Below are 144179 nucleotides of genomic sequence, written 5' to 3'. Positions count from 1 at the left end.
AGATGTGGTACATGTATACAATGGACTATTACTCAGTCATAAAAAAAGAATGAAATAATGCCATTTGCAGCAACATGGATGGACCTAGAGATTATCATACTAAGTGAAGTAAGTCAGACAGAGAAAGACAAATACCATATGATATCACTGATATGTGGAATCTAAAATATGATACAAATGACCTTATTTACAAAACAGAAATAGACTCACGGACATAGGAAACAAACTTATGGTTACCAAAGGGGAAAGCGGGGGAGGGATAAATTAGGAGTTTGGGATTAGCAGATACAAACTGCTATATATAAAATAGATAAACAGCAAGGTCATACTACAGGGGAACTATAGTATGTACAGGGAACTATATTCAATATCCTGTAATAAACCATAATGGAAAAGAACATGAAAAGAATCACTTTGCTGAATCACTTTGCTGTACACCAGAAACTAACACAACATTGTAAATCAACTGTACTTCAATTAGAAAAACGCATGTGGCTTGGATGGTTTTGCTGGTATTTGCAATGTCATCTCCAATTATGGAATGAAATACCTAAAGTTTTTATTGTCACTGGAGTGGATGGAAGAGCAACACGTGGGGAGAGGAGACGGGGATTCCTTCCCAGGTTAGAGACAGTGTAGGTCATGCAGCAGGGGGCAGCCCATTGGTCGAGGCAGGGGTGTATTCAGCAGGCATACACCGTAGACACAAGAACCACAGGGAAAGCTGCAGGCAAACGCAGGGATGAAGAACATCTCCTTGGAGCCACACCTTGTCTCTGAGCACCAACACAGCCCCAAGCCCCGGAGCCTCTCCCATGATGTGCGCACACTGAACAGTCTCCTGGCCACAGCTTGCGTGCACCTCCCGCCCCAGGGGAGCGGGAGGGGCCAGAGACTGATGCGGAGAAAGGAGGTGATCTGTACTTAACTATAGAGCTGCTGACTGACAGTCCTCATAGAAACCAACCAGAGCCGCCCAACGATAGGGAGGCTTAGTACGTAAATGTTATTATTATAAGCTGCTGATCACAGCAGAGAAGAGACAAAAAGAAAACCCGAGACGTGGTCACGCTGACAAGTGTTAGTCTCTGGGCTTTGGTGTTGGTGATAGATCTTCTTAGAGTAGATCTATCTCTGGGCAATGGGGCGTTTTGTTCCAGGGAAATTTACTGAGTTTCTTGTTTGCGTTACGTTAGTATGTGGGAGGCGATGTTACCAACAAAGTCTTTGACCCCAAGGAACATACAGTCTAGTCGGGGAGACAAAACACATGACTACTGTGTAAGGTAGAATTTAAGACTTGAAGCATTTAAGGATTAAGAGGAGAAAAGAAGGTAGTCAGGAAAGGCTTCAGGGAGGAGGTGAGGTTTCCGCTGAGCCTTGAAGATGAGCACGCTTTTAACAGAAAGAGGTGGGCGAAGCCAAAGGAGTAGGCTGAGAAAGTATGTGGAAGAAGGTAAAGTGAGCAGTTTAGTCTGATTCACAGAAAGAAGGAGAAACCCCGAAAAGGTAGTTGGGGGGCAGGTCACAAGGAGGCTGAAAGCCAGGCAGTGGAATCGGTGCTTTGTTCCGCAGGCGGTAAGAGCCACTGCAGGCTTTCTCAGGGATCCGGGTGCAGTGACCGGCCGGAGGGCCACTGTGGGCAACGGGGTCGCCCTGCCGCTGGGGACGCTGCAGAGGCCGTGGACCGCGCCTGAGAACTGACCTCCCACCCCCAGGGCTGGGGAAGGTGGTGTGTTTATCCCCCATCCCCCCTCCCCCCGGCCACGGGCTGAGGGTCGCTGCTGGGCTTTAACTCTGAGGCAAAGCTCGCAGGGAAGCCCTGTCGTAGGGAACTTGTCTGTAAGGGACCTCTGGGGTTTGCGGAGTGTGTGCGCGCGTGTGTGCGCGCGTGTGCTTGTGAGTGTGAGATGGGGAGGTCCCGCCAGGGTCGGCTGCGGGCCGGGGAGGCTCTTTGGGTCGGGAAAGGGAATCCGAGAGCCTGGTGCCGGGCACACCCGTGGGCCGGAGGGGAGCACAGAGCTCGGCACAGAGGCGGCCCTGCGGGAACCCGCCGGGCTGCTCTGCGGGGATGGTCCCCACGCGCCCAGGGAACCAGCCTGAAAATGTACCGGGTGGTGAGAAGGGAGCGAGGGACTCAGGAAACAGGCAGATTATCCATCATGATCAGATTTCATTTCCGGCTTCCTGGAAGTCACCTGATTTGCGGGAAGACTGGGATTGAGGAAGGTTTTGTTTTATTTATTTTATTATTATTATTTTTTTGGGGGGGTTACTTTTTTTAAAAGAGTAGTGTCATGTTCACAGCCAAACAGAGAGGAAGGTGCAGAGATTCCCACATGCCACCTGCGCCACAGTCAACATCACTCACCAGCAGGCACGTTTTTTTTTACTAAGGATGAACCTACACTGACACATCATTATCACCCAAAGTCCACAGTTTCCATTAGGGTTCACGCTCGGTGTTGTACATTCTGTGGGTTTGGACAAATGTATAACGACACGTATCCACCGTTATAGCATCATACAGAGAGTTTTCACTGCCCTCAAAATCCCCTGTGCTGCACCTGTTCATCCCTGCGCCACCAAACCCTGGCAACCACTGAACTTTTTACTGTTTCCATAGTTTCTTCTCTCCCAGGAACATCATATAGTTGGAATCATACAGGATAGAGCCTTTTCAGATTGGCTCCTTTCACTTAGTAATATGAATTTAAGGTTCCTGAGGGGAGATCTTTTTCACTTTGAAATATCGAAAAGAGAAACCTGTGGGAATTTCCTGGCCATCCAGTGGTTAGGACTCTACCCTCTCATGGCCAAGGGCCCGGGTTCGATCCCTGGTCAGGAAACTAAAATCCCACAAGCCGCGTGGCATGGCCAAAAAAAAAAAAAAAAAAAAGAGGAACCTAAGAAAAGTTAGGATCCACAGTCATATTGCTTCTGGTAAATGAAAACCTCAAAGTGTATCATTGAGTATTACCTGTGAGACTTGGGAAGCAGACGACCAAACATCACGATGTAAACAGCCTGCCAGTCTCAGCATCACACATGGTTTACCTTTAAGGGTTCCAGCGGCGTTCCCTGCATCAAGAATACCTTTCCAGGCTTCCCTGGTGGCACAGTGGTTGAGAATCCGCCTGCCAATGCAGGGGACACGGGATCGAGCCCTGGTCCGGGAAGATCCCATATGCCACGGAGCAACTAAGCCCACACACCACAACTACTGAGCCTGCGCTCTAGAGCCCGTGAACCACAGCTACTGAGCCCATGCGCCACAACTACTGAAGCCCACGAGCCTAGAGCCCGTGCTCCGCAACAAGAGAAGCCACCACAATGAGAAGCCCGCGCACCACAACGAAGAGTAGCCCCCGCTCGCCGCAACTAGAGAAAAGCCCGCGCAGCAACGAAGACCCAACGCAGCCAAAAATTAGTTAATTAATTAATTAATTAATTAAAGAAGAAAAAAAGAATACCTTCCCAACGTGGGGTGACCCACACCAGCCCGTCAGGGAATTGCAGGACAAGGAGCCCAAATGGTTGCCAGGCGAGAAGCCCTTGATGGGTAGAAAGATGCCAGCTGGAAACTTCACATCCACAGACTCAGCTACTGCTCAGGCAGCCCCTGCAGGGCTGAGGGCAGGGGCACAAGAGGAGTTAGTTCTCCCACTGTGGCCACAAGGCCACAGAAATGGTGTTCCGGGGCCCAGCCCAGGACAGGCCGGCCTCCTCACTGCCAATCACTTACTAACCTAACCCTGGCGGGAACAGCCACCTGATTATGCTTGAAGGATTATCTGACTACAAGCAATTCCCATCTAGGTCCGAGTTGAGTCACCTGCTGAAATCCACATGACATGAGATGCGAATCGCGTCCATTTCTCTGAAATCCACCACGTACAGGAGTACAGTATCTAACATGCTGTTCTACGCTGTTCTATGTGGTACTTTGTAATCCTATCAAAGAAATCTGGTTAGTTTAACACGATGTATTGTCTAATTGGGAAAATGCTGTCTCCTTCATTTCACGTGGTTCCTGTCAAGGTGATTATAGAATCAATATCTTATTTTCCCAGCTCCTGAGGTTAAACTAATTGACTTTATTTTCCCAGATTTCTTTTCTCCTTCTTTCCTTTAATTTGCCCTTTTCAAATACCTTTTTAAAAAATCTGTGCTCCAAACAACTTAGTCAAAAGGATTTATGATCCTGGCTTCCAGGATGGACATTTGCCAGGTCCATTACAGTTTTACCCTTAAAGATTCCAAATCCATCAATAAATAATCAAGATGCAGCAGAACCCTGTTATTGTACCAGGGAGAGAGGCCCAGGATAGCAGTTCCATCCCAGGCCTCAGCATCCCAGGGGAGGCTGTGTGGAGCACAGGGCAGGACATGAAGCTGGAGGCCCAGAGGCAGGTACCAATGATAAGCTGTGGTACCTTGGAGTTAAGTTAACCTCAAGGTTTCAGTCTCTACCTGTAAAATGAGAAAACTGGATTAAATCATCTCAAATATCTACATGTCTAAAGTAGCTAAATATACACTTGGGAGGTAGACTGTGATGTAATTTCTGGTTTTGATTTGGAAGGAGAAGGCTGCAGTAATAGTGACTTTAGGAAAAAAAATTCCCCAGAAATTTTTCCTGAAAAATAAGCACAGTTCCCTCTGAGGAAAGACACGTCATTTGAGCATCTGCTGGAAATGTGAGTAGGTCAGGGAAGAAATAACTTTCAGCTAAAGGTTTGTCAAGAGGAAAACCCACACCTGTCTTGCTTAGGCTCAAGGGAGGCGAGTAGAGGTTGCAATCATATATGATGTGGTCTCTGCCTCAAGAAGCTTATTTTAGGGGCTTCCCTGGTGGCACAGTGGTTGAGAATCCGCCTGCCAATGCAGGGGACACGAGTTCGAGCCCTGGTCTGGGAAGATCCCACATGCCGCGGAGCAACTAAGCCCGTGTGCCACAACTACTGAGCCTGCACGCCTAGAGCCCACGTGCCGCAACTACTGAGCCCGCGTGCTGCAACTACTGAAGCCTGTGTGCCTAGAGCCCGTGTTCTGCAACAAGAGAAGCCACCGCAATGAGAAGCCCGCGCACCACAACAAAGAGTAACCCCCACCGGTCACAACCAGAGAAAGCCCGCGCGCAGCAATGAGACCCAATGCAGCCAAAAATAAATAAATAAATTTGTATTAAAAAAGAAGCTTATTATAGAACCATCATTCATCATCATCACCATCATCATCATCATCATAGCTACCCTTTGGGAAATTCTTACGTTCCAGGCAATGTTTATATCTGTTAATTCATTTAATTTACATGGTCATGGAAAAAGGTTCTCACATCTGCGAGTCTTTGAACTCCCCAATTCTGTATCCCTCTCTTGCTTTTTCTCTCTTCTACTTACATATAAATTTACAAGAAGCTTCTCTTTTGCTTTTCATCCTCTGCTCGTGAAGACAAGTTACAGCAGTGACATAGTCATAACAAAGAAGACTGGGGGAGACTGGAAGATGTAAAGAAATAAACTGCTTATGGCAATGCTTGGCAAAACTTAGGCCCTTAAAATTTTTTAGTTCCCTTTCTTTTTCTTACCACCGTTTTGGCTGTGTCTGCACTAATCATTCATGACACTAGATGGCAGACTTCTGGCCTAAAATCTACTCTGACAAATTCATACCTTAAAAGATTTCTTGGGTTCTCCCTACCTGTAATACATGGTGGCTTTTGATGTGCCAAAGTAATATAAATCTATTTATTTGTGTCCCAAATAATGGCAAACGTAAATACAAGGGCAGCAAAGAGCTGTTAGGCGGGAAAACTATCTAAAGCTATGCCCTGGCAGGTACCAGGCACACAACTCTGCACAGGAGTGATCACTGTTTATTGGATGTTAAATGTCTGTTTATCTCACAATGTCTTCAGCGTTAACTGGTGACAGTGCTTATTTCAGGTTTAAGAGCTAATCGTATTTGCAGAAATATATATATATGTTTTTTTTTTTTTTAGGAATATATTCTTTGAAGTAATTATGTTGGGGAGATTGCTGACCACAGACCACTCAGTTACCTTTCTCCTGATGGAAGGAGGACCATCAGGAGTTCTTGGAGTCACACTGTGCTTTGGTTATGGGTAACCTGAAACAGTTACATTCGTAAGCTGAAGCTAAGATGACTTTGGTACCCTTAGAACCATGACGGATGCCCTCATATCATGGGGATTTTCCCAGCCTTCTTTGTGGCAGCCCAGTAGTCCCACCTTGTGGGCTATGGAGGGAGAGGCAAGAGGCAGGTTCTTTAGCAGGAGGCCTGTTTGCCTGGAAACAAGACCGAAATTCAGAGAGTAATCCTGCCCCTTGGTGGGCTTGGGCTAAATCTGGTCATAGTGTATCTGTACTTAGTTCTATAGACAGATTTAGTGGTGATCTTTTTCTTTTTTATTAATTTTTTTTTTTGGAGTATGGTTGCTTTACACTGTTGTGTCGGCCTCCACTGCACAACAAAATGAATCAGCCAGACATACAGATATCCCCCCCCGTTTGGACTTCCCTCCCATTTAGGTCACCCCAGGGCATTAGGTAGCGTTCCCTGTGCTCTACAGTATGTTCCCATCAGTTGTCTACTTTATACACAGTATCAATAGTGTATATGTGTCAATCCCAGCCTCCCAATTCCTCCCACCGCCCCCCCTTCCCCCTTGGTATCCATACATTTGTTCTCTGCGTCTGGTGTCTATGTCTCATAGACAGTTTTAAATGGGCTTCTCAGTGGGGAACAAAAGCCAGAATTGCTGGCTCGTGTCTACCCGACTCCCCCAGGCCTGACCCAACAATCTTCGGCTCTCTGCAGGAGCATACGGTAGTGCATTAGGATGCGTTAGAGCATCTCAGGGACTTCCCTGGCGGCCCGGTGGTTAAGACTCCACGCTTTCACTGCCGGGGGCCCGGGTTGGATCCCTGGTCATGAAACTAAGATCCCACAAGCCAAGAGATGGGTCCAAAAAAAAAAAGCCAAAGATGCTTTAGGTGTTCAACGTGTGATCGCCAGTCTGGAAACGTGGTAGAAATGCACCAGGTCTCACTGAATCAGATACTTTGTAGGTGGGGTCCAGCAACCCGTGTTTTTACAAGTCCTCTAGGGGATTCTGATGCCCTGGAAAGTTTGAGAACTGCTGCGTTTGATTTTGAGAATGGAGTTGAACTGTAACGGAGGGAACGGGTCAAGGCTCTAGCTGCTGCCCTGGGAGTGTGCTGTTTCCACCCCTCTCTGCAAGCCCACCTCCCTGCGTTGAGGGCAAGGCTGCCTCTTTGAGAGCAGTAAGATGCGGGGAAACACAGATGTGGGTGGGTTGGATTCCACTAGCATAAAAGGCAGAAATGGAGCCAAGAGTTACCTTATTGCCCTAAACCTGGCAGCTCCTGGTGGAGAGGAACGAGGGCAGAGACACCTCGAGCCAGTCCCACGTGAGGCTCCCGTGCTCCGAGATCCAGTCGCGCCCCATCCAGAGATAGACCCCTTCCTGCCCTGCCCTTAGAGTGGGGGGATGGCTGATTATGCTGTTTGGTTTTCCGGACAAACTGATTTCAAGAGCTAAATCTGACTTTAAAATGTGACCTCCGTGGTAAACACGCTTTAAAAGGCAGCTGTTGTCTATTTCTGTTTTGGTAAATCAAAAACAGAATTGATCTTCTTATCCCGCAGAAATGCAAGAGGGTGGAAACAGCTGTTCCGTGTTGGCCTTAAAAAAGCGCTGGTCCTCGTAAAGGGCCGCACAGCTGTGGGGTTTGCTGGGTCAGCTCTTAAACCTACTCCTGTCCTGCTTTTCCGTGGACGTATGCCACCATTTGTGGGATAAAAGTGAACGTGGACAAAGGCCACAGGAAAACGTGGAGGAAGAGGGCGGGGATGAGCAAGATAAAGCAAACGAGTGACTGAGGCTGGCACATCATTAACAGAAAGGTGGGAGAGCCCTGTGTGCCCCGGGCAGCGCTTCTCATGCTCTGATGTGCATCCCAGCCACCGGGGAGCCTGTCACGGTACAGGGTCTGATTCTGTGGGTCTCGGGGGAGCCCCAGAGCCTGCATTTCTAATAAGCACCCTGATGGGGCCAATGCTGCTGGTCCGAGGGCTGCTCTAGACCAGGCAAGCTCTAGAGATGTCAAGTGCATGTGATGAGGTTGCCCTCTAGTGATAACCCCGTGCAAGGCCACTTGAACAGAGAACCAGGTCAATCAAGGTGTTGCTTTTTTTTTTAAATTAAGATTGTTAAAACAACAAGGTCCTACTGTATAGCACAGAGAACTATATTCAATATCCTACGATAAACCATAATGGGAAAGAATATAAAAAAGGGGGACTTCCCTGGTGGTCCAGTGGTTAAGACTCTGCACTCCTAATGCAGGGGGCCCGGGAACTAGATCCCACATGCATGCCGCAACTAAAGATCCCATGTGCCACAACTAAGACCCGGCGCAGCCAAATAAATAAATAAATTTATTTTTTAAACAAAGAATGTATCTATCTATCTATCTATCTATCCATATAACTGAATCACTTTGCTGGACAGCAGTAATTAACACAACACTGTAAATCAACTGTACTTCAATAAATATATATATATAAAAGATTGTTACCACCAAATTAATTAGAAATTTACTCAACTTTACAGAAAAAGAATCAACGTCAATCTTGTTGCTATTTACATTACTTCAAACTCCCCTTTACTGTATAAATGGAGAATCATTCACTCTCAATCTTCTGCCACTTTTCAAGACTGGTAATGCTGAAGCCAACTCTATCCCACATTCATCTTTGTCCAAATGGTCACCACGACTTCCGGTAATACTGTTGTCATCAAATTGTTTCTTGAAAAACATTCTGCAGCTCTCCTTAGACACAGCGTGAAGTTCAAAGGCCACAGTCTGGTAGCAAAGCCTTGACAACACGGCTCTAATCCTCTCCAGCCTCGTTGGAGTCGGATTGTTACACACACATCATAATCTTACAATACTCTCTTTAGTGTGTATATCCCGTACAAATTTATTCTATTATCATGTGTGTAGTGAGCACCATGCCTGCCAGGTGCCAGGGGCTGTAGGGCTGGGGCCACAGAATCTTGCCATCAAGTAATTTACTTTTTTTTTTTTTTTTTTGGTCACTCCCTGCGGCATGTGGGATCTCAGTTCCCCGACCAGGGATCGAACCCGCATCCCCTGTAGTGGAAGTGTGGAGTCTTAACCACTGGACCACCAGGGAAGCCCCTACATTTATTTTTTATTCTACTCTTTTTCATGTACTATTGGTTTATCGAAACACTCCTAGGCATTGACACAGCCCATTGTGTAACTACATAGAGTGTTCGGAATGTTTTGATGTTATTAATATGCTGTTATGTACACATATCTTTTCTTTTAGTTTTTTAAATTGAAGTATAGTTAATTTACAATGTTGTGTTAGTTTCAAGTGTACAGCAAAGTGATTCAGTTATACATATATATTTATATTCTTTTTCAGATTCTTTTCCATTATAGGTTACTATAAGGTATTGAATATAATTCCCTGTGCTCTACAGTAGGTCCTTGCTGTTTATCTATTTTATATATAGTAGTGTGTATATGTTCATCCCCAGAGGCACATCTTTGTGTAAGAAAAAGATGCCCTTCCTGTGGATGGATGCAGCCCCACGACAGGGAAGAGGATTAGTGGTGGGAGCCTGGGCTGGACTTCAGCCCCCTTCTCGCATCTTCAAAGTGCACAGCCTGACTCTTCATCTGTGGGGCTGTGCGTTTATTTAACAAACATTTTGAATCTCTGCTAAAATAGGTAAAATCATAACCTTAATGCAAATATATAAAAACACATTTCAAAGATTTTTTCCAATTCATTAATTAATGAGGAATCCAGGAAGATGTTAATAATGGCTCTAGGAGCATTTGCAGAGCGGGGCACTTACAGGCAATTTAATAAAGGATTTTTAGGATGAAATTGCTGGGTTAGATTAAAAACTGTTTAATATGCTACAGGGCAATAGACTGGAACTCGTGGTTATCTTTTCCACCAGACAGATTATTTGCATCACTACCAGACCTCTTTAGGTTCACCTTTAAAGAGTTGCAAAACAGCCCAATCAATAGAAAGAAAATCAAAGGGCAAACCTAGCACTGCACTGAAAGAACACCCAGAAATCTCTTTTGTCTGTTTCCAAGTTTTGCATAAATATTCTGACAGTTTCCCTCACTTGCAATCAGAAATAATGGCCAAAGATTGTTTTCGATCCGAGAAAGCTGGTCTCCTTAGATTTGCTTGGCTTAATTATTTACGTGCGTGTAGCGAGAAAATTAATTACCTATCAGGCCGACTTGAGTTTACTCTGCAACCCAGAACCATACACTACTGGGCAACTACCACTCCTAAGACACTCTAGTTACCAGATTTCACCAGCAACACCTATTTAGACCTGACTGAATCAGAATCGTTCTCAAATAGAGCAATCTGGATATGATCCTGATTGCACAAGTGAGTTTTCCATTATTTTCTGGTAAAAAGGAGGACAAATTATTATTAAACCTATACAAATAATGATAGTATAAAGAGAGAGGTGATTCAGTAAAAGCGTCTTCTGAATTCTGAGCGGTGAGTGAGAATCAGATACCATTAAAAATGTACAAAAGTTTGAAAAAGTTTGTACATTAAAAATGCACAAATGTTTCAGTTTACCAAAGCATGGGATACTAAATTGAGAGATATAACTTAAAAAGACAGAGACAGGGCTTCCTACTCTTTGCATGGAAATTAGAGTATTAAAACTAATACCAGCAATATTCTAAACAAAATACCAGAGTGAAATTTCCCTCAGTTCAGTCCTATGGAATTGATTCTCATGTGGCTGGGTCTGGGGTCGGCAATCTGCTTTCATAGGTATGTCTGCATGGATTAAAAAGAGTCCTGCAGGGACTTCCCTGGTGGCGCAGTGGTTAAGAATCCACCTGCCAATGCAGGGGACACGGGTTCGAGCCCTGGTCCAGGAAGATCCCACATGCCGCGGAGAAACTAGGCCCGTGAGCCATAATTACTGAGCCTGCGCGTCTGGAGCCTGTGCTCCGTAACAAGAGAAGCCACCGCAATGAGAAGCACGCACACCGCAACGGAAAGTAGCCCCCGCTCGCCAGAGAAAGCCCTCACGAAGCAACAAAGACTCAACGCAGCCAAAAATAAATAAATTAAAAAAAAAAAAAAAGAGTCCTGGAAACCCCCGCTGATTTCACTGAATCTTCTGCATGTTATCTAAGCAACGCCAGCTCACCAGCCTGTACACAGCCATCTAATCTTTGAAGTATCAATACTTTATAAGTACCAATTACAGTCCTTTCCACAGGGTTCTGCAACTGTCATTTCATGAGGAACAAATCCTGTCTTATCTCTGAGCCTTCAGACAAGCATCTGAGGGAAGCAGACACCTGTATGACGATGAGACCAAATAGCTGTGGTTTATAGATTACCGTAAACACTGTATCAGGATGGAGGAAAGTAAAGTTCTCTATGGGGGTCAGTACCTTACTATTTCATCAAGATTTAATCCGTGCTTCCCCTGAAGGTAAGAATATAATAGAGATACTGAGGGCATTTATAAATCTCCAAGACCTTCCCATTAAACATCCAAATTTCAGAATATAGGTAGTAATAACATTTTACTGATACAAACTTAACGTAGGGAAGGCTGAACATCTCTTCTGATTTGACAGTTTATTCCATGCAGTTTTTACAGTAGTGTTGAGCTAATAAAGAAATACGGAGGGGAAGGATGGGCTGGGAGTTCGGAATTAGCAGATACAAACTATTATATATAGGATGGATAAACAACAAGGTCCTACTGTAGAGCACAGAGAACTATATACAATGTCCTGTGATAAACCATAATGGAAAAGAATACTAAAGAAAGAATGTGTATATATATCTATAACTGAATCACTTTGCTGTGCAGCAGAAATTAACACAACACTGTAGACCAACTATACTTCAATTAAAATTTTTTTAATTAAAAAAATATGGAGCATATCAAACAAACAGTTATTTTTCCTTTTGTAAGGTGAAAAGAATACATCTTTGTGATGTCCTAGGGTCATCTAGGAGATATCAAAAATAGTTTAAGTGTAAAAGATATCTCCCCCTTTTTAAAATTTTAAGGCTTGATTTTAGAAAGACAAAATCAAAAGAATAATCAGAAGATATTTGGATACTTTACTGAGATAGGATCACAGGGAGCCTGAGAATCATTTCTCAGTTACTTATTTAACTAATGTGAAAATATTTAAAAATAAACATGGAAGAAAGCTCAGGATTGTAAGGAACCTTGGCTCTTTCACAAGTGAGGAACATTTTGTGTTTTGTTTTGAATAATCAAGGACATTATTCTGGTAAGCTATGGAATCCGAGCAGATTTCCGAGAAGGTAAAGGGTAATCTTTTTAACGCCCCAGAGCCCCTGGCATGAGCTCTAGGACCACACTCTCTCATGCAACAGGTAGCAAACCATGGCCTAGTTGTGCATCAATAGAATTTATGAAAGTAAACGTCTCGTGATGCTCCCCCACGTCTACACAGTTATTTAGTGAATAAGCCCGTCAAAACGGGCAAAGTTTGTCAAAATTTAACATGTATCATGGTGTCTTTTCAGACTCAGGGAGTATAAACTAAGGCAAGTAAACTCCCTTCACATGCTCAACAACTGGTTATTCACTCAAACTGTATCTTTCATTATACTCATGTATTCTGAAACAAAGTTTTACTTTTAAGACAAAACTACTCTCTTTTTTCTTTGAAAACAAAAACTCATCTAATTACTTTGCATACACGGTTGTAATTTTCTGTCACTATTGCCGCTAGTGTAGTCTTAGCCATGAATATCAATTATAACTTTTAACTAAAGTAACTAAATTGTATTTCAAATAGAAAACTGGGAGCTAGGTAACAGAGACCTGTTTGTTACAAATAAGCATTTCAGTGACTAGCAAAGCTCACTGATACATATAACACAACTCTCTACAGCCACATACATACACCTTATTAAAGCAGCAAAATGAACACATTTTTTAACACAACCCAAAGATATAACCACTCGTGCATTAAAAAAAAAACCCAAAAGTAAAACCCCAAAACTTAAAATCATGCTTATTAATTGGTGTTCACTATTCAGTCTTAACTTCGAAATTATTCAGGTATCAAAAAATTATTCATTAATCAAATGGAATTATTAATCCAAGTTTTTAAGTTACCTAAGCATCTTGGAATTATGTTTAAGCTGACCTACTGTAAAACATAATTACTGTTATAAAAACATTAGTCGAAATTATGATTCAGTTTAGTTGAATACAAATACACATTTTAATAATCTTAAACAGTATATAGGAGTAATGTTAGCTTATTTGATGAGTAACCAATATAAGAAATTTATGAAGTTCAAGTTAACTAATCTCTCTATGACAAAATAAACCTAAATGGGACTTCCCAGGTGGCACAGTGGTTGAGAATCCGCCTGCCAATGCAGGGGACATGGGTTTCATCCCTGGTCCAGGAAGATCCCACATGCCACGGAGCAACTAAGCCCCTGCACCAAAGCTACTGAGCCTGAGCTCTAGAGCCCGCGAGCCACAACTACGGAAGCCCACGCGCCTAGAGCCCATGCTCTGCAACAAGAGAAGCCACCGCAGTGAGAAGCCCGTGCACCACAACGAAGAGTAGCCCCCGCTCGCTACAACTAGAGAAAAGCCTGCACGCAGCAACAAAGACCCAACGCAGCCAAAAATAAATAAATAAAATAAAAATTTAAAAAACCTAAATCTTACGAAAAAGTAAAATGTATGCTTATAGTTTACTTAGTACTGATTTTATCTTTCTGTTTCCCTCCCTGTACACTTTTATTTTTTTTAATTTTTATTGGAGTATAGTTGATTTACCTCCTTGTACACTCTGAATTCATCTACTTTGAATCACTCCTGGAATGAAATATGGGCATTTAATAAATACTTTGGTTTCTGTTATTTGCATGTACTTAACAGACAGCTTTTGTCACTTGTATTCTCACATATGTAATTTCTTGACTGTTGTTTTCTTTTTGACGTGTACAAAATATGTTCCGTTATGCAATTATATATCTTTAAAATATCCAAATATCTTAGAACTGATAATAACTTTGACTTGTTCATTCATAAGTTTATTATCTTTTCCAGCTGGTTGTGCTAGTGCTTTATAGATTTTATATATTTTAATGTTTTTTAAATCCATTTGTAATGGTTTGCAGTTTGGGGACTCAGACAGATTTGTCCATCTGCTACCCAGCTGTAGACTTGTTCCAACAGTATTTATTAGTTTCCTTTTCCCCTCTGCTGTGGTACTCCTGGGCTTATAATTCCCTACATCCAAGTAATGGTTGAAGTTAATTTGTGGAGAGCCTTGTTTAGTTTTTTTTTGTTTTTTTTTTAAACTTTTGGGTTTATTTATTTATTTATTTATTTATGGCTGTGTTGGGTCTTCGTTTCTGTGCGAGGGCTTCCTCTAGTTGCGGCAAGTGGAGGCCACTCTTCATCGCGGTGCGCGGGCCTCTCACTATCGCGGCCTCTCTTGTTGCGGAGCACAGGCTCCAGACGCGCAGGCTCAGTAGTTGTGGCTCACGGGCCCAGTTGCTCCGCGGCATGTGGGATCTTCCCAGACCAGGGCTCAAACCCGTGTCCCCTGCATTAGCAGGCAGATTCTCAACCACTGCGCCACCAGGGAAGCCCCCTTGTTTAGTTTTAATTGTGAGTTTAAAGTACAGTCAGCCCTTCGTATCTTCAGGTTCCACATCCACAGATTCAACCAACTGCGGACTGAAAGTATTCAGAAAAAAAATCCAGAAAGTGCCAAAAATCAGTACTTGAATTTTCTGTGCACTGACAACTATTTACATAGCACTGACATTGTATAAGCTATTACAGGGAATCTAGAGGCGATTTAAAGTATAAGGGAGCATGTATGTAGATCGTATGCAAATATACACCATTTTATATCAGGGACTTGAACATCCACGGATTTTGGTATCTCCGAGGGGTCCTGAAACCCATCCCCCCAGATACTGAGAGAAGACGTGATTTTTCTCTTTGTAGTATTCATTTTAATTAAAATTCTCAAAGAATATTTTCTAGAACTTTATAAATTTGCGATGAGGTTTATCCAGAAAAAACAAGAAAGAATATTAAATATTTTTCTATACTCTAATGAGGATGGACTCAGGTTAAAAAGTCTCCACTTTGATTTTGCAGTTTTCACTGATTAGCTCTCTTGGTTCCTAAGTTAAATTAATGCCCAAGTATTTTGAGTCTTATTTTGGTGGCAGTAAGGTCATCACTGTGAATGAAATCTTACCTTTTAATTATATCTTTTAGCTGTATTTCATTGACAGGAAGACTGTGTGATAGGTTTTCTAGTTTCACAGGCAGGAGACTCTGCTTAAGGTATAAACCCAAGATATGACACCAAAGCTCTCCTCCCAATTAGAGGCAGTGCAGAAGGCAGTCAGGAGTCCCCAGGTCTGAGTGCTGACTCTGCCCTGTCTGACTTTCAGCAAATCAGTAAATTAGTAAACTTCTCTGTGCCTTGGTTTCCTCAGCTAAAAAGTATGAATAATAATAGTACTTGCCTCATACGATTGTCTAGAGGATTGAGATAATATATGCATAGCTCTGAGGCCATATCTGGCTCATAGCACACACTCAATAAATATTAGTTACTACTACTATTATTATTATTAAGGTTTACCTAACCCTTAGGTGAGGGCAAAGAAACAGAGAAGAACTGCAGCTGATGGGAGAATTGTATGTCTTTGGTGATTGGGCCCTAAACAGCCAGATTTGCCTTGAGTATTTAACGTGCAAGATCTGCACCAGGTTGTCACAAACACCTTCCAGAAACCAGAGAAAATCTTGAGTAGAATCCTTTTTATGATCCTTATTGCTGTTTCCATAACCAGTGAATTTTTACCTTACAATGCAATTTAGTAAACATTCCTTATTTTGCTTTGTGCATTCTACTTCAAAAAAAACAAAAAAGAATTGGCCACATGTTCCAAGAAGAAAACTTGATTTTATTCTCCATATGCAAAGCTGCTATCACAGCCACTGGTTTTGCCGGTGTTTATTATGCGTTCTGTTTTGCTTCGATTGGCATAATTTCATGCTACATTAGCCCTAGGAGGAGGATTCATGGCGAATGATATCCAGCAGTTTCAATTAGCAAAGATGCCAGGCGTGTGGTGTTGGAAAATTGTAATGGGAAGATTCTAACCTTGTTCACAGAGGACCCTCATTGCCCAAAACATTATTTTAACACCTGTTCAAGTCACATTCATCAGCAGGCATTTGCAGTATTGTGAATGGAATACTGATTTCCAAAGACAAGGCAATCAACAGTTGCTTGATTTGGAAACCAAACGGTTCCTGTTATTTTACATGACAGTGTCATCCTGTGGCTGCAAAGAATGCTGTTCTGGTTTGCCTAAGAGAAAGCGGCGCTCACTGCAGGATTCTCTAGAAATCTGGTAGGTTTGTGGGAAGGGCTGGAGAGGGCCTTCCCTTGCGCTGCGTCTCCCAGCCGCCACGGAGCCAGCTTTTCCACTGGCCCAGCGTGCCATCTGCCCACCCTCTCCTCGTTCTGCCCGGCTGTGGCCGCATCAGTTCCCACGTGGGCTGCTACACAGCTGCCTGTCACTCCTGCTTGTAGCCTTGTTCCCTCCAGTGGTTTCTCCACGTGGCTCCTGCCTGAGTGAACTTTCTAACATGCAGATTGTTTCACCTCCCAGAACAAAATCATTCAGCGGCTCTCCGACAGCCACAATGAGGCAAGTGAAAATGTGGCGCTTGGCACGCTAGGCCCTCAGGGTTCCTTCCTCTGAAGCCTCATCCCCCTCTGTCCCAGTCCAGAAACTTCATTCCCTCTCGTCACCCTTCACCTTTCTGCTCAATTGCTTTCCTCCTGAAAGTGTTCCGGACGCCCCCCCACCCCGCCCCCGGCAGACCCACTTCCCCTGTGCTCCTATAGCACTTTGTAATGTCAACCAAAACAATAATGCAAGAGGCTACAGATCAGAAGAGTTTACTGGGGATCTTAAGAACTGCAATTCGGAAGACAGATTCGGGTCACCCCAAAAGAGTGTTCTGGGGAAGAGAAAGAGTCAGGAGCTTATAAAGACAAAAAGCCGTGAAGTTGTTAAAAGTTGCCTGACAATAATTGTGATGGACTGTGGCGTAAGTCAGAAAATATATTGTCCCTAAGGAATCACAGGTGGTTTTAGGGTAGGTGTCTGATAAACAGAAAGACTGTCATGAGTTATTATTTTAAGGTAAGTGTCCGACAAGTTGATAGGTTGTCGGGAGTTTCTGGCAGATGTTCTGGATGACTTCATCAGGTCAAAAGGTCAGATTCCATCCAGGCTGAGACACGCATAGGTCACCTTCTCTTGATGGCCTCCTGGCTCCGTCTCAGAGAGCTCTCTTGCCAATACTCACTCCATTTGTACTTTCCTTTCAAAGTACATCGTCCATAATAAGAAATAAAACATTGTGACGTCACTAGTTGTTTAGTATCTCTCTCTCTCCACTAAAATGAAAGCCTCTTGAAAGCAGGGGCTATTTCCTTCATTCTCATCTTTGAATTCCCATGGCCTGGCATGCTACAGGCAGGCAATATCTATTTGTTAGGTCAACTTTAAATTGTAAATAAATAGTATAAATGTATAATTTCACCATAATTTAACTAAAAAAATAAGTTAAAATGTTTAAAAAATAGTAGCTACCTTTCATTGTGTGTTTACTATTTGCAGGCACTTGGGTAAATATTTTTTGTTTATTTATTTTTTCATATTTTAAAAAATTTATTTATTATTATTATTTTTGGATGCATTGGTTCTTCATTGCTGCGCATGGGCTTTCCTTAGTTGCGGCGAGCTGGGGGTACTCTTTGTTGCGGTGCGTGGCCTTCTCATTGCGGTGGCTTTTCTTGTTGCGGAGCACGGGCTCTAGGCACGCGGGCTTCAGTAGCTGTGGCACATAGGCTCAGTACTTGTGGCTCACAGGCCTTAGAGCGTAGGCTCAGCAGTCATGGCACATGGGCTTAGTTGCTCCACGGCATGTGGGATCTTCCTGGACCAGGGCTCGAACCCATGTCCCCTGCATTGGCAGGCGGATTCTTAACCACTGCACCACCAGGGAAGTCCCAATACTTTTTATTTTGTTTTGTCAGTGTTTCCCAAATTTCAATGTGTACATTTTTTTAATTTGACTCATGTTTACTAATATAAATGTATTTTAAAAGAAAAATGTATATGACTACCACATGTGAAAAAAATAGCATCACTTGCCATAAACAAACATAAAGAAATAAGCCATGTAATATAAGCAGAAGTGTATTTAATCAATTTGTCAAAATGTTCTCCAATGAAAAGAAGAAAAGTGTTTAAGATCAGTCAGGAAATAAATATTCAGCTCAGTTTCTCATAGCTTAAGAAAAAAGTATGAGGATCTACAGTAATGTTTCAGTTTTGATGTAAACTTGCACCAAGAATTCTAATTCACGTGCATCCATAGTTTGAGAGGTGATTACATATAATTATTCTTTTGACAGTTCCTAACAAAAGTGATGAAAGCGATTTTTGTTCAACAAATTTTAGTTAAGAGAAGCCATATGGGACTTCCCTGGTGGCGCAGTGGTTGAGAATCTGCCTGCCAATGCAGGGGACATGGGTTCGAGCCCTGGTCTGGGAAGATCCCATATGCCGCGGAGCAACGAAGCCCGTGAGCCACAACTACTGAGCCTGCGCGTCTGGAGCCTGTGCTCCGCAACAGGAGAGGCCGCGACAGTGAGAGGCCCGCGCACCGCGATGAAGAGTGGCCCCCGCTCACCGCAACTGGAGAAAGCCCTCGCATAGAAACGAAGACTCAACACAGCTAAAAATAAATTAATTAATTAATTTAAAAAAATTGCAACACTTAAAAAAAAATTAGAAAAATTGTTGGAGAAAAAAATGTATAATATTGGTGACGGAAAGCACTTTTTCAGAAAGATGAAATCCATAAGACATAAAGGAAAGGCTGACAGGCCTGAGGGTGAAACATCCTGCACAATATTCCTGTCAGTGAAAGAAGTGGCATCACTGGGTTGCACTCCTCGTGAGTTTCCAATTTTGAGAGACGTTGTCACGTTGTCTTCTAAATAAGAAGTGCGTGTTTCCATTTTAAAATGAAAAAGGGGCTTCCCTGGTGGTCCAGTGGTTATGACTCTGCCTTCCACTGCAGGAGGTGCAGGTTCGATCCCTGGTCGGGGCGCTAAGATCCCACATGGCTCACGGCCAAAAAACCAAGACATAAAACAGAAGCAATATTGTAAGAAATTCAATAAAGACTTAAAAAAAAAAAAAAGAACAACGACAACATCAAGTAACTAGCTGCCTTCTTGAGGGCCTTGAAGGAAGGTCGGGGACCAGAGGTTAGACCCCAGACAACCACGAAGCACTAGAGATGCTGAACACATTTCAGAGAGAGAAGGATAAAATTCTCCCATTATGATTCTGCCAGGGTCAGCCCTGGGTTGAGGTGATATGATGGGGCCTTGGAACCACGTGTCAACATGTGCCCATCCTCAGGAGTCTAAAGACATATGGCAGTTTCTCAGTAGAACAACCATAGAATTACCATTTGATCCAGCAGTTCCACTTCTGGGTATACACAGAATAAACTGAAAGCAGAGACTCAAACAGATTCCTGTACACAGTGTTCATTATTCACAATAGCCAAAAGATGGGAAAAACCAAATGTCCCTCAACAGATGAATAAATAGGACTTCCCTGGTGGTCCAGTGGTTAAGAATCCGCCTGCCAATGCAGGGGACACGGGTTCGAGCCCTGGTCTGGGAAGATCCACATGCCACAGAGCAACTAAGCCCATGTGCCACAACTACTGAGCCCACGTGCCACAACTATTGAAGCCCGTGTGCCTAGAGCCCATGCTCCACAAAAAGAGAAGCCACCGCAATGAGAAGCCCGCGCACCGCAAAGAAGAGTAGCCCCCGCTCGCTGCAACTAGAGAAAGCCCACATGCAGCAACAAAGACCCAACGCAGCCAAAAATAAATAAATAAATATATATTTTTTAAAAGATGAATAAATAAACTAAATGTGGTATATACATACAATGGAATGTTATTTGAGCTTAAAAAGGAATGAAATTCTGATCATGCTATAACACGGGTGAACCTTGAGGACATTATACTAAGCAAATTAAGCCAGACACAAAAGAACAAATACTGTCTGATCCCTCCTTCATGATGTTATGGACTGAACTGAGTCCTCCCACGGTTCTCATGTTGACGCGCCAACCCCCAATCTGACTGTATTTGGAGATGAGGCTTTGATGAAGGTAATTAAGGTTAAATGAGAGGAAAAAAAAGAAAAAAGGGGATTTCCCTGGTGGTCCAGTGGTTAAGACTCCACGCTCCCAATGCAGAGGGCATGGGTTCAATCCCTGGTCGGGGAACTAAGATCCCGCATGCTGCATGGCGTGGCCTTAAAAAAATAAAAAGGTTAAATGAGGTAATAAGGGTGGGGCCCTAATCCAATAAGATTAGTGTTCTTAAAAGACACCAGCTAGTTCTCTCTCTCTCTCCTTCTCTCTCTCCTTCCCTCCCCCACTCCTTACCAGGTGTGGACATAGTGAGAAGGTGGCCATGTGCACGTCAGGAAGAGAGCCCTCACTAGAAACATCCTGGCACCCTGATCTCAGACTTCCAGCCTCCAGAGCCATGAAAAAATCAATGTCTATTGTATAAGCCATCCAGTCTGTGGTCATTTGTTATGGTGGCCTGAGCTGACGAAGACATATGGGGTATCTAGGTAGTCAAATTCGTAGAGATAGAGAGCAGAACAGTGGTTACCAGGGGCTGGGGGGAGGGGAAGTGGGAGTTCTCATTTGATTGGTACAGAGTTTCAGTTTAGGAAGATGAAAAAGTTCTGGAGCTGCATAGTGGTGATGGTTGCACAACAATGCGAATGTACTTCATGCCACTGAACTATATGCTTAAAAAAATAATTAAAATGGTAAATTTTGTTATGTGTATTTTACCACAATTAAAAAAGTAAAAATTTTTTAAAATAGGAGGAAAATCTCCAACAATCTTAGCAACTAAAGAATCTCAGGGGCCTCTTGTGGCCTTTCTGAAACCCTGATTCTGCACGATCATCCAAGGCCAAGGTGCCATCTCTCCCACGGCCATGGACACAGTGAAGGTGCCCCCCTACTAGGGCCTTTGGAAGGCACACAGTTCAGCAGATAACAAACTGAAGAACAGTTTAAATTCTTTCCGAATGGGCTCTGGAGCTCCGCTGTCACTGAACTGAAAAGTCTTTTTCCCAAGAGGGAAAGAAAACTTAAGAAGAAAAATATGTTCGCAGCTGGAGCCTGAATTAGCAGTTTTGTCTCCAAAGACCGGAAGGCACCTGGTCCCAGCAGACTTTCTATTGAATTTTATATGGCTTTCAAAAATAGACTCATTCTGAGCTGACTGGCAAGATTTCGTTCTGTTTGGTTGTCTAACACAATTTTATCTAAGCTCAAGCCATCACACAACATTTTATTTATTTTTTAGCAGGGAGAAGGCTACACAAAATTACTGTCATAGCTTTCCTAGATTGAGCTGTAGTTTTGAGAACTCAGGAAGCTTAGAACAGAGCAAAGCACATGGTATCAGAGAACACAGCAGTCAGGGGTACAATGGACCAACACCGCATACCAGGGAAACCTGCTTTTCTGAGCAGGTTCTGTGTCAGGCAATATTTGCATGTTCTCAGAGCTTGTTGGAAATGCAGGACCTTCCACCCAGACCCACTGAATGAGAATGTGCATTTTAACAATTTCCTAGGGCTTCCCTGGTGGCGCAGTGGTTGAGAGTCTACCTGCCAATGCAGGGGACACGGGTTCGAGCCCTGGTCCGGGAAGATCCCACATGCCGCGGAGCGACTAGGCCCGTGAGCCACAACTACTGAGCCTGCGCGTCTGGAGCCTGTGCTCCGCAAGAAGAGAGACTGCGATGGTAAGAGGCCCGCGCACCACGATGAAGAGTGGCTCCTGCTCGCCACAACTAGAGAAAGCCCTCGCACAGAAACGAAGACCCAACACAGCCATAAATAAGTAAATAAATAAATAAAGTTAAAAAAAAAACCCCAATTCCCTAGGAATGCATGTTAAAGTTTGAGAAGCACTGCTCCTCAGAAGGTGTTTTTCAGAACCCCCTCAGCCAAATTCCCTGGGAATATTTATTAAAAATGCTTCTTCCACATACCTGGATAAAACTCTAATTCGAAAAGATCCATGCACCCCAATGTTCACAGCAACACTGTTCACAATAGCCAAGACGTGGAAGCAACCTAAATGTCCGTTGACAGAGGAATGGATAAAGAAGATGAGGTACATATATACAACGGAATATGACTCAGCCATAAAAAAGAATGAAATAATGCCATTTGCAGCAACATGGATGGCCCTAGAGATTATCATACTAAGCGAAGTGTAAGTCAAAGACAAATATCATGTGATATCGCTTATATGTGGAATCTAAAATATGACACAAATGAATATATCTACAAAACAGAAACAGACTCATAGACATAGAGAACAGACTTGCGGTTGCCAAGGGGGAGGGAAGGACTGGGAGTTTGGGATTAGCAGATGCAAACTAGTATATATAGGATGGATAAACAATGAGGTTCTACTGTACAGCACAGGGAACTATATCCAATATCCTGTAATAAACCGTAATGGAAAAGAATATGAAAAAGAGTGTGTATATATAAGTATAACCGAGTCACTTTGCTGTACAGCAGAAATTAACACGACATTGTAAATCAACTATACTCTAATAAAAAAAATTTTTTTAAATGCCCCTTTTTGGATCCTGCCCAAGAACTAGGAGAATTACCTCTTATGATTCCTAGGCAAAGCAGTGTGAGAACTGTTGCTGTAGTTCTCCCCCAAAAGCAGCTTAAAAACTCGCTGGAGGATTCGGCTTCCCCTACTCCCAGCCCAGCGCTCCCCTTTGGGAACAGGGTTCTAGAATGTGAGGTCTCCTGAGGGGGGAGGGGGGAGGGAGAAGTGAAACTGTGCAGGCGGGATTCTAGGTGGCGCTGACTCCACACACCCGGTTTGGATGGATTTTTAAGGACGTTTCTGTCTCTCTCATTTCATTCTCTGAATCTCAAGGTCTCTTTCTCATGCATATGCGCGCGCGCACACACACACACACTCACACACACACACACGCTCACACTCACACACACTCCCAGCAGGGTTGAGATAAGAAAGGGAGTCGGGGGAGACCTCTGCACGCCAGGCTTTGAGGGATAAACTGCCGTGAGGCTCAGACCGTCCCCCCGCGGATCTCCAAGTCGCTGACTGTTGTCCCCAGGACCGGGTGTGGCTGTCACCGCGGCCTCCTCCCCGCTTTCTGCAGTGATGGTGTCACCGGCCTGGCAGCTGCTTCCTCCGAGCGTTGGCCTGGAGTAAAGACAAGTGCGCGGTGAGACCTAAGGGGCCCGGAAGGTCCTCCCACATTTGGCAGTGGTGTCCGGCCTGCCCCACCCCCCGCCCCAGCGCCCCTCGTCCCTGCTCCGTGCTTGGCACGTGCAAACGTCCTGGGGCCTCCACTGTGCAGGAGGCCTTGGCCCCGGCTGCAGAGTGGGCTGGTCGCTAGGGCCCTCTGGGCCGGGCACTAGCTGAGAGCGTGATCCTCGTGGCTCGAGAGAAAGGCCGGGAGCCTGGGGTACCGGGGGGGCCTACGGATAAGAGGGAAAGGACACGAGGAGAGACGCCACTTTCTTGGTGGATTCTGAAGACCAGCCTTGGTGGGCTTGGATGAAAGCACATCTTGGACCGACTTTCACGCCACCACTCCAGCCGCCGCGGGGCCTGGGTGACGTGAGTGACCAGCACGGGATGCTGGGGCTGGGACAGGATGGCAGTGTCTGTCCTGCCCAGGGTGCTGCAGGTGAGGGTCCCGACGCCCCAGAGTCCCGGGCGGCCTCCGTGAGCCCAGGGTGCCGTACAAGTGTGGGGAAGGAGGTCTCGGAGAGGACGTGACCTCCAGGTGACCTGCACGTGGACCGGCCAGTCGGACGCTCCTCACGCCTCCGCGGTCCTGGGACTGTGCCTTCTGCCTACTCTTCCCCCGCGAGCAGCGGTTTGGAGGAGGAAGCCTTGAGAGTGCGCGGGTGTTGAGACCATACGGCCTGAATGCCTGAATGAGTCCCCTAAGGCCTGTCTGGTGGGTGGGCGTGGAGATCTACTTGACTTTCTGCTTGGCGCCCGAGACCAGCCTCTATGTAAGTTCCCTGCTTGTTGCACCTGACGCCAACCAGTCTGGAGCGGTCCCCTGTTTCTTCGCTCTCAGGGGTACCTGATGCAGCTGGTCCACACTTAAAGTAGCAAAGATATAAAATGCGTGCTTACCAAGTGGGAGACTTAAATTTTTTAAATTTGTAACTTAAAATATTGAAATAATTTTGTATTTGCAAAAAAGTTGCAAAACATAGTGCAAAGAATTCCTAGAGGCTCCCTACCTAGCTTTCCCAAATGTTAACACTACACATGTAATCATAGTTCAATTATCACAATAAGGACTTTTTCTTTCTTTCTTTTTTTTCTGTGCCGTGCAGCATGGCTTGTGGGATCTTAGTTCCCTGACCAGGGATGGAACCCAGGCCCTCGGCAGTGAAAGCTCGGAGTCTTAACCACTGGACTGCCAAGGAATTCCTATCAAGGACTTTTACGTTGAAATATAGCTGATGTACAATATTATGTTAGTTTCAGGTGTACAACGTAGTAATTTGACATTTGCATACATTATGAAATGATCACCACGGTATAGTAACCATCTGTGCCCATACAAAGTTATTACAATATTGTGGACCGTATCCCAAAGCAAGGACATTGACATGGAAACAATACTATTAACGAATCTTCAGACATTTTTCAAATGTCATCAGTTGCCTCACGAATATCCCTTTCCTGGACCAGGACCCACCCGGGAGCACATATCATACTTAACTGTCCTGCCCCTTCAGTTTCCTTCGATCAGGGACAGAGTCAATGAGAGCCTTTCAGTGACAGATGGCTCTGACAACAATCACAACCCACTCGAATTTCTTGCTCATCTTTGAATTCACGCGGTTCTCAAACATCAGTGTTCATAAGAAACACCTGGGGAGCTTGTTTAGCACGTGCACTCCCAGAGAAACTGAATCTGTAGGGTTTGGGTGATGTTTGGGAATGTGCATTTTTTTAAAAAAATTTATTTATTTATTTAGGCTGCGTGGGGTCTTTAGTTGCAGCATGCGAACTCTTAGTTGCAGCATGCATGTGGGATCTAGTTCCCTGACCAGGGATTGAACCCGGACCCCTGCATTGGGAGCGAGAATCTTACCCACTGGACCAGCAGGGAAGCCCCCGGAATGTGCATTTTTATCAGCGTACTGGGGAGTATGATGCAGGCCGTCGGATGGAGGACGGGACTTTGAGAAACCTGCCCAGGTGAGGCTGGCACAGCTGCAGTTAACACTTGCAGTGCAATCCTCCTTCTACAAGGACAAGCTGCCTCTATTTCTTAAAAACATTTTCTGAAGCGTTACGTTGACTCAGCACATTTCTAGAGACAGTGTAGACCTGCGTCCCACCACTGCCCCCATTCATAACACAAGTGCCAGAGCAGCAGGTCACCCTGTTCTGCGCTTGTTGTCACCTTTCCTTTTCCGCGTCTTCTGGGCAGTTGGGGGTTTGCTCTTTTGCAAAGTTTGCCACAAGGGGGCACCAGTGACTTCCTCCTAGTGCTAATATAATAATAGCGCTCATCAAAGTTGCCAAATTAGCAAACAAGTAGCAAGTCTTTGAAGAAAGAGTCATAGGACACCTTATCAGCCGGACTTTACCACCTATGTCCTGAATGATCTGGATCTTTTTGCCTTTGGTGGCATTAGGATGAATCCAGAACCACTTGCTTTGGGCCGTCTCTCCGCTGATAATAGAGAGATCTATTTGCATAGAGCTGGGTGTGCAGGCTTAGTTTGGTTTGCAGGGTTTGATCTGGGCTGTCCTGGGCAGCAAGGCCACTGTGAGTAATGCAGCAGTTGTGTAGAGGCTGAGACACAGAACTGCAGGCTTGACACACTCTCCCCATCAGGTCCTTGTGATCTTTTTCTTTTTACATCCCTTTCCCCTGGGGCCAGTGGCAGAAGTAAAGCTCTTCACACGTCTCAACACTCACCTGCATTATCCCGAGCACTGTGCTGGTGGAGAGTTTATCGTTCAGTGGCAGACAGGATTGAGACCAGCATCTCTGCTGAGCCTAGTGGTGGCAGGTACATATTCAGCAACCAGCACTCCAAACAAACAATTTTTAGTGTTTCCCAATTTCTGTGGGGGGTAAATACTCCCATCATGGCCGATTTCAAGCTATCAACGAGATGTCCTTGAACGCCGAGTTGGGAAGTGATGTGCAGAGGCCCAGCTGTACATAGTATGTCTACCTCATAAACACAGTAGAAGTAACCTCAAGAGTGTAAACTGGGTAGAGTGAAGTAACTAGGAAATGATGAGGTCTGTTTGTTTATTACCTTTGATTTAAAAAAAATTTTGTGATAAAACACATGATATAAAATTTACCATCTTAACCATTTATTTCAGTAGCGTTAAGTATATTTACATTGCTGTGCAAGCCCCAGAACTGTTCTCATCTTGTAAAACCCAGTCTCTGTACCCATTGAAGAATATCTCCCCATGTCTCCCTTCCCCCAGCCCCTGACAACCACCATTCTACTTTGTTTCTATGAGTTTGACTACTTTGGATACTTTATGTAAGTGGAATCATACCGTATTTGTCTTTTTGTGGCGGGTTTATTTCACTTAGCATAATGTCCTCAAGATTCATCCATGCTGTAGCATATGACAGGATTTCCTACTTCTAAAGGCTGAATAGTATTTCACTGTATGTATATAGCACGTCTTCTTTATCCATTCTTCTGTTGATGAACGCTTGGTAGTTTCCACCTCTTGGTTATTGTGAATAATGCTGCTGTAAATGTAGGTGTACAAATAGCTCTTCTAGACTCTGCTTTCAATTTCTTATACATATGTGCCCAGAAGTAGAATTGCTGGGTCATATGGTAGTTCTGTTTTTAGTCTTTGGAGGGACTATCACACTGTTCTTTTAGCATTTGAACCACTTTACATCCCCACCAACAGTGCACAAGGGTTCACATTCCTCCGTGTCCTCACCAACACTTGTTATTTTCTGTTTTTTCTTTTTTTTTTTTTAATAGTCATTATCCTAATGGGTATGAGATGGTAGTATCTCATTCTGGTTTGGGTTTGCATTTCTCTAATGGTTAGGCATGTTGAGCATCTTTTCATACGCTTGTGGCTATTTGTAATCTTCTTTGGAGAAATGTCTTATTCAAATCATTTACCCATTTTTTTTATTGGGTTATTTTGTTGTTGTTATAGGAGTTCTTTATATATTCTTTTATTTAAAAAATACTTTTTAATTGAAGTATAGTTGATTTACAATGTTGTGTTAGTTTCATGTGTACAGCAAGGTGAATCAGTTATACATATATACATATATCCATTCTTTTTCAGATTCTTTTCCCATATAGGTTATTACAAAATATTGAGTAGAGTTCCCTGTGCTACACAGTAGGTCCTTGTTGTTTATGTATTTTATATAGTAGTGTATATATGTTACTCCCAAATTCCTAACTTATCCCTCCCCCCACACCTTTCCCCTTTGGTAACCACAAGTTTGTTTCCTATGTCTGTGAGTCTGTTTGTTTTGTAAGTAAGTTCGTTTGTATCAGTTTTTTAGATTCCACATATAACTGATCTCGTATGATATTTGTCTTTCTCTGTCTGGCTTATTTCACTTAGTATGATAATCTCCAGGTCCACCTATGTTGCTGCAAATGGCATTATTTCATTCTTTTTTATGGCTGAGTAGTATTCCATTGTATATATACCACATCTTCTTTATTCATTCATCTGTTGATGGACATATAGGTTGTTTCCATGTCTTGGCTATTGTAAATAGTGTTGCAATGGACAATGGGGTGCATGTATCTTTTTGAATTATGGTTTTCTCCAGATATATGCCCAGGAGTGGGATTGCTGGATCACAGAGCTTTGTGGTAAGTTTTAAAATCAGGAAATGTGAGACCTCCAACTTTGTTCAAGATAGTTTTGGCTCTTCAGGGTTCCTTGAGATTCTATATGAATTTTAGGATGGACATTTTTCTATGTCTGCAAAAATTGCCATTGGGATTTTGATAGGGATTGCTTTGAATCTGTAGGTTGTTTGGGGTTGAACTGACATCTTAACAATATTAAGTCTTCCAATCCATGAACACAGGCTCTCTTTCCATTTATTGATGTCTTTATTTCAGCAACGTTTTGTAGTTTTCAGTGTATGTCTTTCATTTCCTTGTTTAAGTTTATTCCTAAGTATTGTATTCTTTTTGATGCTATTGTAAGTGGAATTCATTTCCAATTTCCTTTTCAGATTGTTCATTGTTGGTGTGTAAAAACACTACTTATTTTTGTGTTTTGATCTTGTATCATGCAACTTTGCTACTTTTGTGTATTAGTTCCAATAGGTGTTTTTGAGAAATCTTTAGGGGTTTCTCTATGTAAGGTCATGTCATCTGTTACAGAGATAGTTTTACTATTTCTTTTCCAATTTGCATGCCTTTTATTTCTTTTTCTTGCTTAATTGCTCTGGCCAGGACTTCCAGTACTATGTTGAATAGGAGTGGTGAAAGCAGGCATCCTTGTTTTGTTTCTGATCTTAGAGGAAAAGCTTTCAGTCTTTCACCACTGAGTACGATGTTTGCTCTGAGGTTGTCCTATAGGCCTTTATTATGTTGAGATAGTTTTCTTCTATTCGTAGTTTGCTGAGTGTTTGTATCGTGAAAAAGCATCACATTTTGTCAAATGCTTTTTCTGCATCAGTTGAGATGATCATGTGGGTTTCTTCCGTCATTCTGTTAATGTGGTGCATTATATTGATTGACTTGTATATTAAACCCTCATTGCATTTCAGGTTACTTGGTCATAGTGTATAATTCTTTTAATGTGCTATTGAATTCTGTTTGCTCATATTTTGTTGAAGATTTTGCATTAATATTCATCAGGGATATTGTTCTGTAGTTTTCTTTTCTTGTATCATTATCTTTGTTTTTATGTAATTTAGTTATTTGTAAGTTTATATAATTTACTTTCTAATAATGGCTGTTTAAGAACCAGTTCATAAAATCCCCGAAAATTTAACAGTTGATTCTCATGAGTCAATGTGAGCTGGCTCCAGTATATTACTGTCCAGACTTTTCATGTGTCTTTTCCTTTTGCAATTTAGGCCACAGTAGATTGAGAGACTTACTTAATTTCTCATAATAATAGGAAGGGCAAGAAACGAAGGGTACCTCTGTGTGTCAAGTTATTTGGCAAAAAATAAAAACAAAGAACAAAACCCCAGAACAAGTATTAAGCTGTGAGTTATTTTCCCAGTTCCCACCTGACTGCATCGTCTTGACAAAATGAAATTTAATTCTTTTTAGGGGAAGGCACTACATTCTTTATCTTTTTTTTTTTTTTTGAACACTGGCCTGAGTGAGTACTGTACTTGCATGGTCTCATTTAAATCTCCCAACAGTGTAGGTGCTATTATTTTCCTTGTTTTAGAGATGAAGACACTGGGAGAGGTTAAGTAACTTACACAACGTTACACAGTTAGGCGTACAGCCAGAATTTGAACCAGGGCTGCCTGGGCTTCAGTTGTCATCTGAACACACATTGGCACATGCTAGGATATATGGTGCCCCATCTGATCCTTGGTTGCTGATACAGAACTGTGTCCCTCGTCCTCTGGTGCTGACTCTCTACAGCTCTGGCTCCATCTAAGTAAGCTCTATCCACACCTCCTTAGAAGCATGGGGTAAATTTCAGCTGCTTTACGATACCACTCCTGGACCATGAGAAACTATGTAGGTATCTCAGGCATTAGTCACCTAGATATGCCACACAGTCATTTTTGATTCTTACTGGTCATAATGTCATATCATTTGTATATATTGTTGCAATTGACTTGCTAAAAAATGTTAAGCATTTTTTGCGTCAATGTTCATGAGGCACATTAACCTGTAGTTTTCTTTTGTTGTAGTTTTTTGTTTTTGTTTTTAAATCTATTTCTTCTGGAGAGAGCTTTGGTAATTTGTGTCTTTTAAGGGACTTTTCCATTTCACCTAAGTTGTCACATTTATTGGCATATAGTTTTTAATGTTTCCTTGTATTTTAATTTCAGTAGAATCTGTAGTAATGTTTCCTCTTATACTCCTGATATTGGTAAATTCTATCTTCTTTTTATTCTAATTTGTCTGGCTAGAGGTTTATCAATCTTATTGATCTACTCGGAGAACCAGCTCTTGGTTTCATTGGTTTTCTCTATTGTTTCACTTTTTAAATTTTCCTTCCATTCTGATCTTCATCATTTCCTTTCTTCTCTCTGCTTTAGGTTTAATTTGCACTTCTTATTCTAGTTTTGTAAGGAGGTAGAAGTTTAGGTTATTGATTTATTTCTTAATTTTTGGTATAAATTTCCTTCAAGTGCTGATTTAGTTACATCTCACAACTGTTGATATGTATACTTCCATTTTCCATAGTTGTCCAGTGTCCATAGTTCAAAATATGTTCTAATGCCCCTTTGATTTCTGCTTTGACCCATATGATATTTAGAAGTTTGTTATTAGGTTCCAAATATTTAAGGGCTTTCTAGATCTGTTAATAATACTAACTTTATTCTAGTCAGAGCAAATACATTGTATGATTTAAATCCTTTTAAATTTATTGAGATTCGCTTTATGGCCCACAGTACGGTGTACCTTGCTAAACATTTCATTTGCATTTGAAGCAAATGTGTATTCTGCATTTGTTGGATAGAGTGTTCTAAAAATGTCAATTAGGGCAACTTAGTTGATAACGTGGTTCAAGCCCTCACTGATTTTCTGTCTACTTGCTCTATCAAGTATTGGAAAGGGGATACTGAAACCTCTAATTTTAATTGTATATTTGCCTATTTCTCCTTTTAATTCCATCACTTTTGTTTCATGTATTTTTGAATTTCTGTAATTAGATGAATAAATGTTTAAGAATGTTATGTCTTCTTGATAAAGTGATCCTTCTATCATTATGAAGTGACCTTTTAAAATTCCTGGTAATATTCTTTGCTCTGAAATGTACTGATATTAATATAGCCACTCTAGATTCTGATGAGTGTTAACATGGTATATCCTTCTCCATCCTTTTACTTTTGTCCTATTTGTGTCTTTAGATTTGCAGTGGGTTTCTTGAAGGCAGTATATAGACGGGTTTTTCTTTTTTTATACCATCTGACAATCTTTGCCTTTCACTTGGGTTGTTTAGACCATTAGCATTTAATATTATTATTGATGTGGCTGGGTTTAAATCTACCATGTTCATATTTGTTTTCTATTTACTCTGTCCTCTGTTTCCTTTTTCTTCTTTTTCTGTTTTCTTTTGGGTCAATAGAATATTTTTTACGATTTTACTTTATTTTCTTTCCTGCTTATTAGCCGTACCTCTTTGTTTTGTGATTTTAGTGGTTGCTTTAGGACTTGAGTATACATCCTTAACTTACCACAGTCTACCTTCAAGGGATATTATACCATTCTGAGTGTAGGATCAGGCCCTTAGGCCCTCTTCCTTCCCTGACCTTTGTGCTACTGTTCTCATATATGTTCCTTCTCCTTGTGTTACAATGCCATAATACACTCTTATTATTTTTGCTTCAAAAAGCCGATTCTTTTAAAGACTTAAAAGATCAGGAAAAGAGTTTTAATGCATACACATATATTTACCATTTCTGATGGTCTTTGTTTGCGTGCACCCACATCTCTGATACCACTTTCATCTGCTTCAAGGACATCCTTTAACATTTCTGGTATCGGACGTCTGCTTGCGATGAATTCTGTCAGATTTTGTATGTATGAAGAAATATTTCACCTTCGTTTTTGAAAAACAATGTTGCAAGGTTTAGAATTCTAGGTTGAGGGTTTTTTTGTTCAGTAAGGATATTGCTCCACTGCCTTTCAGCTTGCATGTCTTCCAGTGAACATCTGCCGTCATTCTTATTTTTCTCTGTAATACGTCTTTTTAAAAATTAGTTATTTTTAAGATTTTTCTCTTAATCATCGATATTTAGCAATTTGATTATATGCTTTAACAAATCTTCTTCGTGTGTGTGCTTGTGGTTCGTTGATTTCCTGAGGTCTGTGGACTGTCTTCATCACATTTGGAGAAATTTTGGTCCTTTACTGTATTCTGAACACCTAAGCCACAGTGAGCCTGTTCTAACCACATCACTCCTCTGCTCCAAAATCCTAAGGTCCTTAAAGTCACCTATCAGGCCCGCCACGAGCAGCCTCCCCGATGCCCTCTGACCTTACCTACTCCGCTCCTCTTTGCCTGTGCACCAGAGCCACACTGCTGTTCCTTCAGCAAACCAGGCACACCCCAACCCTTGTATGTATCCTCTCCACCCCCCTGCCCCATCATCTCTGTGGGCGCTTCTCTGCCCACCCTACCGGAAACAGCAACCTCCACCCCATCCTGGCACTGCTTCTCCCCTCTCCTTGCTTTACTTTCCCCCCAAATACTTACCATAATACAATTTAAATTTTACATATTCATCTTGTTTTTATCACTCAATGAAATTATAAATTCCATGGTCATAGAATGGGCAGGAATTTTTTTCACTGTAGCGGACCTAAAACAGTCCCAAGCATACTAGGTAATCATTCAATAAATAATTGTTGAAAAAAATGAACTGGAAAGTAATTGCTCACGTTCCCATGACCGGCCCTGCCCCCCGCTTTACTGAATGATTTTAATTAAAGTCACACAAAAGTTCTTGGGTTGAAAATAAAAGCAAAAGACCACTACACATTAGTTTGTCAACATGTAATGCCCTGGGTTTATTTTGTGAGAATTCTATCACAATTTTTCCAGGTGGGATTAAAAACCTTAAGGATAATGTATGCCATTGGACTGGGCATTCAGACTTCGGTACTGACAAAGCACTAGTAGTAGTCTGTTAAGTACCATTCTCTTCACAGAAGAGAGGTCAAATATTTCCAAAGGAAGGCACCCGATATTTGTGGTTCTGGCCTCGCAGCCTTCTGGAGAATCTTAAAAGGAAAAAAGCTGGCTGGCTGTTTTTAGAAACTGGAATGATGATACACGTACAGCAATTACTGCATTCTTCTCCCTTATATCCTTTTTGTAAGAACAAGTAAAGAATGAAGTCTTTGAAACAATTCGACAATAAAAAAGTACAATTTTTTTCTTGTGCTAAAAAAAGGGCAAGACAACATAAACTCCAGTTGTAAGGACTCCATTTGCATACTTGATTTAACACTTTCTGGTGTGGAAGGAAATGGGACTACTGGGCTGTTTGCAGAGCAGCAACATAACATTAGTGCTTTAAGTACCAGAAACTACCCACAGCTCCGTGGGCAGGTGGGGATGGGAAGATTCAAGAGACTTCATTTTTAGCTCGTTACTTGTCCTAATGATAGTAGACCAGGAAGATCCCCATTTAACAGTACATTCCCCATTTTTAAAAAACTGATGCCTTTTTTTTTTTTTTTGTAAAATTCTGTATGTATGTCACCATTTTTTTTCACATGATACACAGAAAACTCAGGGACCCAGAGGGGAACCAAGTTATGTTATACCATTTACAAAATACCAAGGAGTCCACAGCTACCTAACACATTCACTACAGCACAGGAACCAATGAAGGTACAGTGTACAAAACTGTAAACACGGCACAATAAATAGATAAAACAGCAGGCTCTGCACCATGCACATGATGGGATGACACCTCATCTCTACACACTCTCACATCATCTCACACTCTTTGTTGCAATTTATTTCCCTCCCCCCCCCCACCCCCAAGTGCAAAGCATCACAAATGAACATCTCTGTATTCAAGTAACATATATACAAGGGTATTACAAATATGCAGTACTGTACAGATAATTGCTGTATTCTTAATTTACAGATGTTGATTTTTTTCCCTATTAACAGTAAGAAAAGAAAAATGGAAGCATGAGAGATGAGCATTGCTGTCGAGTCCCCACAGCTGCCACAGAAACGCACGTGCTGCGTTCCATCATCCCTTGCATTCAAAATGCTACTGATGCATAGCACCTAATCAAGTCCCCAGGCTGCGGCTCCACTCCTGAGGAAGCTACGTCACCTCCATCGCTACTGTATTGTCTGCTATGTTGTTTAGTGCTGGCTTTTCTGATTCATGATTCTCCCTGTTGAAAAAAGTTCAATAAATTATTTATCTGCAATCAATTTAACAAATCAAGATGATCTTCCCAATAAAAAGTTTAAATGTTTTTAATAATAGAAAGAGATCTGACTCTTTTGGGACAGGATAGCAAGTAGAGGAATATGAACTTTTATGGTTTATCATTCGGAACACACAACTGGAAGTCAGGCTTGTGTCCGCTGCACACTCCATGGTCAACTACATTACCAACAAACCTGTTGTAGCACCCAAGCAACCTAGGTGTTACAACACATAAAGAATAACCAAGCTTTAGTTTATAGTTTCAATCTCCTCCTCTATTAAACCTTTCCTAAGAGTTTTAAAAAGGAACAATGTGAGTGAAGGTCATTCATGTCAGGACTTTGAAGTCCGAGTTCTTTCTCTACGTGGAGCTGAGCAATCAGAAGACCAGGGTCCCCGCTGCCCCTGCCCCTCGACTGCCGACGCGCTCGCAGAGCTCAGTTCCCTCATCTTTATTTACTTATTTATTTATTTTTTAAATTTTATTTTATTTATTTTTTTATACAGCACGTTCTTATTAGTCATCCATTTTACACACATCAGCGTATACATGTCAACCCCAATCTCCCAATTCATCACACCACCACCCCACCCGCCCGCTGCTTTCCCCCCTTGGCGTCCATACGTTTGTCCTCTACATCTGTGTCTCAGTCTCTGCCCTGCACACTCAGTTCCCTCATCTTTAAACACAGGGGCTAAAGTAAGTGATGCGAACGTTTCCCTTACACTTCGAGTCTCCCGCGGTTATATAATTCTGTAGCGATGAAAACCACGTATTATATATTTAAGTAAGAGCTATAGTTGTTTGGCTAGCTATGACTAGACCCAGAATATTAAGAATGCATGAGCACTGAGCAGACGTGACTACCACTTAAGTTCAGAAGCAGAAGGGATGCACGGGTCCAGAAACTAATAGCTGCAGTCCGTTGCTACGAAGCCTGCTCCCTGCCCTGGGCCACTCCCAGCTGAGGAAGTCTACGTGTCAGAGCGGCAGCCAAGACGCCTCAAAGTCCGGCCGCCAACCACCCCAACTTCTACCACTAATCTTCCCAAATCTCTAGACAAACTAGGTTACTTGTTAACCTCTGAAACACATACGTATTTCCCCAACTCTTTTTTCTTCCTCCCTTCTGCCCAGCCAAGATGAAATCTGATTTTTTTTTTTTTTTTTGGTAGAACATTCCCAGAATATCCCTGGTGTAAAAAATATCTCTTATATTGAAATTATAGCCATACTCTATACATGCTAATTTGACAAGCATATTATACTTTGTGATACCTCTAGAACAATTTTTACCTATCACTTACAATTAATATTACTTAACTTTTCACACTTTTATGCTCATCTTCTAACTCAGCTGAAAACTCCTGTCTTTCTTTTTTTGTTTCCCCTCAAGTAGACAGCAAGATTTGAATTCCCGTTAATATTTAAAACAGAACAGAGACTGAGCAAACATTCTAAACCGTCTACTGAAACCTAAGAAAACAAGTTAGCACAGAAAATAATGGTCTGATTAAAAGTTGACCTGGCATGAATACTGTAACCCTTTATATTATTTACATTATTAAGAGAGCCTTAATTAGTATACTAGCCATGGTGGGTTTTATTAATTCTGTCTACGTGAGAAGCTGTGGAAGAAATTATAAGCAAAAGAAACATTCTAAAGAGAACTCCTTTGATCCAAAGGTCAAATAAAGAGTGAGAACACTATAAGCCCTTATTAGACTAAGTCATGTCCCAATCATACATGCAATATTCACTATACTCCCTTTAAAGTTCAAATTCTCAGCAATATTGAATTACAACACTTATCTGTTTATTTCTTACATAAATAAGGAATTCTCATCTATACATTTTTAATGTATATAAGGAAAAGAGCAAAAAACACAAAGAAATAAGTAGAGAGCAATGCCAGAGAATTTAAGTCAGATTTCACATTTTTCAAACACTTTGGGCTCAAATAACTACTCACCGTGGAACTGCATCTACAGAGGATGAAGACGGGACCTTGGAAACTTGACAGTTTGCTGCGGCAGCCAGCTTTAAGGCAGACGATGGGACAGCACTTAAAGTCCTAGGTATGTGTCGTGCGTTTATGGGGGCAAGAGAGTTTACAGTGGCGACTGATGAAGGTACAGTTAATCGGATGTTGTTCCCAATCAGAACCTGAGTTGTTGCAGAACCGGCAGCAGTCACTGGGTGACTCGGCCCACTGTGGGAACCCGCTGTCTGGGTCACGTTTGCAGGCTGTAGCAAAGCTGGCCCTGCCGTCGACGGACTCGTGTGGACAAGTGCCGGGGGTGTAGTACTACTGAGGTGTAAGCCCTTGTATACTCCTAGGGAAAAGGAAAGAAGCAGTTGAACAACCGCAACTCTGCTCCTTGTTTATTACAGACGTACGTTACAGACATTATCAAAACACCTTAAACGTCTTTACCCTTACCTGAGGCTGGAAGGACGCCATTCACCCCAATTCCAAGCACCACATCCTCCTTCATCTTGAATCCCATCAGCTGTTCTGATGTCACCAAAGCAGAAGCAGCAAATTGAGCGCTAGCAGAATCCAAAGTCTTGGAAACAAAACCCTAAAAAGAAAATACAAATCTAATCAGCATCACTTAGTCTCAAATTATTATTAAAGCTACACAGGTTACCAAAATCAGTCTGAATATAAATGACAGTCGCAAACCACTGAAATATCTTCATCTCTCCGACATGCATAAATTTGATTAATGTTCAAATCATCTTATAACTCAACGATTATGAATTTTGATCTTCTTATGTGACAATATATAATATGGAATTACCAAAATAAACCTTTTATAATGTGGAAACAGTAAACATCCAACACAAAGTGTTGGACAAGAAATATGCTAGTAAAACAATTTCAGTGATTTGCAATGAATGAATCAATGAATGAATAAATTCATATAATTTGAATAAATAAGTATGTAAAACTTCCTTCATCTAACTTACACATACATATACACACGTGACCAAAGGCACCTTTGGGACAGTAAGATAACTATCCCTTTAGAAGAGAAGGAACAAAACATCACATTCTAACTCAGCCTAGAAATTAAGAAGCCCCTTGAATTTTTTTAAACGAATTTTTCCTCTAAGATGCTTAGAGACACGAATCTCAGCCTTTAGTTAAGCCTTAACTATGTTTAAATGGCAAACATTTATCATGCTTTAAGTTCAAAAGTGATTTCTTTTAATAGTAAAAGAGGTTATTTTAGCATAAATTTTAATAATAATTCAAACGCTCCACATAGAGAGCTGGGTGGGGTTGTATATTAAAGAGGTACATTCACAGACTACAGGTCAGACTTGAAGACAGGGTCTCCATCTCATCGGACTACGCTTTTTAGTCTTACTTTTTAAAATAGGGAGCAGGGGGGCAACAGCTTCTATACTCACCTGTAACGTTCTTTCTAAACCCTGTATAGAATGGCTATGATGTAGATTCAGGTGAAAGCCACTTTTCTGCCGGTTAGATGCAAGGCTCTATGGCAACAGTTGGTAATTAGAGATGACCTCTGGTGGGAAACCACGAGGGATAATCATAAGACAGACAAATCCCTCACCTGTGACGTGGCGGTGGAGGAATGACTGCTTGCTTGCTGTTGCTGAATTTGTGCAAGCTGCTGTTTCTGCATGAGCGCCAGCTGATGCTGGTGCTGCTGGTATTGTTCGGCTGTAAATGCTGAACATAAAATGAGAAGACGCTTTACAAAAGGGCACGGCTGTCACACACATCTTACAGTACACTAAGACAAATTTTAGCATTTAAGAAAAAACTAAAGCATTTTAGCATCCCGTTAAAGATCACTCCCGAATGGAAATTTCAGCATTTTTATAACCACACTTAACGAGAGTGGCGTGAGTTTAAAGAAAAACAACATGAAACTTTCCGAGTTGCACAGAGGAAAGAGAAGTGCTCACTTCCCACGTTTCAAAACCATTATTTTTTGTAAGCTGTGACACTTGTGCTAGACAGTGTGTAAAAGGTAATACCAGCTTTTTTCATCCGCGTATTTGAAATTCAACGTTGCACTGAGCTTGAGAAGAAATCTGATAATCACCATTTAGTTTCTAGTTTATTCATACTACTGTCCCAATGCATTCAGATGATCCCTAGCAGTTCTGTGTAGAAATACTAATTGTTCTACATATTTTCTAATTTTAAGTCATTACAAAAATTTCCTTCATATGAAATATAAGGTTGTTGGTTTATCACTTTTTTTTTTTTAAAAAGAACCCATCCTTTAAGTTTAACAGGAAGAAAAGAGGCTCCAAAGGTTAATTCATTTTCCCCACCCAATTAACCCACCTGGAAAAAATCCAGTCAATAAGAACGGAGATGTTTATGTTGGTTTACTGTACAGAATGATGTCTGAGGAAAGACACTGTGTTATGCTACTTATGTTTGTCTATGGAGAGCTCAGTTCTAAAAAAAACAAACAAAAAAATGTTCATTTATTACTCCCCCAAAAAGTGTGTGCAGTTTTTAAAAAGGAAACCTTTTTCTTTTTCTTTTTTTTTTTTTTTTTGCCAATTTAAAAAAAAGAAAAAAAAAAAGCGCATACAATCACAACATCTGACTTTAAAGGCTTCTTTTAAGAAGCCTCTGATGGTTGGGTAAGAACTATTTAAAACAGAAAAAAAAGGGTTATCATGCATCCCTGGGTACTAGGGAATCTATAAATCATGCATATTTCCTCAGTCTAAAGTTTAATGTTTTCAAAATACTGCCAGCTAATTTGTTGTTGTCTTTAGTTAAAGACATTTGGATAATTTCTTTAGAATATTACTTCATCAAGTTTTACCATTTGCACTTATAGCTCATAAGAATCTTTTACCCCCCAGGATACAGCTTCTGCCTAGGACAACTACAAAATGCTTAGATAGATGTTAAGTAGAAATTCCACCACATTTTGAACGAATCAGAAAACTGTGAAATAATATTTAAGAAAACCTCAGAAGTTATTAGTATTTACACAGGCTTTTACATTGCACTGAACTAATTTCTTGGGTTACAAAGGCAAAAAATAATTTCTTGTTGGAAAAATTCTACTTTTCATTTTCTTATTTTGGGTGTTACAAATCTGTTTAGTTGATATATGTCCTTTGATGAGTTTCTCTTCCTACTATGTTTATAATTCTCAGATCTGAATTCTACCGGAAAAAGCTTTTATTGATAATAGGATAATCCCTAAATACTGACATAAACTTTCTGTCAACGTGACCATTTCCATATAACAGAAACGTGTTAAACCAGAACTTGAAGGAAAAAAAAAAAAAAAATGCTGCCCTGAAAGAGTGATTATAATTAAAACAATATCTCTATGTTGAAAAAAAATCCATAAAAGCAATTGTTTAAAACTAAAGATCCTTAATTTATTAGATGGGTTTGCTAATATGTTTTTGCGATTTCTACTTTAATTTCCTAAGCTTGAGTGCGTTGCCTAAATCTTGAATTTCCTGGTAGGAGATATTTAATAAACTTAAAAAAAGACAAAAAAAAAAAAAAAAAAAAGGACCATTTCTGGAAGGTCACGTCATTACACATCTAGAAAACAATAATTTAGCATTCACTGTAAAGATCTATATACAAAACTCCATTTATATGAATGAAAATATTCTTTTGCAGAATTCTGCTGGTGTTTGTTTTAATTTAAACATTAGCAATATTAAACTGGAAATCGACTTGAATAAAGGTTCCAAATATTTTTGCCCTATTTAAATCAACATTTCAGTCCTTAGTCTCTGAGGGTTTTGTGAATTTCACTTTTTTTAAACAACTGTCAACTTCCTCCAAATACAGATTTAGAAATAAAAATGCAACTGACATTTTAGATCACTAACGCTCATTGAGATTTTAGATCCCCATGTTAGCCTATTTCTTACATATCTCTATACTCCAGAGTCCAGTTATAAAAATTTCCCTTGGACATTTTTGATAAATGTTCTAGAAGAAATGCACAGAGTAACATATAAGCTAGAAGTGATGGTAATAAAAACCATGGGTCTAGGGGCCAAGAGATCTTGATTTTTTCTTTCATTCTCAGCTCCGTCATAACTGGCTGAGTTCACCTGAGCAAGTTATTTAATCTTTTGGGGCTCAGTATGTTCATCTGAAATACACGAGATTAAATTAGGTCATCATTAAAGTCCTTTTCAAGCCATGAGATGCTAAGATTTTATATTTCTTCTGAGAAATAAAATTCCAATCCAAAAGGCTGTATGAATGAGTAGGAAAGCTTGGACAAAGGTAAGGCAGTAAATTTGGGCAAATAAAATCTGAGCTGGGTTTTGCACTATTACTTACACAGGAAACTGAGAAGACCTTGGATGTCATTATAATTCAAAGTCTAACCAAATGCTAAGTGGAAATAAACCAAAATGAGCATATTTCCCTGTATCTCTATCAAGGTGACGTTTTTAGGTTGTATGTCTACCTCCAGATATCGTGTGGCCGTCAAGTTTGCAGTTCACATAGAGATGGACACGGTGGTTTTGTGGACAGATCACCAGACCCAGAATCAGAATCATTTCAAAGGACCAAAAAATTTTAGATCAGGAGGGATTCTTGGAGATTTCCTTCTATAATCTCATACTAGAGATGAAGAAACTTTCATCTGAGGTCACAAAGGTATTCAGTAGTGGAAGGGGAAACAAAACTACCCCCAAACCAATGAGATTTTAAATATAAAAAGAAATGGACAAAAGTCTGTTTTAGATTTAATATTATTTACAAAAAGTAATCAAACTTTTTATGTACCAACAGTGTGCATCATGCTTTAAAAGAAATCTCATCTATAGAGCATCTGACAGACAGGGGTCTAGGGAGGGGAGCAGAGTCACCGGAGGCACAAGATTAAAAGCTGAGAACAGGGAAGGAGCACGACAGGACTTCAAATATCTGGAGGACACTATGATGTGGGAGAGCAAGAAAACTTACTCAGTGTTGCTTCCAAGGGCAAACAGGACCTGCGGGTTTAAATTTAAGGAGGCAGCTTTTGCTCGATATATGGACAAACTTTCTAAACAAGACTCCCAACTGCAGAATAACCTGGATCTAGAAAGTTGCTGAATTTTAATCTGCCCCTAGAGGTGCCGAGGCAGAAGCCAGAAACCACCGCTGTGTGGGTAGCTTCTAACAATCCTCTGGGGTAGGAGTTTAGATGAAATAATCTAAAACTTTACGAGTCCACGCCTTACGCAAGGACCTATCACGTGGTAGGTACACCAGCGCCGGGAATGGCCTAGTGTTCAGCCTGCTGGCCTTTAAGTCACATTCCTGTAGCTGGAGCAGATCAATGGAATGATTGGGGGCGGCAGGACTGTGGGGGGCGGGAGGTGACAGGTACTTAAGAAAAAGTAAACAATTTGAAAATTCAGTTTGAGAAGATGGATTCTAGATTACCAAAATGTGTATTTTGTTAAAAAAAAAAAAAACACCAACAAACCCAAACACCTGTTTTAAAAGATACTCCTCAATTAGAAATTTCTCTGAGCAGTACACAGGCAGAAAATTATTTTAATACAGGAGAGAAGGGTAACTATAAAGAAACAAACATAAGCTGAAATGACTGCAGACAGTATTACAGTGTGACCGCCTAATGAGTGAGCCTGAATTGATAGTCTGGAGGTTCATGAGCACTTATCAGTTACCTAGAACATCCAATCTGAAAACAAAAGTTTGTTGTAATTCATATGCCAGCAAAACACGACCAAACCTGAATTCATCTGGCTGCAAACGTCTTGAACGTCAGGTTATTTGTGGTCAAACTTTCCACTGAGTGTGACTATTCTCGCACTTCACTACACGACTGTAAAACTATTAATGTATTTCACTATGGTGTTACTCCAGAATCTGCTGAGGAAGTAATTCTGAGTTTTGAAACACATCTGGGTAAGGATGAGGTCCCACAAATCTATATAATCTAACAATGAAAATATTCAGTGTTCAAATCTAGAGTTCCTTTTTTACCATAATATTAAAATTTTATGCTAATAAGGACCTGTGTAGAGCACAGGGAACTCTCCTCGATACTCTGTAATGACCTATATGGGAAAAGAATCTAAAAAAGAGTAGATATATGTGTATGTATAACTGAGTCACTTTGCTGTACAGCAGAAACTAACACAACATTGTTAATCAATTATATACTCCAATAAAAATTTAAAAAAAAATTTATGCTACAAGTAGAAGTAAACTGCACTGCTGAGTAAGCTATAGATATTGAGACTTATTAGAACCTATCATTCTTGCTACAATTTCTTATTGACTTATGAAAATAAACCAAATCTATACTGTAGATATGGGAGTTTGGAAAAATGACTTAAAATGCTGATGAAATTTCACTGGGAACTAGGAATTCAAATCCTGAACATATAATGGTTTTAAAATCACTTTTCTGGGGGTGGGGGGAAATCACTTTTCTGTTTTCAGTCTTTCTGAATTACAGAGTCCTTCCTAATTATGAAAAAAGGTATTAATTCTGAATCTGATATCCCCTCAAACACATGCAAATGAATACTTAGTCACTGAACAAACACTAAGCTTTCAAAGATTTTTTTTATAAAGTTTTTTTTTTTTTTCCTTTTCTCTTTTGGCTGCACCGCCCAGCTTGTGGGATTTTAGTTCCCCGAGCAGGGATTGAACCCGGGCCCTCGGCAGGGAGAGAGTGCGAAGTCCTAACCACTGGACAGCCTGGGAATTCCCCAAAGATATTTTTGTAGATAAGAAAAAATTAGAAAAATGTATTTGGAAACTGTCCAAATCACATATTAACTAAAGATTATTTCAAATACACAATTTATCCTTAAGTACTAAATCGAGTCCTAAAAATTCTAACACTGCGTCATTCTGCTGTACAGTATCCAGAGGCCCAAGCACTCTAGCACTGACTAACCAGGCTACTGGTCTGACTGCACAACTCTGCAGAACGGTCAAGACAGGGAAGCAAGCACAAGAGACTCCAAGCAGCAGCTGACGCAGAGGCTACGAGAGCTGGCATGATAAAGCTCAGGCCCTTTACCAAAAACAACGGCTCCTGACAGCCTCATTAGAATTTCCTATTTCAAAGTGAGAACAGGCCCTTATAGAGGCTTATTTAGAAAAGGGATAATCAGTCCAGAGGGCATCACTATGTCACAGCATACACATAAATATTAGTATTTAAAACAATGATAGAATAATCAAAAATGGCTAAATCAAAACCCACATATTTGGCTTAGGCGGCAGGCAAGTATATCAGCTGACTCGTAGGTCATATAATGACTGGTTAAGTTCTAAAGTCAGTGTGGTAAAAATTAGGCCTTAAAAATTCCTTTAGCGTGTACCACGACGGGTCCACCTCCTCCTTTCAACAAGCCCGACACGGCCGCGTTGCCTCTGGCATCACACTAGATCGGAGCTTCTGTGGCTGAATACCAGACGGAGCAGTTTGGTTTGTACCTGGGGGCTATACCAAATGAAAAAAAAAATCTTTAAAACTACAACTACATCGACAAGATGAGATGCTTAAGAGCAAGGCAGCAATGCAGGCACTGATGCTGCAAGAGGAACAGTAATAGACTCACTTCTCCCGTTCCCAGCGTGGCTCACTCTTTTAGTTCAACAGTACTTAGAATCCTGTATAATATCTGAACTGCTAAAATTTTAATTTTTTCTCCAGGGGCCTATAGCTGAATTCCCTTAAGTTAAAGCTACACATGATATCAGTCCATTGTTACATACTTTATAGAGCACGAAGAGAAAAGCTTTAGGTTTCTGGAATGTTCACAAACATGTAAGAATGAAGCATTATCCTAAAGCAACCTGCAGGTATCTATTCTCTAAGTATACGGAAGATCTAGTAAAATTTAAGGGAAAATTGAAAACAATTAGATGCAACAGAAAAAAACTGATAAACCCATTTAATTTTGTCACATATACAGGGGAAGGAAATGATTAAAAAGAAAATTATACGGTTATTAAAGATTTTTTTTCAGCTATACTTTTGGTAATACTACTGTTCCATGTTCACCTTTTAATATTCTTTGGCAAACACAAATCAAGTAAGTTTTACAGTATCAATGCTTACTTAAGTAGTATGGCAAAACAATTTACATTAAAAAAATCACTGTAAGAGCCTTAGGATAGTTATATGACTTTATTTAAGAGGTGGAGAAGATGAGGAATTGACAGGACAAGCCAATTTTCTACGTCTAGTCTCAAAAGAATTTTAAACAACTTAAAAATCTTTATCAGGGAAACATATTACAAGTTTATACCATTAAAATCTCTACACTCTACACCAATATATGTCCTCCTTCGTACTGAAAAATTCTTCATTTTGATTTTTAAGACTATAAAAGCAGAGAGAAACTGACTCTTCATGATATAGACTCTGAAATTAATGGGATTATAAATAATCTGTTAGGTAGGCCTCAGAATAAGTTAGATTATCTTCTACTTGATTTCTGAAATGTTATTATTTTTCTTATGAGCTGAAAGACTTCCGCTTCGCAGAAGTACTTTATTTCTAACCACAAAGTAAATTAGTTTATTAGACCTTTAAATTAGTTTATTAGACCTTTTCTGAAGGTCTTTAAGAATAAGAAACACATTTTCATATTTATTAGGTTTAACTGTAGCCTTACAGATTAATTAGGGGGACAGAATCAACATCTTTATAAAAATCTGTATGACAATTTTAACAGTGAATTTCTATAATCTACATGCCTCAAACAACAGATATTTGCTTTAAAATAGAAAACTAAAATTTGAGGAATATTTTAAGTAGATGGCATTTATTTTAGACACATTGCACAATGTAGGCATAATGCTAAAGTAGGTATTACCTGAAAATGTTTCCAAAATTATTAAAATAATCCTTACACAAACGTTGTTCTTTGAAAAATTAGTTTCCCTCTTACAAATTATTCTGAATGACTGTGTAAGCAGAGAAAGCTTGTTTATCTATCGACTTGCTGGCTTACTTTAAAGCAGTCTAAGTAAAAGACCAGAAAAGTGTCCAAATATAAAACACTATCAATTTATGGTCCATTTTCTTTTTTTTATTATTTGAAACATAATAGTTGAATCTTGGTTGGTAGTTCACAAAGTGTATCCAGGAAACAAATGTCATATATTAAATAGCAATAAACATCTCACGTACGCGGAAATGTTTAAATGAAGACACACATACAATCAGGACTCAAATAAATACTTAAACCTAGATTGTTAAAAAATACTATTTTAAGAGGAAAGGACTTTTAGCTGTAAGTATAATTAGACCACATATTCCAAAAACTGATGAACCCGGTGCTTCTACAGAAACGCGCGTCATAATGAATGAACATACCAAAGTGCGCTGAGCCACCGCCGCCTTTACTCTGCGCAGAGGCGCTGCATGTCTGGGTCCCGGGTTGTGCTGCTCCTGTTCGACTTACATTCCGATACCATTTTCTACAGGAGACTCCATCACTGTCACTGTCACGTAGGGATGGCGTCCGAGGCCTAAAATGCCGCCATCTACATGATTTGATATTGACTAGTATCTGACTGAGGTCTTTAGAGAAAGATTTGTCCGAGGTATTTGTTTCTGAGGTATTGGCAATCTGATTGACTGGAGAATGTTGTGGTGAGGAAAGCATTTCCAAATCCAGATGGCGAAACATGCTGTCATAGTCCGAGTGAGCTCTGTCCAGTAAGACCCTGTTAAAAATAAGGCACAGACAGACATGTAAAACAGCTACTCCCCCAAGTCCCCAAAAGCCACCTCATACTGAATATTTAAGAGCTATAAATTTGATGATTTCGTTATTTGGCTCTATGGGCTAAAATCTCAATTTCTGTTAAGGTTCTTCCACTTTATAATGATTCGATTAAAGAAGAAAGTAATCCGCCTTAAAGAATAAGGTATACTATCCATCTTACAACAGCTAGAGTCTTCTAACAGTTCTACGGTTGGCTTTACTGTCACCATACAAGAGAATATGATTTTTCACTTCCATTATAAAGCACCAAAACATTCATGAAATATTGCTAACATATCTGTTCTTTATTTAAGCAAAAACTTCATTTTTTTTTTTTTTTGGAGGGGGTAGGTAGGAGAAAAGCAGTAAAAGGTATGTGATCTTTGGATATTTACGCTATTTAAATTTTTTATAGACAAAATATTTGAAGCTACCACTCGAGAGGATATATTTTCATTTTATTTATATAAACTTTATAAATGATTCCATCTTAAGATGTTAACACTGACTCATGCTAGTATCGAATAAAATATAGCCCATGTAGAGGATTTTCACTACTATGATGTCAACATAATGATGGGGTTGAAAAAGCGCTCAATAAAATGTATTTTAGTGACTGGATAATTCTAAACTAACGGTGAAGTGATCATAATTGCCCTCAAGATTCAAAAATGAAAGAAACGTGTACAAGTCATTAACTGACCGTAAATTATACCCTTAGCTTTCTTCCTCAAAGCACCCTGATCATTTATCTGTTTTGCCTTTTAATTTCTTTTCACTAATATTATACGAGTGTCTTTCTTTTCCTTTGCTTTCATGTGTTCTGCAACTCCTCCCCGCTCCCACACACAACTTCTCACATAAAGGCATCCAGAGTATGAAGGGCTCTATCAGGTCTCAACAAAGGCCGGCGTCCTGACAAGCTGATGTCAAGATCAGGTCCTGCATGGACCCTGGAGCCTTTCCACTGACGAGTTAACTCAGTGTACCAGTTATATGACATTTCTTAGCTTACTTAATCCTTTTTCTCAGTATCTCCCGGAACTCCTAAAACGATTTTTTGTAATCCTGATTTACACTTGCCTTCATCTATCTCTGAGGCTTTCGATCTTGGAAAGAAAAGCAGATCCATCAGGGAACCATTAGTTATGCATTAAAAGCTACGGTTGTGCTGTATAAGAAACAGGTAATAAAGCGGTGAAGTACCTCAGTCAAAGAAATCAGTTAAGAATAGCAGACAGGCACAAAACGAGCTCTTTAGGAGGATCACCTCACTTTAAGCTTTAGATGCCATCGCCCACCAGCTAAAACACGCCTCTGCTAGGAACACAGAAACGCCTTACCTTCCACCGCGCCCAACCCGTCTCCGCGCAAATCCGATACACCGCTGGGGCACGCTCAGGGTGGTCAAGCAGTAGCGGTATCGCGCGTCCCCTAACCCTCCGTCGCTAGGACTGGTCCAAGGCCAGTTGCCAGTTTGGTCTAAGTGAGGCTTAAAAAGAAAAATCTGAATTATTTTTTGTTTTGTCAGCTCCAGGTAAACAGTTTGTTACTTAAAAAGAGAACCGGAAACTTACAGCGTAGTACCGACAGCCTGCCTTCCTACGGAAAGCAAAAGGGCCGTCGGGATCATTCTCTTCCTCAGCCTCCGAAGAGCCAGACAGAACCTTGAAATACAAGGAAGTGAGTCAGAACATGTGCCTTCCTCCATTCCTCCTCTGCGTTCATGAGAAATCAGAAATCCTTCCACTCACCTGGGAGAGAGGTTCTTCGTCCGAGCTGGGAAAGTCATACTGGTTCAGGTCTTTAGCGTTGAAGACGGGCAGCGCGGCAGGGCCGGCCTGTTGAGGGGCAGCAGCAGCGGACGGAGGTAAGACTTTGGGCTTCTTCTCATATTTACGTTTAGGTCGGGTAAGGTCGGCCTTATCTGGCTGCAATACAGTCACGAATTACACACTAGCAACCATGTTCAACAAACTGAAAGTCTGGGGGGAGTTTTAAAAATAAGTTTACTGCTAAAATGAAGGCATTCCCACTCATAAGAGATACAAGACCCTTGGCATTTTGTCATCTTCTATTGTAAAGTCTTAGAGGTTGGTCTCTGTGAAAACAGGAATATGTTTCTACAACCTACACATAATCATAATCAAGTAAAAGAAGAGAACAGAAGTTCTCCAGCTGCTGAAATCCTTTAACAACAATGAGTCTTTACTGCTGGCATCTGTATCTGTTTCTTAATTTTCTATGAAAATTCTAGGAGAGAATTTTTAAAAAGAGATGTCTAGTCTTTATTCTAAAGAATTAACAAATCAATATTGGGAAAGTAATAATGAAAACATATACACAAAGCAAACTTCAGATAACTGTGAACATAGTGAAAAATAAATCCATAATGCTGAGATATTAAAAAAAATAAAGAGTAGTAAGGACTCGCTAGCTGAACAATGAAAGTGAATTGTGAGCAGTTTTAGAGGATAAAGATACGAAATCATTAAATAGAGAAACAACACGGGAATAAAACACAGAGGCAAGAGTGACAGAGCAATGAACACAGTGCATGTCAGAAATATGTATGGCAGGTGAGGGCAGAGGCTAGGAGAGGTATGAATTTGAGGTACAGGCAACAGGCAAGAAAGATCAGAGGCAGAAATGATATTTGTTAGGAAGAAAAAGATCATGGCAGGTATCACGGTTGACATAAATATTTATATCAAGTTTTATGCAGTTTATGGCATTACGGTGTTTAAAGAAAAGTTAATTATTAAACTGTAAGGTATCTCTCTTTACAAGTTCTACTGCTATAGCCACAGGCCAGTCTTAAATCAAAAGCTGGCTTTCACGGTAGGGTTTATATACATATTTTTTCTATTTCACTCTGAATCTAGTGATAAAATACCACTCAACATGATCAGCTACTACTGCCCACAGAAATTTTTATCACCTTATTAGCTTTAAACTCCTTCACGTCCATGGCTTCCTGGTGTTTGAACTGGCCGCTGTTGGTGAGGGCGACGACGGGGATGGAGTAAGCAGGTTTCATGGGCTGTCTCTGCGCCATGACCTCAGACACGATCTCGCCACTGTAGTCACCCAGACTATACCTGAAACGGCAAAGAAAGGAAGTCGAAAAAGTTAGTTCAGGAAGTACTCATCCTCGTGACGACTACTAACTAACTGAGCTATAACTACAAACCCTGATTAGACCTAAGGTAATACTGCAGGTAAACTACTTGCTGAATGCTTATTAAAACTAAAGATTACATAATTCCTATTGTTTCTTTCTTTTGCTTTTTGGCTTATAGCTTTATCTTGGCACCATGAATAGATAACTGTGGGAAAGAAAACAAAGGTTTAAATAAATTTTAACACCAGCAATTTTGGTGAAAGATTTGGTGGAGATGTTGAAAGTCATGCCTAAAATGGTGCTGAGGAACTTTCTGCTAATTTGAGTTGCCTGGGCTAGAAAACTAACTTTTCTGAAATGAATCACAATAAACTGATTAGTGGTTTTCTTTGGGAACAGGGGCTACGAAATTGGGGAGTGAGGCTTGACGTTTTCACTGTGCTCCGCTAAAGGATTACCTGAGTGGTAAGATTATGGGCCTCGCCTCTCCCCTTCTTATACTTCCCTGTTAAAAAGCCCAGTTAAGTGTTAAGAAAAAATTCAGTAGCATCTAGTAAATAAAATAAAAACTTTAGAAGTGACAAATGTTCTCTCCCTCACAGCCCTGCACACAACTCAAGTAAGGGCAAAAGAATATGATTTCAAAATGTAATACCTGGCATAACTTAATAACTTAATTTTACTGAACCCAGTCACTTTAAAAGTGAAAATAAAGAGAAGAACGTATGTAAAATTATACAAAGCACACCATAGCACACATTTCAGTAGTCTCTATTATTAAAATAATATATTTCTGGAGTTACAGATAATTGCTTAGGACACAAATTAACTCTACACAAAATTCTAATGGTATCACGCTGCTAATGCTATTAAAATATACTTTACCTCTTTTCCATAATTTCCAGTGTTAAATGCAATAGCTCTCTTTTACTCTTTTCTCTTCTTTTTATCATCTCTAGAATAGTAACAGCCCGACTCAGATCTCGACGCAGCTTAAGCATTTTTTCATAAGAGGCTTCATCATTTTTGCGATTCTGCAAATAGGAATTTGCTTTGTTTATGTCAATAAGCATTTCTGACTACTGGCATTCTGAGTATAGCTAGTGATATATAAGAATATATATATCTGAAGGGTGAGATTAGAATTTAAACACACTGAAAGGATTTCCCTGGATTACCAGGAAATCAATTTTGAATATGGTTTTTAATGGATTAACATTAAAGTATATCATTAATAACTCTAATGAATTTTAAGGCTGACATTTTAAATTAATATTTTTCATTACAATATATAGAAAGTCTGTCGAAACACAAATTAAAACACAGCCTTCAGATACTGAGATACTCATAATTATAAATAAATTTTCTTACATCAAAAAAAAGTTACAAAAAACTTTCCCCAGGATCTCTTACTTTTCGAGTCTGCATTTTTTCAGTACGTCTTCTAAAAGCCACATAAGGGTCATTTGTGCTGGAACCATCCCGCTTCTCTTGTTTTACTGATGGGATAAGAGATGGCCCTCGACAGTTTTTTCTCTTTTTAATCCAGTATTCATAAACTTCTCTAATTAATTCATCGTCTTCTTTTAGCAGTAGTTTGGCTTCCTGCAGACTGACTGGCTAAATGTAAAATCACTATGTCATTTTCACATAATACAAATAAAAGGCTCAAAAGTACTTCTAAAGTTAAATGACAATAATCAAAATAACAGCATTAACAGCAACAGACATGCTGAGCACCTTGTACATGTCAGACCATGAGCTAGATGCTTTATATAAATTATTTAATTTTCGCAACAATCCTGCAATGTTTATCCATCTATTTTACAGATAGGGAAAGAGAGGCACAGAGAAATTGAAACATACTGAATATTACACAGGCCAGTAATGGGCAGAGATAAGATATGAATTCATGCTTGTCCACAGTCTGCTCGCTTATCCTCTCCCCAGCATTACACTGTTTCCATATGGAAGCGATATTGATATAGACATACACACACACTTAATATATATACAATGAAGCTGTACCTGCTGACCACTGCCTTTTTCTAGACGGTCAATCATCTCCTCAAATTGCAGTGGGAAGATGTCCATTTTCTTCTTCAGTTTATTCACAAATACTTCATCTTCAGAATCCAAATCATAATCGGGCTGTTCAGCATCCAAACTAAAAGCTGACAGAAGAAACCATAAGCAATCGTTTACTGTGTGAATACATGGACAAAACCTCTCACAGATGTCTGGATAATCTCTAAAGAAATAGGAAAGATTTTTGAAAGATTTTGTTTTCAGACTCACAAACAATCTAAGCTTCCCACACTTAAAGTTTAAGAAAAAAGGGGGCTTCCCTGGTGGCGCAGTGGTTGAGAGTCTGCCTGCCAATGCAGGGGACACTGGTTCGAGCCCTGGTCTGGGAAGATCCCACATGCCATGGAGCAACTGGGCCCGTGAGCCACACCTACTGAGCCTGCGCGTCTGAAGCCTGTGCTCCGCAACAAGAGAGGCCACTATAGTGAGAGGCCCGCGCGCCGCGATGAAGAGTGGCCCCCACTTGCCGCAACTGGAGAGAAAAGCCCTCGCACAGAAACGAAGACCCAACACAGCCATAAATAAATAAATAAATAAATTAAAAAAAAAAAAAAAAAGAAAAGAAAAAAGGGACTTCCCTGGTGGCGCAGTGGTTAAGAATCCGCCTGCCAATGCAGGGGACACGGGTTCGAGCCCTGGTCCCAGAAGATCCCACATGCCGCGGAGCAGCTAAGCCCGTGCGCCACGACTACTGAGCCTGCACTCTAGAGCCCGTGAGCTACAACTACTGAGCCCGCGAGCCACAACTACTGAGCCCATGAGCCACAACTACTGAAGCCCGCACACTTAGAGCTCGTGCTCCGCAACAAAAGAAGCCACTGCAATGAGAAGCCTGTGCACCGCAACGAAGAGGAGCCCCCGCTCGCCACAACTAGAGAAAGCCCGCGCACAGCAACGAAGACCCAACACAGCCAAAAATAAATAAACAAATTAATAAATTTATTTAAAAAAACACACAAAAAAGCCTTTTCTAGGTCACTCCCCTTCTTACTTTACAATCTTATTTGTTAAGCATTCGAATGTGCTTGATCTCCCAGAGAGGAAGCATTGTGTCTTATCCATCTCTGTACATCAGTGCAGAGGCAGTAAACATGTTCATCTTGTACGCCAACTCTGCACGCAGTACTCTACTGAAAAGCATTTGGATTTTGACTCTATTCAAGTGGGAAAAAACCCTGAAAACCTCTGCAGTCAGCGTGGTGACGTCTGTGACAGGAACAGGTGGGGGGGGACTCTGCCTGCCCAACATGTGCCATCCCTGCTTCAAGACTAACATAGTGCCTGGCCCATAGGAACCCAACGAATATTTGTGGAACTATAACGCTATGCTTCATTTTCATTTTGACCTGTATATCACACTTCTGTAACATTCCTAGTTAAAATAAATGAATATTCAGATCCTTCATAAAAATCTCTATACGTTACCCTCTCTGCACCCATGTTTCCTGCACCATCGGCCCTTCAATGATTTTCCACCATCTAATTCTGCTTGCTGTTGCTATGTAAACAGAGATTTTGGAGATTCCCAAGTGGTTTAAAACTGCTGGATCAAACACACTTGTTGTTTTGTCCCTAACCAAAAAAATCCACATCTGTGGAGTAACCACTAGCCATGTGTGACCAATTAGATTTAAAGTAACTTAATGCAAAATTCAGTAGCCACATTTCAAGTGCTAAGTATTACATGTGGCTAGCGGTTACTGCTGCTACCAGATGCTACAGATTATAAAAACATTTCCATCATCATTGAAAGTTCTGTTAAAGAGTGGTGATCCAATAATCCAGAAAGCCAAACTGACAGGGACCAACTATCAATGTTCTGCCTCCTTAAGGGTGTATTTTATACATGTTTAGGGTCTCGTTTATACATTGCTTTGGCACCCTCCACTATAAAATTTATTTTTCTTTAGAGCAAATCACATTTACAAAGCTTAATGATTCATAAAAATGAAACAAGCCTGCCTAGTATCACTTTACTTATGCACTATCAAAATACACTTGACATACTTCTGGCATACCTTATTATCATCAGTGACAAGTCACATCCAACAAATTAAGGAACAGAATGGAGATGGGAAAGGAAGAGTCCCACCCTAGGGAGCTCCATGTCTTCGCGACTGAAGCTAGCAAGTACCTGAGAGGCTGCTCTTGCCTCTGCCAGAAGCTTTTCTTTAGTTAATGCAAACACATCTAAGACCTTCACATATGAGGAGAACCAAATCTTGTTCAGATATAAAATATTAAAACCCTAGAGAAACACTAACATGTAAAAACTCACTTTAGGATTTCATTTGACCAAAAAACCACAGCCAATGATTGAAGTGTAATTTGGCTTCAGCCAAATGTCCAACTGACAGCTCAGCTGCAGCTGATAAAGATGTAACGTACGTATCATGGTTCTAGAAACAGGAGTATTTTCAAATTTTCTGGGCCATGTTACTGAGCGCAGAAAACCAGCCCTAAAGAGAAACAGGCAAATGAGTTGCCTCTTCTAATTGAGTTCTACCAATTACAGTGAGCCCTAGTTAGCCAATGATTGTTAAAACAATGGGAGCCATACTGCAGAAGCTGACTCCGTTTAAAACATTCTGCTAGAAATAAACCCAGATATGTATATGGCTAAACAAAATACAGTATTCTATAAAGACGGAGGAGAAAATTCTACAGAAAATAAACCTCATAAAAAGAACACAACAGTAGACGTAAATTGATTATATTATTTTAAAGGAGAAACAAAGTGGTACAAACCCCTGTGCTTAGAGTCCAGTAGCAGAGGTGAAATGCATATAAATGTCTATGTAACAAATGCCATATTACGGCTCAGACTAAGCGTGCACAGGTGGGTATGTCCATAACTCCAAGCAGCATTTTTAAATTACAGGAAGCAAAGAGTGAAAGGGTATTTGGGTCCACAAAATGGCCCAAAATGTAGACTGGGAACAGAATATAACTCCTGATGGAAAGGAAGGCACACTATTCAAGGCTGAGGAGAAACTTCCCACAGCAGGGATGGCACACAGGTTTCCGCTCAAGCACTAGCTCCCCATGACTGGTAACATCTACTTGCAAAGACCCTGGAATAAATTCTGGGCAGCAGAAAAGACCATCGTAACAGTGGTATTTACTGTGGGGTGGTAGGTATTTGACATCCTTGCTTGGACCTAAGAAGACAAAAGCGATCCCTGGCTAGCTAGATCATGAAATTCTTCAACTTCTTTATACTTACAAACTACAGAGTCACTTCTAGAATGTACCTGGGGAGAGTAGACAGAGAATCCCAGATCTGAAAGATTTGAAATCCTACATATGAAGTCCTCTGTAGATCAAGTTCTGCTGTATCTGCATGGTTGGTTGATGCTATGTATTTTATCTGTGAGAAAGCAGAACCAGGAGAATAACGGGGAAAGGGAAGGAGAAAATGTAATGTTTCAGATTCAGGGCATAAAGAAAGGATACATCTGTTCTGAGAGGTAACAAAAAAAGGAGGCTCTACAAGGATCTATTTTTTTTAAATCTTTTTATTTATAAATAAATTCAAACTTATAAAAGCCTCCAAATAAAAACAGCACAAGGGACACCTGCATATCCTGTACCCAGATTCACCTGCTGTTGAAATTGTACTCCATTTGCTTTATCACTTGCATGTGTGTGTCCTCTCCCCTCTCCATGTGTATATACACACACACACACAGCACACATATACACATCCCACACAGACTATTTTTTTGAGCCACCAGAGGGTAAATTACCTTCATAAGGGCTCTTTCCTGCTAAATACTTCAGAGTGTGTTTCCACATAATCACAGTACACTCATCAACTTTATATTCCACTTTTGCCAGCTGATCCAATAATTCATAACATTTCCCACTACAGTACAGGACCACTCTGGGATCAGGTATTATTTTTACTGCCGTCTCTTTAGCCTCCTTTACTTTGGAACATTTCCACAGCCTTTCGCTGTCTTTTAGGACACTGACGATGTCTGTTTTAGGAGTACTACCATTCCCACTACTAGCAGGTCGCTCACTCTGCGTCTGTGGGATTTTCCCCACTGTGATTAGCTTATACTCTCTCAGCTGCCACACCACTCGACTTTATTCTTAGTCCTTCCCAGGGTCTCACACCTAGAGGCACACGATGTCCATCTGTTTCTCCTAAGTGGTGATAACTGTGGCCACCAGTCAAGATATTGCCCCATTACCCCGCCGTATAACTGCCGCCCCCGCCTGCCGCCGTAACTCATGAGCAGTTTGTGGGGAGAGTTCAAGGCCACGGAAGTGTCCTGCCCCTCATGAGAATTTCCCCTTACAGCGAGCACACACTGGCGATTCTTGTGCGGCTCAATCTCGGTCGCGCTTAGTGCGAAGATGATTCTGCAGCGCTCCCCTCCCACAGCACCGTTCAGCTCTTGGCATTCTGTACTGTAAAACCACAAGACTACACTTCTCCCCCATTTAGCACGGCTTATTACCAGTATGGACTCATGAATTCCTACTTTTTCCATGTTTATAAGTCGTTCTTGTACCCAATTATTCCACTGCTTAAAATGTCCCCAAATTAGCCAGTGGAAACTCCTATGTCCCCCTATGATATGCCTCTGCCATTTTTGTGAGTTCTTAATTTCTGGCATAACAAGATGTTCCAGGTTTATCTTGTACTTACCCTGCCCCAGCCCTGGGATCAGCCATTTCTCTGCATATTCTTGGCCCTATTTAGTGGGGAACAGATCAGGGAATAGGTGCTAGGCGTGCTTATTGCTACTGAATATTTTTCACTTCTTTTCGCTTCTTGGCTCTACCAGTGGACAGAACTGGAAATGCACAGATCTGTATCTATACACACACATATATACATATTCAAATATACACCAAAACTGCCTGTTAAAAAAAGATTTCCTTTGAGGATTAACAGGAGAACCTTGAGACCCAAGCGCAAGGGGAAGGGGGAGAGAGAACTGTTCCTGCCTATTCTGGTCAGAACTATTTTTGTCCTTTCTGCCAGCATGAATAGGAAAGGAGAAGTCCTAGCTGTACAATCCAGAAGCCTTCCAGATCACCAATCAAAAGAGAAACAACATTAAGACCCTTTGGAGCAGGAGATGTTGAATAGCACTCTGAAATAGTTTAGAAAGTAACCACAGTTTGGAACTATAAGAAGGGGATGATGGTTTTAATACAGGTTTCTTGCTTTACAGCTCTGACAGGAGAAAATTATGCTCTCTTTCCTAAGCCTGTTAAAGACAAGAAAAATGTTGAGATTTTCCAAATAAATGTTCAATGAAATGTTAACAGATAACATGTAATGAATATATTTGGAAAATGCTGGGTTAAAACTTTCTTTTTTAACTGCAAGATTCCCAGAGCCTATAAGTAATGTGCATTGTAACTCCGGGGGGTGGAAGGAGAATGTAACAGGCAATAATTCTCAAACGTGTTTATCATTACTTTTTTAAGCAATACTAATTAACATCTTAAAAACTCCAAGGAGCAGTTTGTGTAAATTAAAGAGTTTTACAAAATAGAAATTATGAGAATTGAAATGAACCGGTCTACATACATAATTCAAGGCAATGTACCCTTCATAAGCAACTTGTTAGACCACCTGGCATTCAAGATTCAATTTTAACTTTGCAGAAATTTGAAGTATAACTTGCCTTTTCTTGTGTATTGTAGTATACTAAAAGCCAATACCAATTTTTAAAGAATTAACATCAATTTTACACAATTTCTTCCAGAAAATAAGAGGGAACACTTCCCAACTTGTTTTATGAGGCCAGTATTACCCTGATACCAAAACCTGACAAGGCAGAGCACACACACACAAACAAAAGACTACCAACCAATATCTTTCATGAATTTAGATGCAAAACTCCTCAATAAAATCCCACCCTACAATGTATGAAAAAAATAATACCCCACAGCCAAGTGGGATTTATTCCAGGTATGCAAGGCTGGTGCAATATTTGAAAACCAACCAATGCAACCTATCATATCAAAGGCTAAAGAAGGAAAAAAAAAATCACATGGCCTTATCAATTGATGCAGAAAAAGCATCTGACAAATTCAACAGTCATGATACAAACTCCCAGTACCCTAGGAATACAGGGGAACTTCCTCAATCTCATAGAAGCAACTACAAAAAAAAAAACACCCTACAGGTGACATAATACTTAATGGTGAAAGACTAAATTCTTTCCCTCTAAGATCAGGAACAAGGCAAGGATGTCTGCTCTCACCATTCTTATTTTAAAATCATATTCAAGTTCTAACCACTATACTAAGGCAAGAAAGAACAATTAAAGACATACAGGTTGGAAAGGAAAAACAAAACCATTTCTATTTGCAGACTACGACATGATTTTCCATTCAGAAAATCCCAAAGAACCTGCAAACATCTCCTAGAACTAACATGTAATTTCAGTTAAGGCCACAGGACATAAGCTCAACATACAATTAAGCTGCATTTCTGTATACAGACAATGAAAAAGTGGAAACCAAAATCAAAAGTGCAATACCGTTTTCAATTATTCCAAAGAAAACAGGTATAAATCTAAAAAAAAAAAAAAGTACTAAAACACCATGGCTCTCTATGATGAAAATTATAAACTGTCAACTTTATAAAAGAAATCAAAGAAGACCTAAATACTTGGAGGGTCACACAGTGGTCACGGACTGGAAGACACACAGAAAAGATGTCAGTTCTCCCCACAACGATCTATAGGGTTAAACGCAGGTCCTATCAAAACCTCAGCAGGCTTCTTTGCAGATACAAACTTGTTGTAATATTTACAGGGAAAAGCCCTAGAATACCCAAAACAATCTTGAAGGAGAAAAATAAAGGAGGAAGTACTCTCCCTGATGTTAAGGGTTATCATATAGCTGCAGTAATCAGGACAGTGGTACTGTCTTGGGAAAAACACAGAAATCAGTGGAATAGAATACAGAAGCCAGAAATAGAGACACATCAACATGCATAATTAATTTCTGGCCAAGAAGCAAAAGCAATCAATGGAGGAGGGATCACTTTTTCAATAAATGGTGCTGGAACAATTAGATACTCAGAATGGGGGCAGGGGGAACACCGTGACCTAAACCTCACACTCAAAATTGATCACACACTTAAATGTAAAAGGTAGGGACTCCCCTGGTGGCGCAGTGGTTAAGAATCCGCCTGCCAATGCAGGGGACACGGGTTCGAGCCCTGGTCCGGGAAGATCCCACATGCCCAGGAGCAACTAAGCCCGTGAGCCACAACTACTGAGCCTGCGCTCTAGAGCCCACAAGCCACAACTACTGAGCCCACGTGCCACAACTACTGAAGCCCGTGCACCTAGAGCCCATGCTCCACAACAACAGAAGCCACCGCAGTGAGAAGCCTGCGCACCGCAACGAAGAGTAGCCCCCGCTCGCTGCAACTAGACAAAGAAGAGTAACCCCCGCTTGCTGCAACTAAACGAAGACCCAACGCAGCCAAAAATAAATAAATTTTAAAAAATGTAAAATGTAAAACTGTGAAACTTCTAGAACAGGTCATAGGAGAAAATCTTTGGACCCCAAGCAAAACAAAGAGTATTCTTAGAGTTGATACCAAAATCATGATCTGTAAGAGGAAAATTGGTAAATGGATCTCATCAAAATTAAAAACTTGTGCTCTGTGAAAAACTGTTAAGAGAATGAAAAGACAAATTATATACTGGGAGAAAATATTTCCAGATCACATATGACAAAGGCGTGTGTCTAGGATACATAAACAAAACAAAATCCTCAAATCTCAACATTAAACAATCTAATTAGAAAATGGGCAAAAGACCTGTGCAATGATTTCACCAAATAGGATATATAGATGGCAAACACATGAGAAGACGTTTAACATATTAGCCATTTAGAGAAACACAAATTTAAAGTACAATGAGATATCACTGCACACCTATTAGAATGGCTAAAATTAAGAAGTGATAACCTCAAGTGCTAGCAAGGATACAGGAGAAACTGGATCACACATACACTGCTGATGATGATGTAAAACAGTACCGCTACTCTGGGATACAGTGTAGACGTTCTTGTCAAACTAAAACTGGATGACCCAGCAACTACTCTTACGGTATTTAAGCCAGAGAAATAAAAATTTATGTTCACTCAAAAATCTGTACATGAACACTCATAGCAGCTTTATTTGGAATATCAATAGCTAAAATCTGGACACTACCCAAATGTCTTTCAGTGGGTGAGCAGTGAGACATGCAGTGCACCTGGATCACGGAAGACTGCTCAGCAAGAGGAAAGAAGGACGACTGATACATGCAACAGCTTGGATGAACGCCAAGGAGGCTATGCTAAGAGGAAACAGTCAATCTCAGAAGGATATATACTGCATGATTCCATCTATGTTACCTTCATCAACAAACATAATTACAGAGATGGAGAACAGATTAGTGGTTGCCAGGGGCTAGGGGTGCATTTAAAGGAGCAACAAGATGGAGTCTTGTGGTGATGGTACAATTGAGTATCTTAACTGCGCTGGTGATTATACAAGGCTTCACATGTTCTGTGAATCTATAATCATCCAAGACAAAATGTTAAAAGAAATCCAAAGGCAGCTAACACTAATTTAGCTTATTAACATTCCAATGTAATACATCTTTCCAAATCTGTACTGATGCAAAAAATTTTTTCCCAAATAATTTACAATTCTGCTCCCATTTTATTACTATTATTTGATTACAATGTCAGCAAAGTCAGTTCCTTTTTAAATACAGTCCTTTTTGACTCTTCTGACCACAATTTAATCCACGAGCTACGAATAAAATGTGGTTTGTGAATTTTGGTCATCAATAAGCAACTATTTGTAAAACATGCATTCGAATTTTTTTTTCTGATAGTAATGATAATGTAAATTGATTAACGTAATTTTATCTTGCTCAATGCTGCTTTAACCTAAAAGCCTGTATTCGTGAGATAATAGAGCCTGTGGCTGTGGAACGCAATGTGGTTCTAGTTAACACGTAGAGGAAGGATCAGCTCTGGAACTTTCACACTGACATGATTTTCCAGAGAACTAATTTTTACGTCCTAATATTGGTCAAAATTGTTTACAATGTCTGTGTCTTATATGTTATTAAACATGTGAGTGGGCAAGAAAACACATGCCACTTGTTTGGTTCACTTCAAAGTAGCCTTTAATAAATTGGAAAAATTTCTTTTTTTTCTAAAGGAAGTCAGTAAGATTAGGTACAAGTCAGAGGTAAAGATGAAAAAACATTACAAGTTAAAAATATCAAATGCCAATACAGAACTGGTAAGAGTCAATACAGGCATTATGTTTACTTTTAGTTTTCATATTCAAGAAATAGTTAAAAAAAAAAAAATGCTTAGAATCCAGGACAGGAACTAGATCATATGGAGAGAGGTTAAATGAGTCAGAAAAGTAGTTAATAAGTTGGAAACTGGTTAAAGCTCGTTTCTCTATGTCCCTAGAAAAAACAATAAAAACAAAACAGATTTATATTGTCCTGAGAAAAAGCTGAGGCAGGCCCCTGGAAAAACCTCTTGATGATAAAGGTCAGCAAGACCACAATGAAAGCTGTAGCAATTTTACCTTAGTAACCTTTCAATTATGTGTTTAAGTTGTCGACTACTTGGGGACTGAGTGAATGAAATTCGTCTGTCTACAAGCTCTCAGCTGTTCATCATCAAATGTGATTAGCTATCCAAGGATCACTTCCAATGAAGAGCCTATCAGTACCAAGTGAGACAAGTTACCAATTAAAAACGCTAAATTTTTTAAAATTAGGGGAATTCTCTGGCGGTCCGGTGAAAAGAACTCAGCACTTTCACTGCCAAGGGTCCAGGTTCAATCCCTGGTTAGGGAACTAAGATCCCACAAGCCGCGCAGCTCGGCCAAAAAAGAAAAAAATTAGTAGAAACACACGGGGTTGGCAAATTACAGCCTGTAGGCCAATACTGGGGTTGCCATCTGTTTTAGTCAATAGAGTTTTATTGGAACACAGAGTAAAATAGCTGTGACAGAGACTGAATGACCCGCAAAGCCTGAAATACTTACAGAAAAGGTTTGTTGACTTCTGACTTCTATTAAGAAATTCTTTAAGGCAATTAACATTACTATTTCTGAAGAGTAAGAAAATGATTTCTACATCTAAGGTATATTCTTTATCCTACTCATCTCCAGTAGCATAAGGTCCCATGTTGAGATGAAGCTAAAAATCTAGGATGAAAATGCTATCTTTTCTGTCAGGCAGAGAGCTCAAGCACAATTATAAAAGGTGAAAATGGGCTCTAATAACTCTCAAGCTGGTTCCGGTCAGTGAAATGGGTACTGAAAATGGCCCCAAACTGATAAAAACCTGTCGAGAGTTACAGAAGAGGAGACTGCAAAGTACAGCTACCAAAAGAGGAATTACTTACGCTGTATGTGAATGAGCTGCTTTGGCATCCTGAACTCCCCGGGGTAAATGGACTCGTAGTACGCGATGTTGCTCTCCGCCTCCGGGACTGGAATAACCATGTTGTCCCTCTTCTCGCCATACACCTGCTGTGCCGAGATAGCCCGCTGAAGATGGTGTTCCTGAGGAGAGGGAAAAGGACGTAAGCTACGTTTTAAAAAACCAGCAAACAGAACATACAGCCTCAGGAAGAGGTGTTCATTTGTTTTTAAAATAGAGGGATTTTAGTAGCCTTGCAAGGATGCTAACAATACAGTTGTGGTAAAAACATTTTGAATAGAAACAAGAGTTGGTTACATACACTGTATATTTCCGCAATTTAAGAAAAGGTACTACACCGAAATTGAGAGTTAAATTATACAAAAGATTCCGAAAACTGACTAAAACTGTTATTAAAGTTTGCATTTTACAGGGACTTCCCTGGTGGCGCAGTGGTTAAGAATCCGCCTGCCAATTCAGGGGACATGGGTTCGAGCCCTGGTCCGGGAAGATCCCACATGCCGCGGAGCAACTAAGCCCATGCGCCACAACTACTGAGCCTGCGCTCTAGAGCCCACGAGCCACAACTCCTGAGCCCATGCGCCTAGAGCCCGTGCTCCGCAACAAGAGAAGCCACTGCAATGAGAAGCGTGCGCACCGCAACAAAGAGCAGCCCCCGGTCGCCGCAACTAGAGAAAGCCCGCGCGCAGCAATGAAGACCCAATGCAGCCAAAAATAAATAAATAAATTTTAAAAAAAAAAGTTTGCATTCTACAGATGAGACTTTTTTAAAAAGAGGGTTAAGGGCTTCCCTGGTGGCGCAGTGGTTGGGGGTCCGCCTGCCAATGCAGGGGACGCGCGTTCGGGCCCTGGTCCGGGAGGATCCCACATGCCGCGGAGCAACTGGGCCCGTGAGCCACAACTACTAAGCCTGCGCGTCTGGAGCCTGTGCTCCGCAACAAGAGAGGCCGCGACAGTGAGAGGCCCGCGCACCGCGATGAAGAGTGGCTCCCGCTCGCCGCAACTAGAGAAAGCCCTCGCACAGAAACGAAGACCCAACACAGCCATAAATAAATAAATTTTTCAAAAAAATCAGAAGATTCCTACATTACAAGTGTATATGAATTAAAAAAAAAGAGAGAGTTAAAACATTCGAACGTATTGTATGACGAAAGCAGGCTATGTATAAAAAATATTTTATCGATTCTAATTGCTTATTCATACAGTGTTTCATAAATGTCATACAAATCAACTAATATGATTATTCCAAAGAAGGGTACAGATTATTGTCTCCATCTTTCATTCACGAAGCTGACACAGATTCAAACCTGGTCTTTGTCTCGAGTAATAACCTTTCTTCTGAATTTCCAGAGCCCTTTTTGAACGGTAGTAAAGTACAGGGATTGAAGGCAAAGGCTCCAGAGTTTGTGACTCCTGGCAAGACACTTCATTCTTCTAAATCTGTTTCCTCCAGGAAAAGAAAAATAGAATCTTCCACGGATGGTTGGAGATTTAAGTAAGATAAATGTGTATTAAATGTTTAGTACAACGCCTGGCATGTTACAGGTGCTCAAAATAAGCTTTGGTTGAGTTGACACACAGAAAGATTTTTACCAGCTGCCACAGAAAAATATCTGTTCTCACCCACCCCATCATCATTGAATTTTGGTAAACATTTCATTAAATTTAAGCTAGTTTTAAAAATGCTGTATATAAAATACAAGTTGAGGGATGAAAAACATTCCAACAGTATGAAAACAAAAAATTCCAGCCTTCATAAGTAGCCTCTGTTACTTTTATATATACGTCTATATCAATCCACAGCTAGGGTTCTGCTGCGCAGCATACAGCGCTTTATCCCTAGGGCGCTGGTCCCTCGACACACCTTGGAGAGTTCTCCATCCTGATACTTTCACTACCATTTTCGCAACAGCTGCACTGTATTCCACTATGTGGATGTACCGTGACTTATTTAACCAGACACGAATTGATAGGGAAAGAACCCTGGGAGCAACTTAAATGCCTATCCTTCTCCCTGAACGCTGCAAAAACCAATCCTGTACTACTATATATATGAGACACCTTTGTGAGCCCGTGAAAGCATCTGTAGGACAAGAGACGGAAGCGCTCAAAGGGTATATGAAGTTATTACAGCACATATTCCTACCACTCCTTGTAGTAACTCCTTAACATCTCTTCTCAATTTTAAAATGACCCATCTTGTTATTTTAGGTTAATTTCTTTACAATGAGTTTTTCTTCCCTTACGTGTTGCTGTTTGCTCATTTTCAAAAGTGCTGCTTTTCTTTTTCTCATTGATGTTTAAATACGTGGATTATTTTCCTTTTCAATATTAAGGAAATTAGCCCCCATGTAATAAAATTGACAGCTGTTTTCCTGAAGTTGACTTCTGACTTTGTTTAGAGTATTTTTTCCACGCAGGAAAGTTCTATTAGTCAAATTTATTAACCTTTTCCTTTATGATTCCGTCACCCTTAGTAACAGGTATAAATCGTATAGTCACAAACTAGGGTGTGTAAACAAAACCTTTCATTTTTATAACTCATCTTTGATTCAGGCTGCCTTGTGGCTCCTGGGAGCTGGTAGAAACTCAGTGTGAAGGGGCGGGAGGGGTGACTCCGAAAGCCTGTGGGCATGTGTACTGGCCCTTGTGCCCTCTGACACAGGGTGCTTCTGAGCCCCAGCTGGGAAATCAATCACAGGTGTACTCTTCTCCTCTCAGATACCCTCAAAGAGCGAGAGAAATTTTCTGTGACCTACGCCCCCTACTTACATCAAACTCAAGGAGGGAGCGGGGGAGCGAGGCACACTACATTCTTCATTTGCATTTTGTCCTGAATCCATTAGCATTTCTCTGTGTAGGTGAACATGTGAGAGACGGTTTATCTATTTTTGTGTATAAGGAGAGATAGCAAGCCACCTCAAAGGGTATATGAACGTCATGCATAAAATCACCTATTCCCCTTAATGACTAAAAATGTCCCTTTCTCAGAAATTCCACTTGCACTTGGGAGTATTTCCAAGTTCTTTTGCCCTCCTCTACTCAACTGCCTCCTATGCTAGTATTTAATGTGTTTTTAAAAGTGCAGCCTCAGACTACATTTTATTATCTAGCGCTGACCAGATACTAAATTCACTCCTCACAATCCTTTTTCAGAAATTTCCTGGCTACTTCATTCATTTCTCTAGATGAACCACAATGAAAATTACTTTCTAGGTGTGAAGTGGGACCACTAAGGGCTTTAGATTTTTTATAGGCACTATGGTATGGTGGTTAAGAACATGATTTGTAATCAGAATCAGGATTTGTAATCATGATTTGTAATTTGCTCTGGATTTGAATGTTGGCTCCACGGTTTACTAGCTCCATGACTTTGGGACTTGGGACAAGATATTCATACCAGCAAGTTTTATTACCTATAAATGTACACTGTGTACCTACCATATGGGATTGTGGTTAAGATAAAATGCCTGAGACACACTAACTACCTAAAACATGGTACCAAATGTGTACCTTTCATTACTAGAGAAGCTGAAGATTTACCATATGCTTGTTACCATTCATATTCTTCCTAGTGTTAGCAGCATTCTGTAGAAAGACTTCCTTATCTTTATATCCATTTTTCTAGAATCGTGAAATCAAACTTTTTATCAATATTATAGTAAATACTGCTTTAAAAAAATCTTACATGTGTTTTTTTGTTTTATAAAATATTTGACAAAATTTCCTCATAAGGAACGTAAGGAACCAAGATGTGTACAATATACAACAAATATGTTCTAAGCCTTAAAAATCACTCCTCAACAACTGGTGTGTAACTATAACCTTAAACCTTCCTATTTACTGTAGCCCTGTGTATGTGCAAAGACTCGAGGATGGGAAGGAGACCACACACAGGTGCCGGTGTGGCTGGAGCACGGGGAGTGAGGGTGCACAGGGCGTCGGGATCAAATCACGCAGGGACATGGGGCATGCTAAGGATTTGTCCTTGTACTACGAGCGACAGTGGCTGAAGGACTTTAAAGGTCACCCTGGCTGCTGTCTAGAAAACGGACCATATTCTAGAAAATGGAACATGCATAGCCTTTAAATGGTTCAGAATAATATTTAATGAAATGGAAAAACCCATCAATTTATTAAGTAAAAAGACAGATCTGAAAATTGTATGTTCAGGATATTTGTATTTAATCTTTTTTAAAAGCAAAAGACATAACTGAACACAAATATAGGAAAAAGTCTAAAAGTAGCTGAACACGTATTTAACAATCCTTCTCTCTATGCCCCTTTATTCTATTCACTGCTAAATTTTTCCAAAGCTCTTACAGTCCTCTGACATGTCATACCCTTGGTTTGTTTACTGTTGTCACCCTTCCTCCCCACCCCAATCTAAGCATCGTGAGGGCAGGGATTTTTGTCTATTTTGTTTACTGCTAAATAACCACCCAAAAACAGTGCCGAGTACAAAGCATGGTGCTTAAATATTTGTTGAATAAATGAATATGTATGTAGGTATCTGTGTATGTACACACACACACACACACACCACACAGATGCAAGCAGGCACACATATGTGTCAAGTTTCAAAGTATGTACACCAAACAGTTAACAGATCACCTCCTGGTGATATAATTTTGAAATAGTCTTCTATAATTTTCTTTATTTCCCTTATTTTCTAAAATTCTTTGTAATTCTTTTTGACAAAAAATATTTGAGTACATCTCACTACATGATTTTCTAGAACAAAGGTAATTTCTGAAAGGCACTATTTAGTTCAGTAAAACCCTTCCCATTTAAGTCAAGTTTAGTTCCAGAGTAAAACATTACACTTGCAGCTTTCCAGGTAAAGAACGTATTTTTAAAACCCCAAACTATATACATCTATTTCCAAGAAAAAAACATTAAATTATAAGTGAAAATGACATTTTTGCTTTGAGTAGGAAGCTGTGAAATGGTGAAGCCAAGTAATACATGAAATAAATTAGAATAAGATGAGCTATGAATTCAACTCAATAATTACTTATTGAATGCCTTGACTAAATAACTAAGATGATCCGATCCTAAATTACAATTATATAAAATGCCAGATGTTCCTGGAAGATAATATCTGTCAATGAAACTTCTAAATACATCTACTTGCAGCACTGAATAAGCCAGCCTTCCCAAACTGTGTTCACTGGAGTATTTAATTTCAAATTATCAATAGGTAGTCCAATAATGAGTTTGACAGTTAAAAAAAAAGAGAGAACGTTGGATTTTTAAACTTTTGGAATGAAAGCTTTTAACACGCCAATGTAAACTGTGGTTGCTCATGACGGAGGGTTCAGTCATTCCAAATCTATGACCACAGAATCATTTTTTCAGAAAGTATCCATTAATAGCTCATGGAGAACTTTTGTAATGCAGTTTGGGAAATGCTGGTGTAGGACAACAAGTGGAGATACAGGGCAGAACATCTGGGCTTAAGCTTCTCATTTATTAACTTAGTCTATACTTACTGACTGCCCACTATGTGCCTCTCCTGGGAACACAATGGTAAATAAAATAGGACGGTTCCTGACATTGTAGTAGGGAGGACAGACACTAATAAAACAGCCCTAAAAATAAACTGTAAAGTGTGATAAGTGCTGTGAAGGAAAAGAACAATGTGTTAATGGGAAATATAAATAGGAAAGGGATTTCAAGGACAGTATCACTTTCACTACTGCCAAGTGACATTTAAGCTAGAACAGGAGTTAAAAGATTATTTTAAGAAAAGGAAATAGCTGTGTGTGAAGACCACTTACTTGCTTGACACCTTAGGAGGGTAAAGTTTCTTTATATCATAGAATATTTATAGTAATTAGGCTCAGTTGCAATTTAAGAGTTAATCATCAAAACACCAGGATCAATTCCCATTTTTCATAAAATAACAGAGGCATACCCTCTCAAACAAATCTGATCTTACAGGGAACAAAGTAAATACTATTAAATAATCTAAAGAATTTTAAGATATTCAACCTTACATGAAATGGAATCAGATGAATCGTAACTTACAATTAAGCAAATGACTTTAAAAGCCTCTTGCGCTGCAAGTAATGATAGATCATGTTTTCTATACATAGCAATGTGAACAATAAAAAAGAGGATCAGAAAAGACTGAACGATGATCTTCAGGAAGTTCACAGGCACACTTTCGTGTCCCCATGAACCCTGCAACTGCAGGCTCCAAAGATTCACTTTTGTTACTTCAGCCCACCTGGTGCACTGCAAGAGCGTGGGCATTAGAGACAGAAACCCAAGCAGGAATCTTAGCTTCCTCCTCAGACCCGAAGTCCAGCAAGCCACTCTGCCACTTATTTTTATTATTTGTTTCATATACATATATCTTTTTTTTTCTTACCCATCTTTCCCTCTTTCCTTTCCAGCACTTAATGTTTTTTCTTTTACTTTCCCCTTTGTTATTTCTGCTTACCCCTAGAAAATTTCTGCCTTTTCAGGTGGTAATGGTCTCTTTGATAAAAGCATTGGTAATTAATGCAAAATGGTTAACTGGTTATAAACAGGGCATATCACATATTTGAGAGGTCAGAAAATATCATTTTTATTGATTAAGAGTGACATTAAGTATCGGTAGATAAGACCCATCTGAAGGGCCAGTACTGTGTCTTAAACATCTGTTGTGTGCCTTTGCTCACACAGATGGACCATACGCCAGCCCCACCCCCAAGAAAATTCCCACTTGTTCTTCAAAGTCTGGTTTAAAATGATCTTTCTTTTTGTCTTGTTTATAGTTTCCTTTGCTGTGCAAAAAGCTTTTAAGTTTCATTAGGTCCCATTTGTTTATTTTTGTTTTTATTCCCATTCCTCTAGGAGGCGGGTCACAAAAGATCTTGCTGTGGTTTATGTCAAAAAGTGTTTTTCCTATGTTTTCCTCTAAGAGTTTTATAGTGTCTGGCCTTACATTTAGGTCTTTACTCCATGTGGAGTTTATTTTTGTGTCTGGTGTTAGGGAGTGTTCTAGTTTCATTCTTTTACATGTAGCTGTCCAGTTTTCCCAGCCCCACTTATGGAAGAGGCTGTCTTTTCTCCAGTGTATGTTCTTGCCTCCTCTGCCGTCACCATCATTAATCATTAGAGGAATGCACATCAAAACCACAATGAGGCCATCATCAGAAAATCTACAAACAATAAATGCTGGAGAGGGTGTGGAGAAAAGGGAACCCTCTTGCACTGCAGGTGGGAATGTAAACTGATACAGCCACTATGGAGAACAGTATGGAGGCTCCTTAAAAAACTAAAAATAGAACTACCATACGACCCAGCAATCCCACTACTAGGCATATACCCTGAGAAAACCATAATTCAAAAGGACACATGCACACGCCACAACTACAGAAGCCTGCTTGCCTAGAGCCCGTGCTCCACAAGAGAAGCCACCGCAATGAGAAGCCTGCGCACCACAACGAAGAGCAGCCCCCACTCGCAGCAACTAGAGAAAGCCTGTGCGCAGCAATGAAGACCAACGCAGCCAAAAATAAATAAATTAAATAAATTAGTTAAAAAAAAAAGAAATGCTAAAGGAAGTTCTTCAGATGGAAGGGAAACAATAGCAGATGCAAACAGATTTATCAGGAGCGAACAAAGAACCAAATTATGGGTAAATATAAAAGACTGTTTCCCTTTTCTTAAAATGCATGTGACTGTTTAAAGCAACAATATAACAATAAACTGCGGGTTTGTAACAACAACAAAAAAAGACACATGCACCCCAATGTTCATTGCAGCTCTATTTACAATAGCCAGGACATGGAAGCAACCTAAATGCCCATTGACAGATGAATGGATAAAGAAGATGTGGCACATATATACAATGGAATATTACTCAGCCATAAAAAGAAACGAAATTGAGTTACTTGTAGTGAGGTGGATGGAGTTAGAGTCTGTCATACAGAGTGAAGTAAGTCAGAAAGAGAAAAACAAATACCGTATGCTAACACATATATATGGAATCTAAAAAAAAATGGTTCTGAAGAACCTAGGGGCAGGACAGGAATAAAGAGACAGACACAGAAAACGGGCTTGAGGACATGGGGTTGGAAGGCGAAGCTGGGGCGAAGTGAGAGTGGCATGTACATATATACACTACCGAACGTAAAATAGTTGGCTGGTGGGAAGCAGCCGCATAGCACAGGGAGATCGGCTCAGTGCTGTGTGACCACCTAGAGGGTGGGATAGGGAGGGTGGGAGGGAGGCTCCAGAGGGAGGGGATATGGGGATATATGTATACATATAGCTGATTCACTCTGCTGTACAACAGAGACTAAGATAGTATTGTGAAGCAAGTATACTCCAATAAATATCTATTAAAAAAATAAAATAAAATGATCTTCCCTCCGCTTCCCCATCTGTGCTTTTATAGCACTACATTCGCTACTTAAGAAATCGTGCTGTAAATCATTTATTTGTCTACATACTGATATCCAAAATGTTAAGTTACTTAACATTAGATGCTATGTCTAACTAACCTTTATATCTTTTCCTTTAAAAGATGTATTCTCTTGTAGTATGGGGGACTCTAAATTCTTTTAAGGATGAGGACTAAACAAGATTATCTTTGTAATCTACTTAGCAGCTAGAACTATATTTTCCTTATTGCAGGTACCCAGTCTTTTATAAAGCATCATTATAGAAAAATAAGGATAAGTCTAAATTGAATGAAAAAGGTATTTCTACCTGCTCTATAGTAAGTTCTAATAAATATTACCAAACCAGAAAGAGTTATTCAAGGTTATACTGGACAAATTCCTAAACAAAGATTAAATTATATTAACTTATTCATTAAGTATTTATTTAAGAAAATAATGGCCTTAATGGTCAGCCATGACAACAATTAAGACCACATTTAGACCTTTTGGGTTACTGAATTAAAAACAGGTTATTAAAGCAACAATATTGTATAAGACTTCTTATGGGTAAATAAGTGATGACTAATTTGTAAAAAGCCACTTAAGAAGTTATTGAACCCCTGCTTACTTATGCATGGAGGGCTGGACCCCACTGCTACCACAACAGAAGGGCTGAGCCGAATCACTTTCTCTGCTGCTTCCTAATGACATTCCTAAGAACCAGACATCCATGCCTATTCAGGAACAGTGCTCCAGCAAGGGCTCCCAGGTTCTGCATCCAAACACCCAACTCTTGCCTGGCGCATTACGACAGCCTTCTGACTGGTTTCCCTGCTTCCATTTCTGTCTGTCTTCATGCAATAATCAGAGTAATCTGTTAATATACAAGTCAGAACCATGCCATTCTTCCATTAGAACATTCCAATTATTTCCCACCTCACTCAGAATAAAAGCCAAAGTTCTTAAAACTGCTTACAAGGTCCAACAGGATTTGCAAATTCCCCTTCCTTGCTGTGCCCAGGCAACCCTTACTTCCATTCTGCTCTTGTCATACTAGATTCCTTGCTCTCTGTCAAACTCAGAATGGCCTGCTTCCTCACTTTCTTCAAATCTTTGTTCCGAAGTCCCCTTTGCAGACAGGGCATTCTTTACCAGCTCTTCCACTCTACAGCCCCCAGAATGGCTACAACTGAAAAGGCTGACCACACGGTACGATGGTGAGGATGAGGAACAACTTCAACTCTCAGGCACGGTTAGTGAGAAAAAGGGGCGGCAGATCTCACGAAACCAAACGTACACGTTCCACACGGCCCAGCAATCCCACTCCTAGGTATTTACCTAGGAGAAATGAGGACGCAAGCCCACAAAGAGACCTGAATAAGAATGTTCATATGGTTTTATTCATAATAGCCCCAAAGTGGAAACAGCCCCAACGTCCATCATCAGGAGGACTGGTGCACACACTGTGGTTTGGTGACACAATGGAGGACCGCCCAGCAACACAGAGGAACAAACCACCTACACACAACACGGGCAAGTCCCCACAACACTGGGGTGAGGGAAAATAGCTCTGCACAAGACAGTCCATACTCTGAGTCCATTTATGTGACGTTTCAAAACAAGCAACATTAACCTATGGTAAAAAAAAAAAAAAAGAAAGAAAAAAGAAAAAATCAAAACAGTAGCTGCTTCTGAGGCCTGGGGGCAAGGATTGACTGGAATGGGAATGAAAGAATTTTCTGGGCCGATGGTAACGTTCCATATCTTGTTGGGGGTTGGGTTATACAAGTAGGCGAATTTGTCAAAATCCAGCTAATATACGCCAAGTATTTGTGAATTTCTTTGCATGTAAATTTTACCTCAGAAGAAAAAAAAACAGTAAATAAATGCTGAACTCTAATTAATGATATGTATGCTGAAGTACTTAGGGAAACACGCACTGATGTCTGTAATTTACTTAGAAATGCATCAAAACAAGAAGGATTGATAGATGGAGAGACAAACAGATGTGTGATAAAGCAAAGCAGAGTAAAATGTTAATGGTGGAGTCTAGCCACGGGGTACATGGGTGGTCACTATAAAATGCTTGCAACCTCACTGTACGTTTGAAATTTTTCATAGTAAAATGTTGCAAAAAATATGGAATCTCTCCCCCTCAACCCTATTCTATCCCCCTACCCTGCTTTATTTTCCCGGGGAGCACTTCCCTCCTCACAGACTACTGAATTTACTTATTGTTTCATTCATTGTCTGTCTCTTCTCCCCAGAATGTAAGATGCACGAAGACAGGAATTTTTGTTTTGCTTTGTTTACCCCAGATCCAGTATTGTGCCTAACACATACAAGTATACAATAAATGTTTGTTGAATAAATGTGCCAGTGAGACTACAACAGTTATTTAAGGTCCACAAACTGTTCTGGTTTGGAATGGACTTCCTTAAAAAAAAAATAAGATTAAATTTCATAAAAGCAAAAAATAAAAAAAGACAAATACGTTTTGCTTTTGTGCTTAAAACACTCAGGGTAAACACTTAAAATAGTTGAAGACGGATTAGACTATTTGGCAAGAAAAAGAGCAGTTCGATACTTATATTTTCTACAAGAAATAAATGGTAAAAGATTCTATTACTCTCTACTCCTCTCACTTAAAGCTCAGTACTCTGAAATTGCTTTTACTTCTAGACTATGAAACAGTAAAGGAAGACCTTTGCTAAGGTATGGGTAAAACTGTCCAGTCTTGTTGTTTCTCGTCAGTGTGAAGTATTTGTCAATTTAGTACTTTCCTTATAACATATTCAGGACTTAAAGTTGCTAAGTAGCACAGGAAAGGCAGCCCTAGGCAAAATTCAGTTTAATTTTGATCTCACCTTCTCACGTCCCTTATTTGTACCCCTGACATCCCTTTCCACATGGGCTGTTAGTGCTGTGCTTATTAAGAGCCTGCCTGCCCAGTGTGATGTTTGGCAATGTGAAAGGGAAGGAACTGAAATTAGTTTCTTTCTACTCTCATAAAATTACAATCTAATCAGAATGCGTCCCTAAAAATTAAAGTTAAAACAGCTCAAAAAGCTCTTGTTTTTGTTTATAATCTTTATGCTGAGGATTTCTGCACCTCCAATGTACCCCAGAGAGCTAGTCACCTGCCGTTATTTAATACCTTTTAACCCATGCAGTCAAATAAAATATAAAGATGTTTCTCATTTTGGCGGGTTAGACCCTAAAGCAACAGCACTGAATAAACTGAACATCTAATTTAAACTTATCTAAAACTCAACATGTTTACATAAGCTAATCCAAACAAATGCTCTACCAAGCCTTAGTCCTTAGCCCTGTCCATACTCACTCTTGCAATTTCATCCACTACCATGGCTTTAACTACCATCTGCACGCTGATGACACGATTCAAAATCTTACTCTCCAGCACAGATTTCTGTTGAACATGAGGCACATGTAGAAAGACCTCTTACTGTACGTTCCACTGACATATCTCGTGTTAACATCAACATCCCCGTCTGCCGGCTCTCCAAACCTGTCCCTCCTTGTGTCTTTCCAAGTTCAGTGACTCGCACCGTCATACATCCAGTCACCCAGTCAGAAGCCTTGATTTTCCCAGCTCCCTCTTGCTTCCTACGTCCCCATTTCCAAATCAGGCACCGGATCTTATAAATTCCTCCTTCATGCCTAGAAATCATTCCGTGCTTTCTCATCCCACTGTCACATCCAGGCTGCAGCTAGCCTTCCCACCTCCAGCATCACACTATTCTCCACTTCCCTTCTGTAGCTACTGTCAGTGGTCTTTCTCAAAAAGTATGGGGAACTCCCTGGCGGTCCAGTGGTTAAGACTCTGAGAGTCCACTGCAGGGGGCACGCGTTTGACCCCTGGTCAGGGAACTAAGATCCTGCAAGCCACGTGGTACGGCCAAAAAAAAGAAGAAGTATGATCACGACACTGTCACACTGAATCCTTGGCTCTCTGTTGCCTTTACGATCTTGGCCTGGCAAAATGGGGTCCCTGATGGCCGAGCTCTAGCTAATTCTGCCAGTCCGACACCATACCACTTTCTACCCTGAACTTCACGCTCCAGCCATAGGGAACTTTCTAGTAACATCTGTATGTGATGCTGCTCCCTGTGTTTTAAGTCCATCTCAACCTCTCTCATTTCTTTATAATTCTACTAGCATGTCTACCCCTCTTTTAGAAAGTCTTTGACGACAGTTACAGGAGACTATCACAGTGGTAACACAGAAAACAGGTACAGCTGATTTTTAAAATGTCTGTTCAATTAAGATCTTTATGAAATTGGAAACCAAACAACTCTGAATCCAGAAAGAATATTTCCTGATAGTGGTTTCACCCCTTAACTACCTGTCTCACACATACCAGAAGGGACAGGGTACAGCAGGTAGGAAAGAACACCAAGACAAAGAACAAACTCAGTAAGAAGATACTTTAAAAACACATTCATCTTGGATAAAATGTTAATCTTCGTGGAAGAAATGACTTCGGGAAGTCTTTTTTAGCTTTGGGTTGTAAAGCCTTAGGCTTTATTACTATGCCTATTAATTCGTATTTCCAGAACTAAAATAATAGCTGACATTTGCTAAGCATTTATTACATGCCAGGCCTGAGCTTCACATTCTTATTTCATTGTTTCATTTAAAGCTCATAAACAGATAGACAGACAGATAAAGAGACGGCAACAACCTCCCCTATTTCACAGATAATAAACTTGCCTATGTTCATACAGTTAGCTGGATTCGAACCCAGCTGTGACTTGAGTATATATAAGCTCTTAACAACTTTACTACATCGACTCTCAAAAGGATGTAGATTCCCCACAGATTACTTACTAATTCAAGGGAAAACTAGCAACTATACAGTGGAGACACTGGGCCACACCTTGACTGGGTGATCAAAATTAACATTACCAGTGAGGGGCAGAGAGATATATGTGCCTCCGGATGTGATGCCATGAGAAAATAACATCATTTAGATAATGTGCTAGCTGGGAATGCAACACCTGAATCTAACTGAGAAAACATGAGACAAATCCAAAATGGGATCCACCCTATTCAAAAAAAATCAAAGGGACTCTAATTTTCAAAAATGTCCACGTCATAAAAGATGAAACACTTGCTGAAATATTTAGGGGTAAGGGGCCATGGTATAGGCAACTAATCTCAAATGGTTTGGAAAAAAAAAAATACATGCGTGTGCATGTGTGTGTATGACAGAATGGGTGTATGGAAAAACATAAACAAAGCAAATGGGACACAATGGTAACAATCAGTATACATGGGTGTACTCCTCTTTTTCTTGCAACTTTTCTGTAAGTTTGAAATTATTTCCAAATACAGTTGACGACCCTTGAACAACTCGGGGGCTAGGAGCATCGACCCTGCCCCCGCCATCAGTCGACTCTCTGAGTATAACTTTACAGTGGGCTCCCTGCATCTGCAGTTCTGCATCCATGGTTTCAACCAACCACGGATCTGTAGTGGTGTAGTTTTTTTTTTTTTTTGGGGCCACTTGGCACGGCATGTGGGATCATAGTTCTCTGACCAGGGATCGAACCCGTGCCCCCTGCAATAGGAGCACAGAGTCTTAACAACTGGACCGCCAGGGAAGGCCTGTAGTGGTGTAGTTTTTATAGAAAAAAGTCCATGTATAAGTGGATCTGCACAGTTCAAACCTATGTTGTTCAAGGGTCAACTGTAATAGTTGTTTTCTTTAAGCTAAGAGCAGAAGGAAATTGGAGGGGAAATAGTAGACTATACGCAAGAACAAGAGATGTAAATTCTTCTTCCAGAATTGCTGCTAAGTAACTGCATGATCTCCTAAGTCAGTGAGACCAGAGAGCCTCAGAATATCGTCTTCTGAAATATAGTTCTTGGGACATAATTAGGTGTTCTATGAGGAGTTCTGTGATCAAATAATTTTGGAAAACGCATAGACAGTAACAGACAACGTTGAACAGTTTCTTTACAGAAGCACCCTCAGTGGTTTCGCATTTGCCAAAATGCACCATGATTTTTCCAAATGAGTAATACAGAAGTCAACATTTCCTAATTATGTACTGACCACTGTTAGTGTGATTTATATAAATGTTTGGTGGGACCAAGCCTTTAATTTTCAGTATTAAAAAGTAAGGTTGGGGGGTGGTGGTGGTGGTGGGATGAACTGGGAGATTGGGACTGACATGTATACACTGATGTGTACAAAACAGCTAACTAATAAGAACCTGCTGTAGAAAAATTAATAAAATAAAATTCAAAAAAACAGAAAGAGTAAGGTAAATATTAAAATAAAGTTGCAGTTAAACAGTGGTACAGGAAACACTCTCTTGTACAATAACAGACTTTATCTGTTTGGGGAAATATAACCTCCTGACTCCACTGTTCAACTCACAGTGAGGTAAGTTTACTAAATTTATTTTTAAAAAGGAGGGCTGTATTAAGATGTAAGACTATGAAATCTCTGGCAATAGGTCTCCCTTGTAGGGACAATAATACGGACGAGGGTTTGGCAAGCTGTCGCCGGCGGCGCAAATCTGGCCCACCACCTGTTTCTGTAAATACTTTATTAGAACACAGCCGCACGTGCTCATTTACATATTGCCCGCGGCTGCTCTGCTCCGTAACAGCAGAAGAGCTGTGACAGAGACTGCAAGGCCTGCAAAGCCTAAAATATTTACTATCTGACTCTCCACAGAAAGTCTGCAGACTCTTCATGCAGATACAGTTATTTACGCTCTGTTTAATGCTTGAGATTCAGCAGTCTGGTGGATCGCTGGCACACACAGAGCACGCTCTACTATTTACACGATGAACATGACAAAAGAGGGAAGCTCATTAAGTCAAAAAACTTATCACTATATTAGACCCTATATTAGACACTTAGTCTTCATTCTGAAGGTGTATTATTATAATACCTATTTCGCAGGGAAAGTGAAGCTCAGTAAGGTAAGTCACTTGCCCGAAGTGGTGGAAGTAGGATTTGGCCTGAGGTCCGACTCCAGAACCCCATGGTCTTTCTACTGCAGCTTAATTCCTCCTCCTCGTCTTCTTCTGCCTCTCCCATGAGTGGCTGAGCTCTGGCTGGAACTCAGGGGAGGACTCAGAATACCGAGAGAGAAGCAGAAAGGACTTTAAAGAGCTGCAGAAATGAGTGACAGCATCGCGGGTGCAAGGATCGCGGCGAAGCTACAACCAGGTAAGTTAAGGAAGCAAGGGCAGATTTCCTCGCTTCCCTTGCAGGAGTACTTTACTAGATGGCAGCTCACGAAGCTTAACTGCGGACACCACCCAGGCACCCGGATATGCAGGATGGAGCCGAGGAAGATTACGCCACAGGAGAGCCTAGACCGGGTACCTATGCTCCCCGGTGTAACTAACTACTCTTAATCGCCCACACATACAGAGGTTCATAGTAAAGGGTAAAGGGTAGTCTTCTCTAATAAGTGTTGTTTAATCTTGCTGTATGGGCAATAGAAAAAGCATTAAAATTTGTTACTTCTTCCCCTGGACTTCCAACACTTTTGCTTACTGTATCTTCGACACCACATATACCAAATGCGGAGCCAAAATAATCTTCTTTTTATAGAAATGATTAGTAATATGAGTTTCCCTCAAACAAGGAAATCAGCTTTCAGTTAAAAGGAAATTATGAAGGACTCACCTGGCTTTAGAAGTACTTTGTTTAGGTACTATTATACAATCTACTATAAAAGTAGTCGGAGGATACCGAATGATTTACCACCCCAGAGAGCTAAGGACTCCCTGATGAACTAAGAAGGCTGAAACAAAGTCACAAATTTAGACCACACCGGACCATCCCCTGTTCTTCTATCAAAAATAACAGATTTACCTATTGTAGTTTCCTACCAGTCAATGTAGCAATCAAGACTCGGCTGTTGATACACTGCTTTTATTAATACTCTGTTTTACCCATCAAAAGGGTAAAACTTTAAATAGACTCACAGACATAGAAAACAAACTTATGGTTACCAAAGGGGATAGCAGAGAGGGGAGAGAGATAAATTAGGAGTTTGGGATTAACATATACACACTACTATACATAAACAACAAGGTCCTACTGTATAGCACAGGGAATTATATTCAGTATCTTTTAATAACCTGTAATAAAAATGAATCTGAAAAAGAATATATATGCATTTTATATATATATATATATATATAAAACGGAATCACTTTGCTGTATACCTGAAACTAAGACAACACTGTAAATTAACTATACTTCAACTTAAAAAATGGTTTAAAAAAAACATACACAAAACTACTTTAGGGCTTGTAGGAATGCTAAGATTTGCCCAAGTTTAAGGTAATTGTGGAAAATACTATAACATGGTTAGTACGGGAAGAAGTGATAGTTCATACATTGTACTTATTATTCACTTAGGACCAAAGCTAAAAATAATCTTACAAAATTTCCTTCCTTTTCTTAACTAAAATCAAGTCCCCTGGTTTTACCAAAACCACAAAACTCCCGTGTAATTTCTGAAGTTGTGTCTTCTGGAGTGGCTAAAAAATAGAAGGGGCTCTGATAATCTCAAAACTTTTTTGTTTAATAATGTTTGTTTCCCTCACTTAAACTCACTCCTTTATTTAAAGGAACAAACACATTGATAGACGAAAATAAATATTTCATAATTTCAAGTGATTTTGATTAATTTAATGTTATTTGGTACCATAAATTATTTTCTTATATAAAACATACAGTACAGAAGAAAAACTTCTGACTTTATTAGAATACGCTATCGGGAGTCCCTGGCGGTCCAGTGGTTCGGACTCAGTGCTCTCACTGCTGGGGGGCGCCCTGGTTCAGTCCCTGCTCAGGGAACTGGGATCCTGCAAGCCACACGGCACGGCCCAAGAAAGAAAAAGAAAGAATACTCTATCAAAAAAAAAAAGACATAAAAAGTCATACTATTTAAGAGCACACATTCTTCTATGTCAGAAACCTGGATTAGAATCCCAATCCTGCCCTTTACTAATTGTGACTTAACATTTCTAAATTCTAATTTCCTTATTAGTGAAATGAGGTAACTGCCATTATAAGGATAAAATGAGATAAGACATGCAGGGAAACCTTTTAGCACAGAACCCAGCACCCACTTATTAGCTCTTTGTACTATAAATAATGAAACCAATTTAACCTTCTTTCCTACTAGTAAAGTGCAGAAAAAGCTACCTACCTGACCAGGTTGCACTGAGGACTAAATGAAGTTATATCCATAAAGCCCTGGGTCATTATTATTGTTAGCAGGCAAATTATAACAACAACTTAAATTAGTAATAGAAATTATTTTACTGTAGCTACATACATGAATCAGTAAATTAATAATAAGCCGAATTCCAAATTTACCGTGTGTGTGTGTTTTAAACCCTATAAAGGCAAATTAACTGCTGAAGTTACACCTCTGTCTCCACAAGTGTCTTCTAAACATGAGAAGCCAGCACACTGCCAACAATGCAGGGAATTATAGGATGTAATTTACAATAAATACCCTCTTTTCTTCATCTTCAAAGATGAACACTGAATGTGTAACAGACAGCCTTTAGTTTTGGTCACCAAATCATTTCTGGCCTCCTGTACATGCTGGGGCTAGGTGACTAATGCTGGCCATTGAGTTGTGAGTCAAAGCGACTTACGTTACTCCTGGACCAGAGCATTTAACTGCTGGCGGAAGATGCGAATTTTTCAAAGCGCTCCTCCCGCCTGTCCCCGCGTTGGAGACCTCTGCTGCGTTAGCTTGGCCGCCCAGCTGATCCGTGAGAAAACGGGACACAAACGAGAACGAAACTTTTGAGACTGTCTGTAACCACACTCATAACCTGGCTATGCTGACTGACATAAACTGGTCCCAGAAGTGGGGTACTATTACAACACAAAGACTAAAATACATGCCATTAGCTTGGGGGTCAGGCAGCAAGGAAACTTCTCAGAGGCTGAAAGGGTGGCATTCTATAGTAGGCAGTACAAAATATTTGGTAAAAGTCGGTTACCATGACTTGGAAAGCAGATCATGCAATTAATAAACTTGTAGCTCTAGAAGAGGTTAAAAAACCTGGACATTAAAATGGTGTGTTGGTTGCTTTGTTTGGTATTACAAGAAAGAAACAAAGTTTAAAAACTGACTAGTTTGTAAGCAGGAATAAAAGAGAAGAGGCCAAATATTTGAGGATTTGTAGTGCTTGAAGAGTGCTTCTCAACTCAACTCATAAATTAACAAAACAAGAAGAAGGCCTTTGACTAACAAAGACGGTAAGGTTCAAACCAAGGTATGGCTGGGATACCCACGGTTAAAACAACGAATGCATTACAGTCTCAGAGCAGAGACCCAGATAAAACTGGACACACAGTTAAGTGCTTTCAGTTGAACAAAATGCTCAGAGGAAAAAGAGAGACAGAGACAGACACTAAGGATGCAGCTCTTCCAGCAAAAGCTAACAGGCTTCTGGGATCAGCATTCAGGAGACAGACAGACACCTGTAAAGAACTGAGAGGACAGGCCATCTTGCACACTGAGCTAAACGGCACCACGTTACGAGCCTACAATGCCGTGCTGCCAACAAACAAGCAAAACTCAAGAGCCCAGATTGATTTAAAAGTACCTCAGGTCTCCTAGCTTCTACAGGAAGGGAGCAGGCGGTGAAGGGCTCTGGCCCCCAATACCTACTTCAGAGGAGGCTCAGAAGATGATGGAAAGAAAGGAAGCATCTCCTGGGTATCAGTGCCAAGAGCCACACAAACCAGCGGACTGGGAGCCCCTCCAGGAGCCTGCACTTGGTACCGACGTAGGAACATCCCTCACTCCAGGGAAAGGGGACCCTTACAAAGCCAGCCTGGTGGGAGACTGGAGTTGCTACACGTCAGGAACTGCTGTTGCCATTAGCCAAAGGGGAGCGTCACTGTGGTGATCATGCCTCTGTTTTTCCAAAGTAAACTGGATGGGGGGCGGGGGGCAGATAATATTTTCACTCACAGATCTCCAGGTCGAGGGGAAGCACATCCAAACCTGACCCAGGGAAATATGTGTATCACCTGGAAATCCTAATATTCCACGCTTGATGCTGTCTAGCTGGTTTCTTGCAGGCTGGGTTCACGGGGGAGGAGATGAGTATACTTTGTCTGCGGGAAGGACATTGATCCAAATCTTTGGTTGACCAGAGGGCTGATCTGTCATTAACTGCTGTTTGCCAACTATTTCTGTTCTTTGCCATCTGGTCATCATGGCAGGATTGTATCTCCTGGTCAACGATACGGTTAGGTGGAGCCACGTAACTCGCTCTGGCCAACGAGTTGTGAGCTGAGGTGATGAAACCCTCAGGTCTGGCTTCTGGCCAGAGCATGTGAGTAACTGATACAAGACAGGAGACCTCCCAGAGCTCTTCCCTCTAGCAGAGTGCCCAGCAAGGCTCAGAATGGAGGCTGTCCTGTCAGCTGCGTCCTCGAACGGGGGCACATAAAACAGAACCCCCAAATCAACTTAGGCGACAGTGCAGTTAGAAGCCAATCTTTGTTATAATGCCACTAAGGTTTCACGGCTGTGTGTTCACAGTACAACCCTGCCTACCCTGTCTGATAAATGGAGGGAAACCCTTAACGCCGCTGAACATGTGAGTCAGACGCAAACTTAGAGATCAACTAGTTCAGGTTCCTTCTACAACTGATAAACACGAGGTCTACCGTTAAGTGACTTGTCTGATCACAGAGTAATCCACATGGTAGAAGAATTTGACGGAACCATCATTATCCTCATGGAATTCTAAATTACAGAGGGAGTTATGTTCTAATCTCTAAACACAGCTCTGGGATAGACTGAACTGGAAACATATGAATAAATTAGCAATAGGCCAATTCAGTCATTCACTCAACAAGTAATGGTGGCATTAAGCTCCAATGCTGAAAGGTACTGGGAGCTCCGAGTCATGTGGTAAAGACTAATCAAACGTCTCCATAAATGGACCGGAAGTTCACAAAAGTAAATTGCTAAGAATGATACTATGGGAGCATGTAACCGACCTATCTTAATGGGTAGATATCTAAGCAAGTGACCTTGAGAGGAGATCTGAGAGATCACTGGGAGAGTACTAAGCCAACCCGCAGGGGAATCATGTTTCAGTACATGGGATAAATGAGGAATGATCCTGTTGTTGGAGGGAACCTGAAGACTTTGGAGGAACAAAACGGAGGCAGGGGCCAGATTACATAAGGCCTCACAGATAAGCCACTTCAAGAGCAATGGAAACCCTTTACAGGTCTTTCGCAGGAAGTGACACACTGAGATTTCAGTTTTCAAAGGACCCCTGGTTGTGCTAAGAATATCAGGGAAGCAGCAACTGTACTCTTGGGAAGACCTGTTAGGAAGGTACTGAAATCTAGGCAAGAGATGTTAGTACCCTGAATTAGGGAAGTGCCACTGAAGTGATAACATGTGAACTATTTAGGAAATTAAATACCACTACACTGGAATTTTTATTCAAGATATTTTAAACTCTTGCTAGCCTCTCTGAACTTTCATCCTAGTTCTCTAATTTCTCCACTCTGATTCACAGTAAATCCAAATACATTAAACTGAGTGAAAAGACAGCATGACACCAACATGATACGGCTGGCATAACACATTTAAATCACAAGATACCTCTCCAACAGGCCCCAGAAACACTTTAAAAAGGTACACAGGGCTTCCCTGTGGCGCAGTGGTTGAGAATCCGCCTGCCAATGCAGGGCACACGGGTTCGAGCCCTGGTCCGGGAAGATCCCACATGCCGCAGAGCAACTAAGCCCGTGCGCCACAACTACTGAGCCTGCGCTCTAGATCCCTCGAGCCACAACTACTGAGCCCGTGTGCCACAACTACTGAGCCCGTGCACCTAGAGCCTGTGCTCTGCAACGAGAAGCCACGGTAGTGAGGAGCCCGTGCACGGCAATGAAGAGTAGCCCCCGCTCGCTGCAACTAGAGAAAGCCCGCGTGCAGCAACGAAGACCCAACGCAGCCAAAAATAAATAAATAAATAAATAAATAAATAAATAAATAAATAAATAAATAAACAAATTTATTTAAAAAAAAAAAGGTACACATATTACATTCCATTGTTTCCCACATGGTAAGGCAGGCTACTTAGTGAAAACTTTCTAGACCAGAATCATAGAAATCACAGATTTTTAAAGTTCAAATGTAAGATTTATTCCAGGAAGGACTTAAAATGGCTGGGTCCAGAAATTAAGGGACATTATAGTTTTAAAATTGGCCTCTGGCTAGTGATACAATGTATAAGGCACCCCTGAGAAACAGTTTTAGATATGAATAAGAGTTAAGGTTCAACTGAGAAATTTTATATGGAAAAAAACCAGGCCTAAAAATAGAAAGATGAGGAAAAAAAAAAAAAAGTTAATCCTATCACAAGCATTTCTTTCTTCTGTCCATCTTCAAAAAAACAGAACAAAAATGTTTCATCACTACAAAAAGATAGGAAGAATTTCTGAGGTATATTCCACAAAATCACAGCATAAAAGTTCAGACGATACATAAAGTAGAACTCAACAGATGTTTTTAAATGGTGTATAGAAAAACTCAAGACAAAGGAATCAAGGAACATATTTTTATGGAATTGATTCTATGATATTTCCTGGTATACAGGAGAAAAAAAAAAGATGGCTTTTATTTCATTGGAATTGCAATACAAAGGAAAAATTCACCAAGGCAAAAAAAAGTTCCTAAAGAATTTTCACAAATAGTGTCAAGATACCACTACGATAGATGAAAAAGAAAATTCAAAGACGGTGATAAAAACATAACTGCAACCAAAATTTTGGTTTTCAAGCCACTTTCACATCAGAGAGAAAGAATTTTAATGTAAAAACTTACTTTTAATGTAAAAAACTTTAATGTAAAAATGTTAATGTAAAAACTTTCGGTAAAATAATTGATTTTGATTTTTGCATGATTCTACCTATATTTACTTCAAATGGGGGGACGAAAAAAGAGATGACTTTTCAGGAACTCAGTGTTAGAAGTTGGCTTACACAGTTTTGTTAGACTCTGAGTGATAACGTACAAATTTACCCAAAGTAAAAATAGACGTTTCTGATCTTTACAACAAGGACTTAAAACGACTGCCTCAGATTATGGTTTATTTACCACATGAACTCCAAGCTCCTTAAAGGAAAAGACGTGTCTGTGGACCCCATAATACTTAGCATTATACTTTCTAAGTGTAAGTTCACAAATATTTGATACATCAACACCACATAAAATAAGTGCTTTTAGCAGAGCATTTCACAAAACTTACTTCTGGAAAGGCCAAGACATTTTCTCTGGCTTAAAATTTTGGATTATTAGAATGTCTCATGTCCCTCGCGATCGCAGAGAAAAACATGCAAAGCCATAGCTTAAATCCTACTTTTACTAGCCTACTCCAAAAGCTCAAAGGCAGGTAAAGCAGGTAACTGACCACCATCTTAGAGTGCAGATAATGATAAAGTACACCTAGATTTTTCCAGAACTATATAAACACTGATTATAGAAACATCTGTGCCAGAACAGTGTTAAGTTTCTGAGATAACAACACTGTTTCTGCTTTCAGAGGGCTTCAAGTGCAGCGAAAGCAACAGTCGTATAACTGCATTTGTTCTCTCAAACTCCCGGCGAGGTCACTCGGGGAGGTAAGTCAAGAAGGGCCTCAGAAAAGCTGAGTAAACGTGGGGCCCGGAAAGGCACGCGGGGTCAGAGGGCGCAGCGAGCAGGCGCGGACGAGCGGAGCTGCGAGAGCGTGGACCCGCCTTACCGAGCAGCCGGCCTCCAGGCGGCCCAGGCACCTTCCCGGTCCGCACACCCTGGGGCGGCCCTCCCGCACCGCACCGCACCAGGGCGGGCCTGTGTGACCCGGGGCTGTGGCCCAGGTGATGGCGGCCACGCCCAGGGCGCTCCCACCGGCCTCGGCACACCTGCTCCTGGCTGGCCTGCTGGGGGGGGGGCGGGCAGCTGTCGGGCTGTGCGGACACGCGGGAGGGAGTCACAGCTGCAACGCCAACAGCGTCTGCCGACACAGGGCCACAGCCACCCGGTGAAGTCGCTCCCAGAGTCGGGACCCTCAGAAGCCGGGACCAGTGTCTGCTGCCGTGAGCGGCTCACCTCCGGGTAAGCAGTCACGCGGCAACGGACGGCGCGCACGCACGTGGGTACAGAGAGTCTCACCGACTAACACAGCCCTGAACTGCTGGAAGGGGCGGGCAGGGGCCCGGTCTGCGAGGACAGTGTCGGGGAAGAAGCTGCTCATAAAGCCCTGTGGTGTCCCACGGGGCGAGGCGAACGTCCCTGGAAGCCAGAGGAAGGGGTCTGCCTGTCAGCAAGGCGCACACAGTTTACCGACCCTGACCCCGAGCCCGTCAGTTCTGTGAAAAGTGGAAAATCTACCTCACGAGCTGGGTGATTTAGCTACTGAGGAGGTTTTCCACCCTCTGAGAGCCGGAAGCGCTGCCGTGTTCTTCTGCTACACATGGTGGAAATGGGAAGATGAAGTGAAGAACGTTACAGAGGAGCCACGGCTCGACGGTTTGGACGATTTGCCGTCTCCCCAGACTGAAGACGGGGCTCAAATCCAGAAACGGATTCTGACCCAAGATCAAAGGCAGGGCTCCGACAGAAAAACGCGGCCTGAAAACTACGCTGGGGGAGTGACGAGAAAACCCTCTGTTAGACCTCAGAAAGACCCAAGACGGCGCCTCAGAGTACTGTTCGGTCAGACGAAAGGCCTGCTGACCAGAACTACGGGCTTCAGAGCTTCTCTCGATCAAACAATAAGGCCGTGCGAAGCTTAAGGGCGTTGTCTCAGCAGGAGCTCGAGGCAGTAAAAGGCTTACCTCAGAGAGGTTCATGGGTGTGGCTTCTGGCTAATGGAATAAAATTCAATAGAAGACCAATACAACGCACGGAAGACCCACAAAGCTTTTAAAAGAATTATACAGACAGAAACATTAGCAGCTTGACCTAATGGAGACAAGAGACAATACAAAATGAAGAGAGGCCTTCAAAGTCCTAAAAGCAAGTTAAGGGCTTTGCTGGCAGGAAGCAAGTTAAGAAAACCCAGTAGCGAACAGGTTCTACCTTCCCGAAAAGGGAAGGGTGAACCAAATGCCCACAGGGCAAAAGTGACACCTTGCGTGACTTATACCCAGGAGCTGACACTCAACCAAGGAGTTACCATCATTCGCCTGACTGGATTTCAGAAATGCTGTGGACCAGGGACTCCCCTTGAACAGGAACGCTTTGTAGCGGTTATCCCAAGCCTGAGCCAACACTCTATACTGGTGGTGGCACAGGGTGGGAGCAGATGTCTCTTTAGCTTCACAGGTTGAGAGGAATTTGTACCTGAGAAGCTATACGTAATGAACTGCATTTGAGACGCCCCAGCTGTACGTGAAACCAATCTGGATGAGACCCTTATGCTGTAACGGGACGAGACTTTTGGGGGCTTTGGGAGGGAGGGAGAACATTCTGCATGTGGTCAACTGCGGTAGCCAGCCTCCAATGATCCCTGTCTCCTGGCATGCACAGCCTTGTGAGGCGCCCCCCACACTTACCAGGGTTGGTGTGTGTGACCAACAGCAAGAGACAGAAGTGACGATGCGTAACTTCCAAAACTAGGTCACAGGAGACTGTGTGTTCTCTCTCTCTTTTGGACCCATTCCTCTGGGGGAAGCCTGCTGCAGCCCTACTGGGCTGCTGTCCCAACAGCTTTGCTGGGACTCTGTGAAAGACGCGGGGCCAGTATCACCCACGTAAGCTGCTCCTAAGGTTCCTAGCCCTCAGAAACTGTGTGAGAGAGTTAAGTGTTGGTTGTTTCAAGCTACTAAGTTTGGGAGTAATCTGTTATGCAGCAACAAACAACGAATACAGGGCTGAAGGAGGGGAAAGGGGAAAGACTGGGGATGGAGGCAGCGGTCACATCCTGCAGGGCCCAGGGAACCCCACTGAAAGGTTTTTGCATTTTATTCTATCAGAAAAAGGAGCAATTTAAGAATTTTAGATAGCAAAATAACAACCAGACTCACACTTAAAAATATCATCCTGACAACTTTGAGGGGGGTGTAAATTTGAAAACTAGAGTAGGGAGACCAGTTAAAAAGCAATTATAAACCTTTCAGAATTAGAGTACATCCTAATCTTTTAACAGAAATTCTTAGACTCAGATGCATGGATGTATGTGAAAGAGCAGTCTCAAGAACTAGAAATCTGTACAGCACAGAGAACTATATGCAATATCCTATGATAAACCATAATGGGAAAGAATATATTTTAAAAAATAATGTGTGTGTGTACGTATATATATATATATATATATACATATATTTATATATATATACACGTACACACACATATATATAACTGAATCGCTTTGCTGTACAGCAGAAATTAACATTGTAAATCGACCATACTTCAATAAAAAAATTGATTAAAAACATCTAAACATTTTTTAAAAACAGAACCAAAAATCACTAAAATGTACAGAACCTGTTAAAAAGTACAGAAAACGATTTTTTCCAGCAAATTCTTCGAAACACATTTCATACATTTGAGGCTGGGAAACCAAGCACGTATTTAAGTTGAGAAAATAATCCATTTGAGTTGACTTCCTTGACATGACTTAAGACCTTGTTTTTTGATACCTTGCTTATTATCTCACATTCTGTCATAAATACAACTAGATACGTATAAAAACCATACCCACTATCAAAACACTCCATATCAAAAATCATTTGCTATGATGGCAATCTGTTGAAATTTTAAAATCCTACCTAAAAAACACATTTCCATCCTTCAAGGACAAAAATTAAACTAAAATAATAAGTAAAAAAGATCCGAGCACTTACTATAAGCACCATGCTATACACTTTACACAGGCTCATTTCATTCTCATACCACACTTAGAGAGACCTGGGGTAAATGTAAGTAGCACAGCCAGAACTTGGCTGGTGTTTTGAACCCAGCAGAACAGCTGTTTTCAACCCTGTCAGACCCAATGCCCCCTTTTTTCAAATTACTCCACTCTTCTACTTATGCACGTTTCCATATAATCAATCCAAGGATCTAACTGCAAAACCAAGTAGAAATTAAAGGAAAGTTAAGTTATAATAAAATACTATGTGTTTCAACATGTAAATAATTGGGATATGTACCCAGGAAGACAAAACGAAGTAACTACAGAAGCTTACATGTCTACAGAGAGCTAAAAAACCAGACTTTTTTGCAGACCTGTACTACTGTTGACTCAAATACCACTAACAGTGTTGATAGTTATTACTATGTCCAAAACGGTAACAGTGACTGCAAAAGTTCTCAACAAAATAAAGTACAACATTCCCTTACTTTATATACAGTTGCAGCCCTGGAAATTTTAGTGTATACCAAAACTATACAAAAAACACTTTACAAGTAAAATGGAATTAGGTTCTTAACTGAGATAATCTGTAAATGGAATCTCACCAACTGGAATGTTCTGCGGGACAGTCAAAAAGTCAAACAGGCAATTTTTTGTTTTGCCGGGCTGTCCTCTGCGTGGTGGCACTTGCATTGTTCCTGGCCCGCACAGCACCTCCCCCAAACCTGTGACAATCAAAAACACCCCCCCCAATTTTCCGGAATGTTCTGAGGGTGAGCGACTGGTGCAGTGTCGAGAAGCACTGCAGAGGAGGGAGAGTTCTCAGGCGCGCAGTAACAACCGTAAAGGCCCATTTCCTGGGTCCTGAAACAAGTGTGCTGTACAAAAGCTCTTCTCTGTACAGATTATTACACACCTGAGCGGCAGGAGTGACCGGCCTTGGCGTTCATCGAGCCACCAGTGTCTGTCTAGTGGGGCCGCCCGTCCTTTGGGCTCTCACCCCACCCCTAGCGGCAGGAAGGTATTCTGAGCCACCTGTGCCTCTGAGGTTGGCTGGATAAACCCCATCATTCTTCGCATCCGTTACCAACAGAGTTCACGACTGGACAGCATCACTCTAGCTCCTGCTACCGTTCTGATCTAATGTCCCCTAATCTGACCCAATCTTCTGCTCTTCCCCACCCTCCCGAACACTTCCACTCTGTTCTCTAGAATAAAGATGTATCAGTAAACTCCTCTTCACAGTCTCAGCCTCTTTCAACGTTCCCTCACCCCCTTGCTCTATTTTAAGCCTGGCAGTGTCTTCCAGAAACAGCACTCCCTGGAGCCCTTCCAAGCAGAAGCTGTGTATCTTCCCTCGTCCCACACACTTACAGACGGGCTAAGTGTTCTCCTTGCCCCCCACTGCCGGGCCACACCATTTCCTCTCCGCTGTCCTTTCAGAAACCCTAACCCCTCAGATGTTCACACCCTCACTCCCTCTCCCCAGAGCTGCCGTACCCACTGTGTTGCTCAGTCAGAGCTCACGGTCTTCTTCTCAACTATTCCCACACGTTCGGCATCACTGAGTAACGACGTCTACGTGGACGATACACCGCTGAAATCGAAACTCAAGCATCTCACTCTTTAACTGGCACCCTCCTGGCTCAGGCTCCCCCAGTTCCAGCACGGCACCCCTCCCCCCGCAGAGCCATCCTAGTGTGTCCGACCACTTCCCCGGTCCGCACCAGCTCCCTGAGGCCTTCCTTTCCCTGCTTAACCAGTTTGGATCCCAGGTCTATCATGATCATCTACCTCACACATACTTTTAATGCCCTCATCCCTCTTTCCCCCCTTTGTACTTGCTGGGCAAACCTCAACCCTAGAAAAACCTTATTATATACCTACTTTATTCTTGAACTCAAGTTGAATGCTTGCATTCAACTGCCCAAGTGAGCAGACTGGTCTCACTTCAAATGATCACAAACCCTGAGCCCCCAGCTAGCCCATCAGTCCTGTTACACTTCTCTAGTAGGTGAGCTTCCCACACATACCTTCGTCTCAAGGCCCCCCCTTGCTCTGAGGTGATGATGTCACCTCATACTGCATAGAGGCAATAGAATCATAGGATAAATACCCCACCCTCCCACTGCCAACTCTACCACTGGCCATATACCCTTCCTTACTTCTAAAAAGGAAAAAGTACTTCTGCTTAAATCAGTGACCAAGCCCTCCATGAAATCAATCCAGGAAAAGATAGGAAACAGTTTTTAGGAACAAAGTCCTCGAGTAGGAGAGGAAATAGGATTACTTCATCCTTTTTAATGATATCATTCCAACGATTACACTAGTTCTAATCACTTATTTATTTATAATAGCCATTTTAACATTTTTGTCTACTAACTCTATTACCTGGGTTATTTCTACATCTCTTTCTGTTGATTAACTTTTTCCTTAGTTATTGGTTAGATTTTCCAGCATCTTTGCACACCTGGTGATTTTTTTTTTAATTGGATGCCAAACACTGAGTTTTATGTTGTAGGATCTTTTAGTATTTCTCTAAACATTGTGGGGCTTTACTCTGGGACACAGTTATCCGAAATTAGTTGGCTCCTTTCGAGGCTAGTGTTTAGTCTTTATTAGGGTAAGTCCAGAACAGTTTAGTCTAGAGCTAATTTGGCCCTACCACTAAGGAAATGACCCTCTGAGAACTCTTGTCTGATGCCCTCTGCATTAGGAGGTCTTTCCACTCTGGTCACTGAGGACGTAACATATTCCCAGCCCTGTGTGAGCTCCCAGAAATGTCCCTCCTACTTCTTTCCAGGTGCTTTCCTCCCCCACCCCCCACCAGACAGGCTCAGACCAGTTTTCGGCTAGAGACTCCAGGGGACCTCTCTGCAGACCTCGGTGCATCTCTGGTACCTAGGCCTGAAGCCACTGTAGCCTCCCCAAACTGAATTCTCCGCCTCTTCAACTCCAGGAGGTTGGCAGGCTCTATCCGGGGCCTCCCCTACCTGTGCCGGTAGCCTGGAAACTCTCTAGGTAGTGGCCGGGGCAATGGAGGACTCAGCTTTGCTTCCCTCTTTGCGTCTGCCTGAACTTTGTAACTACTTTTTAAAAGAAATGATTTGTTGATGCCCCCAATCCCCCCCCCGCTATTTTTTCAGTGCCTCTTCCCAGCACAACTATTCCAAGGAGTCGTCTATACTTGCTCTGACCCTTTTATTTATCTTTCAGTATTTCTTCAATTCCACTCAGGCTTTCCTTCCCACTATGCCATCAAAATAGGCCAATGGCACATACCTAATCAAATAAAACGGTCACTTTCCCCTCACTCATCTTCTCGGTGGACGGACTTAACCAATGTCCTTCCTTCTTGAGACACCTTTATCCTCACTTTCTTCCTAATTCTCTAATAGCTCCTCCTCTTCTTGAGCCTTAATGCTTTAAAAACACCTGTAACCCAAAGACCTTCAAATTTATCGTACAGCCCATGACTTCTGAATTGTGCACCTCCAGTGCAGACTGCTCTAATGCTTACATTCTTGCGTACCAGCTAAACACAAATGAGTAAGAGGCACTTCAAACTGAGTAATAAGTCCATCCTTTATATACCCTCCCTCCTCCAATTTTCCCTACGTCAGGAAGCAGGGGCCTAATCACCCATCCACCCAGCTGCTCAAGGTAAAGATCAGGGACTAATCCTTGATTCTTTCTCTCCATCTAGTACACTCTAATCTGTCAGCCAAGTTCTGTTGGTCCTACCCTCAAAATATACCTCAAGTTCATCCATTTCTCTTCTTCCCTACCACCACCCTAGTTAGAGCCACTCTTGCCCGTACGACTCATTCTGCACATGGTAGTGAGAATAACCTTCAAAAGACATACATCGGATCATGGCACTGCCTTGCCTGAACCTCTCTAAAGGCTTATTATTTGACCTCAAAACACCCCAAGCTCCGTGTAGTAGCCTGCACCGCCTCACCAGGTACGCACCCCCGGCGGGGTCCTCTGCGCCCTCGCACTGCGCAACCCTCTTCGCCTCCCTCTAGCACGCTGGCCTTCGGCTCCTGGCCTGGGCTCCCCGCATCTGCAGTCTCTCTGCCTGGCATGTTCTCCATGCAGCCCTTCGCAGGGCTGGCCCCTCCCACTGCAAGTCTCAGGGCCAGCGTTCCTTGACCCTCTACACAAAGACATCTCTGTCCTCCTCCTGCCACCTGAAATTCTATACGGTCTTGATCCACCGCCACTTTCATTCATTCGCTTTTTGTCTCTGTTTTCCCATTAGAAGTCAGTCATTCAACTAAACAAATACTGAACACTTACTCTGTCAGGCACTATTTCAGGCGCTGAAAAAACATCAGTGAACAAAGCAAACAAAAAGTCCTGCCCTCATAGAGCCTAGGTGCTAGAATGTGAGATCCATGAAAAAGGGAACTGCTTGCTGACTGTCGGATCCACAGGGCCTAGAAGAGTCCTTAGTTCACTGTAAGTGCACAATAAATATTTGCTACAAAAGTGAATGAAATTGGATTTATCTATATTTTCTTAGTCTTTGTACAATATACCTCAAAAATCTTCACTTAGCCATTAGAACAATGATCAAATTCTTGCTTTAGACTTCAAAACAGCCATATTTATATTTTGTTTCCCCTTCAGACTCTTATTATCTTATAGATAAAGCACAAATTTGCAACCATCAATACAGTATTGTGATTCTAATTTCAAACTCTCATAACAATAAAAGCATTCTGTGACTACTGCAACTGACTTATATTCTTTAAGTGCTTTAAAACACAAGCCTCCTAGACTAAACTGGAACCAATTATCCATGCACCCAGGTTACTTACTTGTGTGTAAACTGTGTCTATGTAGAGTGCAAATGAAGCCATCAACTAATTAAAGATTTAATGATTATTCTATAAACACATAAAATACATAAGTTAACAGACCTAAATGCATTGGTAACATAATACGCTCATTACTACAGGAAACTATCACGGCCCTACTTCATCTTGCAGTTAAGAAAACCCGGGTGTGTGAGAGCACGCAAGCACGCGTGTGCACACACAGTCAGAAGCTGGATGAGGTCTTAGCTCTAGTAACTCCCAGCTTGATGCTTTTCCCAATTAATAATTACCTAAATTTAAAGACACAACTTTTCACAACAACATCATACGATTCTCTGAGGACAGACAACACATCTAACACATTTATACCAGACAATCCTAAATACAAGGGATTGTACAAATGTAAGTAGTTTTGAACAGCAACAAAAAGCAAGGCCATCGTGAACATTCACTTAGTATTTGGTAATAATGAAATGCATGTGTACAGCATTTTCACAGATACCGTCTGACTCACTCCCCAGAGCTATACCTCCCACATAAGGTAGGTCAGGAGAGCGTTGGCACATGAAGAAACTAAAGTTCATCCAGTAAGCTTAAGTGACTTGTCAAATGCCACAAATGCCAAAGTACCTTCCTCTCAGAGGATATACAACCGGTACTTGCGATTCTAAGATAATCAAAATAATTCATCCCAATATAGAAAGAAGATTTGAACCTCTAGTAAATCACCCACAGGATATTTCAAACCTCAGTTTACCTTTGCCCCTGGATTTACCCTAAGGCTGCGTCGTACTTCTTCAGCCAGTATTTGCCATACTGAAGGAAATTCAACCAAAATGATTTGCTTTAATAATGTGTTGCAAAACTCAGCAAACTGTCACCATGCGTATCTGAAGCTGAACCAACTTCTTAAGGATAACCTCCATGACAACAAATAATCGAAGAAGGGCTTTATCTTTTAAAGAACTGATTATATCCCTACTCATTAAAGAGACAACTCAGATCATGGGTCGCAGTAGATTTATTAACAGCACGTTTGTTTTTGGTTTTCATCTACCTACAGTGGGGCTGGCGGATGAAATTCAATTCATATATTTAAAGGTGCAAAGTTAAGGATCCACTCTGCTTAAAATACTGAAATTGCTCAAAATCATTAACTATTATCAGAGGCTTTAGCAAATTTGACCAAGATAATAGGCAGAAGTCAACAGTTAGCTTCAAGTAATTCACTGAAAAGTAGTTCTAGCAAGTTGTTTAAAACATCTGAATCGCTTCTCTTCCTGGTGATTTCCCTGTAAATTGATTTATTCTTACAGAGGAGGTATTGTAACGTATTAATATAAGTCACACTTCAAAGGTTCAAAAGCTTACTTTAAAAGTAAAAGACACTATCTAGTTCTGCCTACGTATTTCATACTTTCATACTGCTTTTGCACTTGGAGACTCAGAAGTCATTTTATTCCCAAATTACAATATAAAATTCTCATTTCCTTGTGGGTTGCCTTCTCCTAAGAAATAGAATCACAAACCATACCATCATTCCATTATATGAAATGCTACCCTCTACTTTAAAATTACGTTTTAACCAATCGCTGATAACAAGTACCCTTAACTTTTCAGAAAAATGGAATCCCCCAGTCAGAATCCACACCTTCATCTCTTGCCATTATGTACGTACGTAGATCCACATACATCTTCCGTCTGTTTCTCTCCCACTACTACTACTACAGACCACGATATAGTAGAACGCAATACACAGACTAAACTAAAACCTCGTCTTAGATACTATCAGGAATAGCTAGTTTCATATTTAATCCTAGCCACAAATTCATGAACCTGTAAGCACAGGTTATTATTCTTTATTTACAAGATTGAAGCTCTCCTGTATTTAGATGGCACTTTTAATTAAGTCCTGTTGATTAACAGAAAGAAAAGGTAGTTCTGCACAAATTCCATTACACATCACAAGCACCCACAGAACACCATTCGACACGTAAGCCCATTAGTTTTCATTACTGTTTTATAAGAAAATGAAGTCTAAGTACAAATGGTACTAATCCAAAATCTTAAATGTCAAACGGCACACCGAAACAAGAGCTAATGCTAACACTTTAGGCACCAGGCCCTACAGTTTTCAAGAGGCTCCTTTTGTAGGTAAGAGTGCTCAGTCTTCCCGAGTTGCCGATTAATTTTTCAATTTTTCTTCTCTGATTAAGTCTATGTAATAACTTCCATACTGATGAAACCAAAATGACTGTTGAAATTTCTAGAACGGCAAATCTTAACCTTGGGCTTTCTGCCTTTATCAATACCTTGAGAAACTGATGACAAATACGAACTTTCTCCCCAGAAAAATATACTGTCACAAAACTGTATGTGCGTATCACGGGAATTCACTACTTCTAGCATCATTTCCGCATAACCCTCAGAACCCAGCCGACACACTCAAAAATATCTTGGGCAGGATAGAAAGTTGGAACTAGACTTTATTATTGCTTCTCAATTATCTTTGCCTTTAACTAATTATTTGCTACTTAACGGAAAACCCCAAATATCCTCAATTCCTTTCTAATTCAAACTAGCTGTAAAAATTAAGCTTTGCTTCTAGTACAGTTGCGACTTCACAGATTTCTTTTCACTTCCAATGCAGTGGACAGAATGGAGGAATCTAGATTAAGGACTAAGAAATCTTGGTTTACAAAATTTTAAAGGAAAAAAGGATTCTTAGTTTCTTTCAAAAAAATGAGAAATCGAACTTTTAGACTTATCACTTAAAGTGATTTAAGCTTGTTTTTATAAAACAAACTAGACTTTTATCATTTTGAAAGTGTAGTGCTTAACTACTTTTCCTCTTAACAGAAGATATGTACGTATCTCCACTTTAACCCCTAACTGAAAACAAAAAACACCTACCTGTCGACTTTACAAACTTGGTTTTCATAACGTTGTATACTGGCCACTAATGAAGGATACAGTTTGAAGAGAGGAAAAGACAGGGGTATGAGACTACACGTCTGATTAGAACCCTATTAAAACCAGGTGTTGGACTGCGATAGCTGGGCCCGACACCCCACTGTCCCAAAGGTGGCTGCGTAGGGCAGTAACAAGGCGGTATCATCACTGACGTTTTAATCACCGTCACATGTCCTCCCCGTCCTCCCCGTCGGCTGGAGAAGCGAGGTTAAGCCTCCACCCCTTACAGTGAATGAAGTCACACACTCTGGCATCCCAATGGAAACACTTCAACTACTAGAGGAACCAAGCAGCTCCACTTTGTGGGGTATCACTTTAAAACCAACTTTGTCAGAATGTCTTTCCTAAAGTGAGAAGTATCCATAAAGGAAAACGTAAAGCTCCAACTGTAACGAAAACATTCGATTGTACTGATATCTTGGAAAAACTACCCTTTCATTGAAAGGTGAAGCCATGGCACTAAGTAGTATTTCAACATTTCTAACCTTAAAGTTAAGATTATAATCTTAAAATTAAAATGTTAAAAAATTATAATGGTGCAACCTCTGCCCCCCCCCCATGTGTTTAAATTAAGGTACTTATTTATTTCATATTTAGAGCTGACAGTCTATTGATTTCCCATGATCTGAAAATTACTTGTTATTCATTAAATCAAAGCCTTTATCAACTGTTACTTTTTGATGTAGCAAGTTACAATGTATCACATTATACCAATTGAGACACTGAGTCTCTAACATCTATGTCTCAGTCAAGTCCTTCAGTTTATTACAATCTGGAGTTATTTCTCAATCCTCATCAAAAAAGGACTAACAACTAAGTTCTAAAGTTGAGTAAAATTCATGTTTGGAAGGGAGGAGGGGACTTCTACTTAAAGTTGTTTCTTAAAATTAAGAGGCATGCCTAATTAAGGCAGTGCGTTCAGCTTATATTAGTTAAGTGGGAATACTTTAATAAGTGTTATTTTCCCTGTGTTTAGACCTAGCATTTCTGCCACGTTTACCACAGAAACAAAATATGGTAACAGTTAGCAGGTACAGTTCACATGACAATTTTCCAGATACATTTGATCATAAAATGCCTTCTTAATGAGGTGACATATATGCAATACTGTCCTCATCTAATTATGCCCTATCTTTCATGATCAACATAGGATTACACGTTTTCTAAACTAGACACTCAATTCAGGTTCTAGATCGCTCCTGACCCTGACGTGTCAATCGGAGGCATAAGTTCGTCTTTATAAGAAGCACATCATTCTTGAGCAAATTATCAAAAAGTTTGTTCTTCTCAGGCTATAACCCGGAATTCAATTACCTTTATTTGTGCTTGGTATACATTTCAGGGCTAACACGCTACTTTCAATCCTGTGATCTACAGAGCCTCCTCCCCCCGCCAGCACAGGCCGCAGGACTGGAGAGCAGCTGTTTGCCTGGGACTGTTTACATTCTTCTGTTCAGTTCAGTGTCTATTCCTGAAGTCTATGTTTCACGGGTCATAGTTTTGGTTGGATGTGAAGTGAAACAAATTCTACACGGACGATGGGAAAAGGTAGTCTTTAGGGGAAAAAAAAAAAATCCCTCAAAAATAGGGACTCCGCATGTTAGAAAACAATGAACTACAAAACGTCAAAATCATTTCAGTGAACAGAAACGATCCGTAAAAACTTCATAAGCCTTGATACTTCAGTTGAGCTCAGCTCTGATTTCAGGTTGGGGCCCTTGGGACAGTCCAAAGTGTTCCGAGGAACAAGAGTTCACTGAATTTCTAAGGTGTGCTGCAGTGGTATCTGTTCTTATCAAAGCTCTCCCCTTTCTTGGCTGCAGAACAGGAACTACCAATTAATTTCCAGGGCAGTGTTAACGTCGACACCCCAGCTTGAAAGTATTATCTGGAAAACTTGGAAACAAAAATAAAACCAAAAGACGAGATTCTGCAGTCACAAGTACTTTAATTTTTAAAAACAAATCACTTATTTAAAAATAAACAAGCGGCACCATTCTACTCTGCCGCTGATACAAGTGAAACAAGTCGAGAGGTGGTGTCTCACAGGCAACGTGCTAAAGGTCGGGGCCGCGCCGGACAATCTCAACTACTCCACACGCTAAGACACTACTCTCGGAAGGAACATGCGACGGTCACCACTATTTGACTTTGAAAGGTCAAACAACCCAAAGAGTTTAAACAGCTTTATTTTTCGAAATCGACATTACAGAGCAGGATTTCTGCATTTAAAAAATTCTTACAGCACCAAACACAGGTACGACAGAACGATTTTCCGCCACAAAACTGTAGCACCAATCCAGCGACTCCTCGACTTCCTGGAACTGTCAACACACTGCCCCCTGTTTAAGTGGCTGTACCTGAAAACCAAGGTATGCAATTCCTTAGGGTGAGAAGCCATCAAGCGACCCTGCCAAGGACCTGGGGGAACGAGGGGAAGAGCCTATTATCCGTGGGTCTGAGCCCAACTTCCACGACCGGGAAGAGACGCAGCTGCGGTACGGCGTCCGGGAGCCGTCGACACTTACATGCCGAAACCCCCCCAACCGAAACACCTCCAGGTTAAGATTTCTAGGAAGGGGTTCACTTAACCTGAGTTCGGTGGCGGGTTAAGAAAGCCCTCTTCCAACAGGTAGATCTCTTAACACCTGCTTACATGGGGTCCTTTCTCCCCTAGCTCGAGAAACCCAGCCATCGGGCGGACTCAGGTTTTATTAGGGAAGCAACTAATAACGTTACAGGCTCCAGAAGAGCCACGTAGTACCCCCCCCCCAAACCCGCAACATATTCTCAAGGATCAAAGGAAAAGTCAGGAGAAGGAGGAGTCATCCGACCAGGTAGGACTGGGGAGGGATGGAGGCACAAGTCCCACAAAGAGGACGCAGCACCTAAGTCGGCTCCGGGGCCGCGACCTTCCGCGGCAGGGCTCCCGCCGCCCCCGCCCGGCCCCTCCGCGGCTCCACGTGGGCCGCGCCGGCCCCGCCAGCCTCCCCGGCCGCCGGGAGAGCACGGCCCCCAAGCGCCCGGAACCTGCGCTGCCGGCGCCGGCGGCGCGCGAAGGCCGAGCCGGCCCCAGAGCGCCACCCAGCGGCCCGCGGAGGGGCCTGCAGGCGGGGCCTCCGCGGCCCGGCCGCCGCACCCCCCGCCGCCCGCCCGCTCCCTCTCCGGATGCACAAGGCCCAGCCCAAGCGCTCCGACCACAAAATGGCTGCCGGCAGCCTCGTCACGTGACCCCTTTGTGCCTTGCGGGCGCCCGAACTCCGCGGGGCCCGGGTCCGAGGGGCCGGGGTCGGCGGGTGGCCCGAGAGGAGGCCCCGCCGGGCCGCGGCGGCCGGGGGGAGAGGCCGGGGGCGGCGGGGTAGAGGCCCCGCCGGCGACGGGAGTCGGCGGCGGAGAGAAGATGGCGGCCATTTTGTGTGGGTCTGCGCTCCGCCGCCGCCGCCGCAGGCAGCGGAGGGAGCGGGGCCCGGCGGCGGGTCGGGCAAGGGAGTTAACACGTACCGACTCCTCTTCCTTCTCCATTCCGGTGGGCATCTGCGGCACGGCCCGGTTTATCGAGGCGTATTCGTGCAGGTCGGGCAGATCCTCACAGCGGAAAACCGGCAGCGGCTTCGAGGCGTCTAGCGCCCGCGCCCGAAACGACAGTTTACTCATCTCAGGCGCAGCAGATACCTCTCCGCTCTGGGGAAACGGCCCCGGCCAGCGGGATCATGGAGAACCGGGGGTTCGGTCCCCACTCGCCCGCCGCTGCCGGGGACTGGAGGGGCGGAGCGCGGAGCCCGCCGTCCGGGCACTCAGAGCCGCCGGGAGGTGGGAGGCCGAGCCGCTCCGCTCCTCTCTCGCTCGCTCTCCTCAATACGCCATGGCCAACATGGCGGACATTAAAACTCCACTGTGCGCTCTTCAGCCAACCCCAGCCATTCCCCACACTGCATCGCGCAGCGGCGCGGGCACGCGGGGGGGGGGGCGCGGGCTCGAGGCCGGGCGCCGGCACGGAGCGCGCGTCCCGCCAACCCCCGGCGCCCGGCCCCGCTCCCCGCGCCGGGCCGCCCGGCCCCCGCCCCCGCGGCCGCCGACAGGCCGGGCCGGGACGCGCGGGGCGCTCGGACGCCGGGGTCCACGGCCGGCCTCCCCGCCCCGCGCGCCCGCTGCCCGCCGCCCGCGCTCGCTCCCGCCCGGCGCCGTTGGCTGACAGGCGAGGGTGCAGGGAAGCGACCGCCCCTAGCGCGCCGGCTTTCGGCGCGGCGGCGGCGGCCCGGGCACCTGTCACCGCCGGCGGCCCGGCCCGGGAGTGGGAGAGCGGGCGCCCCCAGCCCGGGCCGGCGCGGCGCTTCAGGTCTTATAACGAAAATGCAGACGGCATTCGGAGCAGGATGCTACTTTGAGGGAACTTTTACCAGCCATTATCTTTACGTCTAACGAAACTCTGGATTGCATTTGATGGGCTCCGCGTGGATCCTGGGTTAGTTCCCATCGCGCTCCGTGTAAACAGGAGGCGTCCTACGTTGCTCCAAAGTAGAGTTTTGGTGGGGTTTTTTTTTTTTTTTCACCCTGCATTTTATCGACCCGCACTCTTTTACTGTCATTGAAGCAAAGGGAATAATTATTGGACACCGTAACCTTCAGGGAAAATTTTTTTAAAGCTGTTCAAAATTTGAGAGCCGGATGATTTTTCCACACTGGAAGAAAATGCTGCTTCAACATAGCCATGGGTTGACACTTATCATTTGTCCTCTGAAAAACTTTATACAACTGAATTATATGAAGACCTATAGTGCTCCTGTCAAACCAAAAAAAGAAAACTTAAAAAAAAAAAAAAAGGAAAAGATGTATTGTTAGAAGAGATTTAGATGGATGTGATGGCTACCATGTGGCTTATATTACACACGAAAATGAGTATCCAGAGGGCTCTTTGCAGTAGAATATTTTAAAAATCCGAAAGACTGTTGCGGTGGGTTTAATAGGTTTGACAGCAAATTTTCAAATATTTGCCGAGACACAAAAATGTCCTGTATCTCCACTTTGCTCCCCGGGGGATACCTAGTAAAAATAATCACTATTCTTAAATACTGGATTGGATGGGAACTGTTATCGGCTTAAGGCACAGAAGCAAACTGCTGTCTTTCAGGCTGGCTTCGCTACCACCCTCTGGGGTGGGGAGAAAACAGATTGCAGGTCGCCAAAATTATCCTCAAGCTCTAATACTGACAGCTCACCTCCCATGCGGCAGATGGACATTCATCTACATGTCCTATTCTAAGACGATGCATTTATTCATTCAATGAGCAAACATTTTTTGAGACTTCACGGCCCTCTAAGTATGCTGCTAATTACTCAGCACCCACAGGACTCCCGGAGGAGATTACACGGGGGGAGCAGGACCGGTGGATGGCAACTGCCACACCTGGGGTAAGTGTGAGGGCGAGAGCTCAGGCTATTTGGAAACAGGCAGGAGTGGCACCCAATCCGTGGGGAGTGAGTGGCTCTAATGAAAGCATTCAGGAGAGGCTTTTTGGAGGAGATGATATCGGGGTAAAAACTGTGTAGGGTAAGTATGGGTCAAGGTTGCAAAAATGAAGAGAAGAAAGGTATCTTGGGCCAGGGGAGCAGCACGTGGGAAGACCCAGAGCCCTGCGAGGGTGTGTCACATGCTGGGATCCTCACTGCGCTGCGGACCGTGACACTTAATTAGCCAGGTTGAACAGTTCTGAAAATACTGGCTGGATATTAGTACACTAGTCCTCGCCAGCCTGCTATATTAGATTTCTGAAAATCCTAGTAGTAGAATTCGGTTGATTGAGGAACCTAAGAACTAAAAGAGAGTCTTAAGTCATGAGTGAACCACCAAGAAAGTGAATGTAAAAAAATATATATATATATAAAACCTTCATTAAAATAACAGCCTATTGATAACATTCTCCATATCCTACACTAGTAATAATGGGCACTATACAACTAAGTTCCTTGTTCTCTAGAAATTCTAGACTCACCCTCCGTGGCAGTTTCAGAGACATGCTTACCAGTTAAGCTTGCCTTTTGCAGGTGATCTGCCTGCCGAGCGACATTTTCTTTCTGCCACCGGTACCCATCCAGCTCAGTGCCCTGGATTTCTGACTTGTAGGTCTTACTTGGTTCCCAAAGACCCACAGGCTGGAGTCCCAAGCCTCTTACATTCAGTTCACTTCCCTCCCTCCTATGGGGCAGGAGTGCAGCAATAAAGGCTCCGGTTTACTTTTCCTCAGCATCCTTTATCCAACCAAAAGGTCCCTTGCACAAATGGCTAATCCTGCACTGTCTTTCACTTTTTCTATTCCCAACTCAAACTTCCCTTTTTTTCTAAGTACCCCCAACAAGAGTGAGATGAAATTCGCAATGTTGCAAAAGATACATACTAATGTAAAGCTGTATATACTAGCCTTTCCCCAAAGGGAAGCTTTTGGTTGGGAAGGAACTTGCAGTATTTAAAATGGTTTTGATTCACGCCACAAATCTTTATTGAATAAGTAGGCAACACACAGTACCATCATGGCGGGGGATACAAATAAGATCCTGCTAAGGGGTCACCCCGTTAACCAAATGACCAGGACCAGGCAGGATGGTGGCATGCAGTGCACTGGGAGTTCAGAAAGAAGGCAGTCAGTTCCAAGGTGGGTTGATCAGACATTATGGGGAAGATAGCGTGTGATTTGGTTCTGAAGGATGGCTAATATTCCAACTGGTAACGGGAGTGAAATGGTAGAAGAAAAGGTCTTCGTGGGAGAGGGCAACTCTATGGACAGAAAGCGGGGCGGAGGCACCTGCCAGGTGTGTGTGGAGATGAGAAGGTTGACTTGGCCAGGGTTCAGTAGGAGATGATAACAACACAGGTATAAGATAAAACTGGCAAGAACTTGGGTGGAGGGAGAAGGAGTAGAAAGGAAGGAGACATATGTTTTAACGGTAATAATAATCACTCATAAGCTCATCACCTTGAAACATGATTCATTGCGATTGATTTCACACACGAAACGTCTGCTTAAACAACAACGAGAATATGTCAAATGCTAGAGCTCTGACGCTTCACTTTGCTATATATGGTAAACCTGAAATACAGCTCTAGATATTAGTTTATGCCCAGTATGTGCCCAAGTCCCATTAAATGCTCTTTGAAATTGTTTCTAGGATTTGCCTCCTTATTTCCTTTCCCACTGTCTTCACCATCACCTCAGCTTTCATCCCATCCCACCTAGAAACAACCTCCAAGTCCAAGTCTCCTTGATTTCGCTCCTTCCTTCAGTAAGCCTCGATGAAACTCCTACTTTATAGGCGACGGGGCTAACGCTCTCCTAACGGTGGCTGCTGGGAACCAACGGTGGCTTGTAGAGGCTGTGGGTCCCTGGGGATATGAAGATACAGAACAGACCGCCCTTCAGGCATTCACGGTGCGGTGCAGGCCCCCAAATCAGTGAGCCTGAAGCCCCATTTCCATCTGTATCCTCCCTTCGCCAAGTCACTGATTGATTTTGCTCATTAGATAGAGCCAATTTTTCTTTTTTTTTTGGCATGGTTGTCGAGGCCTCATAATTTTGCCTCACTCTCTCCAACATCATTTCTCCTTACTGCTTAAGACAAAAAAGCTCTTCACTCTGGATTTTACATCTCATCACCAGCTTTAGAAATCGGCCAAGTCTTTCCTGTCTCCAGGTTTTTTCTTTATTCCTTTCTCTCTATTCTCCCTGTCCAGCTTCAGACCATCTACTTCTAGCTACTGAAATGCTACTTCACAGGAATGTTTTGAAGATCAAATGAAACAATCCATGTCAAGCATTTATACGGTCTCCGGTCCACAGTAAACATTCAATAGATGTTAAGCTACTGTTGTTATCCTTCAAAATGCAACTCAGTGATCTTCCTTCATGAAATTTTGACGGCGTCACTTCTCTGGGTTCTAATTTCCTAATCTGAAGAATGAGTAAGTAGTTAGGTGAATTCAAAATAATTTTTAAGCCTTCGTCAATCTTTCTCATCTCTGAACTCCTATTAGAGTGTTCAATCAGTAAGAACGATAACTACCACTTATCGAACATTTACTGTGTGCCAGGCAGCGCAGAAGTACATTTTAAGCGCATCATCTCACTTAATTTTCAATATCTATGAGGTGTGTCCTGTTAAGAGAGGTTGCAAGTCCTGCCTCTCAAAGCTGGTGAGAGGCAACGCTGAGACCAGAATCCCTGGGGTCTGACTGCAGAGTGGAGCCCCAGAAACCAGATGATAAAGTGAAGTGAGGAGTGAGCTGGGAGTGAGCCGAGAGAGAGGCTTGGCAATCAGGGCAGGAGGAAGAGAGAAAGAAAGGGGGACGTATCTGGCCACCAGTTTCGTTGTTTTTGAAGGTGGGAGAGATGTGGGCATGTTTGTTTGCTGACAGCAAAGAATCGTGTAAATGGATTAACTTTAGGACCGACTTCCTCTGAGGTTAAATTCTCAGAGAAGAATTCCAAAGAAGATAAACTCTCATTGATGGGACAATAGATTAAAAATAATAATAATAATAATAATAAATCCTGATACCAGTTTGGGTAGCAGGAGTCCAGATTCTTCCTCCTTCAAGCATTCAACAAATATTTCCTGGATGTTTACAGACAGCTAGGCAAAGCCGTTTGTGCAGAAGAACAGTAATCAACCAGACATGATCCCTGTAGCCTCACAGAGCTAAGAATAAAGTAAGATACTGCGTTTGTATTTACTTGGGAAATGTGCAATTAATCTCTTTAAGACGTGTGATGCACAATGATCTCAACATTAAAAAAAAATGATACAGTGCTCTAGTTGAGAGCATTGTGCAAAAGTACTAAATACATCTTCACCTGCAGTAATCATTTTCCTTCACTTTCTTTTTATTTTCATAATAAGCTATAAAGAAATGGCATCAAGTAATTCTTCCAAAATAACATTTAGGAAAATAAAAACTGGAAGCCCTTTAGGATGTGTTGTATGTTAGAAAGTAACTGTTGCAATTGCGTTGCAGCATATTTAATAGGGTGTCACAGAAGCAATATCTGAACTGCTGATTTCTCTACAGAGTTGATTTATGCATTGGATTCAGTACATAATATTTAAGAACTATGTTTTGTATAAAATAAAAAAGTTCAGAATATATCCAGAAACAGTCTGCCTCTACCTTAAAAGAATAAAAGGCGAGGGCTTCCCTGGTGGCACAGTGGTTAAGAATCCACCTGCCAATGCAGGGGACATGGGTTCGAGCCCTGGTCTGGGAAGATCCCACATGCCGCGGAGCAACTAAGCCCATGCGCCACAACTACTGAGCCTGCGCTCTAGAGCCCGCGAGCCACAACTACTGAGCCCCCGTGCCACAATTACTGAAGCCCGCACACCTAAAGCCCGTGCTCCCACGCACCGCAACTAAGAGTAGCCCCCGCTCACAGCAACTAGAGAAAACCCATGCGCAGCAACGAAGACCCAGCACAGGCAAACATAAATAAATAAAATAAATAAATTTTAAAAAAAAGAATAAAAGGCAAATGATTAATCCTAGCAAACTACAGCAGGACAGACTCAAAATTATTTCAATTTAACTGTGTCTCCAATATACATGACTGAAACCAAACAGGTCTGTCTGAGAATGAGTTAGAATTTTTAAAAATCCACAGAATGGTTCCAGCAGTATTGGGGTTAGAAGAAAAAAAGAAAAGATAATGAAATATGATACATCTTATCGTGTAATGTAAAATCCTAAATTTATAGAAAACCTACTCCCAGCACAGCAAGGATTTTGCCAAAATTTAGACCACCATCCTGCTCGGGCTGGGGGGCAGGTGGTGATCGGTTAAGTCTGACCATTTTTAGGCTTGGCCTTTCGTAATTCCCAGGTCCCCTAAATCATCCGATCTTTCCCTCACCGTCCTGGTGGGCAGCTGATGAGACCTCTGTGGCCGCATTTTAATGAGGACACGACTAGATGCGGTTCGGGAAGTGGTGGGACTCATAAACAGGAAATCATTTGGAACTCGAACAGTAACAATTTAGTACTTGAGAGGAATGTCATAGATTCCAACAATTGATTTTCCAGAAGAATAAAAGTACATCTTAGAAAATAAGAAAAATTGAAAAAGAGTAAACCACACATATTAAAAAGATGTATTTCGTAGTATTTATCTAAACTGGATTATGTTAAATTACTGTTTTTTTAATAAATTTATTTATTTATTTTTGGCTACGTTGGGTCTTCGTTGCTGCACGCGGGCTTTTCTCTAGTTGCAGCGAGCGGGGGCTACTCTTTGTTGCGGTGCGCGGGCTTCTCATTGCAGTGGCTTCCCGTCACTGAGCACCGGCTCTAGGTGCACGGGCTTCAGTAGCTGTGGCTCATGGGCTCAGTAGTTGTGGCTCGGGGGCTCTAGAGCGCAGGCTCAGTAGTTGTGGCGCACGGGCTTAGTGGCTCCGTGACATGTGGGATCCTCCCGGACCAGGGCTCGAACCCGTGTCCCCTGCATTAGCAGGCGGATTCTTAACCACTGCGCTGCCAGGGAGGCCCCTTAAATTACTGTTGCCTTATTTAATCCAGTGACTGGCACTTACTGACAGACACTGTAGCCTACGTGTGGGTCCAATGTTGTAAGGGGCAGAAGGACAAAAACGAGAGGGAGGAGAGAAGGAAATGTAGGAACCTTTAGGTGCCCTACAATCTTGAGCATATGAAACATACTACTTCAGTGTTACACAGGTCAGTATGGTATAAATGGTACATGAGGGGTGAAGGGATGAAACTTAGAGGAACAAGAAAAAAAGCTGTTTAATGAAGTAGAAATTTATGTTGAAATGTTGCAGTCAAAGTTACCAGTGGGTGGTGGACAAAGAAACCTTGACAGAGAAGAAAGCATTCAAGAGGGAGACTGTGTGAACTGCCTTTGCTCCTATGACCCAAGGAAGGAAATTACTTCTATATTCATCTGAAACGTAATATTAGGGAAAGAAAAGTTTTACTTTCACTACATGTATTCTTCTTTATGATACTTTGAGTAACGTTGTGCCGATTGCTGAGATAAGCACTCTGGGTCCGGTTCCTCCTCTCTTCCAGAGATGCGAAGGGCAAGTGAATGGTCTCAAACCTGAGGCGTGTGGTTATGGGTGTGAAGAATGATTCATGGAATGAGGAGAAGGGTCTGGGGATGGAACCGCGGGGAACACCAACATCTAGAAGACAGCAGAGGCGGAAGGGCCGGGAGAAGAACAGAGGAGGCTGGGAGAAGCCAGATGACTATTCAAGGAGGTGATCAATGAGGAGGCCCCTGGAGACGCAGCAATCCCGACCGCCACAGGACAACGTGGGCGGAAAACTCACTCTGGTGAGTTGAGGCGCGAGCTGAAGGAGTCACGGGCTGAGCAGTGCCTGAAACGTGTTAATCAGTCATTTCCCAGGCAAGTCAAGCGAGGTCAAGTAACGAAGTGCCTTATGAGACTTTTCTAGGTACTCGCTCACAGGAGCGAGAGCACCTTGAAGGCAAAGAAATCAGCTTAGCCTCAGGACACAGCCAGGGACACGTCATCAGCACCGCCCCACAACATTACACGTTAGAAGAGAATATATTGCGTTATTTCTCAAGTCCTCACAAAATCCTGGTGACAGGAGGAAGTGAACCACATCTTCCATCTTTAAAGCTGCAGAAATAGTAAACAAAGGACCAACCTGACTTGTTTAAGTGAGTTACTGACAAGAGCATACGCCACACCCAGATCTTAAAATTTCTTCTGAATTAGGTTTCCCAAACACTAGACTACACTACTAGCTACAAGCAACACAAGGACACTGTGGTAACACATATATCTGGATATATATTTTGGTGTTAATAGATTTATTCATAAGCCAGTTAAATTTTTGATGTTTTTATTCCCTCCAGTCTTTCTGGCTTTGTTTTTGTTTTTCACTTTCTTATTTTATAACATTGGAATAATACTGTATATTATTTTGTGGTCCTCACTTCTCAGTATAATTTGAGATAGTCCCACCTCATTAACTATTCTTCCCAAATGTTAGCTTAGCGTTTTTCAGAAGTATGTTTCATAAAACACTAATCCCAGAAGTTATGTTCTGAGATGAGAGTTCCATAAAGAGTTACATATAAAACCAATAAGTCAGGGAAATATTGCCTATTATATCTTTCTCTTTAAAATACATATAGGCTCACAATGTATAGGCTCAAAGAAGTCCTGCAGAAATTTATTTACTTAGAACAGTGTTTTCCAAAGTTATCTCACCTTGCAACCCCTTACCATGCATGTACTATCAATTATTACCTTTAGTTTTATAAAAGCATACCTTGGGAAATTCTAACCTAGGCAATTCAAGGAAAGAGAAGTTTTATCTGATCAAGTTATCTAATTACTTAAGAAGTCTTACATGTGAACTTTGAAAAAACATAAAGTTCTTATAAATGTAAAAATGTATCTTTATTAACACTTAAGATTTTTATCCTGGTAAAAACAGTGCAAATAAGACAGGCACTAGAATTGAGCAGGTCGCTATACTTTGGCAATATATTTGGTGTTTAATACTAAATTAACTAAAATGTTTAGCTACATTTCTTTCCAAAAGTGTCTCCACTAAAAAGGGCATGTTGAACTTTGATTCAGAGAGTTTTTTAATTTAATTTAATTTTTTTTTACTCTTACTTATGCTCTTGGAGCTGCAGTTTCTCCATGCATAAGATAGGAATCATGATACAATCTATCACCTATGTTGTTACATTGATTCAATGAAATCATTAATGCAAAGAGTTTAGCAGGGACCTGACACAAAAGTCAGGATCAACCCACATGAGCTATTTTTTTAAGGATATTTTTTATTCTATTCCTTTGAATAGGTCATTCTACTTTTCTGAGCTTTACTTTTGTACATACAGTCTAAAACATAACACTCATTGTAAAGGCTTCAAAACTCTTAGCTAAGGAAACAAAACTAAGAAATTCTCAGATGAAACCAGAGACTGATACATATATAAACTAATCTATGTAAACTCTTACACTCATCTTTTTGTTTTGTTTCCATTTCGGAGTTTTGTTTCCTATGTTGAAATCTACAAGGACCTCTGCTGTACCCCCTCCCCCCATTGCCAATTGATTCACCAGGCGGTGGCCCAGTGACTGCTTAATCTCCAAATCTGGTCAAGCCTCCTCCCCAGGGGGTCAGGGCCTCTCTGCACAGGTTGTTAGGGTTTCTCTCAGGGTGAGCCTATGTGAAAAAAGAGTCCAATGCTATGTAACATTTTGTATTCAAAGTAGCAACATAGTGTAGTGAGACACAGCATTACATACTGGAAGGAACACTGGCTTCCATGTTGGAAGATGCAGATGCTCATCTAAGGCCTACCATTTACCAGCAGCACGAGCCTATAGAAACGATTTCATTACTGGGCCTTGAGCTTCTCGTATGCTTTATCTAAGAGAATACTTTTTCTCCTCCCCTCATAGACCATTATGAAGAACAAATAAGATAGTATTGTGTGTTCATTGCAGCTCTATTTACAATAGCCAGGACATGGAAGCAACCTAAGTGTCCATCGACAGATGAATGGATAAAGATGTGGCACATATATACAATAGAATACTACTCAGCCATAAAAAGAAACGAAATTGAGTTATTTGTAGTGAGGTTGATGGACCAAGAGACTGTCATACAGAGTGAAGTAAGTCAGAAAGAAAAATAAATACCGTATGCTAACACATATATATGGAATCTAAAAAAAAAAAAAGTGGTCATGAAGAACCTAGGGGCAGGACGGGAATAAAGACACAGACCTACTAGAGAATGGACTTGAGGACATGGGGAGGGGGAAGGGTAAGCTGGGACAAAGTGAGAGAGCGGCATGGACATATATACACTACCAAATGTAAAACCGATAGCTAGTGGGAAGCAGCCGCATGGCACAGGGAGATCAGCTCGGTGCTTTGTGACCACCTAGAGGGGTGGGATAGGGAGGGTGGGAGGGAGACGCAAGAGGGAGGAGATATGGGGATATATGTATATGTATAGCTGATTCACTTTGTTATAAAGCAGAAACTAACACACCATTGTAAAGCAATTATACTCCAATAAAGATGTTTAAAAAAAAGGAGATAGTATTGTGAAAAATCTTTGACAATTGCAAAGTGCCATATAAATATAAGGAAGAATATGTTATTTAATTTCAGTTTCACCATAGTTGGTTAGGAAGGGCATAGGTATATTTGCCCCCAAATAACACATTGAAACAGAACATCTATCAGCTGTTCAAATCGTGCAGTTGATCACAGAAGATTTTATTGCCAGTCTAGGGCCCTTTAGACATTTTCTTAAATAGGAAATCTTCAAGACAACACCAAAATTCACCCACTTTATTTAGTTTTCAATAGTCTTTCTTTCACCACTTTTAATTTATCTTGCCATATTTTATCAGTTATTCTAGAGAGAGTGTCTAGCACAAGATAAAAATTTAGGAAATCTATGATAAGTTTGAATTATTTTGAGATAAAAAATGTACCTGTATTATATTTTTTATGGTTATAAATTTTTATAGTTTTCTCAAATTTTTCCTTATCTAAACCCCCATTTAGAACAGAAAATAAAAATGTTTTCTTGGCTTTGTTCACTAATTTACCTTTAAAGCAGCATTCAAGGTTTCTGGCAGATGATGATACGGAGGAGATTTAAGAACAATTGTTAAAAGAGTGTAATATAGTGGTTAAAAGTGCTGGCTCCAGAGTCAGACACGATTTGGGTTTGAATCTCAACTCTGCTCTTTCCTAGCTCTGTGAACCTGGATAAAATTCTTAACTTCCACACTACACTGAGATAATGCATACTTCCAAGTATTGTTTGGAACAGATAAACAAGCCACATAAACAAATTTACTGAGTTCTTACTTTGGCCTGTGTGCTTTACTTGCACGATCTCATTTAATCCTTACAAAATCTTACAAGATGGCTTCAGTTCCTGTCATGATACTAAGATTTCAATAAGTGTTAGATATTATTTCACCAAAAAACCTGAGTATTTTTCTTATAGACTAAGAAATAGTTTCCAGTGGAGGGTGGAAAATTGGTTGCTCAGGTAGGGTGACCCAGGTCCTAATTACCTTCATTTTAACATAAACGCTACACTGGGTTTACACTAGCTGTTTAGTCCTCCTTTCTCTTGAACAAAAACATTCAAAACCCAAACCTTCAAAAAAAGAAATGCTATCTAAATAAAAAAGTGTTCCCTCTTGAATAATTTTCCAAACCCCATCCTTTCTCATTCCCTTCACAAAAATACCAGTGCCTGTGTCCGCATGCATGAACACACATACACACTTTTTTACATCAGGCTTGTAGGGGACACTATTGCGTGTTTCTCCAGCATCTGTTATCCTCCTTCCATCTTAACAGAATTCTCTTTGCCTTTATTTTCTTGGGTTGTTCCATAGCCTGTGCTTTTTTTGAATAACTAAACTTTCATGCTCTCCTTGAAAAACAATGATTCTTCAGCATTAATTTTTAACAATATTCTATATAATGGTCTCTCTTAATTCCCCATGGGAATAAAAAACAAAACAATTTTAAGTATACAGGAAATAGTCTAATTTTATAATAATATCGCCTCCATTATGTGAGTTTTTAAGACTAGTTTTTAAAAGCAAAGAGCTTTTTAAGCCATGTTACATTTTTATAATTGAGTCATCAATGAATTAAAAAATAATTCACACTAGGCTAGCTCATCTGTATTAAACATTTATTTATTAGCATTTTACTTTAAAAGATGTAGGTTCCAATCCTGGCTTTGCCACCAACTAGCTGTGTCATCTTGAGCTTAATTTCCCTGGACCTCAGTATCTTTGACTTTGAAAAAAAGGCCTAAGACTTATGCTTCCAACTCTCAGATTTTATGATTAGCTCCCCATTGCCGTAGTTGGTCGGAAAAAAATGGGGATACATGAAATTTTCTAAATGTAAAAAGCTAAGAAAAGAAAATTAAATTTGAGATATGTGATTTCCATGGAAACTATGCCTTCAGCATTTCCTGACTATATGTTTACATAGTATAGAAGGCCCTTATGAAGAGTATGAGAGCAAATAAAGTCCTAGAAGATATGCCTTAGGGAGGAGAGTAATTTCAATGAGTGAGTCAAGATGTTATACTGTGTTAGTTGATAATTAGTAACACTTGATGATTAAACAAAAAGTTCTTAAAGGATGCTTAGTAGAAGCAGTCTTGCCATAAGTGTGGTCAAATGTGATCTGAGAAATCCATGTAGCTTACAAATATATCATTAAAATTGGAAAAGATTCAGAATTAATATGGAAAGAAAGATAAAAACTTTGAAGCAAAAGCTGAAGCAGAAATGGTCAAAATAATTAAGTCTGGTAATAAAACATCTGCAGTTAGTCTGATATTATCACTGGGAAAGTGCAGGGAATTTCTATGTAATAAATTAAGAAAGTAATTGACACAATATTATTGTCCAAGCACTGAGAAGAAAATACCAAACAGCAACAGTAACAACAATAATAGTAACAATTTAACCAATAACAATTTGAAAAGTATGATGAAAGTATGAAGAGTACGTTTAAATATTACATCAGAAAACTAGGTTACATTTTATATACTTTAATAAGTTTTCCTAACATTGTTTCATTTATGGGGCTCCATCTCTGTGCAAGCATTGTATTACGAACCATGGGAGATACAAAGAAAAAGACGGTATTGTCCTTAATGAACTTAATTTGTGTAAAAACAAACAGGGTATGTCCTGTGTGCATATTCTGGAATACCCTGGTTTGAAAGGAACATTTAAAATAATTTTATATCTTTATATTTTCAGATTTACAAATGATTGAAATAAAGTATACTGGAAATGTTTCATAAATTTACTTTACAAAGTGGTTTATTTTCATCTCTTTCCATGATATTTAAGAACTAATTTTCAGGTTAACTATCTTAAACAGAAAGTTTATTCATCATTTCAGATTTTCCATAATGAAGTTGGAAATCAATATTCAACCATCTTGGAATAGTCAGCCATCAATTTATGTGACTATTCATCATTAAAAACTCTACAAATAACAAATGCTGGAGAGGGTGTGGAGAAAAGGGAACCCTCTTATGCTGTTGGTGGGAATGTAAATTGATACAGCCACTATGGAGAACAGTATGGAGGTTCCTTGAAAAACTAAAAATAGAACTACCATACGACCCAGCAATCCCACTCCTGGGCATATATCCAGACAAAACTCTAATTCAAAAAGATACATGCACCCCTATGTTCATAGCAGGACTATTTACAATAGCCAAGACATGGAAACAACCTAAATGTCCATGGACAGATGAATGGATAAAGAAGATGTGGAACATATATACAATGGAATACTACTCAGCCATAAAAAAGAACAAAATAATGCCATTTGCAGCAACATGGATGCAACTAGAGATTATCATACTAAGTGAAGTAAATCAGAAAGAGAAGACAAATGCCATATGATATCACTTATATGTGGAATCTGAAATATGACACAAATGAACCTATCTTCGAAACAGAAACAGACTCACAGACATAGAGAATGGACTTGTGATTGCCAAAGGAGAAGGGGTCGGGAGAGGGATGGAGTGGGAGGTTGGGGTGAGCAGATGTAAGTTATTATATACAGAATGGATAAACAACAACACATACTGTATAGCACAGAGAACTATATCCAATATCCTACGATAAACCATAATGGAAAGAATATTTTAAAAAGAATTTATATATATCTATCTATCTGAATCACTGCTGTACAGCAGCAATTAACACAACCTTGTAAAGCAACTATACTTCAATAAAAAAAAAGTAAGTAATTTATGTATCTATTAAAGTGACAATGGTATTATGGCAGTACATGGAAAGAAGCACCTGCAGCAAAGGTGAAACGAGGGGGCAAAGAGTAGTACATGAGGAACCCACACAGGGATCACGACCTCCTAAACATCTATGATGGACAATGAGAGAATCACAAAGGAACAGAGAGAAGAAAGTTCCTCCCTAAGTGTGTGAAGCAATGTGATACCACCTTCCTCACACACCTGAGAGAGAGAGAGAGAGAGAGTTTCTCTGTTGGGTGTCATGTAGCATTTGCAACGGTAAATTCCAGAGCTAAAAAGAAACTACCTGGAAATTTCCAATTTTCCACTCTTAACATCACTAACCATCCAAACTTTTAAAAAGTTTAGTAAGAGGTGAATTACGCCAGAAAAATCTTATGAAATTTCGTGTAGCTGATCTTGAATTTTAGATCTAAAGAATAAACAGTTTTAAAATAAAATTTCATAATCATAAAAACCCAAAATTTGAAATTCCATATATTTGGTATGTCAAATAGAATGTGTATTTAAAATTTCTATTCATTGTTTAACTCAGATTTTATTTTCAAGATTTCCCCCACTGTTTCACTAGTTCCTTTAACATCGTGTGGTTGAACAAGTGTGCTTCCAAAAAAATGCAAAATCTTAGAGTCAAATAAAGATGTGTTTCCAATTGAAATGTATACTTTTAAATTTTATACGAAATTTGAGTTCCCATACATTTGAAAGCAAATAATACATAGACAACCATCTATTTTTATGGTCTCAAATGAAGAGCAATGTCATTCTGCCATTAGCCAGCCTGTTATTTTTCTTCTTTTCTCTTTACATTTCTATTCATTTGGGGAAAAAGAATACTAAGTTATTATCAATACAAGTAGCCTTAAAGATACAAACTCGTAATTGTCAAGAAATAGTAAACAAAAGCAAATGAATCCCTTATGCATTCTTTCAGTTCTTCAGTGCCCTCATGCTGCCCCCTGCTGCCCAGTGTTCACACTTAACTGAAAATTGTCCCAGACTTTCAACCTATTATTTTACTTCTCTTTACTCCTCCCATCAAAACTTATCTGGCCGGAGATCCAGACCACTGGAGTTTTCCTCTACCAGCCTAATGGGTAAACAGGTTTATATAACAAAGAAGTAGCTCCTCCCTATTTATCCCATCACCATTTTCTGGCCAGTTACAAGCACTTGAACTGATGTTTGATGGGCAATGACTGACATCCAGGTTCCCAAGCTTGGGATTCCAAGTCCTCCCTGTGCTGTTTCCCAGCTACCATCATGGGTCTATCTCCCCCCAGTCTCTAGCCCCACGCATTACAGCTTACTGTCTACCCACACTGGACTTCTAGCTGGTATTCCCAAGTGCCATAGTGTTTTCTCTCCTCCTTGCCTATGCTCACACTGCTTTCTTTACCCGAATGTCTTCTCTCAATTTCTACATGTTGAAAGCCTATCCACCTTCCAAGGTTCTGGTCAAAAGTACCTGCTCCACGAAGTTTATCCCAATTCCCAAATCTTTCTCTTCTGTTCTCCCTTTAATCCTTTAAGGCTCTGCACAATATAGTTGTTGTTTTAATGTAGTAGAAGCTCAATAAGGATTTATTTAATGAGTGAAGAGCCGTTAGCAAAGGAAACTTAATTCTTGGAGAGGCTAGCTGACTCCCTGACTTTTCGTAGAGGACCTGGGAGAGGACAAAGGGAGCCTCTCTAATATTGCAACAACCTTCCACCTGAATGGAGTGATCTTTTTAATTCCCATCACACCAAGTAAGGCTGATTTTGATCCCTAAAATCAGGAGTGACTGTGAAAAAATGAACTTAAAGCGCATACTGAGTGCTTATGTCATGTCAGGCACTATTCTAGGTGCTTTAGAAGCATGAACCCCACTGTAATCTCACAGCAGCCAGGTGAGTAAGTAATATCACTTTGATTCATAGAAGAGAAAACTGGGGTTCTGGACAGTTAGGTAACTGGCCAAAGGTTATACACGTTGTAAAGGGCACACCGAGGAACGCAGATTGGTCGAAGCTGTGTATTTAACGTGTTCTCATAATGTCTTCAACAGAAATGTGTATGGACAGACTTCAGTCAGCTATCTGGAAGTTAAAAAACAACCTTGTCAATAGAATCGCCTTGGAAATTGTGACCACATAGTCAGACCAAAGCCATGAGACAGATTCAGTGTCAGTTAAGTCTGTTAATATCTGCAAGAGTTGATTGTCCTACAAGACAGAATGTGAAAGAATGTAGGAGCCTGCAAGAATTATTGATTTCTTGACTGGAATATTCTATATTTGTTTAGACTAAAGCGAGCCTAATGATGCTATATGTACATTTTTATTTATTTTGTTTCTTGGTATTTTTATTATATGACTTGCTCTGAGCTGTATGCTATGGCATTTTGTTTTCGTGATTAAGAAAAGTAACATCAAATAGTATAGGGTTTTTTGGGTTTTGGTGTTTTCCCCCCATAATAGGATAACCGGAGGATTTTTTGGCCTTTTTCTTTTTCATTTACATCTTCCACTTTTTAATACTACTTTATGAAGATAACCTGGAACGGGAGGGACTTCTGAGTTCTTTGAGTGCTTGTAGCTTGTAGCAGTGGTTAAGAGCAGGGGTTCCAAGGCAGGCTGCCTGCATTGCAATCTTGGCTCCCCTGTTCCCTAGTTCTGTGGCTCTTGAGACAGTACTTCTCTAAGCCTCCATGTTCTTCTCTGGAAATTGCGGGCACGGTAGTATTCACAGGGCTTTGAGGGTTACACGGCATAATTCACTTTAAGCCCTTAGCACAGTGCCTGAAACACAGTAAAGCTCAATAAATGGTAGCTATTATTTCTATTATTATGATGATTGTTATTTTTCACAGGAATGGGTATAAGTAGCGAGCTCTTAAGTTTTCTCATTATTGTAATTGAATAGTTACTTATAAGTAACGTCTGCCTTTTCTACCGAGCTACATCTATTATCAAATGCCATTTTTGGCAGACGGGAAGTAAAACAAGATTGTCCCCATGGGGAGTGTTCTTATGTGGTGGGGGAAACTGAAATTCTTAAATCTGAAACATGTTTATTTGTATCTACACAAAATAAAATTATTAAGAGAACTAAAAAAAAAAAAAAAAAAAAGAATGTAGAAGCCTGCCAAGTTCAAAGGTCTCTAAGGGATAGTTATATATTCTAAAAGATTAAGAAATACGAAATCCAAATATTTGTCAGTTGATGTAGCCACTTGTACGGGGACCAACGATTCTGACCTGCCTTGAAAAAAAGGTAAAGATATGACTCAATATCTCAGGGAAGTAGGCTTTGAGAATAGTTTTTGTTTTTGTTTTTTTTTGATAGAGTGAACATAAATAAGGCTCATTGTGTCACATCAGTGTCTCAGACAAGGATCTAATTGTGTTCTAATCAAAATCTCTGCTCATCAAGAAACTTCAATTAGCTGAGAAGGCAGACAAAAAATAAACTTGAGAAGGTAACACCACAAATTGTTTGGTAGGATAACTCTTTTCTTAGTAGGTAAGAATCTTTTAACTTCAGAAAGATTTAGAATAAGTACAGAAATGTTTTTTAGTCTATGTAATTGTTCTGTTTCAGAGCATTTGACCTAGTGGAGTAAGAGGTTAGCTTATTACACATTTAAGTAGAACTCCTACTAAGTTATATGAAGTATAAACATTAAAGAGAACTTAAGAATCACCATATTTAGAAGTTCAATTTATGAGATAGGTAAGACTTTCTTAACTTCTTAAAAATGTCTGCTAAAGTACCAAAGTAGGCAATCAGATGTAGTAAATGTATAAATGTATATAAAAAGTTGGGAGGTGTTTGTATAAGTGAGGCCAAAAGTCCTTCAATATACAAGACTATCTATAGTCTTTCAATATACAAGACTCACTCTTGAGGTCATCAAGTAACTTGTAACTGAAGAGTGGCAGTTGATCCATTTTTCTTCCAACTAAAGTTGTTCATTAGGCAATCAGCATATGTTGACAGAACTGGTTGGACTGTCCAGTTATTTTCAGTTTGAACCTTCCTCACTTCCTAGAAGATGGATTGTAGCTTTTGAAAGATTGAGATGAGGAGAAGTAGCAACACTATCTACTGACCACCCCAATTTTTGGTTTAGTGGCTCTCTTCCATAGTGTCACTCAGCAATTCTCAACCTCGGCTACGTACTATTGATAGAATCACGTGGACAGCTTTTGGAAAATACTTATGCCCAGATTCCACCCAGATCAGCTAGAACCTCTGAGGATGGGGTGCAGGCATTTTATTTTTAAGCTTCTGGTTGATTCTAAGTGCAGAGTTGAGAACCACTGGTCTACAGTGTGAGCCTACCGTGGTCTGAAGTTCCAAGAGAACTTTCCACAACTATGGACATTGCTGCAGACTGAATGTTTATGTCCTCCCCCCCCCATCCAATTCATATATTGAAATCCTAGCCCCCAATGTGATGGCATTTGGAGGTGGGGCCTTTGGGAGGTGATTAGATCATGAGGGTGGAGCCTTCATGAATGGGATCGGTGCCCTTGTAAAAGAGACCCCAGAGAGCTCCTTCTCCCCTTCTGCCGTGCAAGGACACATCTATGAACCAGGAAGCGGACCCTCACCAGACACAGAATCTGCCGGCACCTTGATCCTGGACGTCCTAGCTTCCAGAACTGTGAGAAATAAATGTCGGTTGTTTATAAGCCACCCAGTTTATGAGACTCTGTCACGGCAACTTGAACGACTAAGACAGAAACATTCCATAAATCTGTTGTCCGATAACCACCAGCCAGGTGTAGCTACTGAATGTTTCATTTTAATTACTTCAAATTTAAATTCGCATAGCCACATGTGGCTAGTGACCACTGTTCTGGACAGCACAGTTCTGGCAGTTCTGGCCATTTTAAATGATGCGTGTCTGTCATTACAGAGGTGCTAAGTGACGCTTTTTGATACTGGACGAAACCAGTACAAACCTGCCTCTTCGGGGTACTTCATCCCAGCTTCTTGGCAAGGCCTCCAGTGGATACAAGGATAACTCAACGCTTATACAGGCTTCTGGAAACGTTAAGGACATTGAATTGGCTGACTGTTTTTTACTCGTTTATGTGGGAGGTTTGTTTCTTGGACTTTATACTTTAATGAAAAATGAGCAAAAGCCTTCAGGACTAAATTATTTCTTTTTTTTAAATAAATTTATTTATTTATTATTTTTGGCTGCGTTGCGGTGCGCAGGCTTCTCATCGCGGTGGCTTCTCTCCTTGCGGAGCACGGGTCCTAGGCGTGCAGGCTTCAGTAGTTAGAGCACGTGGGCTCGGTAGTTGTGGCACACGGGCTTAGTTGCTCCACGGCATGTGGGATCTTCCCGGACCAGGGATCGAACCCGCGCCCCCTGCATTAGCAGGCGGATTCTTAACCACTGCGCCACCAGGGAAGTCCCTAACTTGTTTCTTAAGTCTCAAAGCAGTGAAGCAATTAAACTCTTGGAAAGGCCCTCTTGGCTCCTTGGGACGTGAGAGTGTTTTTCAGCTGGAGGTTGTGACCTCTGTCTTGGGAGGCTGGAGGGTTTCCAGTGCATTGGGGCAGCGGCCTGAGTTTGAGAGCTAAATATAGGTCATTGGCATGACGGCCTCTCTTTCTCAGTCTCATCGAAACTGTGTCCTTTTAATGAAAGTGGGGCTTTAGTGGCTGGTGGGATAAAATCTTGAGAAAAACCATCAAAATGCCACAGATACACAAGTCCTTTTCAGATGTAACTTGCTACCGAGTACAGCTAAGTTCTATTTTTACTTGCTTTTAAAAATAATTGGTAAATTATGGATTACTTATTTCTAAGTTAAAAATACACACATATATGAACTGATGGAAAAATAAGTCTCAAATCTGTTGTTCATGCTGAGGCATAAGAGGAACCCTCCTTCAAGTCATCGCCCAGCTCTCAAGCAGGCTATCCTGACCACCTATTCAATCCTGCATATGTATTTATTCATATATTCACCACTCATGAAATGACATCCTTTACAGTTTGGCACATTTCAAGCCAGCGTATTTACCTTGGCAGGTACCATCTGATCCTCTAGAGCAACGTCTCAAAGGCTGGTCTCTGGACTGAGAGCATCGCAGCATGTGGGGGCTGGCAACCTCTCAGGCCCCACCCCGGACCCACTGATGCCGGAACCCCAGGTGTGGGCCCAGACGCCTGGGTTTCAGGTGATTCTGGTGCACACTCAAGTTGGAGATCCACTGATTCAGAGTACACTGAATCCCCCAAAAATACCCCAGAGGGGAAAACTTCCATACGTCCCAAAGGTGGCAAAGATGGAAACATTTTGTCCATAAAATTGACCTTGTAAGTTGTGAAATAGGAGCCAGTATTCTCTTTCGACCTAGTGTTATGAATCATGAATTTACCCACTTCAACAAAGCCTCACTGACTCTCTACTCTGTGATCTTTTTTTCCCTATAGAAATGCAACTTCTAAAAGAATTTCATGAGATGTTCCTGACGAGATGAGATGCAGTACATGTGCCTTCAGCAAATTCAACATACAAAAATTCAGATATGTACAACTGATAAATTAGGTAAGCACTACTCATCTTAAGAAAAGATTATTAGATTTATAAAATTAGTCACTAGAGGATTCATTTAAACAGGGGTATCGTACAGTGCATTTAAAATATGCCAATTTACAGAACATAAATTCACAAATATCCAGTGTGACAGTATAGAAGAATAGGTAGTTATACAGGCTCTGATTTCAGACTTTCCAGGTTCAAACTCCAGCTTTTTCATTTACTGTGTAACCTGGGCCAAACCTCTCTAAGCCTCAGTTTCCTCATTTGTAAAATGGGTATAATAATTATCCTATCCCCAAAGTTTGTGTGAGGATTTAAGGAGATATTTAATAAAGGTAGCATTTAACCTAGAGGCTGGGACATAGTAAGCTCTAATTAAATGTTTGTTTTTTCTAAATTAGCTGCATCCATGAGCAGTCTGGTCTCTATGAAAACAGATATTCATGTTTTATCGTTGAAGAATGTTTTTACAAAGCCATTAAAGTTTATACAAAGCAAATGGGAGCTAGCCACATTGAGCACTGGCTACTCAGCAGGTGTTCACCTTTCCAAAAGCTCCTCCCTAGCTAAACTGATTAAGGTAACTTCAATCTCCAGGTCAGTGAAAGGGTTTAGGTATGAGCATTTCCTACAAACCTGGCCAAAGAACTGTAAGAAGCAGTGTGCTGTGGGCCTCTGGGAAAGAATTTCTTCCCTTCTAAAAAGATACATAAGAGAAACTCTCCTCCCTCTGGAAATTGTAATATCAGGATATGATGCTTGGAGCTGCAGCAGCCATCTTGTGACTATGAGGAAAGACACTGCTGACATTACGGCAATGTAGAAGAATGGAACCTACCAAGGAACTTGATAACATTGTTGAGCTATTGAACCAAACCTAGAACTGGCTTGCCTCCTGATTATTAATTTAGTTGAAATAATAAATCTCATTTTTTCACACCATTATCAGTAGGATCCTATGTTAGTACAAAAGCAAACTATATGATATAATACATTTAGTATCTTAATTGGCTGTATGACAAAATAATTTGGTGACTTTATTCTGGAGGTGATCTTAAACCACACGTAGAGATTTAATGAAGAGTTCCTTCCCTTCCAATTCATCTGTATATAACAGCAGTCTTACTTTCCTGCTCCATATCTGATGTACTTAACTAATTACCCGTTAGCTAAATGTCTAATTATATTACCTTCATAAATTAAAATACAAATGGTTATTATAAAAATTTCTGTTACATAAATATCATTAAAATTTTCAGAAGGTTTCAAAATAAAAATAAATATCTTAATTCTGATGTAATCCTTCAACACTATAATTGTATTTCCCTGCTTCATCTCACAGTTTTTATTGACATTGACATTTATTTCATGACAAGGGGAGCAAAATGTACAAAATGAGGCTTCACCACGTTAAAAAAAAAGTTTTCATTAAATGGACCTCACAAGGACACATCCAAAATTCCTACGACCAGAGTGATCCCCGTCTCCTTTCTTCTCAAGCGAATAAGTTAATATTTTATTTCTTACTTTGCAAAAGGAATTTGCATTAGCTAACCAGCTATTTATATAGCATCTGTTTGGGCTATATCTAAAATCTGAGGGCTATCTTCCTCTCACTGTGTCCCAAATAATGGTCCTTCAGTAGAAGGACAGAAGGACACTTTTTAAATCCTATATAAATAGATTAAAAATTTTTTTTTAAAGTTTTTACCCCAGAAATCTTATTTTGCCTTTATTCTCAGATGGGAACCTCCCACATCCAAGACCTTAGATTTAAGTATCTTTAAAATGTTGAACCACATTGGACTGTAAACTCCCTGAGAGCAGGGATCCTTGCCTCTTTGTCTTAATATTGTATCTCAGCCTTTTAGCATCATAGCACATAATAGGAGGAAAAACTAGAACAAACAAACCCCCCAAAAGAAAAAAATGTTGAATAAATCAAGTATAAAGGATACTCCTTTCATCTTTTTCTTCAAGAAATCATTATCTTTGCTTTACTTTCCCTTTAGAGTCTCCATTTGAGAATCTTTTGGGAAAGACAAAAAACAATGTCATAACACAAACACCCATTTGGTCTCTTATTTTCTTTCCCCGTCTCTTCCTTTGCAAAACATGTAATATGTCCAAGAAATAGCACAGGTAAGTACGCACAAAAAGAGGGTGGAATTAGAAATATATACAGTTTTATGTCTGTATTGAACTTGGTTTTCAGAAGGCAAAATTTTTAGCTATTTTTCCTTCTTTTAAAAAAATTTATTCCAAGGTATATTAGATTGGTTCTGGCTAATATTGATCTTTTCAGCATTTTATGATGTCATCTTAATATTACTGTAAATGTTTCTTCCCTTTGTTACTTCATCTTTCTGAATAGGTTTGCTAACCTGAAAATTTCCCCAATCTTTAGCAATAGTAATGCATACAAATTAATAAATTAGGAAATTATGTTGGCTCACTAAATGAAGTCTTAATAAAATTTTCAGTTTATTTCCATTATTGACCAAGCTCATAATTTCAAGTTCATATTTCTGAGGTTTATTGTTTGGAATTTGATTTACAGATTTTCCGTGTCTTTGGCATTATTTATTTCTTCTTTCTGCAAACTGTTTTTTGGCCATTTCACTACTCATTGACCCCTCCCCCTCCATGAGAGGGATGGGCAGGGTGAAAAAAATGATAACGATATTTTAACATAGTCAGTTTTGCTACTTGCTACTATCTCTGATAAAAAGGTGTGCAAGAAAAAAAATAAGTGTGTAATTGTTGACTGAAATGACATTTCAAGATTAAAAAAATAATTCTTTATTGTTCATGATCTAGCAACTGTTACTATGAAAAACTGAGTTAGTTCCCTATACACTACATTTAATAAAAAAAGATTTTTTCTGATAAAACATAGTTTATTATAATCATTCTAATCATAATCTCACCAAACTCAAACTAAATGCCTACAAAATGTTGTCAATAAAAAAAAAAAAAAATTAACGTCTAAAGAATCAAGAGCTAAAATGAAGCCCAAGGTGGATTTAAAAATGGAGAATAATATAAAACAATGAATTGTTTTTGCCTCATAGATTTACACCTCCTTATTTAGTGATGTAAGAGTCACAGATAGAAGAATATCTTTAACATAAATATCTATGGGTGATTTTAAAAAGTGAAGATGTAACTATAATGGTTACTCATAATCAATGATGTAATAGTCAATGATATAGGAGAACAAAGAACATTGCATAGCTACATATGGACTTCACAGCATCAGTCTGTTTTTAAAAGGGGGGCTACATTATATAAACATTTTTAGTTTTCACAAATTAAAATGAAAAAAGTCACCAGCTGAATAACAGAATATTTTAGCAATAAACATATTGGGCAGTATATTTTATTCAGTAGATTAACTTCGGGGAACTAAACTCCAGCACAATCAGGGGGTTAGATAATATATTTATACCTGCAGTATTTCATTCTATAAATAATCTATAATGTCAAAACCAGTCTTGATGGGGGCATTTAAATTTTATGAAGAGATAAAATGTTACAGTGAACATTTTCAAATTTTTATAGCAGAGTATAAACAAAATATAGGCATAATATATAATTATTTTTGAAGTTCAAGGAAAGGGTCCTACACAGATAAATAAATTATAGGGCCACAAAAATCGGAAATACTATTCCTAGTCATTTTCACACATTCTTTTACTTCAAAATTTTAACGATTAGTGAAATGAGCATTTACATATTTCAAAGTGAATAAAAACACTTAATAATAACTCCAGAAATTTTTACTCAAGAAATCATCTCTACAATCATATGAAGAGGTGGTTTAGGATACTATTTCAGTTTTTTTGTTTGTTTTATTTGGTAAAATAATGTGTTTTTAGGTACAATGACTGATTTCTCCCACTTTCTTTTTCAATTAAGGACATACTTACTATCTTCATAAACAACTAAAATGTTCACAGAGACCAGTAAAAACTATGTCATAACATAATACACATTTTTGTTCTTGGGAGGCTTTGGGCCTAAATCCCATATTCTCTAATCAGATAACTCCCAATAAGAACAAAGATGGAAAAGATTTACCCTGCATTTAGATATACAAATACCAATATTTTTAAAGTTAAAAGCAGTTGTATCCATATTCTTAAAAAAAATTATCCTATTCCAAAATATTTGCTCTTTTTAAAACAAGGATGTACATAAATTCAACTGAAGTATCACTTCAAAATAAAACAAACAACAATGTAGGCATTCTTATATGTCAAACTCCTAGAAAATTCCCAGGAGAAACTTAAAATAGTTATTTAAGAAATTCCTAGGTTCAAAATGAAATTCAACTTTTACAACGTTCAGTGAGCTAAAACGCAAAACATTTTGTTCAATTGAAGACATTAGCAATGGATGATATTGTAACAGAAGGAAAACGCAAAATGTTACTGAGGAAAGAGAGGGTAAGCTGACAGCTTACTATTGAAAATTTTCTGATCTAGAGATAATCAGATCAGAAAAACACAACTGCAAACTGCATGCTCGGCCCTACTGCTCCCCGGACGGGTTGTGACGACGTGTCTCTTCTCACCCTTCACAGTTCACAGAAAACAATTAAACTAATACAACTGAATAATTTCCTCCGACCAAATCGAACTTTCTTTAAGGAAATAAAGGGAGAGGATAATAGATCAAATCTTGCCCCACCTCTTTTTTTTTCCTCCTTTTTTCTTTTAGTGAAACTGACGTAAATTGTTGAGGCGAGCTATACAGCGCCACCAGCACAAATCCATGCAAAACAAAAAAGATCGCCCACCGTGTGCAAAAAGAGAAAAAAAAACTAGAAAAATGCCAAAAATTACAAAATGTCTCCCAAATATACCTTTTTGGAGAAAAAACAAGATAGATCTGCAAAGATTATCTAATGAGGAGCCTCAGAGAATTACTATCATGGAACACAAGTTTAGATCTGGTCAGCAAATAAAAGATCCACTATTTAGTAACAGCCATAACTTAATATAAACCCGGTTATGTCAATCTCCACCTTCATTATACCAAGGGCAGCTTTTCTGTAGTTTGTCTCCAAGTAATCCATCAAGAAAACCACAATAGGCCTATTTCAAACCAAACTACATCCATAGTTTGCCTGCTAATGATTTAGTCCTGGACAAATTAGGTAATACATCATTTTTATAAAGAGGATATGCACATATTTGGCATTACCAACATTGCTGGCACAAAACAAGTCCATCTTGAAATAGCTGAGTTTCCCTTAGCTCACAGTAATTAAAGTATAATTTATATCATAAATATTTAGCTTTAGTCATGGGGTTAAAAAAAACACAACAAAACACTAATTTTTTTTTTCTTTTGGTAAAAATTAGCCAGACAAGATTAGCTGGAAATGTGCAGAGATCAAAGCTAAAGAAAAATACAAAGATTGGTTTTGTTAGAAGAAACACAATGAAAATCCTTCTTAGCTGGCGGCTCGTTCAAAGATGTAATGACATAAATGTTAAAAATTACAAACTTACCATCAGCGGAGGCGAAGAAGAAGCCAGTTCTGGAAAAAGAATTGTAACAATATAGGCTGGACACTTGTGTCCCTAGAAACAACGGCCTCCAGGCGGCACACGGATCTTCCAACATCTTCACAATATTGGGTAAATAAAAAGTCATACTTTCTTCCCCGATCGGTGGCTGCTCGCGGTGGCTTCTCCAGGATCTGTGGGCGTTTGGGAGAAATCGGAGAGATATCCGCGGAAGATTAAAAGCAGAGGAGGCCGAGGCAGCCTTAGAAGACTCTGGGGTTAACAACTTTGCGATGGCAAGCAGGCGGGCTCTGATTGGCTGGGAGGCCAGTGTCCCCCGCTCCTCCCGCCTCCTGCAGCTCGGAAAAAAATGCAGTGTGAGTGCCATTTTACACTGGGCTTTTAAACACACAGCCCCCCAAATGACAAAGTCTGAGCTCGCTACGAAGTGACACTGCAAAACAATAGCGCCCACGACGGCCCGTGAGCTCAGGAAAATGTCCCTTTGACGATAAGGCAACGCTCTTATTTCTCGCATGTGGGTTTTTAGGGGATAGCATGCTTTTCTTAAGCAGATGGTCATTCACCGACATCGATGTCTTAATTTGGATACCAATGTGGCCAGTGAAAAATGATTCCCATCAAAACATTTTTTTTTCTTTTTCCATTGGACGTCCTGAAGGTACCTAACGAAGCCTTGCACAAAATTCATGTCGTTTGCAGCTTTAACTCCTTGGGAAAAAAAAAAAAAAAAAATAGAATTGGTTAGCCACAACAACTTCCATTTGTGCAGAAAATAAAAATAAAATGATGATTTTTAGCGGCTACATTACAAACAATAGGCATACTTTTTTTTTTTTTTTCCTTCTTAAAAATTGTTTCAGAAACCTTTGCCGGCTGATAGAATTCTACCAGTCTGCCTTACAAACAAAATGGCTCTGGTACTGAGTTCTTTTGGATTCTCCCACTGTGGCTTCTCCAGGCCTCCAGGAAGTGGTAAAAATCCGAAATAAATACAGTACTAAAAGTACATTGTGCAGGCTGAACTCCGGTGAAGCCTTGGGGGGCTGGGGGGGGGGTGTCTTAGAAATGTGCTGCTTTTCATTAGTTCTTTTAAAAAACTGTTTTGAAAAGAACATCAATCACTAGAGATTTACTTGACTGTAATTTGAACTTCCTGTTTTACATATTTATAAGGCCTTTCACCTATCTTGGCAGGCTTTCAAATTAAGTGGGCTGGGAAATTTGACGCTCTGTGTCTAGCTGTGAGCTGAGTCAGGTATTTGGTGGTTGCAACTGGGCTTTTAAATAAAAACGAAGTTGAAAACTTTAAAAAAGGATTAACATTAAATGAACGCTAGAGTATGATTGATTGCAAATGTAAAGCCACGAAAGTCAGCAAATATGGAAATATGTCAAATACTGCATACATGTGTTAATTGAACACATTCGGTGTAAAATTCTTTGCCAGCTAAATTTCTAGTGAGCCAAGGGTAGAACCGGGTTTAAAGAAATCGCCTGAAGAAAGGAGTGGGCAAGTGCCTGCATTCTACATATCCCTCCCCCAACCCCATACACACACACACACACACACACACACACACACACACACACACACACACACACACACACACACACGCTCGGTCTGGTATCCCTATTCCCGCCTGGCATTTAATAGGTAACATTCTTAGAGAGCAATAGCTAGGGTGACTATACAATTTATTGTCTAAACCAGGACATTTTCTGAACGTTTTATTCTGTAATCTCATCAGTAGTTACCTGATGAGAGTCGATTTCAACGACATTTATGTGATCACAGTCGGGAAAACATCCTTAAGAAGTCGTCCAGTGAGGAGAGTAGACTACAATTCTTGAGAAATTTTTAAGCAGTTTTCCTTCCAACAGAAAAAAAATTGCTAGGGGCCATTTTCACTATATACTATTTTGTCTATCCACCTCCCCAGCCCTGTCCTTTTCTCTCCCATCCCTTCCCCCACTCTTACATATGCACACAGATTCATATATGTATATATACATACAGTTATACATGTAAATATAAGTATATATGTACATCCATATATAAGTATATGGATGTGCAGGTCCATATATAATTTTATTACCTGTAGATTAGAATATTCTATGCATTTTCCACAATACACCTATTTCAAGTTATGTACTTCCCAAAGGCAGAATTTTCTTCAGAGTTTTTGAGACAATATTCATGATAGACGTGATCTGAGCATCTTTTGTTTTGGTAAAAGTCAAATGTAGAGTGAGATGTTTTGGAAAAATTATCACTGAAAGACATAGGATAAATAATTCTCATGTTGTTTATTCAAATAGTTCTTGAGAGCTTAGGGTGTGCCAGGCATGATGCTTGGTGCTACATACACATTAATGGACAAGCAGGAAGTTCCTCTCCTTCATGAAGCTCACAGTCTCGTGGGAAGACAGAGAAACAAGCAAGTAAACAAATACATAATTGCAAATTATAATTGCTACTAAGAAATAAACAGAGTGCAGTCTTCCAGAATAACAGGGAGGGAAAGACATAGATAAGAGGGTAAGGAAAGTTATTTCTAAGAACATGGCATTGATGATAGACTTGAAGGATGAGAAGCAGCCAAACTTGAAAAATGCATGAGAAATAGCAGACCTGGAAGTGGTTACAGCGTGTGCAAAGGCTCTGAGGCAGAGTAGAGCTTGGAGTATTCCAGGAAGTAAAATGAGCTCAATGGCCCTGCAACATATTGAGAGAAAGGGAAAATGACATCAGAGGAGGTCAGAAATGGAGTGACACCCTGCCGAAGTTTTTAAGTTACAGAGAGGAGTTCCACATTGAAGAAAGTGAATCTTATTTAGAGAGTAAAATGTTGGAATTTGAGAGTTTGAAGGCTTCAGTGTGGGTAAGATCCAGGGCAGCTGTGGTGAAGTGACAAAAAAAACTCCACGCTAATTTTGAATTCACATAGCTGTATCACAGTGTTTTGGTATTATATTTTTAAAAATCCACACTTCATTTGCATTGTTGCAGACATTGATTATGACTATGTTCATGAAGAAATATGAGCAAGAAACAAATATGTAAGATCATACACATTACTAGTAAAACCAAAAGGAAGAATTAAGGCAACTGTGTGCCTCAGTTTTGTGCTTCTCTTTAATAGTGTCGATTCTGGTATTTTTTATTCAAAAAACCTCACATTTCATATCAGTTGAACGAAGCTCAATTAACACTTTTTTTTAAACAAATGAGGCAAAGCATTATTAAAGCTAGAATTTAACTCATATAGTTGGAATAAAAACAGTTATTGTTTTTGAATTTACTAACTGGTTGTTAGCAAACAAAATCCTATGCACACATGGGCAGAAACAATGTGTTCAATTTCTCAGATTCTAAGACTTAGAACAGCAGGTTCTTAGACTTTAAAAGCAGGTCAAATCAATGATATGTAATCCCTTGAATGAGCTTTGATAGTAATAGGAATCTCTAAACAAATCAAATTGTGAACCAATTAGGTAATGCAGTTTTTAAGATCTCTACCTCTCAGAACTGTGTGGGGAAGCAAGATTTGTTTTGGAACTCAGATTTTTAAAATAATTAAAAAATAGTAATATGATGCATTATCATAATCACCCCATAATCAAATACAATAATATATTGTAATGAAATATGTGATCAGTCACACTAAATGAGGTAAAGACAGACCATAAGAAGCCCTATATTAGATCAGGTCAGCTTTTGTCACCAAACAGATACTACAACTTTTGAGGAAGCTTTCAGTTTTCAAAGATATGGAGAGTTCTTGACTGTGGATAAGGGATTGTGCAACCGTGGACTTTAATCCCATTCCAGTTGTTCCTTAAAAAAATATTCTTAGCTTAAATCAAAGCTCATACTCCTAATGATTATAAACAGAGTTACAAAACAACAAGGTCGTACTGTATAGCACAGGGAAACATATCCAATAAAAAGAAATAAACAAAATTACAGTTTGGAAATGGTCAGATTTCCATTTGTGGGCCCTAATAAATGAATGTACTCTGTACTAACAAATTACTTTAGTTATTTGTTCGGTCTTGGACAAATCCTCTAAATTTTACCCTCTGTGGTTTTCCCCATATTTTCCTTCTTAAGAATAGTGAGATTCACTTTGCTGTACAGCAGAAGCTAACACAACATTGTAAATCAACTATACTTCAATTTAAAAAAAAAAGGAATTGGGGCTTCCCTGGTGGCGCAGTGGTTGAGAATCTGCCTGCCAATGCAGGGGACACGGGTTCGAGCCCTGGTCTGGGAAGATCCCACATGCCGCGGAGCAACTAGGCCCGTGAGCCACAATTGCTGAGCCTGCGCGTCCGGAGCCTGTGCTCCGCAACAAGAGAGGCCGCGACAGTGAGAGGCCCGCGCACCGCGATGAAGAGTGGCCCCCACTTGCCACAACAGGAGAAAGCCCTCGCGCAGAAACGAAGACCCAACACAGCCATAAATAAATAAATTAAAAAAAAAAAAAAAAAAAGGAATAGTGAAAGTTATGCCTTTTTGGCAAAGTATTTTAAAGCAGCACCACACCAGACCTTTTCTTTCCCAAATGTTTGAATATTATGTCTTTGGCAGAGAGGCTAAGAGTGTTTACTTCAGACCTCTTTACCCATTGTGGGATGACTTTAGATCGCATTCATCCACCGCAAGCCAAGTGGCATTTTCTAGAAGGGTCATTCCCGGGAGCAGTTTGTAGACCATCAGTGTGGCCGAGACTGCTCGCTGACTAACCAATATCCATCCTCCCTTTCTTTCTTCCTAACAAAATTGGATTTTATATTGGATTTGCCACCCAGACCTGTGTTTCCCACACATGTTTAAACAGTGAGGTTTAATGAGAGGTCCATTGGTTGAGCTGCTGAGAAAGCCTGTGAAGGGGGCTGACTCAGCGGGAGGTGCCTTTTGCTCCTCACCTTTGCCCTCTTGCTGCTGGGAGTGTGGTCACCACACCTGGGTGGAGTCAGGACTTCTAATTTTGACAACCGGGAGGAGAGCTCAAGGCCAAGGGTAGCTGAACAGAAAGAAGCTAGGCTCCCTGCAGCCCTCCTACCATCTGGATCTTTTTTTACATGAGAGAAAAAAAAAAAGAAAACCACCAATTTGTTTAAAGCACTGCTTTGTGGGGTCTCTTCCTCATAACTAAATGCAATTCCTAGTACAATTAATGTGAGTAATCTTCAAAGTATTTTCTCTGTTAAATTCATCTACTTTTTTCCCCATTTTTTGGCCGTGCCACGCAGCACGTGAGATCTTATTTTCCCAGCCAGGAATCGAACCTGCGCCCCCTGCAGTGGAAGTGTGGAGTCTTAACCACTGGACCACCAGGGAAGTCCCTAAATTCATCTACTTTTTTTTTTTTTTTTTTTTTTTTTTTTATTTTCTATTTATTTATTTATTAATTTTGGCTGTGTTGGGTCTTCGTTGCTGTGTGTGGGCTTTCTCTAGTTGCAGCGAGCGGGGGCTACTCTTCGTTGTGGTGCGCGGGCTTCTCACTGTGGTGGCTTCTCTTGTTGCAGAGCACGGGCTCTAGAGCGCACGGGCTTCAGTAGATACGGCGCGTGGGCTCAGTAGTTGTGGCTCGTGGGCTCTAGAGCGCAGGCTCAGTAGTTGTGGTGCATGGGCTTAGTTGCTCCGCGGCATGTGGGATCTTCCCGGACCAGGGTTTGAACCCGTGTCTCCTGCATTGGCAGGCGGATTCTTAACCACTGCGCCACCGGGGAAGCCCTCATCTACTTTTTAAATGCTTTGTAGTACCAGGCTGAGAAGGAGAATGAGGGGACTTCAGGGAATGCAAGAAATCTGTCTTAATCTGGGTTGTGATTACATAGATATGAGATATGAATTTATCTATGTCCATGTATGTGTCATATATGTACACGTATATCATATACGTAAGAATGATTGAGCTGTACGTTGATGCGTGCACTGAATGTGTTTTATTGTATGTTATCCCTTAATTAAGGAAAGCTATTTTAATGTGTTACAGAGTGATGGTGAAACTGAAACTGAACGCCTCAGATGGGATTCGAAACCAGCCAAAACTCAGTTTCGGACCTGAACCCTTGGGCTGGGACTCGAACGCACTGTCTTTGAATTAAAATCACTCGCCTGGGGTCAGCACTTCCTGAAGCTCAGGTCCTTTATGTCTTGGCGAAGTAGGAACTCAGCAAGAGGCAAAGTGATTGATAGGTAAGAAGCGGATTTATTAGTATCATTTGCAAAGAGTTTGCAGGATAATGGGGCAGGAGAGGATGATTATGTCCCGGGTCTCAGGTGAGCCCCTGGGGTGGGCCGCCAAGTGAGGGCCCTTTGCTTCCTGCAGGAAAGAGTTCAAGGACGGGCCATAACAAAGTGAAAGCAGGTTTACTGAGAGAGAAACACGCTCCATAGACAGGCTGCAGTCTGTCTCAGAAGGTGAGACCGGCCCTGAAATATGGGGTGGTTAGTTTTTTTGGGGCTTTGTAATTCCATAGGCTAAGGAGTGGGAGGATTATTCCAACTATTTTGGAGAAGGGGCAGGGATTTCCAGGAATTGGGCCACTGCCCACTTTTTGGCCTTTTATCATTAGCTTTGGAACCATCATGGTGCCTGTGGTGTGTCATTTAGGTGCTGATGTGTTGCAATGAGCGTATAATGAGGCTTAAGGTCCGCTGGAAGTCGAAACTTCCGCCATCTTGGGCCTAATTTGTTCTGACCACTTTTTGTTGTATCCAGTTTTTCTCAATGGCTGTGTCATTCTTTAAGGGCTGTGCCCTACCCCCTTCCCTCCTGTCTCAGTGGGATCTGATAATTTGAATATAGACCCTGTAAAAGAGCTGGACAGATACAATTCTTTCAAAAAATATTCAATAATCTCTTTGATCTAAGTGCCTAAGACAACTGCCCATTTCCCCCATTTAAAGTTGGTTCTCGGGCTTCCCTGGTGGCGCAGTGGTTGAGAGTCCGCCTGCCAATGCAGGGGACACGGGTTCGTGCCCCGGTCCAGGAGGATCCCGCATGCTGCGGAGCGGCTAGGCCCGTGAGCCACAACTACCGAGCCTGCGCGTCTGGAGCCTGTGCTCCGCAACGGGAGAGGCCGCGACAGTGAGAGGCCCGCGCACCGCGATGAAGAGTGGCCCCCGCTCGCCGCAACTAGAGAAAGGCCTCGCACAGAAACGAAGACCCAACACAGCCAAAAGTGAATAAAAAATAAATAAATTTATAAAGTTGGTTCTCTTGGGACTGCCCTGGTGGTCCAGTGGTTAAGAATCCGCCTTCCATCGCAGGGGATGCGGGTTCGATCCCTGGTCGGGGAACTAAGATCCCACATGCCGTGGGGAAACTAAGCCCACGCGCCACAACTGCTGAGCCCATGCGCCTCAACTAGAGAGCCCGCGTGCCACAAACTACAGAGCCCACGCGCTCTGGATCCCGTGTGCCACAACTAGAGAGAAGCCCCTGCGCCACAACAAAAAGATCCCACATGCTGCAAGTAGACCCCGATGCAGCCAAAATAAATAAATAAATAAATGTAAAAAAATCGTTAGCTTACATTTCTACTTGTTTCCCTATAATCACGTTGCTGACACAGTGTTCTAGAGCCACATATTCTGTCACTACTCCCTCTCTGAATATTCTTTTTCTTATATTCTTCTTTGAGAGCAACGTGCACATCTCCATCAGCAGCAGTCATCTTCATTTTATGAACCCTAAGTCTTGGGCCACTCAGATTTCTTATTCCTGTACGGCTTATCAGAATTCTAGGCTCTGCGGTAACTGACCTATCGTGGACCTAGTGAAATGGTTAAACAGCAAAACCCCGGGTTGGAGTTTTTTTGTAGTATGGTATTGGAAGTATCATAGTAAAAACACAACAAAGGAATTTTTCATCTAGTATTCAATATGAAAGTTATTCTTTTTGCTGTTAAAAAACTGGACTGTCTAGAACTCCCTCCCTGACCACCCCACCCCACGCTGGACTGCAGGGTAGTGATGATAAAAAAAAAATCATACATTGACAGAGACCATACTGCTTAAAACTTCAGCATTGCTTATCATCAGAGAAATGCAAATCAAAACCACAGTGAGATATCACCTCACACCCGTCAGAATCATTATCATCAAAAAGTCTACAAATAACAAGTGTTGGCCAGGGTGTGGAGAAAAGGGAACCTTTGTGCACTGTTGGTGGGAATGTAAATTAGTGCAGCCACTATGGAGAACAGTATGGAGGTTTTTCAAAAATTAAAAAATGGAACTACCATATGATCCAGCAATTCCATTCCTGGGTATATAGCCAAAGAAAATTAAAACACTATTTTGAAAAGACCCATGCACCCCAATGTTCATAGCAGCTCTATTTACAATAGCCAACATATGGAAGCAACCTAAGTGTCCAACAATAGATGAATGGATAAAGAAGATGCGATATACACACAATGGAATATTATTCAGCCATAAAAAAAGAGAAATTCTGTCATTTGCAGCAATGTGGATGGACCTAGAGGGTATTATGCTTAGTGAAATAAATCAGAGTAAGACAAATACAGTATGATATCACTCATATGTGGAATCTAAACAAAATTTTTTTAATGAATGAATATAACGAAACAGAAACATACTCACAGATATAGAGAACAAACTAGTGGTTACCGTGGAGAGAGAGAAGGGGAGAGGGGCAAGATAAAGGTAAGGGATTAAGAGACACAAACTCCTGTGTATAAAATAAATAAGCAACAAGGATATATTGTACAGCACAGGGAAATATAGCCATTATTTTGTAATAACTTTAAATTGAGTACAATCTATAAAAATGTCAAATCACTATGTTGTACACCTGAAACGAATATAATATTGTAAATCAACTACACTTCAAAAAAATGAGTCTTACTTACTAAAAATATTTCAGCATTGCATGGATTTATGAGGTCAAAAGGGACTGGAAAAGCTGTAGCAATAGAAACACAGTTGGTAAAGCCTCTGGATTAAAGTATGAACCTGAACAATCATAGAAAGAGAGACGAGAATTTTCTGTAAGAGATCACTACAGCTTCCATACAAGAAAGACCGTTCACTGTCACGGAACATGAATCATTATTGGAATAAAAAAAGCGTCAGCAAATAATTCAGGCCTAGGATGACAAAGGAAGAGGAATTTAATAGGATCAAATTGTAAATTATTTCCCTAGCTCTATCTAGCTAAGAATTCTTATAAGTCCTTCGTGTGGAGGGAGTAGGGGTGGATGTTAATGACAGAATCTACACAGGGGGTTTATTGTATCTTAATATTTAGTCGGTTATTCTTAATGGATCCTACTGTCTATATTGTATAACATTAAAAGAACACGATAGGCACCGTTATAAGTTAGATTTGGGGACTGAAGAACTCTCGACTGGCAACTGCAATCAGAACTCTGGTGCTCAGAGTGGTGGTGAAGAGAAGCAGAACCTCTTACAGACAATGTGCTTTTACAAGACTTATTCCCGCCTGGCTGGGTTAACACCTTACAGGGCCTTACACTGGAAAGCAGGGGCCTTGATTTTGCTCATTAAGTGTAACTAGTAAAAGAGAAACAGTTTTTGCAAAGCTGGATTGCTAGTGTGATAATTCATTTCAATCTTTTGACCATTGAATGAATCATTATTTGACACATATGTGAGATAAATAAGTAAGTAAATAAATAAATATATATATATATATTTATACTCAACAGACTATTATCCAATCTCAAATCTAGCTTTCAGATTTTCTTATTGATAAAAATAAGCAATAGTCTAAGGGACCTTTACTCTTTTCTTGCATATTATTCTCTTCCATTGTATTTATTTTCTTTCCCAGATGGTGAAAGTAATATAAACTCATTACCAGCCATTTGGAAAAGGTGGAAATGTGTAATGAAGACCATACTAACCACTTGTAGTCCTGCTTCTTTGGATCTCTTTCCAGTGTCTTTCCTTGTACTTCTTTTCGTGTTGGCAAACTTTCAGAATAAAGGGTGCCAAGTCAGAGATCCCTATTATATAATTGAACAAGTATATATAATAGCAGTCACAAAAATAACTCAGACAGAAATGATTACATAATTAACACAGTTGCACCCTGCCTTGATAAAGGGCAGAGATTTTGCAAGAACTGTCCCTTCTATAGCTCTAAATCATTTGTAAAATCACAAGTACAAACTACTTTATTTATTTTTAATATTTATTTATTTATTTGTCTATTTTGGCTGCTCTGGGTCTTAGTTGCGGCATGTAGGATCTATAGTTGCAACATGCGGACTCTTAGTTGCGGCATGCATGTGGGATCTAATTCCCCACCAGGGATCGAACCCGGGCCCCCTGCCTTGGGAGCATGGAGTCTCACCCACTGGACCACCAGGGAAGTCCCAGTACAAACTACTTTAAAAGAAATAATCAGATTGCTCTTTTGCTTCCTAATCATTTACCAAGATCATCTGTTAGCTGAATGAATGGGGTTACATGGGAGTGAATGTTGAAGAGAGGGATAACTTTGGGGCAATAAACACTTGGAAAACAGGGAAAGATAGCCAATGGGCAAAAATGAAGATAGGGAATTCCTTGGGGATGAGGGAGAAGAGGTGTTAGGAGAGGGAGCTGGGACATAAAATTATATGGGATGGTGCCAGACAGGGTGACCAGATAGAGTAAAACCCAGAACATTTTCGAGAGTGAAAATGGCACCATCAGTAATTGCACTGGGGCAACAGGCTGGATTGTACAGGGTAAATCAGGAAATATGGTCATTTTATATAAACTTTAAAAAAACAAACCTACAGCTCTAGTGGCAGTCAACCGTTGACTGCTCTTACCATATATAGGACAAGTTTGATATTACCATCCTTAATGTTTTGTATAAATTTATTTATTTATTTTTGGCTGTGTTGGGTCTTTGTTGCTGTGCTTTCTCTACTTGCGGCGAGCGGGGGCTACTCTTCGTTGCGGTGCGCGGGCTTCTCATTGCGGTGGCTTCTCTCCTTGCAGAGCACGGGCTCTAGGTGCACGGGCTTCAGTAGTTGTGGCACACAGGCTCAGTATTTGTGGCACGCGGGCTCAGTAGTTATGGCTCACAGGCTCTAGAGCACAGGCTCAGTAGTTGTGGCGCACGGGCTTAGTTGCTCCGTGGCTTGTGGGATCTTCCTGGACCAGGGCTCAAACCCGTGTCCCCTACATTGGCAGGCGGATTCTTAACCACTGCGCCACCAGGGAAGTCCCACCATCCTTAATTTTTGACCCCCCATCATTCACCTCTTATCTGTTTTCACAAACAAGGAAATGCCAGGTGGGTTCTATGGATCCTTACTGCGGGTCCTTTAAAGAGATTGTTTATCTAGGAGTTAGTGTAAAAGGTTGATGAGGCCAAGATCAGGGTTCAGTCGTCATGAGAGTGAGTTAGAGTCACTCTATTTTAGGGTCCAGACTTCACTCGCAGAACTGCTAGTAAAGATCTGTGCTATTGGCTCTTTATTTATGGTAATTTTAGGCCAGAAGCTGGCATGATGGACTCTGTCTCGGCCTCTCTGTAGTGACTGTTGCAATATATTCAGTGTCATCATACAAGTCTTAAAATGTAATGTCCACTAACAGATATCTTAAGCTGTTTGTATTTTCAAACCAGTTTGCTGGGTCCATTGTGCATGTTTGGAAACCAGTACATCAAACCTGAGTTTGCAAACCATAATTTGAGGGATACATGCAATTGGAAACAAGACTAAATTCTTTTCTGCTTTGAGCCAATCCTGAAGCAGTGCTTCTGGACCAGCTTTCACCCTGGGAAGCTGAGGAATAGAGGCTGAACTAACAGGGGTAGGGTTGCAATAATTACAGAGAGGTCCTCAGGTCACCTGCTTTTTTAGGAATACCCTGTGGTGGGATTTCTCATTGAGAGCTGCAACCCGTTAGGCTTGGGCCTCTGAGCGGCTATGATGCTGGGAATTGGCTGCTGCCAAAAGAACCCCAAAGAGCCTTCAGTAACCCCGAGCCCCTTGGGCCAGCATGTGGCAACTGGTACCATCAGGAGAGATGTATTGTAGACGTATCTCTTCCTGCTGTTCCTCTCTTTCCCCGGTGGTCTGTATCAAAATAGGACTCACTCTAGCTGGATTCCCCACCTCCAGGTGCCCCAGAGAGCCGAGGGTACGCGAGAGAAAGGGCTGGAACCTCGAAGGAGTATGGATGGAACTTGGGAGACTTTCCACTCTTACTAGCTGGAGATGCTCCAGCGCTTCCTGTCAGGCAACAGACTGGGATAGGATTGAACATCAGATTATTTAGAAGTCATCTGCTCACCTGCTTTTTAAAGAATATTCTGTAGTGGGATTTCTCAAACTAGAGATTCTGGTGTCTGTAAGCTCTCCGTGAAAATTTTTTAATTTTTCATTTTCATTTAAATAATAACCTAAAAGATAATATAAACAGGTTCTGGATCATCTAAATGATTTCCCTATAACCAAGCGCTACCCTGCAAGTTTAGTCTTGGGTTTGTGTTTGTAATTCAGTTAGCACTGAGCAGTTCTATTTTAATCAGGGAGCTAATGAGAAAGAACCAAAGCAGATTTAACATGCAAATGATGCATCTATGCCAAGCGAAGGCCACATAATATCACAACAGGCTGTAGGAATAAATCGTTTACAGTGATTTGAATGAAAAAAAAGTGATGGAGAATTGTCATCTCACAGTACCTGGTCGTCACCTGGTGACGAGGAAATTCATGCTACAACTGGTGATGAGGAAAACAATATCATCTGTCACATTAAATTAAACTTTTAAAACTTTCTGGTTTTATTGCTTGGTGTATATTCACTTTATAGACTGGTACTTTTTATAGTCACATAAGCTCTATAAGTAGGAGTTTACATCTAGTTGCATGTGAGGACCAGGATGGTTAAAGGGCATGAACTCGGGGCCAAATTTCTGGATATCAGTCTCAGCTCTGAGTAACCTTGGGAACTCGACCTCTTTGTGCCCCAGTTTCTTCATCTGAATGGGGATAATGATAGCACCTACTATTATTCTGAGGAGTAATTGAATGCATGTAAATTATTAGTATAGTGCCTGGGCCTGCTAGGTATTCCTACGGTAAAAATAATTTAGCTCATTAGCATGCTAAGTGAAGTAAGTCAGAAAGAGAAAGACAAATACCATATGATATCACTTATATGTGGAATCTAAACTATGTCACAAATCAACATACCTATGAGACAGAAACAGACTCACAGACATGGAGAACAGACTTGTGGTTGCCAAGGGGGAGGGGGGGTGGAGGAGGGATGGATTGGGAGTTTGGAATTAGCAGATGCAAACTATTATATATATATACAGAATGGATAAACAACAAAGTCTTACAGTATAGCACAGGGAACTGAGGTCAATATCCTGTGATGAACCGTAATGGAAAAGAATATGAAAAAGAGTGTATATATATGTATAACTGAGTCACTTTGCTGTACCGCAGAAATTAAGACAACATTGTATATCCACTATACTTCAATAAAATAAATTTTTAAAAAATTTAGCTCAGAAATAAGTGAAGATCCAACAGTGTGAGAAGCCTTCTCTGTTAGATAAATTAAGGTATATAAAATAATAAGTAACACTTACAAATCACATCACGTTTATAAGAAAACTTTTTCAAATATATTATTCTACTTAGCCTTCAACGTCTACCCTGGAAGCTAGATGATATTTTGTTGTTGTTATAAAGATGAGGAGACTAAAGCTTGGACAGTTGAAGTGATATGCCCTGAAAAACATGTTTGCCATGAGCATTTGATATTTTTTTCCCTCATGGAGAATGAAGGAATATTTTGTAACTGAACATTTTCCCCATTTTCTTTTGGGTTGCTAGGAGGCCCAGAACTAATTTCGTAGTTGGTCCACATTAGTACTTGTAGAGTACTTATTGGTCTGGACAGCTATGTTAGACCAATAAGACCATTTTCTCTCCTGGTCTTGATTTTCTATTCTAATTTATATCTTCTCTGATTCTGAAAATTTATGCATTGTTTTATTATTTGGAATTCTTATAATCTGCCTCATGTGCATATTGGAAAACTTTGAGCATAAACAAATAAACTGACCCATGGTTACATAACTAGTAAGATTCGGATCTTGACCTGAGCTCTTTCGGCTTCGTGAGGAAGTCACATTTATTTAGCATCTAGTATGTCCCGGTGCTTTATATGCATAATCTTATGCAATCCACCCATTAGCTGGTGTGAGGTCGCTCAGTCACTGCTGTCTTTATTTTCAGATGAAGATACTGAAGCTTATAAAAGTTTGAAGACGTTCCCAAGGTTAATAAATGTTGTTCTAACTTCTGGTTCTGTAAATTGTTAACAATTTAAACGAAAACACGCAGTGCCTCTCCTACAGCCAGATCTTTATATCCATCTCCCCATCCTCCGCACCCCCCGTGCCCCTCCCCTACCCCTGCCTCTCCACCGCACGGCTTTTCCTCTTATGGCTTTGCCAAGAACAAAATTACCATTCCAACTATCTGCCGCTTAAATAAGCTATTTATCATTTTTTACTTAGATTAATACTTGCTATGACAGCAGTAACACAAATATCCAGCAAAGATGGTCCCCAACTTACAGTATCCTTAGTGGGCTTTCAGGGTTTCCCAGAGCACTGCTCTTTTTGTCACGGTTGTACACTTGCCCAGGACACCTTCTAGAAAGAGCCGGAAAAGAGGGAAACTCAGAGACTGGGGTTCCAAGGGTGAGGTGGCATGTACATCTATGCTCCCTGATCCTGGCCAACTTGCCTGTTTCTTTATTAGGGTTAATTTTCTGGCCTTTACAGGACTTGAAGTCTGTCGCCCAGATTGGCCCTTGTCAATGTATTCCCTGGCCGTTGCAAACCTGTGATAGGATTTCTTCTCTAATCGCCAGCCAGCGACGACGAGGGTGGTGAAGTCAGCCCTTGGCTGGATTAAGGCAGAACAGAAAGTGGAGGATTGGCTCTTGCCATTGTGACCTAGATCTAAATCAGAAGGAGGCACAGGAAGTACCATTAGGTATCATCCAGAGAATAGAGTAAATGACAGTGGAATCTCAGTAGCCCAGCCATAATTATTCACCAATCTCTATAGCGTTTCCCAGAGAGTGAGGTTTCACAGACTTCAGTCATTTGATTGTCACAGTTTTTGCCATATCCTCATATCATCTTTACTATAATATATTTCAATGTTCTTAAACGATAGTTTTTCTTAAATATGTTATTGTAAAGGGAGACTTTATGTTGCCACCATTAATGAGAGAACAGTTTCACTTACTATGATAGATTATCTTAAAACTAAATATAATGACGATCAAACAATACTATTAAATTCTTTGCAGACACCGGGATTAGGAATTAGGAGGCCTGTTGTTTATTTCTAACCGTCACGTAAACTACTACGTAAACTATTGAACAGTATGCAAGCACTATAACGTTCTGTGCCATCGCTTTCCCCATTTGAAAAAGCTTCAAAACCATTTACCTTTTTCATCACAGGCCATTATCTGTGAGGAAAAGCAGAGAGAGTTCCCTTTGCCAGTTGCAAGAAGTAACCGGAGACTGTAGGGCATTAGGCTATGGAGGGAAGGGGCCAGTAGAGGTTTGAAACCACAAGGGAGGACCACCAGCCGACACAGAGCTGAGTCCAGGGGATACCAAGTTTGGTGACACCTACTTGCAGATTCTGAGTAGTAAGACCGGTAAAGAAACGCAAAAACAGTGTCAGTTTAGAACAAAGGGCTTAGAAGCTGTTCAGATGAGGAGAGGAATCACAGCAGTGGAGAAATTAAAAGTGGAAGAAGAAAGGATAATAGATGTTCTTGGTGGAAAAATGACAAGTCCTGATTCCTAAGCAAAATTCTGCTTCATTTCACACTCATCTATTGATTTTGGAAATATACACACATCCTGAAGGGTTTCTTTTTTTTTCTAGCCTCGTCATGCAGCATGCCGGATCTTATTTCCCCCACCAGGGATCGAACCCGTGCCCCCTGCAGTGGAAGTGTGGAGCCCTAACCACTGGACCGCCAGGGAAGTCCCTCTTTCCTTTTTTCTTATAGGCTTATAAAATACTACCTGGGTTGCTTAGGTGGTAGCTACACTTGTGGATATTATTGATCACTGGATGAGCAAAGAAAGGCCAAGAAGTCTCTTAGGAAATGTACGCAGATCATGGTACCATTCTAAATATAATTTTTTATTCAAGAAAGTTCAAATAAATCATCTATTGACCAAATATAGGGATTGTTTTATGAGAGCCCTGATTAAAATGCAATTGGGAATGAGTTTCAGACATATTCATTCAAGGATTCTGCTGCCAAGAATGAAGGAATATAACTTGGTTAAACCTTGGATAACTTGCCATGGAAGAGGCAACTTGTGATATATTTTGGAAGAAATACATGGAGAACAAATGAAAATCGCTAGTTAGATATTATAGCAATTCTATGAATTGGGCTGAGAATAAGACATGTTTACAAATAATTATGAACGGGAAAAGAGCTGCAAAGATGACATAGTAGCAATGAAAAAATGTTAGAAAGTCTCTTTAAATCAGTTGAGCAAGATTTGGGTGTGGGGACTTACCTGGCGGTCCAGTGGTTAAGATTCCACGCTTCCACTGCAGGGGGCACGGGTTTGATCCCTGGTCAGGGAACTAAGATCCTGCATGCTGCCCAGCCAAAAAAAAAAAAAACTGGGTGTAAATGAATGTGACGATAATAATGATAAGAATAAGCCATCAACCTTGAGCACTTTATTACAGAGCAGTGCTGCTGTGAATATATCAGCAGCCGCATACCTCCATTAAGTGTGGATCTAGGGAACAGTTAAGTACATGTTACCTTAAGATTAAATTGCTTCCTAGAAAGCTAAGTGAGAGTTCAAAAACTTTTCTGTGATTAACATTTTTTGCATCCTGCAGCAAAGGACGAGATAAAGAAAGAAATCTCATTTTTCTTTTTCCCCTTCTCCAAAATGACAGAAATCCAAATGTCCCCCACCAGTTTAGGTCCCATAGCTATAAGTGTGGTTGCATGCTCACATCATTTTGAAGGGGCAAAGAATCTCTTGGGGAATGGGGGGCTTTCAAAAATATCTGCTGTGTAAGACTAAAAGTTGGGATACGAGCTCAGGATCTCAGTACGATTGAATTTAATCTAAAGTTCAACATTTTCAAGAAGACAGTTGACTTTTCCTGCCTTCTGGCAGTGTCCAGCTGTCATCATTGGGTGTCACCACCTCCTCAGGGTGAGCAGTCTTGATACTGAGGAGGCTTTTAATCACATATCAGCAAATTTGACTTGGGTCAGTTTTCTCAAAGATATGGGTATAAGCATGGAGGCTCCTCAACTCCAAAAGTGCTCTAGCCACAGAATGGTACCCACTTGGTATCAGAGGTACCTGATTCAAATATATAAAGCTAAGGCTTACTGGAGTAAGCTGACATTGGGACAGATGAAAAGACCACTGCCATAGCCGGGGACATAAAGAATTCTGACTTTTCCTGGATATGTTAGCAAGTGACTTATGAATGGTCTTTTGTCCCCCAAAACTTGTGGATACCCTTAAGCATCGATGGTGTTTCACTCAAGGAGTCTTCTGAGTCATACTTACTTTACTGAATTTAACATACATACTAAAATATATATATATACATTTAAGAGTATATCTTGATGAAATTTTAAAAAATGAACAAGACACAGATGAAGAAATAAGATACTATTAGAATTCTGGAAATCCTCATTACACCCTCTTTCAGTTACTCCTCGACAAGTAACCACTATCCTTACTTCTAACACAAAAGACTGATTTTGTCTATGTTTGAACCTTATGTAAACCGAATCATGCAATGTATACTTTCATGTTTGGTTATGTTTGTGAGATTCATTCGTGTTGTTGCATTATTCATTGCTGAATAATATTCCACTCTGGAATCGATCATAATTTATTTATCAATTCTGCTGTTGGTGGACAGATGGGCACCATTTTGATCACTTACTAGATGGACTTGGCCCAGAAATTTGACTTCTGGACGTTAAAGAAACACTTCTAAAAGTTGGCTTAGATAAGACATTGTTTGAGGAAGGCTTAGATGAAAGATTAGCTGTGAGCCCGGGAGGGTCCAGGTTATCGTCAGGATTTGCTAAGTCCTCTCTGTCTAAGAGGAAGTAAAGAACATTATTCACATATTGGAA

General features: G+C 40.8%; 1 protein-coding gene and 2 long non-coding RNA genes across 12 annotated transcripts; 1 reads left to right on the top strand and 2 right to left on the bottom strand.

Annotated features, from left to right (window-relative positions):
- Positions 1-33066: 33066 nt before the first annotated feature.
- EPC1 (enhancer of polycomb homolog 1) lies at positions 33067-126816 on the bottom strand. Of its 8 annotated transcripts, none has more exons than XM_082452762.1 (15): positions 125944-126816; positions 61876-62035; positions 51394-51616; positions 50779-50985; positions 50251-50399; positions 49183-49342; positions 47996-48172; positions 47819-47908; positions 47585-47748; positions 45848-46200; positions 38078-38196; positions 37911-37997; positions 36931-37072; positions 36460-36823; positions 33067-34448 (listed from the first exon to the last, which is right to left on the bottom strand). In XM_082452762.1, exons 1-15 carry the CDS (start codon positions 126521-126523, stop codon positions 34376-34378), a joined length of 3048 nt encoding a protein of 1015 aa, XP_082308888.1. In that variant the 5' UTR covers positions 126524-126816; the 3' UTR covers positions 33067-34375. The 8 variants fall into 8 exon arrangements, with proteins under 8 accessions (XP_082308888.1, XP_082308889.1, XP_082308894.1 ...); XM_082452763.1 differs by having other exon boundaries at positions 47585-47733; positions 125944-126813; XM_082452768.1 differs by having other exon boundaries at positions 51394-51539; positions 125944-126083.
- LOC309656473 lies at positions 62648-64310 on the bottom strand. Its single transcript, XR_014261393.1, has 2 exons — positions 63043-64310; positions 62648-62699 (listed from the first exon to the last, which is right to left on the bottom strand). It is a non-coding gene; the product is annotated as an uncharacterized lncRNA (long non-coding RNA).
- On the top strand, positions 101420-142672 carry LOC309656458. 3 transcript variants are annotated; one of them, XR_014261372.1, is made up of 4 exons: positions 101420-107342; positions 120313-120427; positions 131970-132172; positions 141917-142672. It is a non-coding gene; the product is annotated as an uncharacterized lncRNA (long non-coding RNA). The 3 variants fall into 3 exon arrangements; XR_014261373.1 differs by lacking the exon at positions 141917-142672 and adding an exon at positions 132887-133189; XR_014261374.1 differs by lacking the exon at positions 141917-142672 and having other exon boundaries at positions 131970-133189.
- The last annotated feature ends 1507 nt before the right edge of the window (positions 142673-144179 follow it).

Source organism: Balaenoptera physalus, assembly GCF_965194825.1.
Source record: "Balaenoptera physalus genome assembly, chromosome: 2".
NCBI lineage: Eukaryota > Metazoa > Chordata > Mammalia > Artiodactyla > Balaenopteridae > Balaenoptera > Balaenoptera physalus.
This window is presented reverse-complemented; position numbering and strand designations above follow the sequence as displayed.

Coding starts and splice junctions, on each gene's coding strand:
- EPC1 (XM_082452762.1), bottom strand. CDS start 126,523: ATGACCATCTGCTTAAGAAAAGCATGCTATCCCCTAAAAACCCACATG. Junction 50,986..51,393: donor AAAAAGGCAGTGGTCAGCAG/GTACAGCTTCAT, acceptor TTTTACATTTAG/CCAGTCAGTCTGCAGGAAGC. Junction 47,909..47,995: donor ACGAAGAACCTCTCTCCCAG/GTGAGTGGAAGG, acceptor TTGTATTTCAAG/GTTCTGTCTGGCTCTTCGGA.